This window comes from Atractosteus spatula, chromosome 3 (assembly GCF_055471065.1).
Source record: "Atractosteus spatula isolate fAtrSpa1 chromosome 3, fAtrSpa1.hap1, whole genome shotgun sequence".
In the NCBI taxonomy this organism is placed as follows: domain Eukaryota; kingdom Metazoa; phylum Chordata; class Actinopteri; order Semionotiformes; family Lepisosteidae; genus Atractosteus; species Atractosteus spatula.
In genome coordinates, this window is record NC_142708.1 from 55,362,883 (window position 1) to 55,507,061 (window position 144,179).

The following is a 144,179-nucleotide window of genomic DNA, read 5'->3' on the forward strand; positions in this document are numbered from 1 at the left end:
AGCCAATTTGCAAACAAATGCAAAAAAATAAAGCTATTAGAAAAGGATGCTGAATTATAAGTATCAACTGAGATACTTATAAACTATTTTAGAAGTGAAGCTAGCTTTGTGCAAATATGAAGACTTTATCCTTTATGCCCACACTATGTTAGAACTGTGATCCCTGACTCTCTTTCCACTAATTTGAGCCTGGCATTGTTTTCTTGAGGCCATCAACAAAAATACTGTTCTCATTAAATGAATAACCACTGGCAAGAATAAACACATTTTCTGTTCTGGAGAAGCTTTATGTACAGTATCTAAAGACATATGATCATCACACTTCGAATTAAAGACCACCATATTTATTCATACAATTTGATGAAACATCTTTCACTGGATAGCATCTCACCCATACCCAGCCATGGCTGAGAACTATTACAGCATAGACTGATGACAGAAAACTGAACATGACTTTTTTTTGCAAGTGATACAGACAATGGCAGCATCTGTATTGCCTACAGCAAGTGAAAGATGGGATTATTGCTTTTCATTGTGTTTCAGCTATGTTAGTGCAGAGATAATATTTAGTTTAATGGCTCTCCTGAAAACCAAGTCTAATGTACTGTATTCGCATAATTTAATTCTCTTCACAGTGCAAATTGTTCTAAAGGCCTTAGGCAACTACGATGCAGATGAAACGTTACCTTTTGGGATCTCTTGGTTTGGATGATTACCTTTTCAAAAAATGGATTGCAGAGAATGCAATGTCTTGAAGATTTCCTACAGGTTTTTACCAGCACTTCATTGGCCAGCAAAATGTCCGTGTTCAATATCAATCAGCTTTAATGAACTTCTCATCTGTGGAATCTGTAGACTGAGGTTTCCTCTGGATTTCCTCAAAATGATTACCTGGCTTGCCTCCCCTGGAAAATGTCAGTGAGCAGCTTGTTCACACTTGTGCCAGTAGACATTACTCTTTTTGACCTACAATAGATGACAAAAGCAGTATTGTTTTTCAGGGACTGTCAGGCATCATGAAATATTTGTAAGCTTTTCCTGGTAGTCTTTAGACCAATATACTATATTCCATATTGAATATGTTTTCTTCATTCCACATTACAAAGGGGTGAAATTAAAATGACTATTACAAAAAAACCTAGATTTGGAACTCTAAATGAATGGGGCAGAAACTTTCAATGTAACCTGTCTCTTTGCGTTGATGTCAATGTGTACACAAATTCATTTTGTTCAATTTTGCAAAAATATATTTCACACTTCTGTGTAAAATCCAAAATCATATCATAACTAAAACTTACATGTTGTTTTGTACATTATATAAATAATATGTATAGTGTATAACAGTTTTTTAAAACTACAACTAAAAGTAAAACTGTTTTATGCATTTCATATAATTATTTTTTCAAATGCCTATTATATGCACAAACATTTATCTAAATAAATTGCTTGGTTGGCTGTATCTAAAATATTCCTGGCTCCTGTTAACACTGGTATGGCTGGAAATTGGGCAAGCCTCCTAGAAGTGGCTGTTCAAAAGGTTAACTGTCTGGAACATTCCCTTGTTAGATATAAATAAGGGAGAGCTGCCTTTGTAAGTGAGTGGAGTAGACAGCCTGAATTATTCCAGGGGAAGTAGTGATGGACACAGCAGGAAATACAAATGGTAGTTCAACACAACCCAGGTGGCATCAGCAGACAGGAGGAAAAGATACGGTTTAGAGACAATGTAGTTCACAATTTCGATATATGGAAAAAATGATAAAAACATTTTCCTTTAAAATTGCCCTTTTGCTCTGCTACTCATGAATTCATATCAAACTATCTTCAAAGCATAACCTAGTATAAATTGTAAGTGTGTGAATTGCAGAAGAAAGTGATAACATTTAAAATAAGAGACAATTGGACAGCAGCCTTTCCAATGCATTTATATTATATTAAGAATCCAGCAGCTATCTTCAAAATAGTAGACAAAATTAATTGCAAATTCTAAATACATATTTTAACAACAGGACATACTTGAAGTGGGTCTCAAAATCTTGCCTTTCAAAGTATTTATCTGTACACCTTACTAATTTACAGCTCTTTAAGAGAGAACTTACCACCCAAGTGTTTTACAGCTCTGTGTAGAACTTTGTGTAGAAGCAGGATTTATTTAGATGGTTAATGATAAAAATATTTTTAATTACCCTATTTGTTGCTGTGCAACTAAGACGGAACTCCATGCTGTTGACGTATTTGGCAAAAGGCAAGTTCTGAAGTCATGCTGTGCCAAAAAGTGTCATGACAACAGCATTCCTGCTGACATTGCATTTACGACTCTGAGAGTTCATACCTGCCAATTACAATGTAACTGCACACAAAGACCTTACACACTCTGAATACTGAATGTAGCATAGTTATAAGTTGTTGTGGGAAACCCTTCAGTGTACATGTATATAAATCTAATAAATAGTACAACTATTTCTATGCAAAATGTTGTACATAAATCTATCCCTTTTTAATTAAAAAAACTCTACATACGTGTGCTTTTATAATTTCAGAACTTACAAAGAATAAATATTAAAACAGAGATGTTGTTAGAAATGTCAAATATTGAATCTTCCAAAATAAATCCTGGAATTCCTAGTGCCAGGTTAATGGAAAGGGATAAATAACATTTCCATGTCCTGATATGGTGAAACTCATAAAACAAATTGAGTGTTCTGCAGACTTGCCCATTTCCCATTTTGATGGATTGGTTTCCTTTTTTCTGTGTGGGGATCAGTCGTGTTGAGGAACCAAATTTCCCATTCACTGATTAGTTCTTCAATCATTAGCTTTGTTAAAAGTCATCTGTGTTTGCTGCTGTTGCTGGGTATAAAACTGCAGTTTCAAACCACAAGTCAACATTATTTCAACTAATTATTATATATGAAGGAAATTTCTTCAGACAGACATTATCAAACCATAATGCATTTAAATTAGTTAACAAATGAAGCCTATGTTTTTACATAAGATCATGCAATCAGAAAAAAAGTATGTAAAATAAACATAGAAAAAATATGTTTTAATAATAATTCCTTTTCAGCTTAGATATCCTGAAAAAAATGCTGTTTCCCATTGTTTTTTTTAAATAAAATCTACCCAACAATAACACTGCCTCAGTATCAGCCCTGGAATGTAATGATCAGAAAACATATTGGAAGTTACAGAGGGCTTATTTTTCCATGAACTTCAGTTCTTTGATTAATTGTTTGCTTCATTCACTGTTCATCTGCTACATCAAAGGTAAGAAGAAAACAAAACTAAAAATGAATTTGTATATTTTCTTTTTTTAAAATAAAATAGAAAATGCACAAGCTACAGATATTATGTTTTACACCCATCAAATCTTTCAGTATAGCAATATAGGAGGCTGCTTTTACAGTAAGTCTTTTGGACACAAAATGAACCATTCTGAGTTAGAGATCCATAAAACCAAAATATGTTTATATAAGACTGACAGAAGCACTTAAAAGTTTCTTGGGGTAGCCTGCAGAGTTTTGGTTCTTTAATAAACAACTGAGAATGTTTACATGAACTCAAAGCTGTTCTTTTTTTTGCAGCAAAAGAAAATTAATATAAAGAACATTTGATTAAGGTCTCTCCCTCCTGTGGAGACACTGCCCTCTTGATACATTGGATGTAAACTTATCTGAGGATAAATTACACCTTGATTTCCATAACCCATTTTCTACAGTTTAGGTGCGCCTTGTCACTGGTTTAGAAGAAGTTGTTTTCTACAGCATGTTATAACATGATCAAACACAGAAATGGAACTGTTCTTTTTATGATATACCTTACCCAATTACAGCTGGCAATCAAAAGTTTTTTGAAGACAGAACAAACAAGTGCACTTTGAATCAGGTGTATCCAATTCTGGTCCTGGAGGGTTGGTGTGCCTTGGTTTTCTAGGAATCTTTCTAGAGCAACAGCAACTGAAGAACTCCCATAAACTGCTAAAATGGCCCTGTAATTCTGTTATACACTGTTTAGCTTGTTAAGAGTTAAACTAGTGTTTAACTTGCTTTAATGAGGGTTGGATTGCCCTGATTTAAATAAATGGAAACTCTTTTCTAAAACGTTATGCAGGATAAATACAGGACAGTTATAGACAAAGTAAGATGAAATAAAAGAAAATTAATTATACCTCTTTAATAGTAAAGTTAATTTACCAAATAAAAATGAAATCAGAATGCAACAAAATGAGCTTAAATGCTAAAACTGCTACGGTGTTATTTTACTTAACTCAAAATGTTTTAGTGTAACTATGCACTCTTAAGAAATAAACCAAAAATTTTAGGGAGATCATTGGCAGAAGAAGAGAAGCAAATTTTATTTTTTCAGCCTATACTCTCCTAAAAGCTGGTTAAACAGTCTTGTCAATGCTATTTCTGCACACCTGAGAATAGCTCCAGTCACTTTTCATGGCTCTTATCACTACAATTAAACAGGAGTCTGGTATTTTTGGCTTGACATCAGGACTGATTTATGTGTAATCTAACTAGGGCAGAGGAAGAAAGAGCAGGTATAATGCAATTTAATTTATGTTTTTCTAGCAATTTTATTTTTCAAAAGACAAAAAAGGAAAATGGGTTTTGGTTACAGAGAGTGGAAACAAACTTCCCATAACACCCAGCAATACTCAGGGCATCACTGTCAGCTGGGTTTCTGGTCCTTGAGATGGTGTGGCTCTATGCTTTCAGCAAAGGAGACTGTAGGTTTTAAAGTCTCCCACAGGGGCAAGACTGTTAAAGAAAAGACTAAACGTAGGTCAGGACACCCTGGTACAGATTCACTAAACCATTTTTGTACATGTACTATATATTCAGTTTTTATTTAATTTACTTCGAGTATTCATTCATCTTCTGTCAGTTCATAATTCCAATTCTTTACAAGCCTAAACAAACTCAACGTAACGGAAGTTATAGAATGTGTGATTACAAGAGCTGAAGGATCGTATCATGGACAAAAATAGAGCATCATTGGAGGTCAGTATGGAACAGCCCGCTGTCTACATTGGAACTGGTGCCTTGCTGTAGAGAATCCACAAACAACATTCACTCCAGCAAAGGGCGGATTTGGAAGCCAGTTTTTTTGGAGGAACTGCTTGGATGGGCAACTTGCCAGTCAACAGCAATGGCAAGAAAACCAGGGGCAGAGCATATGCAATCAGCAAGAGCACAAGTTCAAACTGCAGGAGCTATGTGTGCACATCTTGAGGAATCAGTTTAGTTTGTAGAAATGAGCCACAGATTTCATAAGGCTCAGGGTTAACAGGAGAATGTTCAGGAAGAGGAAAAGCATTAGTGGAAGCAGCTTTGAGAAGAGCTAGCAATTGAAGCTGACTTCTGTATGTGGGTAGTGCAGGATTAGACACAATTGAAGTCAAGTTGTAGAAAAGTAAAAAATATCATGCATCTCTTCACCTATCCTGACTTCAGACTACCTGATTGGCCACTCTGTCTGTCCCCTGCTCCTGCCTCCTGCTCCTCCTCTCTCCCAGCTTTTGTTCTCCTATGCTACATTACCTTTGCTTACTGCCTTGTATTTCTCACACCTGAAGAAGGCTTTATTGTGTTTTCTTTTGTTCTCTTTTCAGCATGGGATAAACCTATTACTTGAAAAACAAAAGAATCAGGCAAAGAAGAGAGGTTCCATGAGGAACTGAATGCATCACTAAGCAGCTTTCAGGGGAAACTCCAGTGAAATTGAGACCTCTGCTGCTATAGTCCCTTCAGGGGTAGCTTAATCAATTTCCTCCAGAAACCCACCATTTACGAAAGCCGAATGTCTTGGGAAGTATTGCCTAGTCCCCTTTGAAATCAGCCAAATCAAAGGCTGAGATGAAGCACAGATATTTGCCCTATCTTTGCTCTTCCTTTAACCAGAGCCCCATCAGAACTTTTGCTCCCTTGTTGCTGTTTTGTCAGGATGGTCTGGCCCAGTGCTCCCCAGGAAACATGTTAGACTGCCTAGGGAAAGATACATTTATAGACCAACTATTTGATAGTACTTGTCACAAATGAACATATGAGATATGTCAAGGTGCAAAACATTGTTTGAAGGGGAATAAAATAAGTGTTAATGATTTCTGTGTGTAATCATAGTGATTTACTGTAACTATACAGAGAAAATACACCTGTCTCTGTAAATTCCCCCAGATATTGAATTTCAAGGCACAGCTTACATAGTGATACGACAAATTGACCGTGAAGACTAAGGACCTTTTGAAACAAATCAGGGATAAAGTTGTAGACAGGAATAGATCAGGAAAAAGGTTACTTATCTCTTTGAGGAGAATAAAATCCATTATGAACAAGTAGAATGTGTATCATACCACCTAGACACTACCTAGATAAGGCTGCCCTTCCAAACTGAGTACCTGGGCAAGCACAGGAAACTGGTTTGGGATTCCATAGTGCCTACACAAAGAGGGTATGGGTGAGAGGCAAGAAAGAAGCCTGTATTTTACATGAAATACATTGCAGACTCTGGACAGTAAGGTTTATGGTTGGGAAGAAGAAACTAGATGTTTTTTGGTCAAAATGTAAAACATTAGATCTGGCACAAGCATAGCATATCACCCACTCAGAACCATCCCAACTATCAAATTTGCTTGTTGCAGTATCATGTTATGGGGGTGATCTCATCAGCAAGGACTGAAAAATCTCTCAGTACTTTTAGGTTAAAAATGGATGGTGCAAAAGTATTGGTGAATCCAAGAAGAAAACCTGCTTGAGTCATCCAAGAATCTAAGGATTAAAATTTGACAGGGAACAGTAGAACAATAAGCTGAAGCACAAAGCCACAGTGAAGAAGTCTGAGAGGGGTAAATGTTCTTGAGTCACTCAGTCAAACTCCTGACTTAAATCCAGTAGAAAATGTATGGCCAGAATTCAATATCACAGTCTACTGAACTTGTGAGCATAATTTTGCCAGGAAGAATGGACACTGTCCAATGATACTGACAGCAGCATTGCTCTCAAAGGTGTTTAGACCTTTTACTGATTTAGCAGGCTTTATACTTTCTTAAATCGTAAAAATACTAATACTAAAAATGTACTTAATCAGTACCTTTTAATTTTTAATTTTCATTTCACCTTAGCTGCACATTTCAGCATACTGCATATATACAGTAACATATTCAGCTTGATCATTACAGTTTTGATTAAAAAAGATAAAATATATATATATACAGTCCATTACTAGTAATTCGTGAATTCCCCTGCTACCCAAAATTAAATAAGGCAGGTGGATAGATGAATGGATTTACAGTATACCAGTAGATAAAGAGGATCTAGACGTAGAGATACAGTAGATTGCGGAAATGTTCAGCGCTGGATTTTGGGGCCCAAATCAAGATTAGGATGAGTGATTTTTTGCTCCTATCTGAAAATTTATTTTTCGGAAACTCTTTGGGGCCTGTATGGTGCGGTGCACCGCGAGGTAATTGTATCCCAAAATTGAGTCGGTCTGATCAAAAGTTGTAACCAAACATTATAGAATGTAATACATTTGCAAGAGCTTTGATCACTGGTTTTGATTGTTTCCCACTCATACAGTACCTTTTGGTTTGGGAAACATGTCAAAATTTGATGCCCAGAGAGTTTCAGATATACAGTATGAATCCACAATCAAACATGAAATTCTATGGAAAGGAGCAAATCTAAACTTTGGAAGATACAAATATTTTGAAGTTTTTTGAAGAAGTGGTCATACTTTAAAGGAACAAGTAAAGGTTTATTCCATGCTGAAAGGAGAAGAAAAGAAACACAATGATTTAGCTGTGGAGCGTTTGTCGGGTGTCACACTGGCACCCGAAGAAGGCTCCACAGCTGAAACGTGTTTCTTCTCTTCACCTTTCTGCATGGAATAAACCTTTACTTGTTCTTTTGCAGCCTATGCATGCTGACAGAGCTACCTACTTGAACCATATAACATTTAAATTACAGACAAAGACAACTGACAAAGAGTCATGCATTAGCAATGCATATTTCACAGTGATGGTTGTTCATCATGTCCGACGATGACGGTTGTACTTGGTGCAGCTCATCTGTTTGGAAGATGAGCTGCACAAAGAAACCTGTGAGGGAGAGCTTTTGTAAGAAGGAAAGTTGCACTGGAGCAGTCCCACTCTCTCCACCTCAGAAGCCAGGGTCCAGTTATACAGGTAGTCATCATGACTGGAGACTTCCTTGGTTGCAGTGGATGGCCATGACGCCTTTCTGAGCCTTGTCATGCCCTTAGCTTTCCGTGGAGTGTTGCAAGAGTATAGTGTCCCATCACTATAGTGGGGCATTAGGACCCACACAGACCGCAGGGTGAGCACTTCCTGCTGGCCCCACTAACACCTCTTCCAGCAGCAACCTTAGTTTTCCCCAGGAGGTCTCCCATCCAGGTACTGACCAGGCTCACACCTGCTTAGCTGCAGTGGGTGATATGGTTGCTGGCATATTTCAGAGCTGAAATGTAGAAATTAACAACTCAGGGATTAAAGATGACAAAGCTTCACTAATAGAAAATACAAAAAAACCCCATCAAAGTCTAAAATCTCCAACATTTTTTATGAACAGATCCCTTACAGCAAAACCTGAACTGTTTTACCACCAGAACATTTGAAGCCCTGTATTCTAATAAAGACTCTCTTAGAGATTGGATACATTTACTTTTGACCGTTTGTTCTCTCTAAATTTCTCTTTTATAGTACAGCAAAGCCCAGGATGACCACCCTGCAACATTCTCTTTCATGGTCTTTCATGCTCCATTGCATCCCTCAACTAATCCAATTAGCCTGATCAGGCTAAGTAAGAAGAAGAAGCCATGAAAAGAGTTAATTGTCACATAACTTGACAAATCATTAATTCAATTAATCACATTTAATAATTGTATATGTAATTAAAGAATTTATTATTATTCATTGAAATCATATTATAAACAGGAAACAACATGTACACAGTGGCTGTCTTTGATATAGTCAATATTTTATATAATAACCCAGTTAAGAGTCAATTCAATTGAAGATTTCAACATGAAGAATATTCTCTTGAATTGATTCCAAAATGATTCATATTCCCAATGAATTTTAGTTAAAATTATATTTAGTAATGTTAAATTCTACACCACAATTAATCAAACCTTTTCAATTAAAATGTGATACAAGTGATTAAAATGAGTACTGAATGTTTTCATAGTAAAATGTACATATACTTCTTTTGACACCTGAAGAAGGCTCCACGGCCGAAACTTTGTTTTCTTTCTTCTTTTTTTCTGCATGGAATAAACCTATTACTTGTTCCTATGTTAAAATCATTTAAAACCTAATAAAAACACTGAATAAATGCTGATAATTTAATCTTCTAAATCTGAGGTTTTGAATGTCCCCTAGACAGCCAATGTGCCTGAAAACTGTAAAAAACTATTGTATTCAACATGGAGAGAATCAGAGAACTGGTATAATAACTAATGTGAAAGGTAATTGATTTAATGAATGCTATAAAATATCAATAAGACGTCAACTGTAGTGTCCATCATTAAGAAAATCAAGGTTATTGTAATAGTTGCCACCTCACCAGGAGAACAACGTAAAATTTAACCCAAATAAAAAAGGTTGTCTGGGACAATAACTCACACTCAAGCGTAGTAATTGGGAGTCTTAAAAAACTTTAAAAAGTATACAATGTCTCAAAGAGTACCATTTGAGATTGACCTCATGAGTTTGGTGTCCACAGCAGAGATCCAAAGCAACATGAAATGAAATGATCTGAAATTGACAAAAGCAACTAAAACACTCCAAAGATACAGTAAATGGGATCACATGATGATCACATGAACATTTTGGGCAGTCTCACATGGTTATAATTAATACTGAAAGGTGAAGTATATGTTGAAAAAGAATATTGAGAATTAAAATGGATACATATTTTTGATATGGTTTGCATCCTCTGATTATGAGCTTATTTGCTAGGTTGAAGTAAAACTGTGCTGACGTTTAGCAGATATTGCCTCAAAGGGATATACTGACTTTTACTATCTGAAATTTGCTTAAAGTGAATGTGTTCTAATATACAGTATACGGTTGCTTTACATTGCTTAGTATTTAATCACTGAGTACTGTTTGTTATTGCTCTTTTATGATCAAATGTATGGATTGAATTACCTAAATTTAAACATCATATTACTACTAATCATAATATATAATAAAATGAAATATCATTTATATTTTCATCTTTGCTGTCCCAAAGCTTTTGGTGGGCACTTATTATTGAAACACTGTGCAGTCAGGCTGCCATTAATCACTTCAAGTGGAGTTCTGTACTAACTAGACACTCTTGGCCCACCATCACATTCGGAAAACTCCCCTTTGATTGGTCTGTTTTACACAACAATCATCTTATCGCTTCTCCATGAATTTCTGACATCCAGCAGGGTGGTCTACACAAAACCTTGATTCATTGCTAAGGAGGACTTGACTTTACTGCTTTCCAGCCCACATGAGGTGACTTGGTTGAGCCTCCTATTTATCAATGACACAAATTGTTCTCTAGATAACAGGGACGTATTTTTCTAGGTTTTTCTTTCTGGATTGTCACTAAGTTCAACACTCAACAAGTTAAATCACTTCATTACCTATGACCAATCAGCTCTCTCACTAAATGAGGTGATTTGGTACCTAACAGTCATTCATGAAACATCAAGTAATCTAATTGAAGCCATCACCGTATCATAATTATTCCAATGTTGTGTACTTTACATACAAATACTAATAATTATTTTCTAAAAACTGTTTATTTTAATCCTCAGTATATATTTGAACAGTACACCCAACACATTTGAATCTGACAAAACATTTTTCTAACAGAAACTGAAATGGACATATATTTTTATAATTTCTCATTAAAAAAATTGCATTTGCTATAGGTTTTTGTACATCCTGATATGCAGGATATACTTTCCTAAAAATACTGGAATACTCAAAGTGTGCTCTCCAGATACAGTAGCTGAGTTACAAGTACAGTACATACTGCATAAGGTGTTGTTCTAATATAGAAACTATAGAAACTACAGAAAACAGCAACATATGTTACAATGATAAAAAGTCCTTCTTGTTGAGTTTATCAACCATGAGGACTACAGATGTTCAAATTGATCACAATTCCACTACTGTCCTTCACGTGCACGCCAGATGGGCAAAATAAGAGATCTGTTTATAACATCCTGGATGCACATCTTGTTTGTACATTACATGTTTTGGGGATGAATTACAGTACAGTAGAGTATGTGGTATTAGAAGTCTGGAAATTGTGATGTAAAAACATTTACTTTATTTGTTCTAAACAAATAATTTGCATATTATAATGTACGGCTTTGTGACATAAATTCCATACTTTGCTCAAAACATTCAATGTTATGAAAAACTAAGTGCTAGAGAAAAGAATAGCATACTGTACACTTCAAATCAAAAGCAACAATGCACCCTTTATAATGAATTATTATTGTTCCGTAAATGTATTATTTAAAAAAGTGAGTTAAAACGTGCAATAATTCATTCACACTTAAAAGTCATGTCCAGGACTATTAGAGACTGAGCAATCTCACGTTCAATTCAATTTCAAGGTTGTTTTATGTATTGTGATTAAAATTAATATTAAGGGATCTAATCAATATTAGTGTTTCAGACCAACTTGCTAAAGTTATAAAATAAAATGTTCAAAGCAATAAATCTGTCACTCATGTTTCATACTCTGAGAGTTATTAATAGTAAAGGGAGATATTTGTATAAGACAAAGATTAAGTGTTGACAAGACCATTATTATATTTGGTGCTAAACTCTTCTGGCACTAATAGCCAATGAAATCACCATCAGACTTCTCATAAACATTCAGCTTGTAGCAAGCAGTATGTCCTTGACACCAGGCACGTTATTTAATCTGAAAGCCAAGGAAGTCTGTGACTGCATCCAAAATTTACAATGGAATTTAAATAATGTGTCTTAAATTTCTTGACAGGCATTAGTGAGATTACACTCTATGGTGCAATAGTCTTTGTTGGTGTAATTAAGAACCAGAAAAGAGTGATCTGCCACCAAATAAAAGAAGGAAATACACAATTAAAGATGGAAATTCAAAATGGCACATTTTGCAGATTAAAGGAATACTTAACTTCTGGTTTTAATACACATGAATTCACATTTGAAACCCACTTGAATGTTATTATCTTTTCCATTGACATCATTTTCCATTAACAAACATTATGGTTGTGATGGCAACAGCAAAAAAAAAACGTTTTCTGAAAACCTGATAAAATTAAAAACAATCACTAAAACTTTATATAAAATATATATCCTTATGTATACAGTATATATTTTATATAAAGTACACATAATTCATGCGTTCATCAGTTAGAAATCGAGAATAATATGCAGATTATAGTTAAATGTTATTTGCATTCGTTAGAATTTGTATATAGAAACATTTACACGAATTGATACTTAGATTATTTGGTTAACATACCTGTAGCTGCAATTTACCGTTGACTGTCTTGGATTACTGAAAGATAAACAGACATGCATCAAGAGAATACGATTACTCTTCCGTGTAGAAGATTGACAGTGATATTCGCGGTAATTATTTTTAAGAAAGATGTACAGATATATGCTGTTTTTTTATGAAAAGCTCATCACATCATCTTGAAAAAAGGTTAATTTTATTAATCTATGCTTGACGCTTCTCAATGAGGTGAGAACAATGGAAGGTTTTCTAATTGATGATGACTTTTTATCTGTCTTAGCGCTTGCACTTCAGCTATTTATGTACTGATAACAGAAAAATATCGTACAATGTTTTCATTAGAAATCAAGTCTTGATTGAAGAAAGAAAAGCGGATTGTCTACTTTTCACGTTTTCACTTTTCAGAAAGAAAGCGGGAGCTGACTAACAGATACCAAATTGTATTTTTCAGGTAATGCGTATTCAGCATGCACGCTATAAAAGAGCCGATTTGTAAAGGGGCAGCTAATATCAGATGGGAAGACAAAAACTCGATATAATGCATCCTTTTTGTGGCTAATTCCTACCCCCAAGTGGGATTCCTTGCTTACTGCAATGCACAATTAATTTAGTCTGCTAGTCGAAAAAAAAACACGCTTAAATCTTTTGATCCATCCCCTTGTTAGTTGCACAATTTCAAAGTACCGGTCTTTAGTGCACAGAGATGGAAAATACTACCATCTGCCTGAAGAAAAAAAAAGAAACGAGTAAGTGACGTCAGATGGGGCTGGTTTATTAGAGAGAGCAAACTACCAGCATTTTAGAATTCAAGAATCTGCTCTGTAAGGCAACAGGGCAGACACTAACAGTCTCGTAGGCATAATTTACTAACAACTTTTTAAACGTAAGCAACCGACTCGAATCAAGTGCTCCGACTCAGAGAAAAAAATATCTTGTTGCATATTCACTGAAGTGTAAAATATTTTTAACAAACTTAAGACATTACTGGTGCAGACTGTAAAATATACATAATATACATATTTATTTTGGACTTTTTGAGAGGGTATTATTTTTTTCTAAGTGAAAACGACTCGTGATGGTTCTCCTGTCATCATGCTTTTTTGTAGCTGGAATTCTAGTAGCGAGTTTGACTTCAGCTGATAAGGTAAATTTAACATTTCTTCTGTTATTTATACATGCTTTAACCTGTATTTAAAATAGTTATGTATATGTAATTATTAATTTATGTATTCCACCAACAACCACTGGAACAGTTTAATGTTTTTGCGGTAAAGTCTATAATAAAGTGTAAGTCCATATTCTGTTAGAACCAATGCACCAGAAATGCAATGAAGTTGTGAAATAGCCTATACAGCTTGCTCTACTTTGATGGGTTCGTTTTAGCTACATTGGTAGAGCAGTGTCATTTTATAAACTTGGAGTGTTATAATTTATGTTGTGTTCGCTAATAAAGTTACTTACAGTAGTTCCACACTCTCTTTCTCTGGTGTTTTAGTATAGACTTCTATACTTTCTGTTTGGCAGTTACAGTAACCGGGTTTTCACTCATTGAAACTTTTCGAAAGAGCAAGGAGTTAGTATTCCTTTTCTGTAGTTAGGTCCTTTTCTGTAAATTTCATTGAGCTGAATTAATTACATTTTACTTTATAAAACAGTTTTTTGCGTTTTGATTGTTCTGTCTATAGAGTTTTACTTCTTGGAAGTAACACGTGAAAGCGAAACTTGAATCAGTGCCAGATCTGTCAGTATCCTACGGAATTCTAAAATCGTGTTGAGTTGCTGAGTTTTATTCAGATTAGTAGTATTCGTGTTCCCAATTATGCATACGTATTATTCTGTTTTGTATTGATCTGTGTTATTAACCTTTTAATATGTATTTTTCTGTCCTTTTACAGGCTGGTGAAGTAGATAAAACTGGTAAGAAAATAGTAACAATGTTTTAACATCGTAACAAGTTTGCTTCAGGACCACAATTGTTTTATTTAATAATATTGACCATTACCACCAAACAGATTTTTATCGAACAAAAAAATATTTAAAGTTAATAGAAACACATCATTAGTTTTCAGTGTTAAAATATTTTACAATTGTCTAATGATTCAAGTTTAATTTCTCCTTGAGTAAATTGCATGTTTTCACGTATTGTGAAATTCATCTGTTAGCATGCTATGACTTCATTTGACTTTAAAATTGAATTTTATTAGTTTCATAAACCTCCATTCACTCCTTACATAATAAATTACCTTTTGAATAAGAATCTTATTGTAAATGAGATGTGTTCATAGTATATTAACAGCTATCTGGTACCTGCCTATTTCCCCTTTTTGTATGTAGATTTTTATATTTATATTAAAATGTGTTATAATATTAATTTTACCCATGCCATGACATCTCTTAAAGTTTGCCAATGATTAATTTGTTTATCTAGAGTGTTCCAATGTTTTCTTTGTTGACAAAGCAGGAACATCCATTTCTGATAGTGTTTCTCCCTCTCTCTTTTTAAGATTTTGTGAGGAACAGACTAAGTGAGTTTGGACTCATTACACCCTTTAGCACAGACTCAGAAGGGCATTACCTATCACATCTCGTCTCTGCTAACCACAAGCAAAGAGTGAAAAGAGATGTGTCCCGTGATTCAGACCCGAAAAGTCAACAGCAGCTTTTCTTCAATGTCACTGCTTTTGGGAAGGAGTTTCACCTACGCCTGCACCCCAATACCAGGCTGGTTGCCCCAGGAGCCATGGTAGAGTGGCACGATGAAGTTGAAGTTGCTGGGAATGGAAGCAGTAGTGAAGAAAGTGGAAACCACACCAAGAGCAGAATAGACAGGATACTGAGGCGACAACTGCTGAAAACTGACTGCACCTTTATTGGAGATGTCGCAGATGTCCCAGGTGCTTCTGTTGCCATTAACAACTGTGATGGACTGGTAGGTGTTGTTTCTTTTAATTTAAAGACACTGTGATTGATTTGACTAGACAAGACATTTGACATTCTGCTGAAAGCGCATAGTGCAAGCATGTCATGAACAGTACCCTCATATTTTAAAAATGTCTAAATGGTCTTCTTGTTGATCACATTTTGACCTTGTTGACTTCATGAGATGCTGGAATTTTCATTGGTAGAAGGTAGAAATTAATGTTAATGCTGCATACCAAATAATGTTTCCATGACAAAAATGGAAACACATTGTTATGCACTGGAATGTAATATACCAAAACATACAAAGGCAAACTGAAAAACATACCAACATCATTTCAGAATTGGTTGATGATCTTCTTCATGTTGTGATAACATGAGGGGAATCAATGTGTTGCTAAATTATCTACAGAAAAGAAGTGTTTTAAACACACTTGAGTATAGTAAAGAATAAAGTATGTTTTCAGACAAGTTGGTCACTACACTGCATTAGATCAACTTCATTACAGGCTTAGTCAGAGTGGTATAGTATGCAGGTCACCCACATTGAAGTTATTTCTTGTTTGTTTACTGTTTTGTGTATAAGAATATGAAGTATAGATTAAGGCTTATTTTCCCCTATGAGGAGATGAGATTTTTCCAGAATAAAAATAATGATTTCACCATTTTTCTTTTAAATTTTGAAACAAATAACCATACCATATAAATTTAGATGGAACACAATCTCAGTATCATTTATGCTAAGCCAACAAAGCATGAAATAAATAATTGTTGGAAAAAAATCAGAAATACATTTGTTTTTGTGTTTCTGATTGCTGTACAGCTGTAGACATTTAAAACGAACGTTTTAATGGACATACAGTATAACAAGAAAATACGTGTGCACTTCGGACAAATGCCAATATCAACACCTTATCCTTAGAACTAGTCAAAAGCAGATTTGGCACTGCTGTAGCTTTCGGCATAGCTTGGTGAGGAAACAAACTTCATTTTTAGCAGTTTATTCATTGCTTGTGGTTGGTGTGTTAATCTTTGAAATTGGATTACTTTGAGTCAGATTAGGCCAGACCACCATACGGGCATGTAAAAGACTAGCCTGCCACAGTGGTTGTATGAAGGATTTACTGCAAGCAGCAACAGTAACCAAGCAACATTTCTAGAAACTTTCAAACAAAAATATAACCCAATTTCTATAATAATAATAATAGGTGGAAATGATATTATTGTCTTACTGTAGAGGATATGAGGACTCTATCATCATTTTTCTATATCAAGTGCTCTTTAGTGCTAATGTCAGCAAAACGTTACACTTCACTTTTTAGGTGCACAAAATTTGGGCCAAGCTGCATAGCTAATTAAGCTACAGATAAAACACTTTGTCCTTTGGCAGAGAAGTGGAAAGTGTGAACTGTTCAAGCAACATTATCTATTGGTAAAGAAAAGCATACTGTATGTTCAAATTCAGGTAAAAGCACATGGGCTAATATTTTTACAAAGGATGAAAAAAAAACAGTTGTATGCCTACATGTGTGGAGTAACAATTACTTTACTTATTTTAACAGCATCTGCCTTTACGTGCTAAGATATTCTAACCTCATTTAGTTATGCCACATGTTTTACCAGTTGTAAAGCTGTTCCAAGTTATCATAGGTTATTGCTTCTGATCAGCTTCAGTCAACTTGAAAAGTTCATGGAACAATACATTCTGTAACTATTCCTTACAAGAACCTACTTCATTAAAAACTGATGTTTTCAGAAATTGATCTTCCGTACCTGTTAGCAGCAATACAGGCTGCACTGTGCTGTACTGCAGTATTTTGTTTACACTTGTGGGAAAGCGACATTACATGTTGAAGAAGGTGCAACTAATATACAAGTTTATTCCAAAGATATTCAATTGTTTGCATGTCAGGTAGCACTAAATATAAAGAGCTGTGTAATGATGGTGAGCTACTGTATTTCCTTTACTTTGTTCATCGGTCAAAGCTTGGAAACTCATGAATGAGAAGAGCAAGCACAGTCCCTAGTGCTGTCTGCTAGTAACTGCCTCATTAAAGTCCTATTGTGCCAACAGTACAGCACTTAGCCATACAGTCTCTTATTTTTATCATGCGTCCTCAAATCTTACAGATCTCTAAGCCTGATAAGTTATTGGTGAACTTCATATGCACTTCTACTGAAATTGTATATGCAGTCACAGTTAAATACACCTACATTGTACAGCGCTCTGTAATAATGATGATCACATTTCATGGAAATTGCACAATGGTAGTCATTTTCATTGAAATAAAAAAAACAGCCTCTAAATAGTATGCATGTGCTTTTAGCCCACAAGCATTTATGATATTCATAATTAGGAATGTAACAAATATAATTAATAATACTCAATATGGAATTGGAAATGTATTGTTTTTCTATGCTTTACCACTTAAATCTCCATCATAATTACATGGAAGAGATGGGGACTGCAAGCAAACTATCCACCAAAATGTTAACTTTTCACAGTATCCGCCCTACATCTGAGACACAAGAATTTCCATTCAAAGGAAGATAGATGGCTTTAATTGATCCATCTGTGAGCTAGCAGTTAACCTGGCAATCCACTGTGGATGGGAAGCTTGGAACACCTTGGTTACCTCAAAATAGTATGAACTTGTTGGTGTTCAGGAAATTGTTTTCTGCCACTTGAGGAGACTTATACTGACTTAACTCACAATAATTGAACTAAACATTCAAGGGAATCATTTATTCTGAAGACAGCAATGCTTAGACACGTTAGCAAGAGACACACATTTACTGGTGAACAAAGCACTATTTTATGTCAGTGATAAGCTGATAGTTATAAAGATATATTCTTCTATTTGATTTTATATGCTGGGGAACCTGGTTGCATAATGGATCAGCTTTATTATTACTAACATACTGTATCATATGTTAAAATCTCAATATATACCTACAGGCATGGATTAAACAGGGAACCTTTGATCTCAAGTAGCCTTCTGGACTCCCTCTGTTTATATGTTTTACTGTTGTTAATTACAGGAATTTCCAGTCTGGAACTCTTTACAACAGCAAAAGCTTAGAAAGCAGATATTTTCCTGCTCTGAAACCCTAGTGGGATATACAGTGATTAACGCCTTCCACCAGTATAACTATAGCTGAGGAAGCATTTAAATGCAGCAGTCTAAAATATTATACCATATTTCAATGATAGGATATATAATTTGAAACTGACGCTAACTGAAGTAATTTAGACAAATTATTACTACAGACTCTTTAAGCTGACTCTACACTGAGCAAATGCTGAATACTTAAACTCATTTGTCAATCTGCTTAACTTGTTGTTCAAAATCATATTTTACCATACTAATGAATGGTGGCTTATAGTTAGTATGTCTGAACATTCAGGTGAGCGCATGGGTGAATCAATAATAATGCACTCTATCTAGTGTGTCAGAGAAATGGGTAGCTTGCATATAGTGATTTATGTATTATGTTGTCTAAAACCGGTTTGTTCTGGTTTTTGCTCCAAGTGAATTCTTAGTCATGAGTTAATTGATTTCAATTTAGTATTAAGGAGCACTTTTAAATTTACTTTCAGTTCTTACCAGACATATGGTTTTTATAATTGGTGTCATTGCCGTTCCAATATTAGCATTTCATACTTTTGATATATTGTCATTCCTACTTGTGTCTGTTCATCAAACATTGATAACCTTTTAGGAGCTGTTCAGATGTATGTACTGTAAGTGTAAGCAAGTTGAGGAGAGGCAGTTTACGATTCTGATGCTTATATTTTATTCTGACTGCTTAAAATGCTGACGTTGTTACCCATTAAGTGACATGTTTTTGAAGCTCAATACTGAGTGAGAAAACATGGTAACAATAAGTCCAGAAAAGCAACCACATCCATTAAAGTAATCAATTATCCCTGGAGATTTAGAACTCAACAGGAATGAAAACCAGCACCAAGATCAGGATTGGGAATCAGTTTCTGAACTTAAAGTTCCTCCAGAAATAGTTTTGCAGAAGCCAGCTCCTGAATTATTAAATGTATAATTACCAGGACACATGTAGTAATTAAACATCTGGTTGTATTAAAGTACTGAAATGAAGCACTTTGGAAGGGTTGCATTTTGAGTGGCCTTTCTTTAAAGACTAGATTTCAAAGTTAGAATGCATGTAGAATGCAGTTTGGCTGTAAAGTATATGTTGATTAAAATGTCCTCCTTATTGCACATTAGCAGTAGAGTACTGGCTATGTGTGGTAATATTTGGAATGCAATAGCCTGATTTCAGTGTCCATAGACACCTTGCTAACTTTAAAATGCCATTCCAATTACAGCAGCAATTTTCAGACCTTGTTCACAAGAATATTCTTTTGTCCTTTGTCACACACCGGTTTAGTCCTCTAAAATTCATTATGTTGCCTGGAGTGCAGGATGAGCTCTAAATCCTTGCAAATCATAACTGAATCCCTGCTGTACCAGACATTTTGGCCAAGAGTCCTTAGTGCTGAGAATAGCCAGCCACCTGCTGAACTGTCTGGTGTCAGTGGAAGCTGGTTGCTTCCTTTAGCTGACTCTCTGTTGCTTCTGTTTCAGTGTCACCCAGAAATAATTGGTTTGACACCATATGTATAATATGGACAAGTGGTTTACAAGTTGGGGCTATATATTTTGCATTTATCTATACATCAAAGTATGGGATTTTGTTCTTTATGTAACACTATTAAACCTAAAAACACTAAATTAAATTGATCTACAGTAACTTCTCTTTAAACAGCTAAATACTTTTTTATCCCTTAAAATGGATTGGTTTTGAATTTTAGCAATCAAACTAAGGGTAGAAATCAATCACACGTTTGTCTTGGATAAGGAGCAGTTTATTTTCTTAAGTAAAGTAATTAAGAATCCTTCTGTATACATAGTGCATAGAATATCTTGACTAATGTTCAGATAGACTGAATCCTAAAGCAAGAATATAAGAACAGTCATATATTGTAACTCATTGGGGTTAATTGTCTGCATCCTGTTAGCCGTAGAGTGGGATCCAGCTGTTTTTTGAAAGTTTCAAGGAATGTAATGTAGATCCTAGAAATGTTTGCTTAATAATGTATCAATAACAAGGGCACCAACATTCCCCAACCTGTAGCCTGATCTCAAAAGATCAGTTAATGCAGAAAGTTAATGAAGGTTGAGCCTGGTCAGTACTGGGATGGGAGAGTCTTAAGGAAAACGAAATTGTTGTTCTAAATGGTGCTGATGGATCAGTAAGTGTAATGTTTCCATCTGGACCACAGTTTTCAATCTGTTACCACAGTATTGTGATTAGAGAGACTGTGCTGTATCCTTCACATGAGACACAAACCAAGGTACTGACTACTTGATTGCTAAAGATTCCAATGTTTGTAAATCTGTACTGCCTTTCACTTTCATCCCAAATACAATAAGTGAATGAATTTGTTACATTTCGACCTGCTCTGCTGTGTAGTGGGGCTTCTGTTTCATAATGGCTGACATGTCTTGCCCAGGTTGGTGGTGAGCTGGCTCTTGGCCTGTGTGCGATGTGATTCCTTGGGATGAGAAGCTCTATACAAATGCAGGGATTTATTGTTAATTGTAAAATATATTTCATTCAGATCCAAATTATTTGGAAAGGCGGATAGGATTCTCTTGAAAGGGACATAAATATGCATAACCCACATTGCACAAAGACCTTTCAGGCGTTTTTTAAGTAAAGTACGTGTTTTATGTGATTCTCTGTGGTGTCGTTTTGTCGTCTAAGTGACCGTGACAAGAGGTTTCTTAAAGCTAACACAGAGGAAGTGCAGAGGGGAAGCAAATTAGCATCTTCCCCCCAAAAAGGTTGAATCTAATTGTTGTAGCACAATACGCTACAGCTGGTGTGCCATAGGATTTATTTTGGCTCGTCTTTGCTTCTCATTTATATTCAAGGTATCAGGGTATTTCATATCTTCTGGGGGCATTATTTTGATAGAATAATAATGAGGCAAGTAAATAATGTGAAATGAAATAAAAACTTGCAGTATACAATAAAATGGTAGTTGCACAAAGGATAAAAACAGCTGCTTAAACAGGATATGCTTTATTTTTTATTTCATTGGAAGTAGTATTTTTTGTTTAAAGGAAGTGATCATTTCACTGACCATTGCAGAGTGTGCGGTGGAGCTTTGGCATTCCTTCACAGAAACACTTAGCATTGATTCAGCACTTTATCCAGCAAACCTGTGTTTTTGGATTAATACTGTTAATGATACAAGGAGTTACTTTACTTTAACTTTGGCTTCCAAATGCTACTGTACAGTATGTCATGTTCTGTTTCCACAGTTTCAGGGTTGGTAATGACCCTAAGTGATCTTGGCAATAAACTTTTTTTCAATGGTTCGTGCCTTACATTCCAGTAAAACGGGACAAAGAGTATAGTGTTGAAATTCACAATGGTCTAGTTTATTTATTCAGAGGTTTTGACATTTAAAAGCTGAGTATGAGTAAGATTTTCAATTATTTTTAGTATTTTCAGCTTCCCCAGAATAAAACTTTTATGATTCACAAGCATTCCATATTGACATCTAAACAAACGTTCGAAAGTTAAGGTCCTGATTTACGTAATTTACTAACAAAAGATCACTTACCTCCAGCTTCTTTGCTAGTACACATAATCCAAGCTGCCCATGTAATTACTCTGAAGCAAATTTTGTATAGTTAATGCAAATTAGTTTTATGGGAGAGCTTCTAGCAAAACAGAAGGAAATACTGTCTTTGCCGTGTTTTCAATTAGAATATCAAAACTATAATTCGTCTGTGATTAAGAACTTGGCTGGGAAAAAAACCCAGAAGACACAGGAGTCCCCTAGCACATGGGAAAATATACATGTAACACACATCTAAATGGTGATTTATTTCACAAACCATTATTTTAATTATTTTAACTTTTAACCATATTTGTGATAATATCACAACTTTCTTTCTAGTGTTTGCATGTTCTCTCCATGTTCATGTGGATTTTCATTGGGTGCTCTGGTTTTATGCTTCCCACCTTCTCTAAATTGTTGCCCATGGTACATTGTTCCATGTTTAGCAAGCATGGAATCTAATGAGTGTTTGAAGTGAGAAATTGCAGGTTAAAAAACAGAAGAACAAACACAGGAAAAAACAAAAAAGGTTAAAGACTTAAGTATTTTGAAAAGGCAGCTGAAATTTAATTTCATTCACCCATAAACGTTTTGCCACTATTTACTAAATCTGAGGGTTCACATACATGTACAGTACTTATATGCAGTACATCATGGAATTTACTGTTGAATCATTTTATTAATTAAATCCAAATATCTGTTGTCTTTGTATTTTCATTTTAATTAGATTATCTTCATTTTTATTACTTCCTAGAATCTAAGTGTTGGCTCATTCAGCTTCAATGTAAGAAGATTTTAGGCTTATTTAGTTGAATAAGTATTTATAGAAACTAAAATTATTTTTCTTTATACAGATTACAACATTAAATCCTGGAAGGTTTATCCTACAGACTTTTGTATATTTCAACCCAGGGCTTGTGGAAGCAAATTAAATATTTATTATATAATAACTCTGATGGAATGTTTTTAGATGGCTCATGAATGTAGCATATACCTGTATTCTACACAAATGAAATTGTAATTAGATTTTTCTAAAATATTGTTTCAAACATTAATTATTTTTAAAAGTTTCTTACTGCAAAGTAAAGGATTTACAAACATACATTCTTTATTCTGTATTCCCTTAAGTATCTTAAATGAAATGTTTCAGAGCTGTGGAAAGGCACATTTTAAAATTGGCCTCACTTTAAAAATCCCTAGTGAGTACTGGTTACAGTGGGAAAATCTAGGGTATGCAACTTTAGGAAAAGTGACAGCAGACAAGGAGAACTTTCTAGATTTTAATCTTAGACAAATTCATACATAGGCTACATTCACAAAATGGTTGCATGTTAATTTTAGTAACTGTTTTGTTTTCACATAAACCATACTACACTTAGACATCGCTTTAGAGACACTAAGGCCTAAAGAGACTCTCCTTCTTGCAGTTTTTAAATTCTCTTTGGTAGAGTTTGCACTGAGGTCCACTCCTCAATGTCCTGCAGTACAGGCACAAAAGATGTATTCACTAATATTTGTTGATGTTTATCCAGCTCAGTACTTGCCTGTTTTTCAATAAAGACCGCCAGAGCTGTTTTCAAATGTGGTTTGAAGTGCACGAAGGGAGCTGAGTTCTTAAATACAGAGGTACTAGACTGAGAGTGCAGAAGTACAGCGACACAATAATAAACTATTCCTTTCGAATAATTTGGTTGAATTCAATTTGAGTCTAATTATCAGGACAACTGGAATAGGCTTCTGTAAAACATTTGGTTTGGTGTTGATATATATACAGTATATTACATACATCTATATAGTCTGGGTGGCACAGTGGTTAGCATTGCTGTCTCGTAGTGCTGGGGTCCTGGGATCGGGTCCTGAGTGCAAGCTGTCTGAAGTTTGTATGTTCTCCCTGTGTTCATGTGGATTTCCTCCGGGTGCTTTAGTTTCCTCCCACAGCCCAAAGACAAATTGGTTGTTAATTAGCTATTGGAAAAATTGGCTCTGGTATGAGTATGTCCTTGTGTGTGTTGTGATAGACTGGCATCCTGTTCAGGGTGTACCCTGTCGTGGACCCGTTGCTTGTTGAGATAGGCTCCAGCTCCCTTGTGAGGCCTGCAACCCTGTATTGGATAAAGTGGTTAGAAAATGGATGGATGTATATAGTCCCAGATTTAAGTAAACATTTCTAGTGATTTAGGTCCTTCATCATACATTAAACAATCATGTTAATATCTATATACAACCATTTTTGTATAAATGGTCTATATATATTTCTTATAATTACCTATTTATATATTCTTCCAGATCAAGGTTGCAAGTTACAAAAGCCAGGTTCTTTGAGGTTAGCCTTCTGGTGTGGGAAAAGTGTAAGAAAAATGGCTTAGGCACAGAGGATAAGGTTTTATCTTAGTTATACTGTAGGTTATCCCTTTACAAGGGTAATTTCCTTTCAAACATAGCAAACATAAAAAATTTGCATATATTGACAAATGTATCCAGTCCCTCACAACTAGTTAGCTAAATGACACAGAATCATCCAATACAGCCTTTGGTGACTTATTTTCTTGTTGTTTCCATCTGCTTTATACTCTCCCTCTGACCATTGCCCCTTATTGATTTATCGGCTGACTGCTTAGGAGTCTGGGTGCTGTAGTTATTCTTTCCTGAATCTAAGGTTTCTCAACCTCTCTAATTACAATACAGTATTTATCAAAATGCACACAAATGCCAAGCATGAATTTTGTCAGAATGATAAACGAAGGCAAATAAGTGGTGTTTGATCGTCTTCTCAGGTTATTGATCATTTTCCTATGCAGAGTGCTTACATTGTTCTTGTGTTGACACTTTTATTTATTAGTGGGTTGTACTGTATACAGTATGTGCATGATTGTTGTTATTGTAATATTCCTATGCGTATTGTAAGTCAGTTTGGTTTAATGAGAGAATCAATTTCCTGTGATATCTTTATTCTGAGTAAACACTAAAAAGGTTTAATGAAATTTAATGTGTTTCAGTATATTGCAATTTTCTGCTCACTCCCACTCTTCACTCAAGAATAACTGTATTCAGAATGACTGAATTTGTAACAGTGATTATTTTTCTAACAACCAAATGGTAAAATCAGCAAGGTTCTTCAGTTTCTGCATTGGTATGTGTCACCATCGTAAACCCCTCCCCCTAAGGATGCTCCTGCCCTTCCTTGTTCTGTACTCATCCCCTGCACCTGCCTCTGGTTCCAGCCCCCCATGCTATAAAAGCCAGAGGTTCCTGCCAATCTGGGCTCAGCTTTGGAAGATGGATGCCAGGAAGCCCGCCTATCCGCGAGTCCAAGAGCGACTCGACGGCACAGGCTTCATCACGGCGCCCTGACCTTCTGAGTCCGGGATCAGGGAGCGTCTGGTCCCGTTACCCCCCTTTTATTCCCCCGACCCGCCGCCAGATCCTGCTCTGGCTTTGAACTCTGTTTGTCTGTCAGGATGGATTACCCGGTCTTGGACTTTTGCTACACTCATGGATTTGCCTTGGACTCATTTGGACTGTTTGCCTCGGCCACACCTCCCCTGAACACCAGCGCACCATGAACACGCCCCCCCACATTTTCCTTCCAGCCCCTTTGCATGCCTTTTTCCCCGTGTTTTCCTCACTCCTCCCTGGATTGTGTTGTCTGCATAGGGTCCTGAAAGAACGCTTTGTCACAGTATGTTCATGGTATAATGCAAAAATTGAAGCATAGGCTTCCTGAACTGCTCATCATATGTGGTTTATTGTGTGATGATTGAAGTTTTTACTGTTTTTGCGTGATCCATATTGGTAATTGTGTGGGACAAGTCTTTTTAAATTGCAGGAGTGTTTACATATATAGGTAACATTATACACTGACAGATCAGCTAAAAGAGGAATGGCAGTTCTTCTCAACCCAATATCAGTTAGTTGTTGACAAAAAGACTGGCACATTTTTATTTTACAAATAATTCTCAATGGCCATTTTAACATTAATTCTATACTATTGCACAGGCATGTCTATCAAGGCTAATCTATTCATGATGTGTATTGAGAGGCTTTAATAATGCATTGGAATCAATAGCATGATAAGATTCATATTTTAAAATGTTGCTCAAATCTGTATCTAGGTGGTCGTTTTCATCATCTTTCTTATTCTTAATAAATAACAGTTTTTAAAGGCCACTTTTGTTCGTAAAAAAGGTGTTTTTCACATTTTGTTTGAAATAAATTAGCTGGTATAATCTTTCCTAAGGTTCCCTTTAAAAGGGATGAAAATGGCAGGTAATGATGACGAAGGTTTGCACACTTCTCTAAGCCAAACACCCCTTTAAACAACACTGAGGGTGAAAGGTGCCAGTGTTTCAGCTGAATCAGTGTTTTTTTTTAAAAGCGGCAGCACCTTTTAAATGTAGCACGTTCATACCGGCTCCTTAAGAAGTTTAGACTGGAGGGCTGTCTTAGAAAACTGGACCCCTTCAGCTGAATCCCATATGTTTGTCTTGGCAGAAATGTGGTGTCTGCTTGGCTGGCGCTGATGCTGGGATATTAAACTGATGGAACACAGAACTCTTGATCCCTTTCAGAGAGCTTCTATTTAGGTAACAGCAGGCTAAATCTCTGTCAGCCACCTGCAATTGTACATGATATGAAATGCACTTATAATCAGGCAGTATACTGGTGTGGCAAAGATGGCAAAATTAAATCACTGCTGTACATTACCTGGAACTTAATTTTTGCTTCAGGGGAATCTGAAGGTTTGTCATTAATGCTTGCTATTTTACAAAGATAATAATAATAATAATAATAATTGCTTACACTTATATAGCGCTTTTCTGGACACTCCACTCAAAGCGCTTTACAGGTAATGGGGACTGTAATGGGTTAATGGGGACTCCCCTCCACCACCACCAATGTGCAGCATCCACCTGGATGATGCAACGGCTGCCATAGTGCACCAGAACACTCACCACACATCAGCTATCAGTGAGGAGGAGAGCAGAGTAATGTAGCCAGTTCATAGAGGGGCCATGATTGGTAAGGGCCAATGGGAAATTTGGCCAGGACGCCAGGGTTACACCCCTACTCTTTTCGAGAAATGCCCTGGGATTTTTAATGACCACAGAGAGTCAGGACCTCAGTTTTACGTCTCATCCGCAGGACAGCGCCTGTTTTACAGTATAGTGTCCCTGTCACTATACTGGGGCATTAGGACCCACATGGACTGCAGGGTGAGCACCCCCTGCTGGCCCCACTAACACCTCTTCCAGCAGCAACCTTAGTTTTTCCCAGGAGGTCTCCCATCCAGGTACTGACCAGGCTCACACCTGTTTAGCTTCAGTGAGTTGCCAGTTGTGAGTTGCAGGGTGATATGGCTGCTGGCATATAGATAACTAACCTTCTTACAAGGAAGATTTTTTATATGCGCCAAACTAATGAGAAATGAGTATAACAATTTATCTGTTTTTTTCAATTATTGGTAAGTACATATACTGTAAATCTCTCTTGGTGTGCTAAGGGAAAGGATGGCATAGCGTAGTGGGTGAGCCTTTGGACATGGGACTGATAAGTTCTGGGTTGAGTCCCTGGTGCAGAAACTTCTTTTATACCTTTTGAGTGAGCTACTTTACTCCAGTTGTTCCAGTCCATCCAGCTGTATAGATGGGGACCAGCATCTCTGAGGGGTTATCCCTGCGATAGACTCACCTTTCTATAGAGGAAGAATCATGTGCTCTCTAGTCCACTTAACACAATGGAAATTATGATAAGCCTTTGTGGCTCTGGTATAGACTTTTATCTATTACAAAGGAAACAACAGGGCCATATAAGATAATATCCCTAAATACAACAACACCTGGATTCGGTATTCACAGGAGCATGGGAATCAAGGGGATCATGGTATTTTTAGGTTCAAAGAGAGTTGGTGTGTTCATATTGCCATGAGTGCCAGTCATCCTCCCTGCCATAAGTCTCCCTGACATATCCTTTCACATACACCCTCTTTAGAATTTATTAAGAAACAATTTATTTTCAGATAGTTTCCATACTTCTGTTTTCCAGCAGAAGCCAGGAAGAGGGCTTTGACGTGCTGTTCAGTGTGGGAAAGGTTGGTTGCAGGTGATTTTTGTCTCGGCATTCCTTCCCTCTCCTTTCGTTCCAGTTCTCCTCATTGTTCACCAATAGCCAGGACGCTGTGCTTGTCTAGTGATATTAATTGCTTCACTCTAGTGATTAATATCACTGGACAAATTCAGCAAAAACTGAGGCAGATATGTTAATCACTGTCAATCTAGCAAATAACATCTATGAGACAATCTCTGTGTTGGGGTTTTAAAATGGGGTAATGAAAGAGGGCTTCAGATTTCTGTCTCTGTTGTGTTCATTACCTACAGTATGCATGTTGGGAGTTTTAGGAATGGCGTGTGATCCTGGACATTTGTCGAAAATCTTGTTTCAACAAGTATTTCTAAGGGGAAAAAAAATTAATTTGTCTTTCACTTACATGTTACTGTATGTGGAGGTCAGCATTGTGGCCTCACAGCTCTCATCCCAGGATAGAGTGCCTTTTCTGTGGAGTTAGCTTGGTCTCATTATGGCTGCATAGGTAGAGTGTATCAGTCCTCCCCCAACCCCCCCAAACTCCCAAAGACACGCTGACTAGATAAATTGGTGTCTGTAATATGTTTATGTGTGTATCCTGCAATGCACTGGTGTCCTGCTAAAGGTAGTTCTTTCTTGTGCCCAGTTCTTTTGGGATTGGCTTAGAGTTATTAAGCCTAAGAATAAGTGGCTTTATGATAATAGATGAATGTCTAGAGAGACGCTCTTAACATTTTGGGGCATTATTGTACTAGTTTCCATATTTCTTCCTTTGTTGCCTAAGGTCGTTTGCTTGGCCAAATAACAATTGGCCCTAATTCTTTTCTTGTATCCACAGAATTACTTTGTAAATCACCCATTTCGCACAAGACATGGTTTTTAGACAAACACTGCATTTACAACATCTTCAGGCAGCCAACAGTTGTGACAGGGGGAGCATACGCATGGTACATGAGAGACGTTTCACTTGGGCCAAGAAAGAAATTAGGTTTACATGAGCTGTGGGTATCTATGCAAATTAAGAAGCAAGGCTGGAGTTCATATGCAAATTAGCCACGTGTACAATTCTCCTGCTGGAAAATGTTATGTGACATTCTATTTCAATTAATTTGTTCAAAGCTCACTGCTAAGCTTTTTATGAAGGCCTGTGTCTGTGTGTTGACTTCTTTGTTATACTGACTGTAAATATGTTACTTCTCACCTGTTATTAGTAGGTTAGCATGTCAGTTACTGTGTATATTTTAACTACTGTATTAACATAATGGAAAATCAGAAACTTAAAGAAACAACCTATCTGTATGTACAGATCACTTTGAAAACACTACATACTGTACATAGGTGTCGATTTCATTCTACACTTGCTCCGAGGCTGTCATAGCATATGTTTATTTTAATTTCACACGAAGGCGAGTGGGTGTAAGTCTTATGTAATTCTCGTGTGTTTGTGAGAGAATCCCTGTCCTCCAGGGAGAGTTTTTTTTTTGGCCCACAGATGTTTTTCACCCCTCGAGAAATGCACATGTACATCATCATTTCACATGCCATAGTGCCACATGAACTCTCCAATTGTGAATGAGTTGGATGATTTTAAAACGGTGATTTTAAGACATGTAATAAAGTTCGTGATGTCTTAAGTATGTATGCCTGGTTGCTTGAAACAGCTCTTGTCCTAATTGATTTTTTCAGACCTTGGCAAGCGATTGTTGTTATTTTATTATTTTTAATTAATTATTAATTAAAAAAAGATGGGAATAATTTACCCATGTAGCCTATCTGCCTGAAAACCAGAAGATCTCTTTTTTGATACAGCATTGAGGAACTGTTTATAATACTGACTATGATGGATACTTCCAATTTCTTAATTTTAGATTTAAATTTGGACTTATAATTAGAAAAAAACAGGCTATGAGGTAATGAACAAAAAGTGAGCTTCTGGGATATTGAAAAAGCCAAATAAAAAATGCAAAGCTTGTTTTCAACTGTGAAAGCAAAGTACTGTAGGTAGTTAGAGATAACAGGAAATTTATACAACATGTTACAAGAATATTAAACATGTTGGATTAATATAACTTGCATGTTTTTACAACAGAAGTAATCAATAACTTGCTTTGTGTTATAGAAAGCACTCAATCTGCTGCTGACAGCTAGGATGGCCTAAAAATGGTCAAAACCTTATGAGTCATACTATGAAAATGTAGAAACTATAGACCAATCAGTCTCTCTTTACTGGTAGAGTGCTGGAAATGATAGAGCTAAACTAAAAGAATACTGTATGTACTGTATACAGGAAAGCAAGGCATATAAAGCATTTTAGCAACATGAGTTTAGAAAGGGAAGGCCTTGTTTAAGTACTGTACTAGAATTCTCGGAACAGTTTGAGATCAGATAACTTTATTTTGTATAAGGAGCTCAAAGGTAGTCTAGGAAGATAAGGTGGGGTCTCTTGCCCACTTCTTCAATACTCCAACAAAGTGTCTGCTTGTTAGCTTTTGATCTCAAAATCTGTTCCCTTTCCTTAGACAAAGAGGTGCCATTGCAGTATGGAGTTAACTTTACGTCTACAATATTGTTCTTTATAAAGGCTATTAGTAACAAATACAACCATTTCTGTCACATTTACAGTTCTCTTCATGTGCATCCAGTGATGTTGCATTTTTTCACCAAAACTCTGTTAGCTGTGTTTCAGTGATTCCAGTTATGTCTTAATTGCATGCTAATACAGTTATACCTGTCTCTTGCATACTGATTCTTGTATTCCTAGGTATAAGCAAGTAAATACCTGGTCCTTAATGATAATGTGTTGTAATATCATAACAGCATAATATTATTTGTATAGTTAACACAGTAGAGATTTTCAAGTACTGTAGGTATCTGCATGTGTAGGTTGCAAAGAAGGCTCCACAGCCGAAACGTTGTCTCTTTTCTTTTTAGCATGGAATAGACCTTTACTTGTTCCATGGTAGGAATGTACATAATATCTTCATGTTTGCTTATAGCTCTATAAGAGTTAAGATTTTAATGGGTTAATGAAATAATAGAGAATGAAACTGTTCGATAGACAGGTTGTAGTTGTATGTAGTGTGGTGTTGAGAAGACAATTTAATTTGTCCAGAACACCTCCTGCTGTTTAACCTTTCTCTCTGAGTAAGGTTCTGTTCTTACTGGTTTTGTGACCTTTGTGACTTAAAAGTATTTAATCCATTCTTAAATCTGCCACATAAGGTGAAACGTATCTTCACTCTTAAGCATCTATTTTAAAATGTAGACTGATGTAAATCAGTCAAAAGGTGCTGCTCTGGTGTTGTTTTCCTAGACGTTTATACACTTCTTGGAAGCATTATGGGTGATATTTGTGTAGCTTAGTGGGTGAAGTTTAGAGTATTAACATGTCATCCATGGTCTTAATCATATACTGTAAGTAAATAAAGATTGCCTAAACTTCATCTTTATTGTGAAACTTGTTCCAGACTTTCACATGATAATTTGTTATTTGCTTCAGGCATACAACCTTGGGAAAGTACTACAGTGTTCTTCCCCTGGGTGATGGACTGCCAGGACTGCTCTTTAACCTTTCTCCCTGTTCCCCAAGCATGCTCTCTTTATACCCCCTTCCCCCACCCTGTATAAAGGGGGGAGGTGGAAATCTTACTTTACCACATGGGCTGTTCGCTAATGCTATGCTCTTTCTCTTTCTCACTTTCTCAGTGATCAGCATGCACCTGTTAAAGATTAAGGGCAGTAAACTGCAGTGTGCTTGCAATCCTGTTTTGGCCTTTCTTTCTCCACTTGCTATCACACACATAAATGTCGGTTAAGTAGGATACTCATCACCTCTGACCCAAAAATTATGGCATACAAGAGCACTGGCAGATTCGTGACAGGGTAAAGGCAAGAACACTCATGTGGAGTAATACTTGCCTCTAATGCACACCAGAACTGAGCCGAGATAGCAGGCTTCCCCATTGGGCAGCGCAGTTATGTACTGTAGGACTGCTGTAGCAGAGCTTGTTCAAGATATCTAATATAAAACTAACCTAAGTAAAAACTGTGAAGGGGAAATCTAAAAGCTGTTTTAAGTCCTTGGACACAGAGAACCGATGAGAATGTGTTGCCACAAGTGGAGAGTGAAGACCGAGTTGGTACGGTACAGCCTTGGTACTGTATGAGAGTAATGGTACTAACCACCGCAAAATTCCACCAGTGACTACCAAAAGGTTGGGCACGAATCCAGGGACCTCAAGTAAATTGAGAAACCAGACGATACAGCACATGGCTGGATATTGCACTGGGAGGAACGGCTTTTTGGGTCAAGTTCGAGCGGAGGAGAAGGCCGTACAGCTTGCAATGAAGGGGGGGCTCAGGGTTGTTGCTCTTCTCCAAAGAAGTAAGTGATTACTTGACAGTGTTAATGGCCTGTGATCGCCATTTTGGAGGCATGGCACCCACTCTGTTGCTGAAAGAACTGAAGTGCAGTGTTTGGCAACCAAGAAAGAAACGTCCACTTCCCTAAACTGACCTGCCACTGTTTCACTTATGGCCTAACTCCACATCGTCTGAGCTCTGTCCAGCTGCACTCCAGAAGGCATGTGAGATCGGGGATTCGCTTAAAACACTCTACCGCTACCAGATGCGACCTGTCACAGAGGCCCACTTGCCTATCAGTCCAAGCTCCTAGCCACAGACAGAAAAAGTGTAATAATTGCTGTAGTAGACAATTATACTCTGAGTTACAGTAACATTGTAGTAACTGCTCTGCTGTTACTACATTGTATTTCTCTTGAATATCTTTGCTCAATTATTTAAGCCCATTTGGGTAAAGAGGAGAATAACCAAATGTGTGTGAGTCTTCTCTGGAATTATACAAATGTACTTGGCACTCAGACCACAGGATCATGCTGATGAGGCCAAAATGAGGTAGATGAGATCTGGGAAATAAAATCTTCTCCACATTCCAGTCTGACTCTGTGCATAGATTCTACATATGAGGCCTGTGCCGGGGCTCGGCTTAGTTTTTCACTGAATGCTTTTTTTTTTTAACGTGTGTAGCTGTGTAGAAACAGCAATATGCAAACACTGTACAGTATACTGAAAAATATAAGAACTGCAACTTCTGTCTAGTGATTAATTTATGGTCTAAATATTTATAAATGTGATTATTGTACAGTAATTATACTCATTTCTTGGTGATGGATAGAAATAAAACTTTCACTAGCCTTCTCATTGTCAGGAATTCAGATAGATTTTCAAATTTAAGATAATAATTTACATAAGTAAACTATAACATTGTCATTGGAGATTTTTATGTAATTTCCCAGGAGGTACAATATGCATTGTGTTAAAATAAAAGAAAGATTTCAGAACATTCTAAAACATGAACCTGGTCATATAGTCAAGGTACAGTAGATGGAAGCTCTCTAAAAATGAGCTAGATTTAGTGGAGGGGTGTTTAAGCAAAGCATGCTGGAAAAATAAGTTCAGAAGTCGTACTGTAGAATACTGTATCTCATTGGTTGAGTTGTGGTGCTTTCTTCCAGACCTTTGTTGTGTATTCCATGTAAAAGGAAATGTAAAACTGGAAGTTTATTTTATACAGGTCAAGGACTGACAATATCAAAGATGATGTTCAATTTTATTTTGCTAATATCTGGTTGAGTAGAATCACTGTATAAATCTATGATGAATAATTACATTTACAACAACTGTTGTTCACTACAGTATCCAAGCAATACTTTTTTCATGCCCTGAAAATTGTACCATGTTTGTACCTTTGCATGAAACCTGTAGTGTCTTGATGTTGATGAAGTGGTTTAATTGCTTTTTTAAATTTTTTCATTGATAGGCTGGTATGATTCGAACGGATTCAGATGAATACTTCATTGAGCCACTCGAAAGAGGAACACAGGAGCATGAAGAGCATGGGAGAGTCCATATAGTTTACCGGAGGTCTGCAGTTCTGCGACCAACATCCAACACATCCATTGACTATCAAACCTCTGGTATGTTACTCTTGTTGTCTATAATACATGGTATTTCACTAAAATTGAAAGCTTAATTGATACTTTTCACAGATAGAACTGAACCAAGCCCTTTCTGCTAGGCAGGCACATACAGTATTTACACATTGAGAACACAAGATCAGAACTAGACAACTGCTGCAGTAGAAGATTTACTAGGGAGTGCCTGAATATGAATATCAGTGCAACATTTTTTACAGAGACTACACAGGTCCTTGCATACATTTCTTGCATACATTTCTGCATACAAGTCCTCAATCCTGTTTTTGTTTTTTGCCAGTCAGTATTAACTATTATTTGACATCTTAAAGTAAGATCACTGCGTACTGTATATTTAAACTAGAAAGGCTGTATTTGCTTTATTGATGGTTGATGACAAATAGTGGTTGATGTGTACACCTATTTATTTTAAACCAACAATTTTAGGTAACTTATTCTGTGTGTGTACAGAATGTCATCCACACATGTGTTTCAAACAAATTGCCAGTTGCTGGTAAATTCACTTTCATTCACTTTGATTTGCAAAATACAATGGAGTGTATTTTAAATACTTTTTTACCCATTTATACAGCTGGTTAGTTTACTGAAGTAATCTAAATAAAGGGCAGTTAAGGTTGCAACAGTTGTGCTTCACGTAGGCTTCAAACTAGTAACCTTTGAGTTACATGTCCCCAACCCTCACCACTGTTTCACACTGCTGAGTAAGTGTTTTTGAACATTCTTATGTTTTGCAACCAGAGAGGAAGTATTTTTAAAACATGTTAATGTATTGTATATAAAACAACATTATATAAAAAATTACAAAAGCCATGAATGTTTATTTGCAAATTATTGACTGACATGAAACTTTCTAGTGTAGTTTGTAGAGGGGTTTTTAAAGTGAAATGGTGTTATGGGACATCTGCTTATTTTTATGAAAATGCAATTAAATTATTGTATCGGAATGGTGAAAAGGTTTGATTGATGTTTAGTCTTACGATGTCACACACATACAGTATATAAACAAAATTACTTAAAACGTTAAAGACTGACAGTAAGAACTCTTAAGTACCTCCCTTCATGTCTATAACATGGACAATCCAGGCACATGACTCAGAAAACATAATGTAACAGGGCTCTTGCACTGTGCCAGTTACAGAAGTGATGTCACCCCCTCTAAAATCTACACAGTATAAAACTCTTCTGCAGTAGAAAACCTGGTGTTTTGGCATGGGAGAATTATCTGCTGTCTCTGGAGTTGAGCTGTGCATGCTTGGAGCATGTGAGTGATGGAATTGAATCCCAGGAGGGGCATGAGTTGTACTTGTCACATAATTTCCACCTGGAAAGGACTAGAGTCAAAAGATAATGCTATAATACCTTTTGTGATTAAACCTTGCAGAACTCTAAGCCTAATGAACTCATGCTCATTCAACATTTTAAAAGTTTCAGAAAGTAAGTTTAACAAATTTTCCATTGTTTATATAGCATAAATGTGCATTTCAATGTGCTCGCAAAGCAAGTCAGTATGTTGACAGTATTCTTTGTACTTACCTCATGCTTTCATTATTACCTATCTAGTTTATCCAGTTTTGAGTTTTTGTGGTTTTCACATAGAGTTTTTTTGTGTTATGGCTTGTTCCATCAAAGCAGCACCTAATCATTAATCAAGTGTTGTAATAAAAAATGAAACTATTTAGTTGTCGCAGCCGTGGGGCAGGGTAGGTGGCAGGTTAGCAATTCAGGAAGTTTTATGTACTGTTTACACATATCATAATGAGGGAATGCTTGTCAAAATGTACCAATACCTTTGAATCAATTTTCAGCACTGCAAGGAGATCATACTTTTATAATACAGTCTCAGGTAGGTTAACCAGGTTTTAACAGTCAAGTCAAGTTTTAATCCACTATTGAGTCTTCTGAAGGTGATGTTCTTCTTACACCCTGTGTATTAAAATTGGCATAGAAAACATTCTATTTCTTTTTCCCCAACAACATACAGCTTCCAGGTCCATAAAACGACCCACTAAGTAGGGAAATAAGTAAATAAGGAAAGGAAAATTGGGATTCTCAGTGTTCACATGATTTGTGAATGATTTGTAAAATCTTATTTCCTTTCAAATCACTTCAAGGATTATTACCTGAGTAAAGCACTATAAGTACCCATTATATACACAGTTGATTTTTAGATTTTTTATTTGTTTTAATTTTAATAGATATCATCAGAAATCACAGTGAATGCTAAGCACCACCTACAGTATATGGTTAAATACCTTAACACAGGTTTTTGTGATGTCTAAAATAATTTTATTTCCAGCTTTAGATGCAGCATTTAATGATACATTTTCACTTGTTCTAATGACAATAAAGCACTATCTGTGTAATGTGCAAAAATGACCTGTGGTTTCAGTCATTAAAAAAAACCTCTACATACTATAAATCTAATTATTTTTAATTAGATATTTTTTAAAATAGCTTTCCGCAATGGAGGAATTTCACATTTACAGTAGCATTCATTTTAATAAACATAAGATAATGAGGTCTGGTGTTCTCAATACATTCTCCTAACTGTCATATTTTTTTAGAAATAGCTTACTCTGTGTCTTTGACCATGCAAAAATTGCAAATCATTCATTGGAATCAATAAGACAAAAAACATGAAAAGACATTGGTCATTTTGCTCTTTTGCAGTTTAAAGAAGTGGGCAAATTTACTTCCTGCCTCTTTTCTCAGATCGGTCAATTTAAGTGTCTTGGCTAAAGAATAAAGTGGGATTTTAGTAATATGATCTAAGGTTTGTAAACTAAAAGTAAGAGATGGATGAAAAACAGTGACAAGAACATAAATGAAGGGAAACAATTAAATTTGACAATAGTAACTATTATCTTCTTGTGAACAGAAACATGCACTTGCCAAAAAGGGCATACTATGACTGGAATTTTTAGTTAGAAATAGTTTTAGGAAGTATTTGATCAATGTTGGTGGCCTGTTCCATTATACCTCTTTCATTGTGAATGACATTTTTACCAGTTTTGTTCGTTGCTTTGCATTGCATTTGCTTTGCATTAGAAAGTCTCAATGACAGGGCTACACATTGAGTGGCATGCATTCATTCAGAAGCAGCCTTTTGTTGAAGTAATTTTTTAATTACATTCTAACAGTGGGAAAGTTGGGATAGCAAGGCCTTTATCTTGCAGTTTCCTTTCAAGATTTTCTTTTTCACTTTCTCTGCAGAGCCAAGTGCTTCTGCGGCTGTTGAAGTTGCCATGACAATGTATTTGAGCGTCTTTGTCCCAGGTGGAAAACATGCAGGAGTGAGAAATGATTAGGGAGTTGCTCCTGGTTGCTAGGAAATATAGGCCATGAAACAACAGGCAGGATAATGAGAAGACTGTTGTCCACGTACAAGACCCTAAGGAATTCCCAGACATCCTACAATCGTATGTGACAATGAGTGTAACTGTACAGTAGGTAGTTTCCTAGTTCTTTTGCAGCCTGGCTAGGGATAACAATGGTTGTAAAAAGAAGGAAGTTGTATTTTAAAGCTTATTTCCTTTTACATCATTACATTTAGCAAAAATTATACATTCATTTATACTGTATATATCTCAAATCAGAAATAAAGGAAACCTTTTAGCTTTTGATACCATCTTCTAAAAAAGACCTCAAGAATTGAACAGTGTTATAGAAAAACTGTATTATGAGATTGTTGTTAGATTCAATGTTTCTTGAATGCATCTATTTTAAAGCATGATTTATGACAAAACAAACTGTTTTGGGAAAGTTTGTTTGGGAAAGTTTTGCTTTTATGGCTGTGCCTCCATTTTCTGTCTGAGTAAATTGTATAATTGCATTAGGAAGCTGGGCAGATTTGACAACTGGCATATTACGACAAGAGTGCACCCTTAATATAACATATTTATAAAAATACTGTGCCGTAATTGATGGAAATGTTGGAATTTTTATAGTTTTTGAGACACCTGTAAACCTGACAAAAGTTTATTGATTCTGCTCCTGAATATCTGAAATCTCCCAGCTTGATGGTTCCTGTCTAATCCATAAAGCTTTTGTCTGTCTGTCTTGTCTAACGGAACTAAAGAGTTTCTTTAGTTCACCTGCATTGCCTTCCAACAGAATTGGGGCTCCACTGTCTAAATGGTATTTTCACTGTGATCTCTATTAGTAATTTCAGAAGCTCAACCAAATTTTCATTGTGACGAGACGAGCCTTTGAATATCAAGAGTTTGGCCCTGACTGAGGAAATGATAGCCCTGGGTAGGTATTACTATCCTGGATAAGATAAACAAATGAATAGTATTGAACTTTTTTATATTAAAGGAGAAACAATATCTGGACAATTGGCAGACAGGTGTCTCTTGTTCTTCAGGTGTTTTGGGTAATTATGCAATCATATTAGAGTGAAAATTCTCTCAAACTATCTTGCTTAGACTTTAGTATTTGGAGTCCATAGTCAAAAGTCAAAATGAAAAACAAAGAACTTAATGTTAAAGAAATACCGGAACTTATGAAGCTGAAAGAAAAGAATCGATCAGAGTAACAGCACAGAAATTAGGCGTATCAAAATCAACAGATTGGAATATACAAAATGAGAAACAAACCACTTACTGTATATAATAACCGCTTAGTCAAAACTAGGCTGGCCAAAAACCAAAACTGTGGATGCTTGCTGACAAAAAAAAGTTTTCAGACCTTCCACGTAAAACTTTCAAATAACAGTTAAATTGCCTACAACCTCCATAGTGCTTGGGAGAAGGTAGAAGACTGAGACAGCAGTGTTTAATAAGCTGCACTGCAAAATGTAAATCTCCCATCAGCAACAAGAACAGAAAACCCTGATTTGTATCTGCTTGAAAGTACAAAAATGATCTAGGAGAGATTTGGAAGAAAGTTTTATTGACTAAGACCAAGAAAAAACATTTACCATAGTGATTGACAGGTTAAAATGAGGAGTAAGAATGAAACTGTAAATTCTTCAAAGAGCAGCACCTCATCTATGGAACATGGTACAAGTGATGTTATAGCCTTGGCCTCTGGAACTAACTCAACCATTTTCATTTGTCGCAACTGATGATGTCAGCTGTAGATTGAATTCTGCAGCTTTCTGGAACATTAGGTCTTTAGGTCTGTTTATGTAGAAGAAGATGATTCCATAATTTGTGGGTGATGCTTTCCTACAGCATGACAATGACTGAAAGCAGTTCACTAGGAGAAAGAAGTGAAAAAATCTTAGTTTTGCCGAGTCAATTTCCAGATAAAAATGCAATAGAGCATGCATTTTATATGCTGAAAAATATATTAAAGTTCGAACTCTCCCCAAAAATGGATACAGCACAGGCTTGGCAAAACATCTCAAATGATTGCAGAAAGAAATTTGTGAGCTAAATGTCTCAGACTTCATGGAGTTATTGAATCAAAGGGATAAGCAACAAAATATAGACTTTTCTACTCTCACATTTACTCAAGGTCACTTGTAATTGCTGTGATTGACACAGTATTTTTTCTAATATGATCAAATGTCTGCCTGAAAAGTCATATTGTACATATTCATAATATGTATAATATATATATATTAATTCTTATTAATGTCATGATCACAAATACACATTGCTTGACTGTAAAGCAAAAAAAAGTTTTGAATTTGCTTTCACAACACGTTTGGAGGACATTCTAACTCTTTGTCTGAAAACTGAGGCCTTGAAAGTAAACGCCTTAAAATCATAAACCCCAAATGTTCCGTAACATTTTAGAAGATTAAAGGTTATTTAGCTGGAAAACCTCCTGGAACGATTAGTTTGTTACATTATTTAAAGGAAGCTAGATAAGGTTTTACGTCGTTTTTAGTGAAAGTTGCCAATCTGCAGTCTGGCCTTGGATTAAGTTTCTTGTAGTGTAAAAGAATACCTAGACATTTCCCACAGTTGTACACTGCCGCTAATATTTATTTAAAGGAAGTAGCATTGTTTTATGTTTTTTCTAAAGATTCTGTGTTTCAAGACATTTTAAACATAGAGCATATCAGAACATACAGTATATGTACCACTTTGTACCCTGTATAGAGTTTTAACAAATTATGAAGCTTTGCAGAAATAAAAATATATACACTTAAGTTAAACATTTACAGAGACAAAGTTACAGAATAATTAGTCCTCTTGGCATTCATAACATACAAAATAGAAGATACAACAGAATAAGAGTGCCAGATGGTATTTATAAGCTGTTTCAATAACTGTAGTAAGGGAGGATTTAGCATTTAACACTTCAATCTGTAAAGGTGTAAAGAGACAAAGGTGGTTTTTAATGCTGTAAATCCTAGTGCGAAGAATTTAATTGAATTTCCTGTAACAGGAAGGCCCTTTGTAATGTGGCTGGTTATGCTGTTGCTTCGTCTTTTAGCGCAATTCACAACACAGTGTTGCTTGCATTCTTTCTGTGCAGCTAAGGGCAGTCTTAGGGACCTTTCACTTGTCAGAAATTTGCAGTTTAATCTGCTTTTTCGAGTGGGAAATTAGGTGTTGAAATAAAGCTGACCCCAGGTAAAAGAATCAGGCGGCTCTTTCTTTTTTAACTTTTTATTTATTGAAGAAGTGGTTTTAATGTAAAATTTGCACATAATGTTTAGTTTTTTTCTTTCAACTTTTCTTTTAGTTCACAATTGCTCTTGTATTCCAAACTATTTACAACACAAATAGTTCTAACAACAGCCGCAGAGATGAGGACATTTGTCCTTTCTGTCTCACTGTATTGGTTTTAAATAGAGACTGGCTTGTACATTTCAATGTTATTCTGTTTATAGAGGTAGCTAACTAGTTTGTCAATGCTCTGTAAGGAGCTGTGCAGGTGTACAGAGTCCATGCACAGGTCACTGCCCAGAAACGTCTGTTAAACAGTGGAGTGTAAAAGGATTGGAATCCTCTTAGTGCCAACTGAACAACTAAGGACAATTATTCTTTCTAGCACAATAATGATCAAATGATTAGTGGTACACTAGAAGGAAGTGAGCCATTGTGAGCACAAGACATAATTCTGAGTAATGGTATCAGCGAAAGGGCATTTGAAGTCCTTTATTGTTTTGGTAAAGGAGCTGACATAAATATTTTCCCACATTCTGAATGAAACATTGCAGTCCCTTCTGTATGACTGGATAAAGAGAATTGGCCATATTCCCATTACAGACAGTAAGAGTGAAACATTACTGGTGACCACAGAGTTTAAACTATTACCATGAAGGAGAATCTGGAAGAGAGCTTTAGTTTTCTTTAGTTGTGCAGAGCAGTTTAATAAGGAAATATAATGCAATGACTAAGCATGTCTTACCTAACAAATTGCTACTCTAATGAATCTTATTGCAGAGCTTTTGCAAAGTCAGATTAATGCAGGTGAAAAAAAATTCAGTGGAAAAGAAATTAAGAAAGCCCAGCAATTTGTTTGTTGTGTGATAATAGTTAACAAATCATAATCCCACATTTAAATAGCTGAGGGTAGTTTAAATGCAGCAAAACTAGTATAGCCAAAAAACAAATAATTATGAAAACAAATGCTACAATGATGATCAGTAATGTACTAGAACATGTCGAGGAAGAGTTACAGTAGGTCCCTGATCCTTTGTCCTCTGTAACAATTCCAAAAAAAGATGGTTTGATAAAGCTGTAGTAGCATCCCTACAGAGTGTCTCATACAGTATGTAAATGAGACTACACTGGAATCAAGGGATTTCAACTTATCTCATAGTAAGATAGAGGCTAGACGATAAGAGGTAATCAGAGCTTGTAGATTACATTACATTCTATGGATAACCAGTGATCAGTGAAGAAGGGTCAGGTCTGGAATGATATGTGATATACTGTACTGTTGATACAGCACAAGGAAGATCTAGTAAATGTAATACTAGAGTCGACCATGCAAGAAGAGATAAAAGTGTGACTGCCACAGCAGAAATAGAAGATAACTTCTGCAACCTTTCAGAAGTGGTATAAGAAACACCTGAACATATTAAATGTGTGAATTGAAAGTAGTTCAGTATTTGACATAAAAACATAGATTTATGTTTGTAGAGAATGGCAAAAGCTGCCTGACTTCAGTCTGAAATGTGAGCATTAAAAGCAACATGCTTCCATTTAATTTACAAGTCAGGGATCTACCTTTTATAACATTAATGTTAAGAATGTTCACATATTCTAATATAAATGTAGATTATATATTTTTTTTCTTCTAGGCTTTTGTATGGTCTAGCACATAGAACAATACAATGTAATGTATAGTACATAACTAAATTATAAAACCTGATAAACCAGTACACCTGACTTAAATGTATTTATTTTTTGGTAAATTAGACTACATTTATTTACTTCTGACATATCGCTATACTCACAAAGTTCCTTACAGATCATGACAAAAAAAATCATATTACCAGAGTAATTCATCCTAATCTTAATAATTAACATAATGTTGGCACACAATAAATTATGATTTAATTATTTTGCCAAGAATCAGAAATTCCAAGGACTATGGTGAATTCGTTAATAATTCGTTAATAGTAGCATCGAGTCTGCACTCACGGATTGAATATATCATCAATTCATAAAAATGTAGATAAAACTGAACCAGAATATTGATCAATCACTTACTTATGCTACTGTTAGGTAACAGTTAGGACCTACTGTATCTACATGTTTTAAGAGGCACAAAACATGAATTTAGAAAACGATAGTCCTATTTAACTTAGTCAATTACTTTGATTAGTAATTGAAGATACAGTAGCATGAGAGTTACAAAAGGACAAATTCATGGATTGGGCAGACACTTAATAAATTAAGTTGAATGTTGATTAAAGTGCAAAGTGGTCCATACAGGAAGTTTGAAAATATACTTTTATGTGGCTGATTCTGGGATATAGGGAGCAATGCATGCACTTTACACAAAGAGTTGTGGATGGGTATCTGGTACAGGTTTTCTAGTTAGGTGATTGAAGCCGTAACTTTGGGCACCTTCAAGAACTTGCTGTGCAAATTAAAGCTACTAAACTAGCAAATAACAAGATGGAGCATGAAGGGTCTTGTTTTCTTTCTTGTGCTCCAAATCATTAAATACTGTAATCAAATATAAAGGTCTTTAAAATAAATCATATAGAATAATTGAATTTAACATGTTTTATAGGTGATATAAAGGCTAATTAGTTTAATTGATGGACAATATTGACTTACATCAATTCATACTGTATGTAAAATAAAGAGGTTTTGGACCAATGTGCACAACTTAAAATTTGAAAAGAAGCCATTCTTTCTGTATAATTTACTTGGCTCCAGCCACATTGTATAACAGTTGAAGCATATTCGTTTTGCAAATGTTTCAGTTGTACCAGTCAATTTAACTGATGGTTTAATAGGTCTTTTGATTTTTGTGATAAAACTAAATGCACACAGGGTAGTGAAGTCCAGATATAATTTTTTGTTTGCTTTGTTTCTGCCATTTCCTTCCTATAGGGACACATTTTCAGTTAAGATGTAGTTTGTTCGCTTTAAGATTGTTTTTTTATTTATTAGGAATACCCAATAGTTTTTTTAATTAATTTAATTGCCTAAACCCAATAGTACCTTTTAGATATTAAATACAGTTGTCTTCTAATTGTTAATTAGAGGCATATTTCAAATTAAAATCTTTAAGAAATAAGTGTGCTTCATTTGGATGATCATGAGGTTCCCTGTTGTGGTTTCAGGTGAATAATCTAAATGTTGTCAGTTTAGCTACAGTTTGAAGGTAAAGACAGGAGTACACTAACATGTGATGGAAGAAAATGGGGGTATGTTTTAATTTTACACTACAGTAGTTCAAATGAATACCTTTACCCTTGTCTTTAATGAAAAGGTACTAAAGTTCAAAGGATGTTTAGGAAACAAACCATACATTGTTCCTGGAGGGCAGAGTGCAGAGATGTATACTTTTCTGAACACAGATCAGTACCTTTGTTTCTGCGACTGTTAATATTGTTTTTTACAACTATTTAGTATCACCGTGTGCTATAAACAGTAAGACGTTTAAAGGACGCAGTTGTTGTTTTGATTGTTGCTGTTTTACTGAAACTTCATGACTACATTCAGATTCGATTTTCCATATAGGAAAATGAAAATCTTTCCTGCCAATATTTTTATAAAAAGCTCATTAAGAAGCTTACATTCCAGCAGTGTCATTTTTAGCTTCATGGGGCGCAATGTGATATACAGTATGTTATAGCACCTATTCCCGCTTTTCTTGTAATGATTTGAACGAAACTAACCCACCACTGGAACAGAAGTCTAATATAAGAAACACTTAGGTTTCTTATGTGCATTATTACTATAATTTTATTTATTATATATCTATATCTGGCTAGTGAATACTGCAGGCATGGCTTGAAGACCCAGTGTGTGCTTATCAGACTGGTGTGTAGGTGATAGTGTTTTGGGCATCACAGGGACAAACAGAAGAGCCATCATTAATGCCAACAGGATAGCACAGGCAACCTCAACATGGTTCTAGGGCAGAAGGAGTGATCAATGGGTGGTGGCTCAATAGAAATGGGTCACAAGTCGAGATCTGATATGAGGTGAGCAAGGGTTTCTGATGTAGAAAGACCTGAAATATCCATCAACCCAAGGTTACGTCACCAGTGATATATCAAAGAGCTGTTGTAAATGTTATTATTTGGTCTGATCTATGGAATGTTAATCATTAATTTATCTGTCTTTTTGCAATATAGTTATCAGTATAAAAAGCTAGTGATTGGGAGCTATAAGACCATTGCACTATTTATCAAATGATTAAAACAGACATTTGTATTAAAAAACATGAAACTGAGATTTGGGTATGAACTGATAGTGTAAAATATTGACAAACTGCACTCCTGTGCAAAAAATTAATGATCATTAAGTGTAAACAACTGTTAAAAATAAAATGATAAAAGACTTCATAGAAATAGGAATTTTCTGCTACTCAGTATGGAATTAAATTGTTTCTTTGCAGCCTGCACACTAATGCAGCTCCTCAAACCTCTATAAAGAACAACAATTTTCTATTTGTACTTTACTGCAATGTTTACTGGATTTTCCAGAGCCATACCATTTAAATCCATCCATCTTTTTTGACCCCACAGATTACAATATTATAATGGATTAAGTTTTTTATTTCTTTTTATTGAAAAATCAGCCCTCATGGAACTTGTGGTACAGCGCCAATTGCACTGTTCTCATTGACTCATTTCCCCTGTCATCACATGTATTGTCATCACAGACAATAATTCACCATGTGTTTTGTCAGTGGTCAACAGATATAGATGCCGCTGGTACCATTTGTTTTTCTTTTCAATTCCTTTCTGGTTTTTAACACTATATACAGCTAATGTAGGTAATCACTTGAAAAGATTACTGATCTGTTTAAAGTCACAAAATGTCAGAGTATTGGAATTCTTTTTCAACTACCACCTATCTTAGCTGGAAATATATATAATAAGTAATGGTCTATTTTATATGATATTTCTTTTTATTTATATTCCTTAAAGTTTTCAGTGAGAGAGGGAAGCAGCTGTTATGTAATTGTTATTGGCAGAAGTCTGTCTTACAGTGTTGGTAAAGAGCCTCAACAGCACTGACAGATAAAAGACATACAAATATACATCATAGAGCCGATAATAACCAGCATCCACCCATCACTACCATCGTAAACCACACACTAGTAACAAAATAAGCAGTGAGATCAGATAAAATTACAATGAGCAAAAATTGCAAAATCATGTAAAAGTTCATGCATCTCACAGCCTCCGGGTATGTACTGTTACAGAACCTAGTAGTCCTTATCTTGATAGACCTAAGCTGCTTTCCAGAGGGGAGGAAAGTAAACAGAAGTTGGGCAGGGTTAGAAGGGTCGGAGAGGATCTTTATAGCTTTGCGTTTCAGTCTAGAGAAGTGGAGTAACTACACAGAGGAAAGGTGGAATTCTGCAATTTTGGAGGCAATATTCACTGCTCTCTAGCTGGTTTTTGTCCTAGGCGGAAGTGTTGCTATACCGAACAGTGATTGAAAAGCTCAAAACATGCTCAGACACAAAGACAGTCACACACCCACACCGGGGCCAGTTTTCCCATAAGCTAATTAACCTAACAGTATCTCTTTGGACTGTGGGAGGAAACCGGAGCATTTGGAGAAAACTCACGTGAACACGGGGAGAACATACAAATTCCACACTGATAACACCCCAGGAAATGAATCCAGCTCTGAAAGACAGCAACGCTAATCACTGTGCCACCATGCTGCACTCTACAGAATCTAAATTCCTCAACATATCTTAAGAAACACTGCAATACTGAGGATTTTCAAATGGTGCTTGATATTTGGACACTGCGATAATCATCTAAATTCACTGTGTGGGAATTGTCCCATGTACAGTAGCTGTATGTATCTTTTGATTGTTTTGTTCACTTTAATAATAATCCTCATTTGTATTTATTATGATTTCAATAGTAATTACAGTACAGTTCCTTTCCATTATTTACAGTAATTACGGTTTGTCTAGATAGCTGCAAAAATTCCACATTTTTTAGACAGAAACAGCTCTAATGTGTAACAATTAAGTAGCTATCTGATAACAGTTTCCATTAATGCTGAACAATACCAAAGCAATAGTATTATCCAGATACCGAAAATAATTGACAACTACAAGAAGTACTTAATATACATATGTTTACCAGGATTTGCCCATTCACATTTTGTTGAATCATAGCACAGTAATGTCTGTGATCTCATCTGGCACAGAAACAGGAAGTGCTTTATTCACAACACACAATACGTTTTTCTTTCCTTCCTTTTCATACATTCCCCTCTCATTCTTAGTCATACAGAATTTCCCTGCTTTTGCAGGCTAGGGATAATGGCATTGCAAGGTTTTATTTTATTACCAGATCTTTTATTAACTCCTATTAAAGGAAACATGTTTTATAGTTGTGAGGATCTATGAAATCAAGTATCTGGTTATTTATTTAGTTAGTTGTTATTGTATCAATTAAGAGCCCTGACTAGCTCTGTTGGTAGAGCATGAGACTCATAGTCTCAGGGTAGTGGGTTTGTGTCCCACATTGGACACAAGGCTAACAACCCTATCCTGTAACAAACTAATGCTATGGTAATAGCAACAGGATGTTGCTGCCCTTACATGCCAGAATGCATAATGGGCAAACATCCATCCATTGCATAGATTAAATTACAACAATATTTCCTACTATATTTTCAGTAATACCTGGAATAGTAGAGTATGTTACTATAATAATTAGAATTCCTAGAATTGTATTGTGGAAGACAGTGTTTACAGAAATCAAGTTTATTTTTGTTACCCAATAAATATAAATGTTTGCCTAATGTTTTTGACTGGCAATGTCATCATTTCTTGCCCATATAGATGTTTACTGTCATGGAACATGTTAAAATGGAACACTGCACAGGGCACAGTGAAACCATGTTAAAAGCAATGCAAACATAGGAACAGGAAAGCATTTTACACACCTGGGAAAACCATGATAAAGCATGTCTGTAAGTGAAGTGTGGAAAATTGAAAGGAGCACTGTGAAGATAACATCCCAACTTGCTTCATCTTCAGTATAGCAAGTATCTACAGTATATATAATTTTAATTTAAAATGAAAGGTAATGTGGAAAAGGTCACATACTGTAACTTGAACAAGCTATTGAATAAAACAGTAGAATTTCCAGGAACTGTTTATTAAATTTAAAAGAAAACATCAATAATCTCTTATTTAATTTAGTTCAGGGTAAAGTGTTCACTGACTCTTCTAGAATCCCGAATGGCTTGAGTGTGTCTGGTCTTACACAGGTGTTCTTTGCAATTATTGTCCTCAGTATTGTCCTCTTTACAACATTGACCCAGAGGAATAAAGGTTCTTAGAGTAGAAGAAAAGAGAATTTATTGTCTGGCATTTTTTAAAATGCTAAACTGTATGTTTGCTTGGATTTCTTGGAAGGACCATCTCAGGTACATCTGGATTGTTTTAAATAAAGTACAAGATTAGTGCTTTGCTGTGTTTCTTTTTTTTAAAAAAAAGTGATATGGCAACAGCTGTTTTTATTTAACAAGACAAATGTTAAAATGTTGGGAAAGAATTTCTTTATTTGATAAAGAGTGATGCATTTTATTACATGCCTGTGTTTGAGATGCTACCCTATGAAACATGATTTTGTAAGTCTATTCATTGGGCAATCATTTATGACATACAGTACAGTAGGTGTGCTGTTCACAACTGAATATAATTAAATCCAAATGTCCTTTATAGGTCCATAAACTAATATTGAAGCTGTTGCCATAACTCAGAAATCCTCTGTGGGGAATTGTCTTTTTAATTTGATTTTATTATTTTGATGTAATAGTTGCCACAGATATTTTAGTGTTAACCCCTGACAAGATAGAGCTTTGGTGTTTATTTTGTTGTCTAAAGCCTGTATTATATATACATTTTGATACATATATGTAGTTAGTCAAAATGTAAAACATCATGCCGTCAGATGCGAAAATGGTGTTAAAGCAAATCACTGTCTTGACTTAGTTTCATCCTGCATTTTAATAAGTTTGGTAAATTTCATAAATATAAAATGTTCTTTTATCAACTATAAAGCAACTGTTTTGCTTAATTTATTATTTGGAGAAATTTGCATCCCTGCTAATTTATTTTAAAAAGAAAACCCTAACTCTTCTAAAGTTTTAGAAATATACTCCCATTTATCAATTTGCTCTTGTAAATTACAGTTTTTGTTGTTATACCTACAGTAACTTTTATGCATTTTCATTAGCTTGACAGATACAGAAATACCTTTTGGCTTGTCATCCTTACAGTATATTAGATTTGTCAGGATTATTTGTGTTTGACTGCAAACAGTGTTATCAGTCCCAGTCATGTTACACAGATAACATTCCACGTGTCAGATAAAATGGAAGTACAAAATAAAAACCTCACTGTCCTTTTACCATTATAGAATCAATATGCAAAGTGCAATAGGAAATGCACCTAATAACAAACATGCAATAAACATGGTTGTGGGTTTGATTCAGTGGCTTTCAGAGACTTTGAAGTAAGGAAAAATATTTAAATGTTTAGATTAATAAAGCATTGCTTTCAGCAATTAATTTTAAGTCTAATGCATGTATTGTGAGGATTATTCCAAAAGACAATTTGACAAGGTGATACTGTATGAGTGTTGTAGGCACCGGTTCAGAATTCTAATGATCAGGAGAGAATTTAATCTTTGTAAGTATTTGGAATACTGTTATCTGACTATTTTTCCAATCCATATTGTTTTTTCAACTGGATTTCTAAAGAATATGGTGCCAGCAGCCATTTCACCCTGCAGCTCACAACTGACAACCCACTGAAGCTCAGCAGGTGTGAGCCTGGTCAGTACCTGGATGGGAGACCTCCTGGGGAAAAACTAAGGTTGCTGCTGGAAGAGGTGTTAGTGGGTCCAGCAGGGGGCACTCTCACCCTGCGGTCTATGTGTGGGTCCTAATGGCCCAGTATAGTGACAGGGACACTATACTGTAAAAAGGTGCCGTCCTTTGAATGAGATGTAAAATTGAGGTCCTGGCTCCCTGTGGTCAATAAAAATCCCAGGGTGTTTCTCAAACTGAGTAGGGGTGTAACCCTGGTGTCATGGCCAAATTTCCCATTGGCCCTTACCAATCTTGGCCTTCTAATAATCCTGATCTATGAATTGGCTTTGTTACTCTGTTCCAATCCCCCCTGATAGCTGATGTGTGGTAGTGTGCCAGAATACCCATCATTGAATGGAGGTGGGGGCTGCACATTGGTGGTGGTGGAGGCGAGTCCCCATTACCTGTAAAGCACTTTGAGTGGAGTGTCCAGAAAAGCACTATATAATGTAAGTGTAAGCAATTTTTCATAACACTTTTCCTTTGCATTTTTTCAGTTCTTTTGCAGGTTGGGTAGTCTTTGATCCATTTTTAAAATAGACAAAGATTGGCTTCAAACTTGATTTTTCATCATATTTAATTACTTTATATTCTATCAATGTATGAAGGCACATTTTTTAAATGTGTCTAATTTGTTAAAGCAGTTCTTGTAGGATATTAGATGCCCACCAGAAATTATCTTCTGGTATGATTAAAGAAATGACAGATGCTGAATGCTAAAATCTGTTTTGCTGTAATGAATAGGAAGTTAATAATTAAGTGTTACTGCTTATATTATTATAACTATGAAATGACTCTCTAAATTTTTGGATTACTTTCCACACTTAATGTCAGAACTCAATACTGAAAATAGTTAGAAATCATTTTTATTTCTTTAGACATGTTAGTGCTCATTTGGTTCACTTTCATTTCCAACAATTTTTCCTGTGCTTCAGTATTTTGCGGATATCACGCCTGCTAACCATATTGCTTAAAAATCCCAAACTGAAAAGGCTACATTACAATTGTATGTGTAATGTAGGCATTTTTATTTCCATTCGTTCACAATTGTCATTTACAACTAAAAATGTACTATATTTTTGCATATGCAATATCCATTATTATTCGTGCAAATTTATATTCATTTTTAATTAATTTGAATTTTGAAAATTAAAACTTGCATCATACCCAATGTTTATGAGATGTTTAGTAACACTGGCAACCCCTGCTGGCAAAATCGTATGGTTGTGTCATTTAAGCCTGTTGGAATTCTTCAAAGAATCTGCTCCAACAAAAGCCTCTTAGTACTATACAGTAAATGCAAGTGTTTAGTGAGAAGTGTTTTCAGCAGTGTGACCTACTTTCCAAGGTGAATAGATACAGAATGAAACTATATCCATTTTAATTACGATTTCTCATAGTTTTTCATACATTTGTTAAATGGATAAGTCGCTTCAGATTTCTTTAGAAATATTAAGTTTGTGTATGTGTTGGCTTGTACAGTTTCACAGAAGAGCAAGCAGCAGCTGCCTCAGCTTGACTGTCATTTACAAGCATAGCTGCAAATCCAAATTATTTGTAAAACTGCCTGGGTACAGTATGGGTTCTACCAGTTGTGTTTCCTATACATCCTCGAGAGCAATGTGGGATTAATTAAACAGGTCTTTAATGTGAGCTGCCACATACAACAGCTTTTCCATCATTGCATATACAGTATCCTGTTCATTAAAGGGTTGCTGAGGCCTCTGCTAATTTCTAACTCAGTTGGAAAAGGGGATTAGAAAGGCTTCCCTCAGACATCAAAGTGCAAGTCATTAACTTGCAGTTTTATGTGAAAGTAGTAGAAAAACCATCTTAAAAAAAGTTAAAATCCTTTCTATCTCTAGCTCATTAGTTCCTAGCTCAAGAAGGAAGGTTGAGGTAGATTCTTTTAGACAAATATAATTCTATATTAGAATTATAGTATACTAGTCTATATAAGAGTTGCAAACTATCGTGTTACAGTAGACAAACCATAATGTCAGCATTGTATCCTAATGCAAGCTATTTGTAGCATGCCGTGCTTGGTATGCTATAATTTGCATTGCTTAACCTTTCCTGATGACTCAAAATGAATATCTTTATCTGTAAGCAGTGTTGACAGTTTCCTAACAGTTCCATTGTCATACAATTCTACAGTAAAGCGTTGTAGCCATAACAATGTTATGGATTGAATGGCAGCATAGAAAGAAGGGTATATTAAGAAGTTTTGTGTCCTCACTTGTTTGGAAACCCTGATATGGAAACAGGAATCACTTATGAAATGTGTGTTGTAGTTGTAAACAGTGTAGCAAAGTATGAAAATTACAGGGCACTGTAGATTTATTCATACTGTAAGAGGGTGGTAGGCGGAGCCAAGATGGTACAGGTCGTTTTGTTAGAATCACATACCCCTGTAAAGTTGGGGGAAAGACCTGCCTCAATTGGTGGAAGACCATTGATGGAGTGACATTTAAAAGCAGATAGCAGAGGCTTACAGTTTGCTGTTAACCTCTGCTCTCTAGGAATAGAGCAGAACTTGTAAAGATGTCCTGTACCAGAACAGTAATAAGCAAAGAAGTGACAGACTTATGAACCTGTGGAAATTGTGAGTTTTGGAAGAGTTTTGTATTAAGCAATTTAGCTGCCCGGCTTTCTATAGGGTAGGGTTGCCAATTTTTCAGCTAAAAACTGTTTGTTGCTGTATGTGGACAACATTTGTCTTGCATTTTCATTAAAAGGCGTCAATGATTATCTAATTTCATTATCATCAAATATCACCAAATATAATTATCATACAAAATAATGCAAGTGATTCCTTTCCCAATAACCACTAGATGGTGTTTGTGTGTATGTATTAGCCTTTACTGGCAAAAGTCTGAAAGACTCTACAGCCGAAACGTGTTTCTCTTCTATCTCTCAGCATGGAATTAACCCTTACTTGTTCCTTTAGAGCTAACGCACACTGATGCAGCTCCCCACTCAAACATTTTCAATATATTGTATCTAGCTACAGTATACAGTGTATCTCCTTTTTTTGGAGATCAAGATGTTTTAAGACAGAACTTATATCATCCACCTTGTGGAGTTGTTTTTTCCCCTAGTTATTTTTGCTATGCACACCAGGTCTGAAGTAGATGTCTCATGTCTCAGTAAGCTGCTACAAGCTTTGCAGTCACACACAGAGGAGAATGAGGACCTGTGCACAGGCCCCTCCAACATGCCCACCTTCGGGCCACATGTCTTTTAACAAGTCACAGCCAACACTGTCCCTTACCAGGTATAAATACCTCAACCAAAGAGGCAGGGTTCTCTCTCTTATATGATTTATTTTTCTAATGATACAGAAATATCTTCCTTATTGCACTTACATACTTTATATATTATATATAACCAGTACTACAAACATATTTTATATTTTGTAGTAGTTTAGCCCAATGGCATTTAAGCTTTAGGGAAGTTATGATCCATGATCTTAATGACTACAGTACATAAGGGTGATGATCCATTTATAAGTATCACATTTTTAATGACTTATAAAGACTCTGACATGAAAATAGAGATCACTATACTGACTGTAGTACTCAGTTTAGTCTTCTTAGGGCTGTTGAGTTCTAGGTCAGCATATTGACACATTTTTCTTATTAAGTGTGTTGCCAAGTGCACATCAGAAGTTAGACTTTTTATATTTTATTATTTTTTGTTGTTGTTCTTGGAATCAACTGGAACAAATGCCTGGTATTTTGAAAATTAAGGAGAAATATAATAGTAGGTTATGTGCCAAGAATATGTTGATCTTTTAAATCTAAGATTTAAAAAAAGCAGCAGAATATTTGAAATTGAGAGGTTGCAAAATATTGTTTACAGTATATTAAAATGCAAAAATGCAGTTATATTAAATAGTCCTGTTTATGAGAAGGGAGAGATTATTTTCTAGCAAAGATTTTAAGTATTTTTATACATAATTAGGTCTTCTGATTTTCTGTGTTTATTGTGCACTACCATATATCCCTTTAAACTGTAATTACTGCTTTTTCAGTGATATCTGAGCCCTGCTTAGGAGCAACATATGTATCACTTCACACTTTTTAAACATTAAGCACCGCTGTTTGGCGTTTCAGACAGTACGCAAGTACATGGATATTTAATGGAGAAATATTTTTCAGCAGATCAAAAAGGTGTACAAATGCACACCTGAGGCAAGTTTAGGTTATTGGAAGAATAAAATGCAAGACAGATTTGTGTAATCCTGATCAGGGTCACCTGTTAGCCATCATCCAATTACAAATAAAGGTAAAACAGTCAGTAGACTATAAAAGACATGAATTTAAAATATCTGTGTTGCATAATTGTTGAAGATTTATATTTTTAATCATCAAACAAAATCAGCCTACAGTCATTTTAATGAAGTGTCATACAGTATAATCACCCAGAAGCATAAAATATAATCCTGCTGCTAACACAATGCTGCTAACCAAGTTTAGTATTATGAATTTGATATTCATTCAAGGAGAGCTATGTTTTACTTTAATTATTTACACTGATTGTGAAAAAAGAAAGCCAAAATAGCATTCATTGTTTCTGTGTTTTACAGATTGCAAAAAATAAGTAAAGTAGGTTACCTGCCTCTGGCAAGGAAGGGTGTGTCTCGATGCATATACCTGTAATACAAGGCCCATTTTTTAATTTTCTGAAAGTAGCAAAGACAGGTTCCTGGTAGAGATTTCCTCTGGTAGATTTCCACTTTCTTATGATGCCTAAACCAGCCCCGCTTTAAAAAAATAGCTGGAAGACATTTACCGCTTGTGTGCTATGTTAACATTGCCATTCCTGAGTGTACTACCCAGGGACTGAGATGTGGCACTGTCTTGGGTTTAGCATCTGGGTAAGACTTGGTGGAAGCATTTAACACCTATAGGAAAGCCCTACCCTTTGAAGTGAGAGCCCAGAGACATTTATGTGGAGCTGATGCTTAGACAAAATGCTGGCATGATGACTGAACTTAAGAATGTGGAGGAATTTAGTATGTAAACCATACTGTAGAGAATGACTGAAGAGGTTAGGTGTTTTTTATTTATATATCAGAGGTTCATAACTCATATTCAAAAAATAATTAGCCACTATATCATTAATATATCATTACAATACTGATGTTTGTCTGCAGGAGTTTGGCTTAATACTGTAAATGTCTGAAAAACTGCTGACATTGGTGTTTTTGATTTCACTAGTTTCTATATTGGCCTTCTACGTTTTAACACTCTTGGAGGGGATATAGGAGATTATTCGGGCAGTACCGAGTCCTTTGTCCTGTTTGAATGAGTTCTGGCATTGTGAAAGCTTTTGGCATACTTTGTCACTGTGCTACTTGCTTGCATTAAAATAAAGCACACTATTTTTACAAAGAATCCTTAACAAATACAAGATACTTACATAAGGGTTTGCATTTTAAAATTAACAAGAAGTTAGGAACCTTCTGAGTTAGACCATCACCTGCATAAGATGTGAAGCAGTGAGATTCAGCAGTAGTAAAGCATAGTCATGGAATTAATCAAACTGGGAGAATGGGTCATGGATCATTTGGTACAAAAAGGCTAAGCTTTTACTGTTTAGTAAGCAAGGTTTTTGTGATACATGTTAATCAGATTCTTGTGGCCTGTAGATCTATTTTATGCTAATTTACCATTTAGTGTAAAGCTAAATTTGACTGAAGCAATTTCATTATTTGTTAGTTCTTTGTCATACACAACTCTTCAAAGGCTGTTGCAATAAAAAAGAACATTTCTAATGTTGTGGGGGCAGTCAATGGTTAATACTCCCTGTTTTTGCAGCATTGCCAGAACTTGACATTAGTGGTGCGGTGGAAAACATTGGAAAGCAGGTGAACAAGACACTCAGGAGGCGGAGACACGCTGGGGATGACGACTATAACATTGAAGTGCTCCTGGGCGTGGATGACTCTGTTGTGCGTTTCCATGGAAAAGAACATGTTCAGAACTACCTTCTGACCCTGATGAACATTGTGAGTAAAAAGCTGCATTATGAATTCCTGCTGGAAACTTCATACCCAGTCTTCTGTGCATTAATAGTTAATAGAGCTGGAATTATTTAAATTCTATCCAAATTATGTGATTCTTGTGCGATTCCAAAAGTTGTCCTTGGCAATATTTAGTATTGTCAGACAATGAGAGCAAGTCAGACAATAGCCTTCAATTCTCATTGAATATTTCCTAAGGCTGATAGCACTTTTTCCAAACCCCTGCTCTCTTCTCTTTAATATGTAACAAATTTGGGTTGTCATTATTCTAATCAGGCAACATTCTAATTAAAAAAATATTAGAAACACAGCTGTCTCATAAACAGAGATCATAAAGGTTTAATTTACTAAATTTTAAACCTAATTGCAGTGTAATTGCAATTTAACTTCCATCATTTATGAAGAATCCAGAAAGACCTGAAGTTGTTGTTGTTGTTGTTGTTTTTTTATTTACCTTGGTGAATTGGCAGCCCTTGGGGTTGAGAAAATCACGATTAACCATGCTGCGCAATTTTGGAGTTTCAAGTAGTATATCGATACTGTGTATCATTGAGTTGGTTAGTTGTTTAACATCGAATCAATTAATTAAAATTAAAACCTATTTTAACCTACCTTACATTTCAGACTGTTTATTAATTGTACAGCCATTTTCTGTTTCAAATCACCTTTGCAAAGGCCCGCTTTTTGGTGAACCACAAAATGTACTGACGCAGACTAGCTATTGCCAAGCTATAGAGTAAATATAATAAATATAAATACAGTATATACTGTATGAGCACTATAAAATAAAGATGAAAATTGTACTCATAACATTAAACAGATACACCAGCAAATTGAAGATTAATGCACTATATGTTTGATATTTAATTGCTATCTGATTTTCTTTTGAATTAAATGTTTTCTATAACTAGCGACATACAGCACAGTATATCGAAACAATTATAATGTGTCAGCTTTTTGAAAATGCAACCACAGCTCTGGTGAATGACAGCATAAATATTTCATAGTCTCTTTTTGTTGACTATACTCAAAATAACTATGATGATATCTGAATGAATGACTGAACTTGAATTTGTATGTTTAATGAATTATTAAGTTGGACTCTGAATAAATATGTACTTTTTACATACAGATTTTGGTTTTAAAGTTTTGAAAGTTCTGTGTTCAAAATCCAGTATGCTCAGGACATTTGTACCTCTTTTCTGCTATGTTCCTGAAGTATGTCATAAAATTGTGAATTTATTTTTTTTCTTTGAGATTGGGGCTTCCCTGTAATCAGTTACAATTTTAGCTTGTAAACTTCCACTTTAAAGAATGATGTGCAATTTGATCACCCTAAAAGTAGGAAGGAGGTACTATAACTAGGTGTACATTTTATTAAAAAGAGTGACCCTTTTGGATACTTTATGTAGATGTGAGTTATATTAACCCATGTTTGTAACTACAAAACCTGCTTCTTTCTCATTTGTTTCAAAGTGTCAATAGTACAATAAGCTTCTTCAGCCTGGATTATCTTTTGTGCTTCTTGTCTTGACACTAACTGTGACACACTGTTTGAGAACCTTCGCCTTAGTTTGTCATGGCAGTCCTCAGAGCAGCCTGTCAAAAGGAGAACTCAGGAGTCATAAACTAATTTGTTTCTTCATTTTTTAATAAATATTGAAATGCAAATGGGATCTCATATTAAGAAAATGAGTCTTCTGCAAAATGTTTACCATTGCGTTATATTATGTATGTTTTACTTTTACCTGAGATATTTTGCACAAGAATTCATTCAGGTCTTACTCATGTTTACCGGTATTGATTTTTTTGTTATTGATATTTAGAGAGGTTTCGAGGTTGATACACAATTAAGGCTGTGTGTTCTGCACACTCAGGTGAATAAAGAGGCTGAGTAAAGAGTTGCAAGTTGATTGTCACTTCCTGATTTCACATATACAGTAAGGCAGCAGCTGCAGACATGAGAGTTGCAGATGGGGCTGCCTCCTAGCAACGTTTTGTAATCTCTTTGTCCAATACTGGGTTACAGGGGAGTCGAAGCCTGTCCTGGCAAGCAATGGGCACAAGGCAGGATACACCTTGGATGGGATTCCATTGCAGAATACACACAGGCACAGACAAACACAGATGTACACACATCGGAGCACCCGGAGGAAGCCAATACAAACACACAGAGAACATACAAGCTCCATGCAGATAGCACCCCAGGTCCAGAATTGAACCCAGGACCCTGGTGCTGTGAGGCAGCAATGGTAACCAGTGTAACCACTTTTTAACCTGAAAATTTGACTATTTTTGTAAGCAGTGCATACACTCATTAACCTAAAAAAATTAAATTAACTGAACAAGAATATCTATTGATACTGTATATGTTGACAGGTTGATAAACTGCACATATTTCAAGACATTCCTGTAAATTTCCAGCAGGTGTCACTGATTGCCTATTGAAAAATGTTAGAAAAGAGACAAAACCCAGCTATTTAATTTTTCAACATAATATGTACAGTATATTTTCCAGGTGGGTAGCTGTGTCAGCATGCGTAGGCTGCAAAGAAACAACTAATAGGTTTATTCCATGCTGAAAAAAAAGAAGAAAGAAGAAGGCTCCACGGCCGAAACGTTGTGTTCTCTTTCTTCTTTTTTTTCAGCATGGAATAAACCTATTACTTGTTCCTTTGCAGTATATTTTCCTATACATTAGGAATTCAAACTTTACAGGGGACTTTATTTTACATATGTGAACCATTCTTTGTGGATAATTAAAAGCCTTTAATTCTATTTCACATCTAGGGGGAATGGAAAGGTATTTTACAGCAACAAAAAGTTTGATAAAGTACTAATTGATAATCATTTTAATAGTATGTAATAAAATATGTAAAATTTATTAAGAATATCTTGTTATATGTCAAAGGGAAATTAAATATCCATAGATATATTTTAATTTACTTGTGATAGTAATACATATTCAGAAAACAAAACAGATTACTACATTGTAATTAAAAACACATAGTGTACTTCTAAGAAGCAAAACTTCTTATCAAAATCCAGTGGAGCCATTATAATTTATCATACATCCTCAAATAGCAGAAGTGTCTGTTTTGTATGAATGATTTTTCTTTATTATTAGTTCTGGACCAGCCATGCTTAGAATTTGGGTACTCTGCATTTCTGTGTAACAGTGGACTATTTTATTGTGTGTCTGAATAAGCCTTATATTACCTAGGTAACTGAAAGAGAAGTACTGACTGAGTACATTTTTTAATCCTTTACTTTCAACCTAATTCTCTTCCCTGGAGATCTAAAGAAAGAAAATTGCCCAGAAAATTCTACTGTCATCTGCTGTCTTCTGAAGGGTTTGAGCTGGTAGACATCAGTGCATCTAGTAACTACTGTATTTATTGCACACACGTTTGCACTGATCAACATTGTCATTAGTACTAGTAGGATTTCTATATAGAGTTTATTTTATGTGAGCTTGTATGAGCTCTGCAGTAACAACCTACTTTATGTCAAAGTGCCCAGTGTGCTATTTGTAATAAAAACATAAAAAATGTAGATTAAATTATACACACTATTTTCCTAGGGGACAGTCTGTGTTTCAAGATGGTAGTACTATGATAAATATTATTTGTAATGTGCTGACATATTCACTTTAGGCTTTCTGACAGCTCTGGAATGTAGTTAATGACTATGCCAAATGTGAAGTGAAATGCTTTCAGTCATTCTTTTTGTAACGGAGCAAAGAAGAAAGTTAATAATTTCTGAACTACAACAGTGTTTAAAATGAATGTTTTGATTTCATTTCATTGTATTCATCTGACACAGATTAGTACAGTCATTAGTAATAACTTACTTTTGTTGACACTGGCAATTAACATGTTGACATAGGAATTTTTCTTTTAATAGTCATCATTAAATACACATTTTAATTACCATCTTCCCTTAAATTAAAGTTGAAACTAGCCAAAATAAAAATTATTTTAATCCTTTATTGTCATGTGGCAAATGTGTTTTTCATTATATTTAAATACAAAATTAGTCGGGTAGTGTACAGTATATGCTTCTTCTCAAAGGACTTTACTTTATTATAAAATATCGAGAAAGAAGACTTTCAAATTAAATGTTACTTAATCTAGAGGCTTTTGAAGAGTATGGACCCACTAATCAAAGCACCCAATTATGATATTGACAGCATATGAAAGCAGTGCCCATTAATTAGCCTCTTTGCAAATATAACAGCATATGTCATGCTGTTTATCAATAACAGACTTCAAAGGTTTGAGGTGATGATATCCTGTTGGCCTTTCAAAAACAATAAAAAAGACTGTTAACATTGTACTTAGCCTTGTGTAAAGGTCTCTCTACAGTGAATGGCAATGAAGTGTCAGTCGGAGAAAGCCATATGGCATTGTTTTTCTTTGCCTTGAAGGAGTGGATTAATACATGTGTACACCAACCACAGCTTTTGAAATAGAAATACAGTAGATCCAGAATATAATAGTGTGCAGATGTGTACTACAAATTTTCTGTGCACATCTGCTGCCTCTTGTATTGTATTCATGCTTAGAGACTAACAGTATATGCTTGGGGTACCTTCTTTGTAGTCTACAAGGCAGCCCGGCTGTGTTATTTTGGAATTTCAGCTGTATTGTGAAATAAACAGAGGAATCACAGGAATAGTATAGCTTTATACTAGAAACATCTAATATAAAGCTAGTAGTTTCTTCAGCAAAAACAAAAGTCAGAAAGTTATATCTGAGGAAAAGCACAAAGTTGTACAAAGATCGTTCTAGGATATGAAAAAGTGTATAAATAATCTTGACAGTTTTTTTCCTGGGGTGGATAAAAGTACAACATGATTTGGGTATTGATTTTTGGACAAATCGCTGCTGTAGGCTTAAGGATAGATGTGTAAGTAAAAAAGATATGTGAACAGATATTAATTGTGATAAGGTATTGACTCTATGACAGTGAAGCAGTCCTCCATTCCAAACTTTGGTTCAACATCAAACATTTTTATTCAAAAAAGCTGGTGGAATTTTGAACTCTGCGGTGTGGCAGTATGGTGATTGAAGAAGTATTAGGTTAGTAGGTTAAGACTATACAAATGGTCTTCATGTGGTTCATTTAATCGTGTATTATTTTTAAGTCAGAAGTTTTTTTATTGCTTTAGAAACCCCTGGAAGTGTCATTCAGACTTTGAGAAAATAATTTAATTGAAAACATTTTCTTTTATGTCTTTTATGTTGGGGATATTGTGAAACACCACACAGGCTGATGGATATAATTATATTAATTTCTTAATCTGTATACAGTATTTATACGAACATGTGTTCATTTTTAATGGAAAATTCCTAATTGCTCTCCTTTATTTTCATAGCTTCAAGCTTGTCCACATTTAGAACACTGTTTAACTGTGGCTGTCAATCAATTGTTAAAACAATTCTCTGAGACATGCATTAGGCTGATAGTGTAATTTTTCTGTGTGGATGTGTTTTTCAGACATACTATAAAAATATGCACCAGCATGAGAAAAGACCTACATTTTATCTACAAATTTAATTTGTATTTAAAATCATTTCAATTATGTTTAGATTTCAAAAAGCTGTTTAATATACAGCAGAATTCCATGTCCAATCAACCAAAATTCAGTATTTTATTGTTCATACCTTGTGTAATGGAAGATAGAGGTCAGGTATGAAACAAGGATAAATATTTGTTAAATGTGATATGATGAGGGGTGGCATGATGGCAGTGTTGAGCTTTGCTGCTTCACAGCACTTGGGCCCTGGGTTCGGTTCTTGGGATGACGTCTGTGTGGAGTTTGTATGTTCTCCCTGTGTTCATGTGGGTCTCCTCTAGGTTCTCTGGTTTCATGCCACAGTCCTGTTAAATTAACTGGTTTTGGGGAAAATTGGTCCTGGTATAAGTGTGTGTCTATGTCTGTGTTCTGTGTATGCCCTGTGATGGACTGGCATCCCATATATATATACTGCCTGGTACCCTTTGCTTACCTGGGAAGGCTCCAGCTCCCCAGTGACCCTGTAGTGGCTAAAGCAGTTAATAAATGGATGATCTGATGAAATAGACCCCTTATATAAGGGAAGTGTAGTTACATGCATCTCATTTTGGAGTCATTTTAAAAAAAGTCTAAAAACGTTTACAGTACAGTAGATTATCACTATCCCTATGATACGCTTCATGCAAGTCTGCTACTGTCTATCTCAGTTGTCTGATTTGATTACCGCAGAAAAATTGCCCTGTTTTGAAGGACTGAAACCTCTTGTGGGGCCCAAGTTAAAATTTGCCCATTGGTGAGTTTATAGATGAGGATTTGAAGGATTTTCGTATTGTAAAATATGTAGTTTAGTCATCTGTGTCTTTGACATTTAATATATAAGGGTTTTGTTGCACAATTTTCGAAACCAGTGAAGTGTTTAAAAACAGAAACCACAAAACATGTATGAATTAAAGAATAAAAATATAAATCTGTATAATTATATGCACATTTAAGACATTTGTCAAGGTGCTACAGAGGCAGTTGACCTTTCATGCCTTAGTTTCTATCTTTAAAATCACATTTTGCAGTGAGCTGAAATTGCCAATACTTCATTTTAAACCCAATTTAGAATGAAAAATAGCTGAATAATTGCCTATCACAGTATGATCTTACTGAATGTGCCTATTCAATTTCACTTCAGATGTGTTGTGGATCCAGCACAAAACCAAGCAAATACTGTATTTCCCATCATATTCTATTGTGGAAAAACCCTAATGCCTTCTACAGCTGGCTTTTCTGAGCCATCAGCGGCCACACATCTAAAGACAGATCCCAAGCTGTTTAGATATACTTTAACTTGCATCTTGCTATTTGATATTGCGACATCTTTTAGCCTCATCTATCTTAGCCTCACTATGGAGGCTGATATCAGTTTTTCACTGTGGAATGTATGAATGTTGTGCCAATTATAATCTATTTTCCAAAAGTAAGCAGGTTTCAGGTGTCATGATTTTGTCTTTGTAAGATGTGCTAGTCTCTTTCTACTGTAGTTCCCCCAACACTATCACATGCATTTTCCCCATATGATGCAGCAAGACAATGCCACTGTGCCTGGATTCTAAAATCCAGTTTATCAGTGACACAAAGTGCCCAATTTTACACTTTTTCTAGTGTGATGCTGTCCCACGTGAGAAATAGAAATATTTCTTGGGAGGATGTTATCACTTCACACAAGGAGACTCAGGAGAATTCTTGAAAGAACTGCAGTGCCACACTGTCATGTTACATTCAGTCAAACACTGCAAGGACACTGACATATTCATAATCATTGCCATCATTACTCAAGTAGACACATAGATGCAACGTTTCTTGCTCTATTATTCCAATGAAAACCTTGTTAAGCTGAAGAACAGAGGGGTAATTATCAGAAAAAATCTAAGAAAGCATTATGCTGGGCAAAATGATGACTGTTGCTTTGCAATGAAATAACTTCTGAAGGTTGCAGGCCTTTCACAAAAGTGGTCACTTCTTAGGACTGTTAGCACTATTAATCTGTACATCAGTGTCCTTTGGTTATATAGTATATAGTTTACAATTTTTATATGTGCAATCTAAACATCCTAAGTTGTGATAATTAAATTTGAAGATCATCATAATTGTAAAATTACAAAAGATGTGTCTTAGAGAACATCAGATTGGAATTTGCACACAAGAGAGTGATAACATTGCTTTTTAGATGCTATTTTGTTTCTGTATTCCTGAGGTATAATAATATGAAAAAAAGCATTTTTGACAGAGATGGCATGTTGAATTCACAAGAAAGACACTTGGATATTCATCATATGTTGTTTTATCATCCATTGAAGATGCTGGTCTTTAGACATGGACATGTATCAGGTGGTATAGCCCTAAAAACAGGGGAAATTGATTTTATACATTACATAAATAACTACTGGGTGACAAATATCAGAACCTACAATTGTCAAAATTGTCTCTGATTTATAAATAAAAGAAAATAAGTACTTTAAGAATTTTAAAATATTTTCCTCAAAGGTTTATTACCACAAGGTATTAATAGCAAGCAAATAACTTTAAGCTATAGAAAACAAGTAATAGGAGTTAGAAATCAGACTGGAAGTAGGCTCAAATAGTGAAAGTACATATTGAGAAGCTAGTGTAAACAGTGAAGGTCCTTTAATACATTACTAGTTTCTTGTATACTCCTGAGGAAAGAAGATAAATTATTTTATGATCCACTTTAATCTTCTCAAATATATTATTACAGCTTAATTAGATTGAGTTTTTACTTCAATAAAGCCAGAAACTACTCATACTAGTAAACTACTGTGATATTCTTTTTTACTTGATGCACTAAAACTCCAGTTTAACAAATAACACATGCAATATACCAGATGTTCTCTTTAGTACAACAATTTTCATGCATTATTATTTGTATGTTTTTTTTTAGGTTAATGAAATTTACCATGATGATTCCTTGGGCGTCCATATAAACGTGGTTCTGGTGAGAATGATTATGCTGGGGTATGCAAAGGTAAGCTAGTATAATAATATAGCCCTACGCATTAATTAATCATCTGTTATTAATCATCTGTTGTAATTAATTGTAATTGTAATTATAATTAAAATTGTAATTAATAATCTGTTATGCAAAGTATTTCAGAGCTTTTTTTTCAGTGCTTACAAAAGATAAAACAGATTATTAGAGTACCTTATGGAAAACACTAAATAGTACTGTCATACATTTATTTCAATAAATTGCACATGCATAGATGGTGGTCTTTTTATCTGTACCTTTAACTTGTGTATTTAATATACTTCTGTTTTTTTGAGATTGCAAAACATGTTTTCTCTTTGACAATCATATTTATTGATTAAAGATTAAAACACAGTTATAAAAACACACACAAGTCTATGAGGTTTTTATGCTTTAAAGTCATATACATTCTTCTTAAAAAGGTCATTATAAGGTCATTTCAACATATGTACATAGTCCCAAAAGACAAATATGTTATTTGTCACAAAACACCACTTGCACATATAAAATTAAAACATTTGGCAAAAATTTTAATTTTTCTGTTCAGTTGCAGAGTTGGCAAATTTTTGCCATAGAGTGTAACTACTTTGTGTAGGAAAGTGTGAAAGAGTTATGTTGACATACTGTATTTTGCAAGCAGTGAAGACCCTAGCTATTTTGTATCTGCAATATACTGTACAGTATTTCTCACTCTGAGTTTCAGGAAAAGAGCAAAGTCCAACGTTTGAAATTCTTTCTATGTTAGCTGCCGTAAACAACATACCCAACTGAAGCAATTGTTTTGTCAGTCCATCAGCTTAATTGAAAGAGGGAACCCATCAAGGAGCTTGGAGAATGTCTGTCGCTGGGCATTTGTACAGCAGAAAGCAGACCCACAACACTCAGAGCACCATGACCATGCCATCTTTCTCACTAGGCAAGGGTTTGGCCCTACTGGGATGCAAGGTATGGTTCTGTTCACATCTCTGTTTCTGTGGTCTTTGACAATATCCCAGTTGAACTGGAAAGGTGTCTTTGTTTTTTATTTATCAGATAAACAAGGTTGCCTCTAAAAGGTTTTTTTTATATTCATACTTTTACATGTATCTTTTCTTTTACAAGACAAAAAAAGACTCCTGCTTCTATATTGCTTCACCATTGATAATCCTATGGATTTAGCAGAACTGAGAAAACGGATTTCACAAACAAGCACTTTCTAGTTCAAGGCTCACACAGCTCATGAAACTGGACTTATCCCAAATTACTGTTACTGGCAATAAAAAACCTGTAATCCTCCAGATTTGTTGTTTCATACAAAAAACAAAAACCCAGTGGAACAGGATAAAAAAAATTAACCAGATGACAAGGGGAAGAACAACAAATACATACTGTACTGCAGAGATATAAAACTTTCAGGATGTATTGTGATGTTGCATTTTAAGCTTCTGAAAACATACTGTATCAGTTTTGAAAACAAGAACAACAAATTCCCTTTTATTAACTTTTATTAAAAATAGTGAAACTGTTTTTCCTCTTTTATGCTCATGTCTAACTAGCAATTAAATGTTTTTATTAGTTTACTTTGAGATCCCTTGGATCCATCCATGCTTTTTGAGCAAATGTCTTGAGAGCATCGCAGTGAGCCAGAGTCTAACCCGGCAGACACAAAATAGGGCTGCACCCTGGACAGGATACCAGCCATCATTAGTCCCATGAACATGCCCTTACTCACGCATATCTAGATATACCAGTTATCCCGGATAGCATATCTCTGTGGGAGGATATTGGAACATCTGGAGAAGACCCACATGGACACAGGAAAGATAAAAACAAACTGCATTGATGTTACCCCAGTCCAGAATGGACTCTAAGACCTAAGAGCCGTGATGCAGAAGGATTCAGTGCCATGTCACTGTGCTGAGTAAATCAGAATATTTTAATAATACTGTATACTGATGGGAAAAAAAGAAATGCAACAAAATACAAATAAATGCAAATCCACACTCTGGCCTTCCTGTCTGTATGGAATAGGCTGAAGAATGACTCATCCATGAAGACGACCTAATGCCACTGCTGACGAGTCTATCGTAGCCTCTGTCTGGCCCAAGACAGTTGGGTGTGACGTCTCAGAGGTGTGAGCAGAGGGCCTCTGACAGGTCGCCTTGCTCTAAGGCCAGCAGCATGGAGCTTCACTGTCCTGTCTCTGATACGGGCATTATGTCTGCCGGCAGTTACAGCAGCAGTATGGCTGGCAGATCAGAAATGATCTCTCAGATGGACCAGTCTGTGTCTGTCCTGCTATGGTGTGGTCACTCGAGGGCGACTGGATCTTGGATGGTCAAACAAAGTAATGCTGTGTGTGAAGCGTTGAAATATTTCAACAAGGAACATGATCTAAACAGTAATGTGAAATCGTTTATATATTTATAAGCCCATTTCTTTGAGGGTGGCTTTGTGCAGTCTTTGGACTCGATACCTGACAGGTTGTGGGTTCAAGTCCCTGCTGCAGACATGGATGTTGTACCTTGAGAGAGGAACTTAACCCCAGTTGCTCCAGTTCAACCAGCTGTATAAATGGGAGTTAGAATTGGTGGGGGTAGCTGTGTGATGTGTTCCATCCTGAGGGGAGTCATATGCTCTCTGATTTAATGCTTAATGCTGCTAGAACTAGGATTTGACTCTGTGGCCTTGTTTTTTTTTCTCCAGTAATCTTCTTAAGTTACTCTGGGTGACTAAAGCAGCATATATGCCACCAAATACTTGACTGACTAATTGCAGTGGAGCAATTAGCAATCTGTTTAATGCTCTCCAGCACTGGGACATGAAAGATGGGTTTGAAGAGAAACAAATATTTTTGTTTCTGTAAATGTCCAAAACCCCCTCTGCCCAAATGAATCGTGGTTTAATAACCTCTTGACCATGAATGCTAAAATGCTGAAATGACATGACATGAACACTGAAGAGTTGTTTTTATAATGAAGAATACTATAATATATAGTTCTGACTGCATTAGTTCTAGGCAGTGTTGGGTAACATAACAGCTTTTCTTTTTCCCAGTTATCTCAACCTGGTGCTAGAATCAACAGACACTGTGTGTATCACAGTAAAAATATTGTTGTAAGGGCAGGATATTTTCTGGACAGCTCTTTATAGCAGCAAAAGTACATTAACAAAGCCATATTTAAATAAACAAAACACATTTTTCAATTTGAATAAAGAAACATTTCACCTGGAGAATTCAAGTTGAAAAAAATATAATAGCGTTTAATAATTATTTATTTAGTCTCTTCTTCAAGTTGATGACATTATTGTGATTTTGCTTTAATCACAATATAAATCAAAACATTACAACGTTAGTGCTCATGGCTGAGCTCTGAGGTGTCAACAGAAAAAAAGCACAATTCTCTTTTTGTTGCTTCCAGGTGTTGTCTTTGATACATTGACAATACCAATTAAATTTGACAGTGACAAAATGAGGACATCTGTTACCAGTGGTTCATTGTATGAAACAGAACTCAGAAACAGAAAAATTATGCCACATTAATAAATTCATGATTTTTCTTGGACTGCAGTGGCAATAAAACATTCTGCATAATCTAATCTATTTTAATTGATGCTTTATTAGTGAAATACATGGATGATAACATTGTTTTGAAAGTCTTTTATGAGAAAGGTTTAGTTAACATGCTTTGTGTAATAGTTTTCAGTTTTTCTTTAATTGCCTAGTCATCTCACTGACTTAATCATTTGTTTTAATTAAATCTGACACAGGTCCAGAGACCTTTGTAAGAAAAGCAATTTTTCTGACATACTGAACATAAAAAAAATCCTATCACTCTATTGATGCGTGTATGTTTTTAGAAAAAAAATGCTCATCCAGGCTCTGCCAGAGGAATCAGACAGATGTAAATCAGCTAAATGAATCTTCCTATGTCATTTCTGTTCAATCAAAGAGTACAGTACCTGCTACACAAAAGATAATGCCTGGTAATAATTTTATGATTTTGTTTTCAGTGATAAGTGATATGTTTCTTTTGCTTTTGAGTATGTGTAGATTGGTAGGTAAGTATAGATAGGTCTTTGCAAATGACAAATGATTTTATTTGAGTCACAGTGGTGCCTCTGATTTTATTTTTCCAAATAATTATATTTTAATATTAATGAAAGCTGCATAATACAAATTAACCTGTTTTCTATTTATGAGTAATCTCTGAAAAAATAATGCAAACATATTTCTCATTGGTATGCAGAATGAAATTGAATCTGAAATCCTTTAACTACTATATATCCCCTAAAAGCGCATAGAAATTACAGTATGTCAAAATGTCACAATTTAGATCTAAAATTGTGCCCCGGTTTCATCCCACAGTCCAAAAATATACTGATACTGTAGGTCAATTCGTTATGGGAAAATTGCAATCCTGCCTTGCATCTGTTGTTTGCAGCTCCCCTGCAAATACAATTTCTTGCATTAGGAATGTGTCTTTTCACATACCCAAACTTTCTCTCTGCGAGACACACAGGGAGAGAAGCTTGGGGGCAGAGCGCAGGGTCAGCCATTTATATGGCGCCCCTGGAGCAGTTGGGGTTAAGGGCCTTGCTCAGGGGCCCAACGGAGTAGGATTCCTTTGACGGCCGTGGGATACGAACTGGCAACCTTCCAGCCACTGGCGCAGATCCTTAGCCACAGAGCCACCAACAGCCCCATTTACATCCTTGTACTGTAAATATACACAATGCCACAGGATTGTAAATGGACATTTGGGTGTACTGTATATAGTTGTGAGTGTCTTAAATGGTGTTGCAGATTTATTAGACTTAAACCATTTGTAAAGGCATTTGTATAGATAACATTGCCCTGTTACGGTAGCTCAATTTGAGAAATGGATAATTAATCAAAAGCAGATAAGAGTCTCTGTTTTAGGGTTTTATTAATGTATTGGTGAACGGAATAGTTCAGGATGTAAAAAGAAATGTCATCGAGACATTTTCTATGTCCAGCCATCCATTTTCTAACTGCTTCATCCAATTCAGGGTTGCGGAGGTGCCGAAGCCTGTCCTGGCAAGCAACAAGCACAAGGCTAGTACACCCTGGATGGTATGCCAGTCCATTGCAGGGCAGACAGACACAAATGCAGACACATACTGTATAAAAGGCAAAATTGAGTCTCCGCAATCTCTCTCTTACCTAGTGTTAATCCCGCATCAGCAGGGTCCGCTTGTCGGCACACCAGTCTCCATTTGGTGGTTTGAACCAAATCTTTGAGCTGACGTTGCCATTAACTGCGACCGAGAAATACTTAAACCGGTGCGTCGCTCCGCCTGCCGTCGGAAATCAAGTCTCTGCAATAATCTACCAAAAAAGATTTGAGAACAGATCCAGCAGTTAAAAAAATCTGATTTAAATAGAACATTGAAATCAGTTTCTTTAAATGCTCATACAGTAGTACATCACCTGAACCTGTTTGTCTATTGTAGGATATGCTCCAGTGACAGGTATGTGTCATCCTGTGCGAAGCTGCACTCTGAATCATGAAGACGGCTTTTCCTCTGCCTTTGTTGTGGCTCACGAGACCGGCCATGTGTAAGTGTCTGTCTACAGCAGTATTGAGCAGTACTGAGCAGTACCTCAGGCCTAGGCTCCTAATCCAGTGTCACATTATACAGTATGTTTAAGAATGCTATGCATTGAAATTAGATCTCTGTAATGTAGCACCACTAAAAAAAAACATTGCATTCCTAAGTGAGGGAAACATTAGTTAAAAATTGTATTAAGTTTCTCCAAATTGTTTTTTTTAGGTTGCAAAAGAAGCATGTACTGTATAAACATTGATAAAATACTAACCCCCAATCAGATTAAGACAGACTATTTAGTATTTGAATTATTTTATTCAAATTGTGTAATAGTTAGTGGTTCCAATATTTGAGGGACTTTTGCAAATCCAGGTAAAAAATAATTTGCAACCAGTTTGCACTGTCGGTTGGTTTAATAAGGCTTAAACCTTAAGTTATTTTCAGATGACTAATCTCTATACCTTTAAAAAACAAGTACAACATTTTTTCTGTTTAGAGAACAAAAACAATTCAAAGTAGTTTGCTAACTTCTGTCTTCCAATTCACTTTTAATTTTGCAGTGGGTTTACAGATATTAATGGCATGCAGAACATGTGGTAAAACAAAACTTTGCAGAAGCATATTCATTCCATGATGAGCAAAAATGTGGTTGAATATCTGACTATAATGACATAATTATTTCTAGGAGATAAGATGGCACTTCCCCTCTTATAATGTAAATATGCCATTAAAATGGGATACTGCTTTGCTTCCATTTTAATTAGATAATTATTTTGTGGCAGAGATATACGTGTAACCCTCACAACCCTATGGGAAGTACAGAATAAACATGAAATAGACTGGGTATATTTTGCATATTTTTCCTATTAGAATGTGACCATCTGACATTATCACACAAATTAAATAAAATGTAGTGGCATAAGACCACTGGGTTATGTTATTGTATTATGAAGTGGGAAAAGAGCAACCAGGTGGTGTCCAAAAAGACAAATAGGGGTCTTTATTATTGCACATTTAGAAGCAGTAACAAATCATGTTTTTTAAAAAAATAATGGCAGATAAATATTCTTACAATCGTAATAACTGTTTTCTCACAAAGCCGTGTTAGTGCACGATGGTTGATGTGCAATATAAGGCCACGTTTTAAAAATGCATGCAATCATCGTCTATGCAGGTTAGGGTTAACAAGTGAAACAGGAAGAGAGCTTCGGTTAAACATAGTAGTACTGTCTTTGTTGACTAGCAGCAGATAAAAAGTACAATTGTTCATGACTATTTTCTACATTACAATATCGACATAATACTCAAAATTCATTTTCCACTTCACTTTGCATTTCACTGGTACAGTATGTTTTGTCCATTCAGCCACTGTACCTGGTTCCATTTTACAAAGTGAAAATATTGACTTTAACATCTAAATGCATTAAACTTAAACACAAATTCATAAACTGGGGAGAAAACTAAAAATCATTACCTTTTATGGTGCTATTGACAAACCAGAGTATTACAGTATTAAGTTACAATTGAGTAAGTCAGTGTACTGTTACCATGCTTACCTAAAATACAGTACTTGCAATCCAGACAACGACTGTATGCACTTGTTAATTCATATGCAGTCTTTGGCATATACAGTACAGTATGTTTGAGTTTTCAAGTTTATTTACAGAATTACAGAATTTGGTATATATGGAAACATTTGGGTTAAATCAGGCAAAATCCATAAACAAGAACCCCTAATGACTGTATATTTTTACTAATTAAAGCTATCAAAACTTCAGAAAAACAAGATGCTTCTGTGCACCTGGAGAAACGTGTTTAAGCTTGAGGATGTATGGCTTTATTAATCTCAGAAATACCCTATGTTGCATGAAACAACACTGATCAAAGAAAAAGAAAGAAGCGAGCTCTTTTTTATGTGTTCATCAAAATCAGAAACTAATAACACTGACCGCTGTATATTTTGGTCCTAAGACTCATGTTTAAAAATCTAGTGTTTTGTTCTTCTACTTATTTGTTGGGTCTTCATTTCTATAGACAATAAATTGTGTACGAGACCAACTCATTATGATTCCTGTATTCATAAAGTTTCAAAGAACTGGTCTTCACATGCCCACTTGAGTTACACACTGTTTACTTGAAAATATAATTTATTGCACTGCATGCAGTGATAAATTGAAAAGTAGTGCATGATTTGAAGCAGTTTTTTTATTTAGCATTGACAACAGCCACGGGTATGAATTCTTAATGTGGACAAAATAAATACATTTGTGTTAAATAAAAGGATAAATGATAAATTCAAGTATCACTGCCTTTTTGATTAAGCTCCATTCACATTTATTTTACAGTTACAAAGTGTCTATTCAGAAATGAATTAAAATGTTGCCCAAAGTAAAAGTAAACATGCTGTACATAAATGAGTGTGGGTGGGTGGTTTGCAAAGCAAGAGGGAAAATGAAACCCAATTACTGTTGTAGTTACCTATAGCTAAGGGCCTGAGAACATTCAAGGGTGAATCTGAATGAATCTGTTACCCGAGACCACAAGATGTTTAATCCATCAACGTACAGTATCTGTTTCCAGATACATTGAGCATTATGGTATTGTATCTGTATGGTAACATATCTTACAATGTCTGTTACAATACAGGACAATAGTGCCCTTATTATACTGTATGTGCTCAATGTTAAACAGTTACTACAGCAGACATTCATTTCAGTGGGTTTATTTATGCAGAGAAATTGTGTACTTTTAACTGGTCTCATTTGTAAAATACAGCATTCCAATCTATCACTTTGCTTACAGGATGTTGTTGTTTCCCTTGAGCTTGCGGTGTAAAAACATGCTGGAGGCTAATGTTAGCACACGGAAGTCTCCATCAGAACATTCTCTGCAGAGAACAAACTCTAAAGCAAGATATATCAGATGAGTCTGTGCTTGTGCTTGTAGGCTGGGAATGGAGCATGACGGGCAAGGAAACCGCTGTGGAGATGAAACAGCCATGGGAAGTGTGATGGCACCTTTGGTGCAAGCTGCATTTCATCGATACCACTGGTCAATGTGCAGTGGTCAAGAACTAAAAAGATACATTCAGTAAGTTCTTATTTTGTTTTACACCATATAAATTAGAATCTAATTTTAGATGTATGTATTGCAATGTATTGTAATATAAATAACTCTCCCACCCAGTGAGATGCACATTTTAAACATTAAGAGACTTTTGATACGCAGTGCCCTCAATGCAAATGTGCTTCTTGTACAGAAGTTGTGAGTACTGTACAAAATGTAAAGGGGAACCGTAAAATTCAGTCCCGTGCGTTCAAGGGTGAATGTGAAAAGTCAACCTTCCTTGTCCTTGAGCTCTAAAAATATCTTTCAGTATAAATACTGAGAGGCATTAAAACATAACAGTCATCTACACTGAACCCAGCAGCATTAGCTGAATTCCTCTCAGTGTTTAAAGAATTTCAAACACAATTTTCCTGCAAAGAGATATCATCAAAAAGATCATCATTTTCCTGTTTATTGTTTGTGACTGGATAAAGTGGCTTAGATGTTTTCATGTGATTTTTAACTTAATTAATGAAAAATGTCATTAATTGCACAATTTTCAATAGACACAATAACAACTAAGTAACATTAAGTAACAAAGTGGTTTCTGGAATTGTTTCTAAGTCATTCCAATTCCAGTTTTCAAAAGGATTACATAAAATGGGCCACTATCAACTTGTTGAACCATAACTAAATATATCTATGACTCTAAAAAACATTTTGTGACCTTCTTCTTATTTTACCTCATTTGAAAATTTGGCTTTAGGGTCTCTTAAAGAACTAAAGGTTCTTAAGCAGTAAGATACTGTACATGTATCCAAGCATAAGACATACACCATTAAACACTGTATTCATCAACTATGATAATGTGTCTTAAAGCATAAGATGCATATTAACACATATGCCTTAAAAATAGGATAATAGTGTCATTAGCATCTCCTGAATATGTCATGTATGCATGGTAATGTAATGTAGTCCTGTGGGGCAGGTCATGTTTCTGTGTTTAATTGGGAGGGTGAGTTTTAGAGATGGCCACTCATAACCAGGGCATGACATCATTGCCATCGTGATTCAGAATGTATGCATAAGTACAAAGAGGTTTTTATGGACAGATTAGACTAAGACAGACCTTTAGCAAAGTGCTAGGCTGAAGTGTAGAGAAAAAAAAATAAACTGAAGATGAATCAAAGAAAAACTCATTTATGAAGCCTGACCTGTGCGGACAAGGCTGCCTCTTGAACTATCTTACCCGCCTTTATTGATGATGTAAACAGTAATTACAGTAACAGATAGAATTTTCAAAAACCTTGTGTCAGCTTATATAGAAGATGTGAAAAATCTTAGACAGCTCCAGATTTTCCATTTAATCCAATAAATCGAATAAAGCAAGAAAGCATGCATGTTTAAAAGCTGAAAAAAAATCAGGGCAGTCTGTTATATTGTAATCATTATTCATATTGATCTCATGATCAACAATGCAAATTGCTTGACTGTAAAGGAAACAAAGCAGTTTCAATTTTGCTGTTCCAATAATTTTGGAGAGCACTGTAGCTCTTGAGACCTGGAAGGATCTCTGCCATTGATGTGAAGCAGAACAAGGAACAAGCAACAAAACAAAACTGAATTGTTTGAGTGCTTTTAAACAGCCAGAGCATGTGTACATATCCAAGTTTAGATTTTCTCTTAAAAGCAAAAGTGACATATTCTTGTTTAATTCATGTGTGAAGGTTATATTTAAATAAGCATTTTTACAAAATTAAACAAATCTTTTACTATGCACTGACAGCGTTTCACATACTTTTGTCTTCAAGCCTAGGATTCTGTTTTTTTCTGTTCATTTTTTTCTACATAGTAAAAATGTTTTACATTTTAAGAGAATGGGTATATAAAATAACCATTAATTTATATTGTGTGGAAGTTAAGGACTTAGATGCATACTACATAATTTGTAGTATTTTGTAAACATTTATAAAATACTACAGGTGCATAAATGACAAACTGCTGTCAAGTCCTAGCTTCTGTGCAATCTTAACTTCAAATAAATTTTAACATAAAAAAGTCTTTCACCTACAAAATGTTCTGCACACTAACTGTGGTTAAAAGTACTTTTACACAAAGACAGACATCACACATTCAGAATCATATTCATTACTTGATGCATATATCACCAAACACTTCAGGACATTTTATGTAAATAAATTGCATAATTTCCCTCCAGTGTCAGTTTGTCTGAATAAATATTCATTGATAGAAGTGTGTATTCTACAGTATTCTATGTTACTATACTGCAGTGAATGTGCCAATGACTTTGTTACTTTTTGAATCAATTTACTGTGCCAGCTACACATAATTGTTGCTGTCTTTAGGAAAGTGGTCAGGCTCTGGTGTTAGTTGTAGTGAAAGTTTGGGTTTTGAAAATAGTGAGCTTTGGTTATACTGTATTGTCCACTCTTCCCCTACTTTATCACAGTGCAAATATTTATATTTGTGTTAGATAATTACCTAGTAATAGTGCATCATACAGTAACATCACCTTATGCTTTATTAATATCAGCTTTATTAACTTAAGAATATTTACACTCATTTATGTTATAACCTTTTTTTAACTGAAATGAAAAATTAAATAAAATATTGAGAATTATCTAGATGTATTTTTTCCCAATACTGTTAGCTCACTTTTAAAATAAATGAGGATAATAGTCGGCTAAGTTTGGAATAATACCGTGAAATCATCTAACATGAAAGAATATCGCCTCCTGTGATCTTCTCTTTCAGTTATAATTAAAGTATCCATTATAGTACAAGTGTGATTAGATTAGAATAAGAAAATGTTCCTTGATTGAAGTTTCCCCGTGTTCCTATGTTTCCTGTAGCTCCTATGATTGTCTTTTGGATGACCCCTTCAACCATGATTGGCCCACACTCCCGGAACTACCTGGAATTAACTATTCAATGGATGAGCAATGCCGTTTTGACTTTGGAGTTGGATACAAAATATGTACATCTGTAAGTACAGTTCTGTGATTTGTTAAAATTGGTCAGTAACACAATATATTTTTTTTATGACATGAGTATAATGTTTCTTCTGAAAGTTAATTAACAAAAACCCTAAAGTATTTAATTACTGCCATATTAATAATAAGACATTAATAATAGAATATTGAGGAAAGTCTTGGAAGAAAAACATTTTGCTCCTCCAACCTACAAGCACGTTTTTTTTTTGCATACACTTTATTAAGTTTCATTCCCTGTAAATTGCAGAGTAGAATAAATATAACTAAGAACCTGGGGGCATTAAAACTAAGACTCTGATTGATGTAGCTATAATTTTACAGAGCTAATTATATTCATGTTCTAGAAAAGGCATACTATGTAATTTTGACATTTTCAGAGGTCCTCAAACCAGTTGGCCCAAATAATAACCTTTTCTTTCCAACTCTGCATTTTTATTATAGGAACAAGTAATAGGTTTATTCCATGCTGAACAAAAGAAGAAAGAGAACACAACGTTTCGGCCGTGGAGCCTTCTTCAGGTGTCAACCCACCTGAACTACTAATTTTTATTATAGTATTCATAAGAAGCTTTAAAGCCAGTAATATTAATCACAGAAAAAAGTGAATAGCCAAGATGTTAATGAAAATAGCAAATGATTATTTGCAAAGATTCTAGTCCGTGCAGCTTGTTATTGTAACAAAACATACATAACATATTTTACACCACTCAAACCTTCTCCAGGTAGAATGTTTGCAAGGGCAGATTTATGCAGACATAAAACACCACTGAATCGGCAGCACACTTGCAGTATTTTGGAGATGGAGAAATAAGCTGCATCTCACACAGCAGCTGATGAGGAGCAGGATGGAAGACAATTTTGCTCAATTTGGGATTGAATATGTATTCTTGATGAAGAATAAATGAGGGTGCATTTTTCTGAATAGATGCAGAACTTTTTCACCGATTGTTGCATCAACAAACAATGGGGATATTGAGTATTTATGACAGTTTTATGTTTTTACACTTTGTGCTCTTTAGTCTATTTACTGTACCAGTGACCTAAAAATGTTGGATTGCACAGTTAGTTCATATAGCAAAATACTCAAAATGCTTAGCTTAATGGATTCCTACATGTTTGCACTCTCTCTGTTAGAGCTGCTAATCGTCGTATTTCATATAAAATTCATCTACTGTATGATTTTATGTACTAGTAATCGATGTTACGTTTACTTTATTCTTACAAATTGTCTATATATAGGTATGTGGTCTGAATTGGGCTTTAAAGTATTTTTTGTTTAACATCCGACAAAGCTTCTGTAAAAAGCTGCAGTAATAGTCGTTTAATGGCAGAAGTTACTATCCCTGTTGTTTGTACAGTGGAAAAGCTACTGATGAAGGTGTTATTGTGAAAGTTCTCATGTGTCTTCTTTGTAAATATATGAGACCTATCAAAGTGTTAAATATTTAGAAATTTATAGCTAAAAAAACAGCTGTATAATGTCAACTGAAAATGTGTAGAAACTGCATTTTGCTGTATTTATCAAGTACAGTACTAATTCAATGGCATGCCTGGACAAACCAAAATGAGCATAAAAATTAACTTCTAATGCATTCTATATAGGTACAATTTCAAGAACATTAAATGTTTATACAGTATAGGTTTTTAAGGTAGCTTAGCAAAAAAAGATTCATATTCACAATATTTTATTTTTTCCCAAACATAGTAATTCAATAGAAAATATACAAAATGTGAGTTTGTTCAAACATTTGTAAATTTATGTTGTTTTATCTATACACTGCTGTGCAAAAATATTACACATTTTGTATTGTTCTATTCTTTCCACTTTGGTTTTCCATTTTCTGTGCAGAAGCAAATCTATGGTCATCTTCTAAAATATTACCTGTTTTGTTCAAGACAACACTCAACCCTTTATATAGATCTTAATGCAAAAAGTAGCCTTTAACCTTATTGAAGTGTGAAGAGGAAGACATTTTGGTGATGATGAGCATAATCTTACAAAGAGTCAATTAAAATTGATTCGTTAAGATGATTAGGTAATATAACACTTCATATTGCATGCTCATGTATACAGTAGGTTGCCCTGAGTTCTTGTGATCATGTTTTTGCAGATTCTTCAAAAAAGAAGTAATAGAATCCCCTTTGTACTTTGCATAATACTAGCTCTTAATTAATGCCTCTCTTACTGTTTTCTGTGGTTGTATTGTTGTTTAGGATTAAGGTATCTGCCAGATGAATAAATGTAAGTGTAATGTGCTGGAGACAGTTATGGTTTTGAGTAAATAGTTGACGGTAATGATACACATAAAGTGATTGTGTGCCATGATAATGATTGTGCACAAAATGTTTATGTAAAGACATTAAAACAGCATTTTATTTTCTTGGATTTAAACAACCATAAAAGGAAGAAGGGGTAATTTTTAGAAACCTTTGCTTGTACAGCAAGTAGAGTAATCAATATTTTATGTTAAGTATGTTCTGCTTTCGATATGTGTTGTTTATTTTGTTTTTAGTGTGGTTTTTAGTTAAACCTTGGTTAGAAGTGAATTTTTATGTAAGCATACATTAATAGTGTTACAATGCTACCTACTGTAGTGTAAAAGCAATCGGGTGTGTGCAGGAGAAAGATGTTTCAGTGAAAGAGCTGGAGAAAAAAGGGTGCCTCTACAGTACATGTGACACTATTGTTCATCATGTAGATTTGTCTTGACTTCTTTTTCTTGTATTTTCTCCAGTATTCTTGCATACGCTCAATCTTTTTGGCATTTGTCTTGAAACCTTTTCCTTCAGTGTCCAGGCAACAGCTAGCCTGTGACAGTTGTATTTTTTTAAGGGTCACCTTGTTTCTATTTCAGTTTAGAACATTTGATCCTTGCAAGCAGCTCTGGTGCAGTCACCCTGACAATCCTTACTTCTGCAAAACTAAGAAAGGACCCCCACTGGATGGAACAGAGTGTGCCCCAGGGAAAGTATGTTTTGCCTTTTCTTTCTTTTTTTTCTAAGCAATTGATTTGATTTATCCACACCGTTTCCCGTGCTGACTGTGTCCTGTTTGGTTGTCAGTGGTGCTACAAAGGCCACTGCATGTGGAAAAATGCCAACCAGGTGAGACAGGATGGAGCCTGGGGATCCTGGACAAGATTTGGCTCATGTTCACGGTCATGTGGTACAGGTGTTCGTTTCCGAACCCGGCAGTGCAATAACCCCACGTAAGTTGTGTATAAAATCCCTATCCTTGCTTATGTTCTATTGCATGAAAAAGAAGACATGTGACAAAAAGGCTGGGGAAAACACTTTTCTAGAATTACCTTAGGGCTCAAATCTTAATATTTATCCATATAACATTTACCAGAACCCTTAAAGATCATGTAGGATTTTTTGGTAACTAAAATATTAATTATTAGGAATTACAAGGTAGAATCATGCATTAAGATGTACAGCTTGTATTGACACCAACAATGCCCACTTGCACTACTGGTCTGTGACTTTCTCTGACTCTCTGTTGATCACCCTTGTGGATGAGAAATATTACGCAAAGTGAATTTATTTCATGTGACATCTATTCAATAGATTGCCTGCACCTGCTACAAAAACATTGGAGTGTCCTAACGGAGCTTATAGGAGCTTTTTTGGAGTAAAAGGATATGTGCTGGAAAGCCATTTGAAGGCCTCAAAGATACGAAATATTAGGTAAAATTATAACAATGTAATCAATATTATAATTTTTTACCAACATACTAGACCATCTAATGGAGGCCTGGACTGTCCGGGAATTAACTTTGAGCATCAGCTGTGTAACACCGATGACTGCCCGAAACATTTTGAAGATTTCAGAGCACAACAGTGTCAGCAGCGCAATTCCCACTTTGAATTCCAGAATGCAAAGCACCACTGGCTGCCGTATGAGCACCCTGACTGTAAGTATACGGAGTCAATTTCTCCTTATTTTCTTAATTGTATTGTTCTTTATATGCTTGACTTCATGCAGTTTTTACATTATCTGTTGCTGAAATCTGTGAGCTATCTGTGAGCACAGCGTTGAAAAATATTAGTTGTATTGTGTGCAGGTGTAAGTGTGTAGGCAGAGACATTTTCTAGAAGTTAGTTTTTGAACTAAGCATCATTTTGTGAAATCATTTCACAGCCCAAGTGTTTTCTAAAGATGGCAGTGGAGATTCTCTTGCTCTTTAGGGGGTGCAAATTCTGTCCAGTATGTGTGTTCTCAGTAAAGAGCTGTCAGAGTATGTAGGAAGCTTACACAAAACAGCTTAATATGGGCTGTTACAGAAAAAAGTCAAATAGAGACATCTGCGACGGTCAGTTGAATCATGGTATATCAACTACTTTTTGCTAGAAAAGTCTGCAGACACAAAAAAAACTTATATTTCAGAAATATTTCAGTTTCAGTAACACACATACAGTGCCCTTTTTTCCAGAAATATAGAAATAACTTGGAAGCCATGCCAGTCAAACCTTATCCATACCTTATTGTTTGCAGTGTGGTGATGTTTTGTCTTACACTTTTATCGGATTGATACAAATCATACAAGCAGATACTTGTGACCTGTTGCCAACCTAGTTGGTCTATTTCACAAATTAAATGCATTAAGTGTATTTTGGTCATACCCTTCAATCTGCACAAGGGTAGCACACCTACCGATTTCAAGTGTTGTTGCTGTTAATATAGTACACTACAGTGGAATTTACTATGAAGATTAGGAAAACCTTGTTTATAAAGTTTCTGTTTTCACCTTTGAATAGGAAATACAACTACAGGTATGAAATAAAATCAATGTAAAAAACATTTTGCATCAGTCTGTGAGTTAATTATCTGTGATGTTTATGAACTTTCAGCTTCTACACGTACATATGGAAAAATAGAAATAATATTGTGAATTTGTTTCTTTTTTACCAGCCAATAAAAGATGTCATCTTTACTGTCAGTCAAAAGAAACGGGGGACATGGCTTACATGAAACAACTAGTTCATGATGGAACACGATGTTCTTATAAAGACCCATATAGCATCTGTGTACGCGGTGAATGTGTGGTAAGTAAAAGAGAATGTTCATTTTTACACAAAATAATTTGGGGTTGTTATAGAAACAATAATATTAACATTTTTAGTGTCACACTACAAGAATTATACAGATGCAGTTCTACACCATCTTAAATATCAATGACACTTTATCATATTTGGTAGTGCCACTGAAGCTAGCAGGTCTCATAAGCATAAAGACGTAAGTTGATTACTGTCTCTTTGAAACACCTTAATAAGCTCCCAAACTGCTGGTTGCTTTTGTGTGTAAAATTTTCCAAAGCACAGCTTTATGACATACTGTATATCATCATATGGAGCCATAACCTATCAACAAATAAATGGCACATCAACACAAACAGAAAAGAATGTGAACATGCTTATATGGACAAACTGACAGAAAACAATAGCAAAAATATTGATGAAATGAATTATTTACTCATATGAATTGACAAAAGATAGCATTTTAAATAAAATACTTACAGTATGTAGGATGATATTGTGATACTACTTAGAAAGAGCCATAGCGAGATAAAACACATATTTTGGCATCTATTTCTTACCTTGTGTACCTTGTTGACTGAGATAAAATGATTAAAGTCTTCGAATCACAAGTTAATAAAGGGATTGGTACATAACTTGTACTGTATGTATAATTACAATGTTGTCCTACACAGAACTGAACTTTTACAAGATTACTTACTTTCCACCATTATTATATTAACTGGATTACAAGAAGGTCAAATTATAAAAAGAAATGGCATATTCCACACCGGATGCATGTGGAACGTGTGTACATTGCATTTTTGGACACTGCAAAATTGAGTTAATTGTAATTAAAGAGGTCATGATGGTATAGTGGTTAGCATTGCTGCCGCACAGTGCTGGGGCCCTGGGTTCTATTCTGGACTTGGGGTGCTATCTGTGTGGAGCTTGTATGTTCTTGTGAGTTTCCAGTGGGTGCTTCCCCAGTCCAAAGACATACTGGTATGTTAACTGGCTTCTTTGAGAATTGGCCCTGATGTGAATGTGTGCATGTCTATATCTGTGTGTGTCCTGTGATGGACTGGCGTCCTGTCCACGATGTAATCTTCTTTGTGCCCATTGCTTGCTGGGATAGGCTCTGGCTCCCCTGCAGCCAGTATTGATTAATTCAATCCATTCATGCATTTTCTAACTGCTGTAAAGACTTGTGTAAGATAATTCTGGTAGTCAATATGCTTCCACATTATGTGTGTTTTAATTCACTAAGGATGTCAATTTCTTAAATTGTGCATACCAAATGTGATGCAGTTCTCACATGCGCTGTATGTGCAAATGCCAGAAAAACACCAGAAGTAATTAAAAAGTCACTATATTGATTATTAACTGGATTCTATTCAGTGTATCACCTCATTTATCAGAATCTACATTTTTTCTTTTTGTGATATTTTCTGAAAACAAAAAACACTTTACTTTTCTCTTGGCAGGAAACGTTTTTTCCAATTTATACAGCTGTATACAATTGGAATTAAGTAACCCTCTGTGTGTCTTGAACAAATGCTCTATTTGTAGCTAAAATTAACAGAATATTGACGAAATAGAACACAGAGCTTGCTCAATACCTAAAGAAACAGATCTTTCAGCCTTATTTTGGCTTTTAGACACAATTTAAATATATCCCTGGACATTTAAGCTTCAGAAGCTATCACTAAATTTCAGTTCTTTTCATTTAATGCTAGGCTTTTAGACAAAGTAATTGACAAAAAAACAATTATCAAACATCAGAATTGATTTGATAAATTTGAAACATTAAACATTCATTCACTGATGTAGTGTTTTTCTACTGCTGCTTTATTGGTTTTTAGAAAGTGGGTTGTGACAGAGAAATTGGGTCCAACAAAATGGATGATAAGTGTGGTGTGTGCGGAGGAGATAATTCTCACTGCAGAACTGTCAAGGGAACAATCACCCGCACTCCAAAAAAAGCAGGTAGGATTCTTTTAAGAACAAACCTTTCTTGGACTGCACAAAAACATGGTGACAAACATGGTGTACTGTACAGTATATACCAAGCATTTAATTCACATTTGTTCTTAGTTTTATAGGAACTTTCATGTCATTTTCACCTGTGTCCTTTATTTGATGTTTCTTATTTATACCAAATAAGTCCACTAAAATGGGATTTTATGCCTTTGAGAATAATGAATACTTGTAACTGATCCCCTTATAGACCTGTCTGTGTAAGACTATAAAGGTTCAGTTCTTCCAGCTTGTCAGTGGAGGACATTCATTAATGCTCCACTTGCTCTTCTCTGGATAATTTCCTGAGTAGCAGTATATTTTCAGAATTGTACACACTATTCTAAATGGGACCTTACAAGCGAATTGTAACTTTATATCCCTTGAATTCAATTCTATACTTTTGAATTCCTAACATTGTTTGCCTTTTTTATTGCTTCCCCACATTGTCTTTAGGTAAAGAAGGTGTCAACACTAATACCTAAATCGTTTTCCTAAGTAGCCTCTTCTACTTAGGAAAAGCCTCTCAGCCTCTCCAGTTTTATATTTCTACCTTTTTAAACTACCTTTCACAATTCAAAATTCCTGCTCATATCTGCTTTAAATGTCCTCTGACCAGTTTTTGCCCAGTCTTAAACTTTATCTTAATCTTTTTTAATTTTATCTGCTGCTTTTTTTGTTTTCTAAGAATTATTTGTTGGTTTCATCTACAAGCTTGACTGCTTTACTAACTATACCAGAATCTAGACCATCAATCTAAATTAAGAAGAGCAGTGGACCTAGTACAGATCCTTGTTGCAAACTAAATCTAAAGGCTCTTGTAAAGTGCTGTGTTTGCAATCTAAAAGAGACAAAAGGCATAATGTGTGAATAGGGTTACCCTCGGTTTTGTCTTACATTACTTGGATTGTTGCTGTGAGCTGAGGGTATAATAGTAAAAATACAAATAAGTGAACAGGATAGCTTAATCTTTCAAAACATAAAAAAGCTTTAATGAATTTATTGAAAATGTGATTTCAGACGTAAGAGTAAATTTGAGTTTCTTTTTCACAATGATATATTGATATACTGTATATACATACATTGTTTTGAAAGGAGGTCACTGACAAGAACTATTTCTTTTAAGGAGGCAGATTTAGAACGGTACTGAATGACACACGCCTAAATGTGTGTGTATTGCAGACTGAAAACATTTTATTGTCAGTGGCATGTTAAGTAAAATTCAGCATCTGGTATCATTAATTTAGTGTTCCAATAATAATTTTTAAATGATTAATGGAACATTGCTTAGCTCTGCCACTATTCGTTTTCAGTGAACTGTTTCTGTAAAGATGCACATTGTGCATATCACCTCTGTATGACATCTACCACCCAGGTATAAAATGATGACATTTGCATCTGAAAAGCATTGATTACATACTGTATGGAGCTGAAGTAGCAACTGAACATACTGTATCACAATTTCATAGGCAGTACACTGTAGTGGATTCAGAGGGGGCTATAAGAATACCGGCCCTTATTATTTTCTGATAATTTCTGATATTATTATGTACCACGTATGAGAGGTTCACAATTTAAGTAGTGTTCATGTGTATGAAGAGGTAACAAATGAGTATTGAAACCAGCACTTATAGTAATGCAATATTTAATTGCAGTCGAGTAAAAATGATGAAGAAATATTTTATGATTAGGTTCACATAATACACAGAGTAAATGTAACTCTTTGTACTGTATACAGAATACTTGCTACTGTAATTGCATTGACAAGGATGCAATTGTGAAAGGATGGTAATTGTGATAAGATGTCAATTGTGAAAGGTTGTTTAAAAGTCAGTAATTTATGTTATCTTCCCATAATATCTCTTATGTTTTGTATTTGGGTTTAAAATGCAATGGGCCTCCACATTTTTTGATTAGTAATATCTGTTTTATTTGCTCAAAACTGACATTGGTTCTAAACCTGCACTTACTGGGTCAAGGTAAAGAAAACATAAAATATAGAATTAAAGGCAAGAAATTCTAAATCTTATCTAAACAGACAGTATCAAAATGGTTTAAGATCTACATTTGAGCCTCTTGTTAAAATGATTGGGTTTGCAGTTTTAGCATTAAAAAATTTCAATTCAGCAGCTGATGTGAAGTATGATCTATTCTACTTTTCAAAACCTTGGTCTAGTGATGTGAGGTCAAGTGGCAGGAGGTTAGAATGTGCTTATTAAAGTCCTGCTGCTGTCACAGCTTACTGTGGGTGACATTGCTAACTCCCTGCCTAGCCGCCCTTGACTCTTAAGACATTTAAGTCATGACTCATGAAATCTTTCTGACACCAGCTTGTCTGAGTGGGTGTCTGAAGGCAACTCAACAATGCAGGTGATCATCAGAGGAGCAGTGTCCTATTAGCCATTGAACCTCAGTTTTATCTGAGCTGATGTGCTTATTAACAGGTGCTGATTTCAGAACAAAAGTCAGTATTACATTTTTCATTTTATTCACTATACAGAGAGCCTGGCTGCAGAAGAGAGGCTGAAAACTGTTATTTCTTTTTAACAATGTTTGTAACTTAACAATAACACTGGCAGCATGCAGAACAACAAATGTTCCTTCGGAAGAATATGTTCTGGTTGTGGCTTTTCAAACTATTACATATTATGAAAGTAAGAAGATGGAGGAATGCTTCATAGTTTTTCTATCCTTTTTTTAAAATTTAAAATTCAACTTTTTTGACAGGAAAACAATTAAGCAAGAGATGCCATAAAGAAAACCATTTGTTGGAAAACAAAACCTGCAAGTATCTAATATTAACTGCTCTTACTTTTTCCCCTTTTAATGTCTTCTATTTCATTGACTGCTTCATCAGTTACTGTAGTATGTTACTTAATCCTTAACATTAAGCAACATAGCAACATTAAGCTATTGAAAGTTATTTGTTGTATATTTTGAGGGCAAATGCTTGGTTAAATTGCAAATGCCTTGTCAAATGATCCCAGATGTTCATGTCTTGCTCCAATGATTATTAGGAGGTTAATATTCAATAATCTCACCCAGTCCGGTTTGAATACAAATAGTGACATTTGAGGTATAAGATGGGAATTGTGTTCTGTATATTGTGTTCTGCAATTGTGCAGTGTATAACTGATTTTTTTCTATAAAGAAGAGACGTCTGTTATTATATCTGAATACAAATAATTTTCCCAGCTCTGGGCCTCTCTGTTAACATTACAATAAAGCACCTATTTGACTATATTGACCCATTGAAGAATATTGAACTATTCAGTCAAATCTGCCCACCAGACCCCACCAGATTACATACAGTATGTGTCTATATAGCCAAACTACTGGAGGGGAAATAGGGGAAGCGATAGTATTAACTTAATGTTAAATTATTTGTTAACATTAATATGACATTTTTAACAGTAATATACAGATGCTTATACAGTATTATTCTTCATTTTAATAAAAAGATTAAACAGTGAAACTGCCAACAGTAGTCAATGAAAAAGGAGTCATTATCCAAACTAACTCATCAATTTCATTTAAAGGGAAAACAAGAGGAGCATTCTTAATACCTAAAGGAGCTAGAAATGTGGTGCTGAATGAAACAGAGGATTCTAGAAATATTCTTGGTGAGTCACAAAAGATTGCAGAAAACTGGACATCAATGAAGTAGAAAAGAAGGCTATTTTGCAGTATTTCTGCTTCTAACTTATCACTGTTCTACAAATGGCAAAAGGTTTTTCCATTTTTAGTGCTATTTAATGCACTTATAACCAACCAGCTAGAAATTATTGTAGCAGCATAATATCAGCAGACACCTGAAAATGGTGGTCTAAGCAGAATGGCTAAACCTTTTGCCTTGCAATGCAGGGGAATTTTCTTCTTCAGACTTGCATGACATAGCATTTTTTTTTAGATATACAGTAGTGCAAATGCCTTCTACATAGAATGATGTCCAGTTCTGCATGAAAAATTGTCTTCATTGCTCAACTAACTGCTTCTATTATCTTTTTTTTAATCTGTGCTTTCATCACTGATCAAAATACTTACAAAGGTTACCTTAAGATGTTTGACATCCAAGCTGGTGCTAGACATGTGATCATCCAAGAACATGAGGGTTCTCCTCACATTCTTGGTAAGTGACATTTAATGCCAGATTGAAATCGTGGAGAGATATTTACAAATATTTGCAACTGAGTAGTTCCTCAATAAAGTAAGAAATAAAATAGGTTCAATATCAAATATTATCCTGTATAACACTGTAGTTATGTGTATAAAAAACAGTGTAGACGTCAATAATCAATGTTTGTTTTGCAAGAGGCGCTTCACCCAGGCTGTGCCAAAAGTCCTTTACATTCAAAGCTAAGCTCAAACACATCAATAAAACAGCAGTATTCATCAGAGAGAATATTGCCAAAGAAGTTGTAATTTCTGGTGGTCTTTCAATTTCTTACTGAAACACTTAAGAAAGTTTCATAATTATGAGAGATAAAACTAGTGAAAGGTGAGGAACTTGGTCTTGATGAGTGAAAATCACCACTTGATGATAAATCTTTGCTCGTTCACTCCATCTGAATGTTTTAATTACAATCATCATTACAGAATACAAATACCAGCACTCATACCTTCATTACAATACTTTTAATATGCTGGAAAAGGATAATAGTGGTTGTATTTATTTACTGTGTGTGGCATTGGTTGGAAAAAAATAAAGTAACATACTTTGAAACTGAAACAATATGCCACAGTAAGTATAAACAGTTTCCCAGTATCTGCTAAAGAAACAGACCTTAATTGCACATCCAGATCAACAGAACACCAATTAAAGTGCTCCTCACAGCTTCTGCTACTTCCTTCATTGCAAAGATTAATTGGTGAAGGATGCTTTATCTTAAAGTGATCCAGACTAAAAATACCTAGAAAGCTATTGTTTAGAATAAGGAAAAAGATTGATCAAACTAAAAACGCAACGCCTACTTGAAATAATACTTATTTTTCAGCAATTTACCTTTTTAAAATAATTGCTGTTATTTTTGGCATTACTTTACATCTAGATTGTAAGCATTGATGTTTCCCATTCCACTTTATTTTTTGTAGACATCCACATAGTCTTTTTTATTTTCAATGTGCAGATATATATTAAAATGGAAATATATTCAAATAACAGTATAAAATTGTTATTTTTCCATACCATGAAACATAATTCATTCTGTCCCACCTGCATATATTATACATGCTAAATGTAGATATTTTAAAATGTTTCTGACAGGCAATGCAATGAAATTAGATTTATTTAATAATTTATTTCTTTCAATTTCTTAGTACAAAAAATTAAGATTTTGCATTCTTAAATGAAAGACAATTAAGAAATAAATGACTACCCTTTGTATGAAAAAAGCTGTTGTCAAATTAGTTGAACTGCATTTTAACCTTCTAGATAAGATGTCTCTTTGCACTACTGCACCTTTAATTAATTAACAGCAACAGCCAAAATGAATTTGCTAGAAAGGATTAGCTAGTTTCAGGTTAAATAATTCCTTGAATTAATAAAATATTTTCATGTGAGTGAAATGGGCAAAGGAATTTTAGAACCAGCATTACATTTGATTATTTCTATTGACTGTTTCAATATCAGCTTCAGAAATCAGGTTTTTCTGTGGAGTTGGGCTGAAATAAAATTCTTATTTCCTTATGAAAATAACCAAAGGCTTTCTATGGATGTGTACTAATTCTCAATAGGAACTGTATGTCATCTATGGTTATTTTCATCAGAGCAGGAATAAGGGTGTAAATCTCAACCAATTCATTTTTTGCACGTGTGTTAGTTACATTTTATGTCGTGTGCTTTACAGGAATCAGTACAATAAATCTTTCACTGATTGACATTGTTAATGATAAGATGAAAGATGGCTTCTAACAAATTATTGATTTCAGCTATCAAGAACCAAGCAACAGGGCATTATATTCTAAATGGGAAGGGAGAGGAAACAAAATCAAGGAGCTTTATTGAGCTGGGAGTGGAGTGGGACTACGGCATGGAGGACAACATGGAGACTCTTCAAACAGATGGGCCCCTGCACGACACTGTCATTGTTTTGGTAACTGAAATTTTTAAGTCCTCTCTTATGGTGCTTTGTAACTTGGTGAAGTTCTACACATTGTTTTAGAATAGTAAACCATTTTCTAAGTGCTTCATCCAATTTGCCATTGCAGGGATGCCAGAGCCTATCTTGGCAAGCAGCGGGCATGAGGTGGAGCACGCCCTGAATGGGCGCCAGTCCATCATAGGGCACACACAGACATGCACACACTCACACCAGGGCCAGTTTTCCCACAAGCCAGCTAACATAACAGTATGTTTTTGGACTGTGGGAGGAAACTGGAACACTGAGAGGAACGCAATGCAAACATGGGGAGAACAAATTGCACCCCGGGTACAGTATTGAACCCAGGGCCCCTAATGGACAATTTTAAAAAGAATTTGGAGACTTACAAAACACCCTATAGCAGATCTCATCCGATAGAGTTTATGAGACTGAATGATGTATATGATCTACTGTATTGGCACAGGAATATATTACAAATGTTATAGTCTTGGATGTCTCTATATATTTTACTTTAAACATTTAGTTTTCCTTTTCATTTTTGATTTAAGTGTCTGATAGATTAGACATGAGTTTCTACAATGATCCTTTATTCTCAAAGTTTATTTGCTTATTTCCCCGAAGAATAGATAAGTATGAATAATTTCTACAATTCTATTCAAGGAACAAATACTGTAACTAACGAGCACTTCAGGCTGCATTGCTGTTAAGGGAACAGAATAATAGCAGCTTTCATTTTCTTTGAGCTAAATCACTCAATTATCTTTATGATTTTACATTAATGAGATGAGAATCCAATAGAAATTGAACTTGGACTGAGAACAAGTTTACTATATTACAATGACATTCTTGGTAGAGCAAAAACTATGTGTACAAAAGCAAAGACATAAATTGCCTTTGAAACTTAGCTAAAATGTAATGTATTTATCTACAGATGCAGCCATTCAAAGTGCGCGTTACAGACACGTACCGCAGGTGACGTCGCTCAGTATGACGCAAGATGACGCGCGGCACCGCAGTACGTGATTGGTTGACCGACAGGGGCACTCGTGGTCCGTTGGTCTGTCGTAGAAAGACTTACAGTAAACGTCTTTGCTGTGCCCGTTGTAGATATTGAATTTTACCACTGAAGGGAAATCTTAGTAGCTGAGCATAAAAAGAATAGGAGCATACTGTAACGCGTGTGAAAGCCATAAACGATATTAATTTTGGAACATAAACATACAGTATATAGCTGGTTTTGGTACTTTAAAGAAAAAAATACACACCAGTATTCCATTTCTCCCTAAACATTGTAAGCTTCGAAGTCTTTAACGTGATACCGGAGTCAACAAGCATACTTTTAGAATTTGATTAAAAGGGAATATATTATGGAATCGCGTATCTCAAGAATTTAATAACGGTATGATTATATCCGTGTACTGCGGCAGGGCTGTGTAGGGCTGTTTCGCCTGCCTGCTCCTGCGAGCTGTCTTGTAGCCTACTGGTCTAGGTGCGTGACTACCAACGGGCAGGTTGTGTGTTCAAATCCAGCTGGTGCTGGACCTTCCAGTTTTATTTATTTATTTTTTAATCGCGTAACATAAACATATTACCGTATGCAAACTGTACTGTATACAGTATGTATATGTATATTTAATGTCTTAACTGTGCCCGTTTAATTGAATTTAAAAAAATTATTTAACACGAACATTAAGCTGTTTACATCTTCCGCCTGAGAACAGTCACCCGTTGCTACCCAACACAGAATGGTGATTGGCTGACACCATCTGACACCCCTCTGATTGGAGAAAAAAGACGTGCTGGTTTGCTATACATACTGTACCAGGAAGAGGATTTCTTTCTATTCAAAACGTGTATTTTAAAAGTTTAAGAAGTAAAAACCTTACAGCGTACACAGATTTCTAAACTGATCAGGATCGTTATCTTTGTCTTATGCATAATAATATTCACCGCTCTGTCCAGCAAATTAATAATAAACTTTATTTTATATAGCGTTTTAAACGAATAAGTAATTAGATTGCTCATAAACCTAATCACTTGCTTTTTCTTTTTATTTAGGCTCAGATTTCAACTATAGATCGTATTATTAATAACCATAATAACAACCAACCAACAAAAACAACCATATAAACATAATACCAACCAAAAACATAGATAACAACCACAATACAAAATCAAATATATCAAACCATTTTACTCTCGCAAAGTCCTCCAATTATCATAATCCCGCCCCTTATGCAAAACCAAACCTTCCTCCCATCCCAGTTTATCCTGTTTATCCTGTTTATCATAAACAAAATCCACCTCAATTTTCAACATAAAGCATTACACAAAATCAATACCTCAACACTCCATACTCAACAACGATAATTCACAAACAGCCAGAACATGTAACTACACATTCCCAAACAGACCTAATTTCCATAGCCCCGCCCCTTATGCAAAACCAACATCCCTCCCCTGTTCTCTCTCTCCCCTGGCGGTTGTAATTGTTTTTATTTTCAAATAAATTTTAGCAAAGTCATGTATTTTAAAAATCTTAGGATTTTTATATTTATGTCTTTATTTAGTGGTTTCATTAGTGACAAAGGCTAAACTTTCTTGGAAAAATGTCTTTTATGTAAACCATGTTTGCTATTAATTCATTCAGGGCTAAAATATGTTCATTGTATTCTAATGAAAGAAGGGTTCCTTTCGCCGTAGTCGGGAGCCTAGTCTTTAACTAGTAAGTACTGTACTTACTGGGTTTTTGAGGGTGGGGGGAGTGTCTTTCGCTGGAAATCTCGCCTCCTACTTTGAAAATACCCGTGAAACCGGTTCAATTCGTCACAGCCAGCACTCCTGCAGAGAGGGGGGTTGTACTTGCAGTGTATGCAGTACACGCGTTATGCTCTTCGTTAATGTCTAAGCCGGAACATATCATTATATCTCATTTTGTATTTCTTAAAAAAAAATCGTTTTCCCAGCCTAACAGTATTGTTTTTAACCTGTAAATTTGCTGGACAGAGAGGTGAACATTATTACACAGAAGACAAAGATAGCGATTTACGTTGCATTGTGTATCGTGCTGCTTTAATACAGTTTTAAATAATTGAAAGTCTAAACAGTATCAGCTTTATTTATGGGTTTTAAATAAAGGTGATTTAAACGCGATTTAAATCAATATAAATGTTTAAATTGTAACGCATAGGTGACTATTCATTGTTATTAAAATGACTTAAATTCGATCATGTTGTGATATTTAGAAATATACATTTGTTTGGTGCGAGTGAAGTTTTATTTAATCTCTGAGCCATACTGATTCTTCTGGAAGCCAGTTTCCGCCAGGGAGTAAAAAAAAAACACACTATGGTATTCTCTCCAATGCAGTGCAGTTAAAAACATACCTCTGATGCTGCTCCTAAATGAATATCGTTTATGACCATCAGAAGCTTTATGCTCCTTTTCTTTTTTCCAGTGGATTGAACAGGGAGAGGCATTTCATGATGTACTTTTCACTGTTATAACAACAGTGGCTCTGGAACAGTTTTCAACCATGTCGTTTTATAAAAAGGGGATATATGTACACGTTACTGAAGCTAAAAGTTTAGCCTTTGTCACTAATGTAACCGCTAAATAAAGACATATAGAAATCCCTACGTTACAGACTGTATATGGCTGGTATTGGTAGTTTAAAGAAAAAATACACACCAGTATTCCACTTTCTCCCTAAACATTTTAAGCATCAGAGTCTTACATGTGGTTATTTATTGCATAATTTAATTTTGAAAGCCACTGAGACATCAGGTACTACTGTTGTATTTATGAAAAAGAAACAAAACAAAAAACATACTAACAACTGTGCCATCCTACTCCTTAGTTAATACATTTTATTATTCATAAACAGTTAACATTGTTAGCAAAATATTTTGAATTATATTTAACCCTATTTTTTCTTTAGTTTTGTATTTAACTTATTATATGATAGTCAGACTTAATGTATATTTGAACAATGAAAATATATTTTTACAAGATTTTACATTAAGCACTTAAAATTAATATGGTTAATAAAAGTAAACTGTAACATGCTGTAACAAGATCGGTTAAACTGCGAAGAAAATGCTTTCAGAGAAAATGTTTCAGGTGTGAAGAACATAGATCTCTAATGCAATTTCAACCAAACCTGTTCCCACACACCCTGCCCCCACTACCATTAGAATATACACAAACATTTTAGCGTTTCATTCTGAGCAGAAGACCCTCACACCTGAAGAGTGCTGGCTGTGACGAATTAAACCGGTTTTACAGGCTTCAATCACAGACCATGTGACATGGGACTCAGTAAACTAACAGCGCCACTGGATTTGATAATACCTAACCAAAATCCGCAATATGGAAACAGAACCTGTGTGATTGTTGATAGATGATGTACTCGTAACATTTTTTCAAGACGAACTACAACATTTAAAAAATGACTTGTATGTACTTGATATCTCTAATCAATCCACGGGTCCCAGCACAAAACGAAAGTAAAATGCATACCGTTTCGCGCTTCTTATTAGTTGCTCAAAAGTAATTTGACCGTATGAAATGCATAATATAAACCTAGAAACATATACGTGAGCAGTACTTAAGCACTGTAGTATCGGTGTTAAGACATACCTCTCAAATACTGTAAATCAAGTTAAAAATATCTCAAGACCGATTCTGGTCGTAATGAAACCATGTTTCGTGTATGTTTTCTTTTTCATCTTGAAATAACTCATTTCTAAATACCTTTTTCACTGTTAACATCTTGCAGCAACTTTGCGAACAAAATATACACTCTGACAGTTCATCCTGCTACCAACATTAAATAAAACAAATCTTAAGATTTCTATATTTATGTCTTTATTTAGTGGTTTCATAAGTGACAAAGGCTAAACTTTCTTGGAAAAATGTATTTTATGTGTTGCAGAAAAAACTGACTTGCTTTAACAAAATATGTTTACAAATCCTTTCACCTGGCATTTTCGTAGTTAGAAATTATGGAACGCTCTGTTAAAAGCAAGGGAGTTTTTATGTCCGTTGCAGTTCTTTTGCAACATGAATATAATTATATCGTTATTAATTTCTTGAGATACGCGATTCCATATTATATTCCCTTTTAATCAAATTCTAAAAGTATGCTTGTTGACTCCGGTATCACGTTAGTTAAAGACTTCGAAGCTTACAATGTTTAGGGAGAAATGGAATACTGGTGTGTATGTTTTCTTTAAAGTACCGAGACCAGCCATATACTGTATGTTTATGTTAAGATTTCCCTTCAGTGGTAAAATTAGATATGAATATTCAATACTTAAACGGGCACAGTTAAGACATTAAATATACATATACATATTGTATGCAGTACAGTTTGCATACGGTAATATGTTTATGTTACGCGATTAAAAAATAAATAAATAAAACTGGAAGGTCCAGCACCAGCTGGATTTGAACACACAACCTGCCCGTTGGTAGTCATGCACCTAGACCAGTAGGCTACAAGACAGCTCGCATGAGCTAGCAGGCGAAACAGCCCTACACAGCCCTGCCGCAGTACACGGATATAATCATACCGTTATTAAATTCTTGAGATACGCGATTCCATATTATATTCCCTTTTAATCAAATTCTAAAAGTATGCTTGTTGACTCCGGTATCACGTTAGTTAAAGACTTCGAAGCTTACAATGTTTAGGGAGAAATGGAATACCGGTGTGTATTTTTCCTTGTGATATTTTAAGCTCTAGTTGAATGATAGGTGTCGCATTTTAAATCATTTTCGTAGTTAGAAATTATGAAACGCCCTGTTAAAAGCAAGGAAGTTTTTATGCCCGTTGAAGTAAAACAAAATGCCTGACAAAGTATGGCTTGGACAGATTCCAAGTGCTTGTACAAATGTGCTAAAGAAATTATACTTTGAGTATACAGCTTGTCCAAAGTCATCCATTATTAATACTATTAGTAATATCTTCGGTAAAGGCTTTGATGCATAAATATTTCTGATAAAGGTAGGTTGTGTACTTTTGTCCAACCGAGCAATCTTGCTTTCATAAAATATACCAACATTTTAATGACTGAAGATTAACATGCTGTAATACACTGTTCAAAATTAAAGGCTCAAATGCTGTACATGAGAGGTTAAGCTCCCCCTGGCGGTTTTACAAGGTGACGCCGGATAGTTTCCGGCAGAGCGTCAAATGACGCGCGATTAACCACGTGACACTGCGTGACACCGCGTTATACCGCGACACGCCCACCGGGGTATGCCGCAAAATAACTCACCCATTTTGAATGGCTGCATCTGTACATTTAGTATTTCACAATCAAATACTGTATGAGAAGTAATATTTAGACTTTATTTTTAATAAATTTATCAAATTTAAGAAGAGTTTATTCATGAACAGAAACATTCATTAGATTAATTGATAATCTGGTATTTTTCCTTACATTAGAAAATCTCACAAAAATGATCAGTTTTGACATCTCTTTATTTAAAACAGCTTAAACATTTAAATAGATTTCTAGGACAGCGGGCTTTGGATATTCATCCCTTGTTCTTGTTTGTTTTTATCAGGTGCTTTATGTGTCTTTTGTATTTTTCCATGCTTCCAAAGTTGTGCAGCCTAGATTTGATTGGCAATTTGAAATTTTCCCTTTCCTAATGGCCTTTGAAGGACTGGCATCCAAACCAGGAGAGGAGCACTTGTGTGCTCTTAGTCCCTTCTTGAACCCTATGCTTTCAGAATAGGCTCTGGCTTTCTGCGATCTTCATCAGGATAAGTGGCATACTGATAATGGATTGTTGAATAGAACATTTCTATAGAAAATTTATTTAAATGTATTCACGTTTCACCAAAACATTTTATAATTAACTTTTAATGGTAAATTTACATATCAAACATCATAAGCAGTAACCCATTTATAATTCATGTCAGACATTGCCCTTTTCAGTGCTGGGCATGACATTCATAAATAGCCTCTTCAAGCACAGTGTTTCCCACCATATTTATAGTTCTTCTTTTAAAATGAGAAAAGCAAAAATATACCACACATTTAAGATGGGATAGGAAAGATTGATAAGATTGATTAAAAAGCCTACTTATGGGGAAAAGGTTTATTTTGATACATACGGTAAGTATATTCTTTAGACAGTGAGAGGAAGCAAAATCATACAGGAATATTTAGTTAAGTGAATGCAGGGATTGTTTTGTTGGCCTCATTTAGGTTATTATGTTCACATTTGGTTACCACATTAAGAAGACTTTGCTGCTGTGTAATAAGTCTAGAAAACAGCAATTAAATGCATTCACTTAAAGGAATACCCTAGACTGACAAGATAAAATAATGTTTTAGAAAAATGGGCCTGATGCAAAGATTCCAAATTCTTTTATAACATCACTTTATTAACCCTTTACAATTTCTTGCATTAGGAATTATCTTTTCACCCCAGCTTGCTCTCCATGAGACACACAGACAGGGAGAGAACCTGGGGTCAGAGCACAGGGTCTGCCATTGTATGGCACCCCTGGAGCAGTTGGGGTTAAGGGCCTTGCTCAGGAGCCCAACGGAGTAGGATTCCTCTGCCGGCTGCGGGATTTGAACCGGCAACCTTCCAGCCACTATAATATATCATATATAATAAGGGGTATAAGTTGTACAATAGAGACAGACACTTATCACCTCTAATTGAAACAGATTTTCTGTTTCCTTGGCTGTGCTTAAAACCCATGTTAGTGGCAGCAGCCTTTTGTGAAATGTCACACAGCATAACAAAGGATATGGCAATTTCTAAAAGATGCTTGTATATCAAAGTCTCCTCAAAATTATTCATCATGGTAATGATCGTTTGCATCATGCATGCCTCAAAGATGAAATCTCATTACTTCTCATTTTTTTCAATTCACCAATACTTAAGTTCTTTTTTACCTAGTTCTTATGACTTTCTGATATGAATTGAAGTCTTGATCTGTCACTTTGAGGTACAGTATGTGTGAAACATCTAAGAACCATGAAATTGCACTAGAATACAGAACCACACAAAGTAAATCTGTTCTCTTTGAAGGAGGCCTTTAGCAATGTGAAACCAAATGCACTTGAAAATGAACTGCCTGAAGCAGCAAAACAAAATGTATAAATGACATGCTTTGGCAAGCACAAAAAAATGACACTAATGCCCAAGTTCAGATACATAGTAGCCATTATAAGGAGAAAAACATGAACTGAATAGCTATTTTGTCTTATTTTGTTATAATTGCTCTTTCTAGTACATCACTGACACAAAGACAGTTTTGTAAAGCTGTTCTGTGAATACTTCTCCAAATGTTGTGTATTTCACCACACTCTAATGTGTAAAATTCATAAACAACAAATATTGAAATAATATGAAATATTCTTATTGTGTCCATTTGGTTTGAAACAGTAGAGGCACACAGTAAAGAAACACAATAAAAAAGTCCTAAAGACAACTTTGTTTTCTACACATTGCAAATTTTAACAAAACTATTTGAAGTTATTTTTGTATGTATTTAAAGAATAGTTATTAAAATTGACTACAAACAAAAAATAATGTTTAATATTTTAATATTTAAATAATCAAGGCTCTTGTAATAAACTACCTTGCTATAGTTATATACAGTATTTTTTAACATAATTAAAATAGGTATTTAGGTTATAGTGACATATAGGAGTTAAATGTAAATACATTAATACCTAGGTGTTCATCTGTATTGGTACTCTGTTGTAACACTTAAGAAAAATCTGCTCATTTAATGTTATGTTATTCAACTGTTGTCAATGTTGTGTTTAGATAAATGGGACTCTTTCTACGAAGTCAGTGACTTACTGTAAGCTGCCTTTAAGGCATTGGCATTTAAGTACAGTAGCACCAAAAGCCATACTTAGCATTTTAAATATCTGTTTTGTCTTTGTTTTCATTTCAATTTCTCGTACATATTTGAGGAAGCAACATTTTTGTTTTTGTTTGGAGTTCGATTACAGAGAGCTGTGAAAGATGTGAATTCAGTAGGATTGCTCTTATTTCTTACTATCTCACCTAATGAGAAACCTTAAAGGAATGTATTACAGCCTAGACTGATCTTGCTGAAAGCATGTACAGGTACTGTACTGTATATGGCTCCTCAAGTGTCCATTAGGATAGGCAGCTTACAGAATTGAGAATGCTCAGTGTGATTGCAGCTGTTCTGCCTACCTGATTTCTGATTGGTATTTACTCAAGAGTATTTTCAATTGTTTAAAAAATAATAATGGTTACAATTGAGAAAAGAACATCTGGTTATTTTTTTGGTAGTAGCTAATTGATCCAAGGAACCAGCTGGTTCTTGAGAGAAATCAGGAGATCAGCTCTAACACGGCTGAATAGCTTGTCCCATAGTCTTACAACTCTCAGTGTAAATAACAGCCTCCTGTTTGTGCTTTTAAAAGCACATACTGTACAATAGTTTCCACTTGTCTCCTTTAAATAAAATATACAGTGTTTTAAAATTCCCAGGTTATTCTGATAATCAGAATAAATGATTGTTCCCTACCTGCTTGAATGAGATCCTTGCAAAGTGTATTTATGAAGAATCATGCTCTTCTTAGTTCTTATGTTTAATGAGTGAATCATACTGTATTTGTCAGCACCATTTATAATTCCTGCGATAGATTTCATTCTTTGGATGTCAGCCAAAAGAATAATAAATCCATGCATACATGAGTATTTAGTAGCTTAATATCAAAATTATGAAGAAGCTGCTTCATACTAACTGGTCTCCTTTGATTTGTGTTAAAAACTCTGAGATGAATATTGCAGCTCTCTTATTCTCTTATGGCATACACATACAGATGCAGCCATTCAAAGTGCGCGGTACAGACACCGCGGTACAGATACCGCAGGTATGATGACACGGGATACCGCGGTGCGTGATTGGTTGACCGACAGGGGCACTCGTGGTCCGTTGGTCTGTCGTAGAAAGACTTACTGTAAACGTCTTTACTGTGCCCGTTGTAGATATTGAATTTTACCACTGAAGGGAAATCTTAGTAGCTGAGCATAAAAAGAATAGGAGCATACTGCAACGCGTGTGAAGGCCATAAACGATATTAATTTTGGAACATAAACATACAGTATATGCCTGGTCTTGGTACTTTAAAGAAAAAAATACACACCAGTATTCCATTTCTCCCTAAACATTTTAAGCATCGAAGTCTTTAACTAACACGATACCGGAGTCAACAAGCATACTTTTAGAATTTGATTAAAAGGGAATATAATATGGAATCGCGTATCTCAAGAAATTAATAACGATATAATTATATTCATGTTGCAAAAGAACTGCAACGGACATAAAAACTCCCTTGCTTTTAACAGAGCGTTCCATAATTTCTAACTACGAAAATGCCAGGTGAAAGGATTTGTAAACATATTTTGTTAAAGCAAGTCAGTTTTTTCCACAACACATAAAAGACATTTTTCCAAGAAAGTTTAGCCTTTGTCACTAATGAAACCACTAAATAAAGACATAAATATAGAAATCTTAAGATTTGTTCTATTTAATGTTGGTAGCAGGATGAACTGTCAGAGTGTATATTTTGTCGCAGAGTTGCTGCAAGATGTTAACAGTGAAAAAGGTATTTAGAAATGAGTTATTTCAAGATGAAAATTTTCAGAATAATTGCAAATCTAGCAGGATAGAGAAAGCACAGAAAACTGGCAGTTAGATTGATCAGATTAGTATGAAAAGTCATTTAGCAAAGGGAATTAGAAGAGTGACAAACTAGTATACTTTAGATCTTTTTTTCTGAACCAGGGACAATCTGATCATGTTTCCCTATAACAATAATAAAAAACTTTATTTGATATATCACCATTAAAGGTGGCATCTCAAAGCAATACAGTAGATGTAAAAACAGATAAAAGGACCACAGATTACAAAGTAAATGCATATAAGAAAGACAAGCAGTTAGAGGTGCTACCAAAATTAGAAAATGAAGCAGATACAGACACTAAGTCTTCTGAAAAGAAAGGTTCTGAGGTTAGATTTAAACTGGCCTTGGTGTGTGTGTGTTTGTGTCTGTCTGTCCTGTGATGGACTGGCGCTATGTCCAGGGTGTATTCTGCCTTGTGTCCGTCGCTTACTGGGATAGGCTCCAAATCCTCTGTACTGGATAAAGAGATTAGAAATGGATGGAAGTAAAGGCACTGTGTGGATGGAACTATACACAGTGTTAGAAACCCACTATGAAATGGCAGCATCTCACTGAGAATAAAACATTTTATACTGCTGGCTTAAGGAAACAGCCTTTCCACCTCTCTTGCACATCAGTATCCATACCTAGTTATTTAAACAAATTGCCTCTAATTATAAACATCTTAATATGCTGGCTCTGTGGATCCGCATCAGCTATGTTTGCCCATTCCTTCAATTCATGTGTATCCAACACACAGTTCAACGCTAGCAACTACACAAAATCTAAAATATGAGCTCTACTTGCCACTTACAGTACCAACAGTACCAGCTAACTTTAGTAGTGACATTTTCATGGATCTTTTTAACAATAAAATTTACAACATCAGACTTCAGACACAATTAAACAGGCCTCAAAAAAGTCTGGTACAAACATTTTCAGCATGGAATAAATCGTTACTTTAATGGTATAAACCTTAAATGGATTCATATTCTCAATAAGATTTGGTGCTCAGTAACATGACTTAGAAAATGACAGAAGACATACGTATCATGCTTATCCTTCTATTTTTCATAATCGTAAACTCCTTAAGGCAGTTACATTTTCTCTGTTCTGACCTGGAGTTACAGAGAAATTTAAATTCTAATAAGAGATTTGTAATGAGGAAAGTCATACCAATCACTCATACAGTACCAGGATTTGCAATTACAATACAAATACTTTCTTTCTGTATGTGTTTATTTTGCAGTTTGAGTCTATGGCATTCCTTTGGGGGTCTATACTCCAAGGCATGACTTTTTTATGTATAAACATCAGTATTTACTGCTATTAATTACTGTACGATTTATAGTTGAAATCTGAGCCTAGATATAAAGTTAGATATAAAGTTAAAATCTCGACAAAGCAATGTAGGAAATACAGAGAAAATAAATCCTTTCTGACATCTAAAATCAGTTTCGATCAAGGTCTCTAAAACGAACAAGAAAAAGAAGATTTTCGGAGGGCAATCACGCTGTGTTTATATAGAATAAGTGATTTATGAGCAATCTAATTTCTTGTTCGTTTAAAACAGTGAAATGTCAGCTGTAAAAGATCGCACCAGAAACAGCACTCTCTCTGCCTGTCATAGACGTTCAGGAAAGGCTGAATGAAGTCATGTCAAGTACAATAATTCGGAGATCAATAATAACAGTTGTAGGACAGTATATAAGGAGGATAAGGATTTTGAAGTTGACTCGAAATCTGATAGGTAACCAGTGCAAGGACTTGAAAACAGGTGTAATGCATCCCTGATAGGATTCTTGCTGTCATATTCTGAACATATTGAAGATTGCTCAGTGTAGATTTAATTTCCCCAGTGAACAGGATGTGCATTTATTAATTCTAGAAAAAAACTAGATTTCTCTAGTTCTTAGTTTCTCTAGTTCCCTTTAAAATAAACTATTATTCCACAATGCAGAGTATTACATGGCCAGTATTTACACATGATATTTGTGATTTAAAGAAATTAACACAAGCAGCTTTTGGAGATTTAAGTGTTGGCTGAGTTATTGCAGGATAAAAGACTAGAGATGTTGGCAAGAAGAAGATAGTTTGGGGAAAGCTGAGGAATACACTTATAACAAGAACACTTCCTAATGGGGTTAGGCATACTTTTGATGAAGATGATGAAGTTAACAGACTATATGTTTACATAGATACTGAAATAAGGATTGTATTTTAGATTATGTGTAGTTGCTGGCATTGAACTGTGTGTTGGATGCACATGAATTGAAGGAATGGGCAAACATAGCTGATGCGGATCCACAGAGCCAGCATATTAAGATGTTTATAATTAGAGGCAAGTTGTTTAAATAACTAGGTATGGATACTGATGTGCAAGAGAGGTGGAAAGGCTGTTTCCTTAAGCCAGCAGTATAAAATATTTTATTCTCAGTGAGATGCTGCCATTTCATAGTGGGTTTCTAACACTGTGTATAGTTCCATCCACACAGTGCCTTTACTTCCATTTCTAATCTCTTTATCCAGTACAGAGGATTTGGAGCCTATCCCAGTAAGCAACGGACACAAGGCAGAATACACCCTGGACATAGCGCCAGTCCATCACAGGACAGACAGACACAAACACACACACACCAGGGCCAGTTTTCCCATAAACCAATTAACTTACCAGTATGTTTTGGAGTGCGAGAGGGAGTCATATCACACATATGGAGAAAAACCATGTAACCCAGAGAGAACATGTAAACCCCACACACACAGGATGGCAGGAATTGAACCTAGGACCCCACTGCTGCAAGATAGCAATGCTAACCACTTTGCCACCATTATAAATGGATGGATATCTTAGTTATCTTTCTAGTTCACAGGTTTGCATGCATAATTTAATTTTGAAAGCCACTGAGACATCAGGTACTACTGTTGTATTTATGAAAAAGAAACAAAACAAAAAACATACTAACAACTGTGCCATCCTACTCCTTAGCTAATACATTTTATTATTCATAAACAGTTAACATTGTTAGCAAAATATTTTGAATTATATTTAACCCTATTTTTTCTTTAGTTTTGTATTTAACTTATTATATGATAGTCAGACTTAATGTATATTTGAACAATGAAAATATATTTTTACAAGATTTTACATTAAGCACTTAAAATTAATATGGTTAATAATAGTAAACTGTAACATGCTGTAACAAGATCGGTTAAACTGCGAAGAAAATGCTTTCAGAGAAAATGTTTCAGGTGTGAAGAACATAGATCTCCAATGCAATTTCAACCAAACCTGTTCCCACACACCCTGCCCCCACTACCATTAGAATATATACAAAGCACTCAAATCTTTCGAGCTAATGATCAGGTGACCCGAGAGAGAGCGAGAGAAACACCAAGGGGTGCGGAACCAGGGAACTATTTACATGGAAAACGGGCGATCTCCCCAGACTGTCCGCCCGTTTCACTGTTACCTGGATACCTCTTTATTTAGAACTCACAAACACTGATTTTTAGTTTAGAAGGATTCAAGTAGGGTTTTAGATGAAAGGCAGCGACCTTAATCAAGCCCAAATCACAATTGAACCCATTCAGAGCCTACATTACATTTTAGCGTTTCATTCTGAGCAGAAGACCCTCACACCTGAAGAAGGGGGAGGTGTTTTTCGCTGGAAATCTCGCCTGCTTCTACTTTACAACCGGAGTGCTGGCTGTGACGAATTAAACCGGTATTACAGGTTTCAATCACAGACCATGTGACATGGGAGTCAGGAAACTAACAGCACAGTCCCAGCACGAAACGAAACTAAAACGCATACCGTTTCGCGCTTCTTATTAGTTGCTCAAAAGTAATTTGACCGTATGAAATGCATAATATAAACCTAGAAACATATACGTGAGCAGTACTTAAGCACTGTAGTATCGGTGTTAAGACATACCTCTCAAATACTGTAAATCAAGTTAAAAATATCTCAAGACAGATTCTGGTCATAATGAAACCATGTTTCGTGTATGTTTTCTTTAAAGTACCGAGACCAGCCATATACTGTATGTTTATGTTCCAAAATTAATATCGTTTATGGCCTTCACACGCGTTGCAGTATGCTCCTATTCTTTTTATGCTCAGCTACTAAGATTTCCCTTCAGTGGTAAAATTAGATATGAATAGTCAATACTTAAACGGGCACAGTTAAGACATTAAATATACATATACATACTGTATACAGTACAGTTTGCATACGGTAATATGTTTATGTTCCTAAATCAATCTCTTTTATGAGCATGTGTAAGGCATGGTGAATCGATTCTCAAAAATTACTGTACTTTGCATGATTGGAAAAAAATGCGTGATTGCGAAATGCTGTGGTGTTACTTTTACAAAGACGGTCAATGAAAAAAAGAATGTGGACCAGGGCAATACTTTGAGTTTACAGCTTGTCCAAGGTCATTTATTATTAATACTATTATTAATATCTTCGTTAAAGACTTTGATGGCTACAGCTCAAACATGAGAGGTTGAGCTTTATTAGCTCCACCTTGCGGAAATTCCGGATACTATTATTTTGCTAGCGGTATTTACCGGTAACTTGCGGTAGACTGCGTACAGCATACCGGAAAATAATGCGGTATCGCCCGCGCATTTTGAATGGCTGCATCTGTATGAAAGCCATCTGACATCAGCCTCCATATTCATTCTACTGGAATTTAGGCAATCAATACTTTCTGTTAATACTGGAAGTCAGCAGACAACTGTTTCATGATATGAACTTTGAGGCTCAAGAAAGGCTTTAGCAGGTCAACAAAGAGATGACGTGTATTGGTGGAATTTAAAAAAGGCTTGTCTTGAGTACATCTTCATAGTTTTGTATGTTGATTTAACATGATTTAACATGCACTATCCAAACATTGATGTGGGTGTTTTTTTCAGTACCATGAAGCTTTGACTTCATTTTTTTTTCTTCCCTTAGATCATACCTCGGGACAATGAGACAAAATCTACCCTGACTTACAAATATATTGTACATGAGGACTCTTTACCTAATATCAGTAATAATGATGTAATCCAGGAAGATGCCTATGAATGGGCCCTGAAGAGCTGGTCACAGTGCTCTCAACCCTGCGCTGGAGGTAATATGACTTCTCTACCTAGATATTCATGGTAGGGATCATGCCTAAATAATTGCTACCCCATTCACATCCTCATATGATTAAATATGTTTTGGTTCTTGCAAACATTCTAATCATTTTGAACTATTTATGAATATGTACAGTAAATATAGTATAGTAAATATAAGTAAGTAGGTGAGCTGTAGTGTATTTCTTCTAATGTCATGAACATTGTTCTCCAGCAGTGACTCACAAATGATACATATTTTTATTATTTAAAAAAATTATCTTATTTCCATGGGAACTTCTTTATTTTCCCTGACTTTCAGGAGACCACAAGATTCAGCACAGGCAAAGAGATATTCTTATTAAAGAAAACTGCATGTGGAGAATAAGGAAGAAGAGACATTCTTTTCCAGCTCACCTACCCATGCAGCCATTCATCTTTTGACACACTGCAAGCAATCCAGGGCTTCTCTGGAAAGTTAGTCCTGACTGGAGGATCTATGCACCATACTAGGAACTCATTTTTTGTTCCACAGAACAGAAGTATTAATTATGCTGACAGTCTGCAACAGTGAAGAAAATATCCAAAATAATGAAGATTATCATTATCATTATCACTGCTGGAAGCAGTGTCTTTGTGTCAGAAATGAGAATTCCTTGAGATGAGGGTCACTGCTGGAGATTAAAGTTTGCAAAGCTGGTAGTTCTGTACTGCAAGTTTTCTTGAAGTGTTTGGCTTCTGATATGACAAATGCATATTTATAATTGTGCACAAATCATCCAAAACCTGAGCTTCCTAATGTGAATGACCTACTCAGAAACACAAAATCTAAAATTAGTTTAAAGAAGCTTATGTTAAATGTTTCATGTGATGGCTGAAGACTCTTTATTAACTGCACTGGAATATTTGAACCTTTGATACCACTCTAACCATATAGTAATATTGAAAAAAGTTTATGGAACTAAAAAGTTTTTTTTTAAGAGAGAGATATTAAATTAATATAAGCTTATTTGCACTCCTTTATGTTCTGTGGATACTCTTCCAGATATTGCAATTAAGTTTGCTTTCTGTTTAACATGTCAATGTACCAATTGTTTTTAATACAGGTTTTCAATACACTAAATACGGATGCCGGAAAAAGGGAGAGAGCAAGATGGTTCACCGCAATCACTGCGAAGCAAGTAAAAAGCCCAAACCAATTCGCAGGATGTGCAATCTCCAGGACTGCACTCAGCCACAGTGAGTATGAAGCTGCATCATCTTTTTATTAAGTGTTTTGTAGTCCCATGAAACCCTGTAAAACAGATAGGCCTTCATCTGTTAGAACACTATGGAGATTTTTTACAACCTCGCAATAATTATTGAATCATACAGTATATAGAAATGGCTTTATGATACACATTGAGAAGGATATGATATGAAAGATTTTTTATTAATTCACATTTATGTGGTCATTATTTTGTGTCAAATACTCTTTGAAATAGAGAACAACTTAAATATCTATATACCCTGTCATACACAGAAGTGACAGATTGGTCTTTAAAGCCAGACTCCGTTATGACTGCTGTGTTAGTTGGTAGAGATTTTTCTCTAGGTCCTTAATTTTCAGTGCTTACTAATGTTAATAATATGCTGAATAATTGGCTCTGTATTCTAGATTATTTAATCTTTGCAGTTTATGCTTCAGAAGACGTACAGTAAGCATTAACACTCTGAGAGTTCCTCACATGGATGGATTTGGAGAATGTTATTTATTTTGGGTGGTAGGGATTTTATCATATTTGAAAAGGCTTCTTTTCTTAGTCACATATAAAATTAAATATAAAATTAAACTTCTTGGTGTGCCATGTGCTTCAGATTAGAATCTAATGTAATGTATGCTGAGAAGTGTAGCATACAGTATTAGCTGTCTTCTGATTTGAAGACACTGGTTAGTTCCAGTGTTATTGTGGAGTACCAAACATCAAAACCTAACAATGGTAACATTTGCCACATTATGATTTTAGTTATGAAGTAAGCAATCCCTGTAAAATTTCTGAAATATAGCTCAATGTACTGTTATTCTTTTAAATATAACTGAATCTGTTGTTACCTTTAATCTTGGTTACCTTCTAATGTGTCAATCCACTCAAAGATTGTCACTATTTTAAGAGTACCCAACATACAGTACATGCAGTTTTATCATTTTGTTTTATTTGGTATCTCAGCCTTTTTAAATTTTATTTTCCAGTTTTTGAAATTGTTAATAAATTGCTTTACCAGCACTGTCAAGCTGTTTGCATCGTTTCACTCAGTGATTTCACACAGCACCAATTATAGTCAAATATATGATACAAAACTGATGAAAGCTTTTAGTTAAGCACACCAGGTCTACAGGTGCCTGAAAGCTAGTAGACTCACAGATGCTTGACAAGCAGAGGTTATTCTGAGGATGTATGAATCCAACTTATCCTGGCCACACTAGCGGTTTGTTCATAGCCCCTTGGGGAATCCTTTTCATAGCCTGTCATTTATTGTTGAAGCCCTGATTCAATCCAGTGATTTCTACATTGCTTTAGTCAGTTGAAAGCCTGGGTGATACAAGTTTTAACCAGACTCTGTTTGCTTATGTGTGAGAACTTTTCAGCTTCCCAGATTTCTCAATTTAGATTTCTTTTTAATTCCCAATAAAACCAATGGTGTGATTGTGCAGTATATGCCGTAGTGTATATTGTTTAGTTAACTGCTAATATTATGTAAATTGATGTAAAAAATATTTCTTAAATAAATCAGCTATAAAAAGTAAAATGTAAATCGAATATTCCATTAACAGATACAAATTATTTTTTGTTTTGTTTTAATGAAAACCTTCAGGTTATTTTCAATTAAATAATTCCGATTTTTAGCATTGTTGTGTTTATAAAGGCTTCAACTTTAAAAATATTTTAAATGTATCAGTTTATGGTGATTCATGTCAAACTCATGACAAACTAATTGGGTAAGGTTTGGTAATTAAACTATCATTGCAGTTGTGATGCTTCCAAGTAAATATACTTATATGGGTGTTATTTTGACTGAAAATTAGTGAATACTCTTCAATTAATCACTGATGACAAGTTAAATTAATCTGGTTGATGTATTTATTAAATTCTAATTGCAAAGCTTCATTCTTAATTCTGGTCTACTACTCTCTTGTAGAGTAAAGTAACTGGATATAAGATATACTGTGCAGTATGTCCAATGGGAATGTGAGTAGTTGAACACATACTGTATGTCCATGCAACCCAGGTTATTGATTCAGTTTTGAATTATTTGTCAACTAGAATTAGCAAAAGCTATCTTCAATGAAAACTAAATTTGACTAGTCTGCAAAGGGTTCTTTGAAGGGAAAAGCAGTGTTATATCCCTCTCTAAATGTAAGAGGTGTTGAAGAACCAGAGCCACAGTCTTTGATTTTGTAAATTACAATTGCCAATGCACATTCATTAAATCACACTGGTGTTAATTGTGGAGGCAATGCAGACATTTTCTAACTCCACCACCTACTCCTAAACATAGTTGTGCATTTTCCCAACTTTCCCAATAATACATAGCTAAATATAACCCAGGAGGAGTCATCTGCCTGGGTGAAGACAAAAACTGTATAGATGGCATGCACTATACAATTAACACACTGTGAAATGGCAATTGTGGTTTACAACAGACAAAGAAAAATAACAATCAGTATACTGTAACAAGACCAAGTCACCAAGTCTTCATGCTATATATACCTCATGCTATATACTGAGATATTATCATTATTGTTGTGTTTTACACTTATTTGACAGCTAACAATAAAAAAATCAAATTTACAAATTTCTAAAATAATTACAAGGATAAGAAATTATCCCCATAATAAAATTGGTATTTTTATTCAGTGTTTTTCTTCTTTCTTCTGAGGAAATCTAGGCTAAAGATTTCAGAAGAATCAGATTGATATTGGTATTGAGATCAGGGAAAGAAAAGGTTTGAGTAAATGCATTGCTAAAGCGTGAAATTAATCAGTTTTAAGACAAATCACATGAACTCATTATTTTCCAGTATGTGATAACAATTAATGTATTATTCATAATAATAGTATGTTTATATACAGTACATGAATTATTAAAATATAAGCAGTTTAGCCTTGACCCTCTCTTCTAAAATTATAAAGGCAAATCTAGCAAAATATGTTATCGCATTGTAATTTAATAATACCATGAACTGTACGTTTTAATTAGTTTTCAACTTTGCATGCAGCATGACATCTCTGATCCTTTGATCATATATGCCAGCTTATAGTAATATGCCTGGCCAACAGTGTTCCAGAGGGAACGGTAACAACAACTACTAAAAAGATGGGTCTGAAAGGATGGTTCTTACTTAACTGTGATTTAAGAAAGCTTAAATTACAAAGATTCTAACACATCAGTAAGTGACACTGGAACATAATGGCCTTGATTGAATTGAAATATGAATATATTGGAGCTAATTTGCTTTTATAGATATGGAAAATAGTAAATTGAATCAAACTGCAAATATGATTGTTAACTGCCAAAACCATTTCTCAAAGATTGCCATTCTGGATGCATAGTTAGTCTAATATTACATATATCAATGTAGTTTCTAGTTTCTACAAAAGGCTAAGATCTAGAGTTTTGACACAAACATGGAGTTCAGTGGAGATTTAGGTTAAACAACTGACTTTTATATACTGTATAATGTCCCACACCTTTATGTACAGTACAAGAATGTGTGTATTCTGAAATACTGTGTTTCCCAGCAGATTTGAGAAATATGATTTGCAGTGAAAGGAGCTTAGAGGTGAAGTGGGATTAAAACCAAATTTACAGCCATACCTGGAATCCATCAACAATGATGAATGAGAGGGTTAATAAAAAGAGGGGTAGAACCACAAATCAGAGAGGAGTGGGCAGTATATAGTGAGCAGAGTTTATAAGAGGATGCAGTATCCTTAGTTTAGTGTTTTCTTTCTGAAATCTGTCCAGAAAGAAATGCTGTAAATGGTAACAACTGAAAGTTGAGTCAAATTAATACATTTAAATGGTTGAGTAGTTTGATGGGAAACAAATCATCTTATTTTATGAAGATGGGGCATCTTATTATGCTTCATAAAATAATATGTAGTCAGTTTATCTGGTGTAATCAAAGTGGCTGGGAATTGAAGTCATTGAATGAATAATATCACGTATATAGTGTGAAGCTTTAACTTGGTTTAAATATGTACTTTGTGCTCATTTTAACATTTTATGTAACGTTTTATATCAATTTTATATCATGAAGGTTTTAAAGGTATTGGAAAACAAGCAGAGAAACAAAAAAAAACACACTAAGTAGATCACTAAATTTATTTACTGTTCCTGCATGTAAATTTAGTCTGTTCGAAACAAATAGTGCACTTTTAACGGATTTCCATTATAATATTAAATGACTTTGTAATACAAAGATAAAATATAATAACCTAAAGAATGTGTGCATTTACTGAAGTTAACTAAGAACATTTCTGCTCATTTGTTTTATACATAACAATTTGCTTTTTTTTCTTTGTGAGTGTTCTTAGATTTACATTTCCAGAAAAAAACTCCAATTGGCATTTTCCCCCTGAATTTCTTTAACACTACAAATTAAACCTCATGTTATCCAGGATTAATGTTATTTAACAGATTAAATTCTCACTACAAAGCATATGGAAAGTTTGAATATACTGTAGCCTTACACCACTGATGTGTTTTGAATGTATTATATTCCACTCTCCCTTGTACAAATGTAGTGTTTTGTGCTTAGTTTGGAATTCATAAATGAAATATGCTGCTCATGCACATCCAGATACTCTTTTTGCCTAAATTTTATTTTGGATTGCTTCTTTGAATCTGTTGTTATTAAATCCTCACTTTTTATTTAATGATTCAGAAAAGGGAAGAACTGATAATAAAGTTCTGTGTGTAGGATGAACTAGATGATAAAATACTTAATACATTTAAATGATGAATATTTATAATTAAAAAAATAAAACCTAGGACTTTGCATTGGGTTTCAAACAGAAGTACTAAATTTATCATGTTATATAAAGTAGGACAACAGCAACAACACAAAATAGAAAACATGCATAATAACAGTTGTAAATTCAAATGTAAATGGATAAGTTAAAAGGTTGTTTTTTATCCCTTTTGACTTATAACATATTTGGCTTATTTATTCAATGTGATTTGTGGTACATTCATAGGCAAGCATTCATGCCCTTTGTTTGAAACACCGTTATTCCCTAATTTGATTAGTTTATTTGGTTATTAAACTGTACTTATGTAATTTCAAAGCTTGATAAACAATTATCCCTCCTGTCAGCTTGCAGTAAAAATTCCAGGTGAACGAAATAGTGTAGAAATAATTATCTCTGCAACTCTTATGTGTGGTTGCACAAGGTTGGTTTGAAAGCCCAGAATAGAAGGAGTCTTCAGGGACCATTTGTTTTGCAGCTGATTATAGTCCGTGTTGAGCATAATCATGCAGATGAACTTAGTGGCTGTAGCCTTGGTGGTTTTATTTCTTATTTGTGGTGTCTTCTCATGTACACAGTGATGGATGCTGAAAATAAAATACTATTTTATCATCACATTTCTGATGCTTGAGGGAACACTTATCCAAAGGAAATTTCCAAGCCTATGATGAAGGCCTCCCCAGGAACAGAAATGTAATTAGAGCAAAAATTAGTACACTCAAAATTAACATAGCTTTGGTTTATCATAAAATAAAATTGCAATAGTGTTATTTTCTTAAGTGTTGTATTTTTACCATTGCTTGTTTCAACCATCTGCAATACAGCTGAGAGTGTATACTGTACATGTCTTTCAGAATCAAAGAGCTAAGAATGGTCAGGTGCTTTGTAATATATATATAATTTTTAAATACAGATGGAAAGCAGAAGAGTGGGAACACTGCACTAAAACCTGTGGAAACTCAGGTTACCAGATCCGAACTGTGCGCTGTATACAGCCTCTTCACGATGGGAATAATCGCTCTGTTCACAGTAAATACTGTGCTGCAGAAAAGCCTGAAAGCCGAAAACCTTGCAACAGAGTTCCGTGCCCTGGACAGTGGAAGACTGGATCTTGGTCAGAGGTTAGATTGCTTATTTGTGGAAGATGATTATGAAGCTTCATTTAATATAAATATAGCCACACAGCTTTATATGGTGTTAAAGACATAAGGGTATTATTTGTATTTTATCTGGTTTACTATCAAAATATTACATTTTTTGGCATTAGATCATGTATCTTTCTACATCTGTTGAAACTATCCTTAAGGTACTTGGCATTATTTTCTGTTCGGATGTTATGAAACGGCTTAACCACATTACTGATTTATGTCTTAATAGCCCAAAAACAACTGAATGAACTGGTGATGTAAAAGAGATTTATTAAACCCTGTTAAGTGATAAAAATTTATAAATGTTTTTATTGGCCATGTAGAAATGGAGCCTAGATTATCTTTTAATGAAGCAGTTGTAATCATTAACTATATATCTATTTTGTGCAGAAGACGTAAAAGAAGATCAATCAGGGCTAGAAAAGGCTTTGTGCTTACGATAAGAGAAGATGAATTTCGTGACTTTTGTGACTAAAATCAGTATTAAAATATAATCCGATAATATAATCCTGTTGGAAATTTGTCACCAGTTTTCTGCAACAATTGTGATGTATCTGAGGAGAACAATTCTCTGCATGAGAGAAAAGACAAATTAGGTTTGATCCATTTTTCTAATCCTCGGGTGACATTGTTCAACCATGTACTGTATGACAAAGGGGGAAGATGAATGCTGTACTTTTGTGCTTCTCAACAGTGCTCAGTAACCTGTGGAGAGGGAGTAGAACAAAGGCAGGTCACTTGCCGTGTTGGAGATCAGTGTGATGGAGAAAAACCTGAGACAACTAGACCATGCAAGCTTGCTCCCTGCAATGGTAAGGATAGTCGTCTGTGAGAAAAGACTGTTTTCTGATACGATTCAGTTATGAGTTAGTAGTCAAAAGTGTTTGAGGTTGTTGTAGATTCAATGACATTTTACTGAGTGTGTTATTATAACATTATTCTCATTTTGGTCCTCCAATATACACTAATATCACAGTATCTTAATATGACTTATGCTCACTATAGTTCATTATCTAGCACTAAATACAGTATACAGTAGGAATACCTTGATTTCTGAAGTAGAAATGTTCTTGTAGCTTCTTTCATATTCAAGATACAAAGAATATTTTCAATATAATGTGGTGTCGCCGGGGGAAAACAGGTGTAAAAGAGATCTAACTCACACCACACTGGTCTTCGTTGGCACGTCTCTCCAAATCCGATCCGCAATCCGTTGCCAGTATCCTTAAACGATCCAAATTCCTAAATCCGTATGTCCACACTACTCTGCGCCGTATCCAAGCCATAATCCGTAATCTTAGTCAAAACCGTATCCAATAGTCCGTTATTCTTAAATTCCTTTCAGTACACTCCTAAATCTCTCCTTCCTCAGAAACACTTTCACCTTATCGGCTTCGCACCGGCTCATCGCTTCTGGGGGCATTTATATCCTGTTTCCTGATGTAGTTCAGCTGTGTCTCCTTGTTTTGCTGCGTCGGCTTTTCCCAATAGCAGGTCAGCTGGTTATCCTGGGTGGCCATCTTGCCCAGGTCTATATCGAGTATTTTCAGTGTTTCGTTCAGGAAATACCAGTTATAAATGACCCTTCCCTGGGACCTCTTACAATAACTTGAAATGAAACAAATCATGCATAATTGTATGTTTTTTTTTTTCTTGCAGATGAACCTTGTACTGGAGACAAGTCTATATTTTGTCAGATGGAGGTGCTTGCCCGATACTGCTCTATCCCAGGCTACAACAAACTCTGCTGTGAATCCTGCAGCAAGCGCAGTGGCACTCTTGTCCCTTCTTTGCTGTCTGAAGCTACTGACACTGATCCAGAAAGCCGATTTGGTTCTGCCCGCACTTCTCGAATCACCACTACCTTATCTTCTGCTGAACAAAATCATTCCATTCCCCTCTCTGCTAGCAAACCCTTACAAAGCATTAGGGCACACACAAGAGCAGACCACGCCGTGAAGGGTATTCATGCTGCCATTGAGCTAAAATCAGTTGATTCCCCGTCAAAGACAATTGCTCCAGCAAGCAGAAAGACTCATAGACAGGCTGCACGACATTTCAATAAAGGTGCCAAACATTCACCTTTTCCGACAGCTAGTGCACTAGCAACTCCACATGACAGGGATGCAACAGTCCCTTTGCCCCTGGGGGCTGAGTCAAGCAAGTCAGACACAGTGGGGGAAAGAAGGTGGCCCAGAAAATCATTAGGTGTAGAGAGATGAAGTCAAGCTGATTCCAACCTGGACTCTGCGATTGCAGATAATGTAGCTATGTCTTGCATCTTTAACTTTAGATTAGTCATTTTACTGAAAAAGAAAAAAAAAGTGCTGGTTCACTTTTGTGTTGCTCCATTCCTCCAGCAGCTGTTAAGAACATGCAGTATTCCCACAGCAGTGTGTGGAAAAACACCGAAGATATCCTCTAGGAGTGAACCAACTGTTGCCTTAAACATTTGCACAGCAGCTAAAGCTATAAGAGATGACACAGCGGTACAGATTAGGAAATGTTTCTAGTTATATAGATTTACAGAATCCATTTATTTTTTATTATTTTCTGATTCTTTCAAAGTATATATTTGAACAACATTAGATATTTATAAGCATATGCAGCTGTTCTGTAAATAGTGTATATGCAAAATGTCAGTATTATTTTTTAAAAAGGCAAGCTAATCACTTTTTTTCTAAAAGTACATTTGTGGTGCCTACTATATACAGTATAATCGCTTTACCTACATTCCTTAACTAAAAATTTAGGGAAAAAATTACATTGTTTTGCAAACTGGTTTTCAATTTAAAAAAAACTTTGGTGCAGTTTCTCTTTTTAATAAATTATATAACCTACATAAAGCTGCCAAAAATATGTTCTTAAGATACATATGCAATACCACTTACAATTATTTAATAATTCAAATGGTGCTGGCTTAAAATTAAATCTGTAATTTAAAAAATCTATTTTATTCAATGGTACTGTAATATTATGTTGCTAATGGTTAAACAGAATATGGAAAAGATTGAGAAGTCTCATAAGTATTGTAACAATACATTTAAAAGCCGTATTCTGTAATATTCTTGTACCTGTACATTCCAAAAAAAAAACAACATATGAGCTTGCAAGGGGATTTTTTAATAAGTGAAGCTGGACTTACAAGGGCTGTTATGTAAAGAATATTGTATAAAATGTCTTTCATTTTGCCTGAAAAAGGTTGAGAGAGTTATTTATTTTAAAGGATATTATCACAACCACAATGCATTTGACTGCAATAGCAAAGATCTGTCTTTTTAAATTTTTTCAGTTGTTTTCACAGTGCAACGATTCATACTCTCTTCTGTGTGTTGATGTATAGCAGTTGTATATAGGATTGAGGACTTAAAGTATTTATTAAATATTGATGTTCTAGTATCTTATGTAGTATATCTGATCAGAAACAATTAGAAACAATAACTAAATACTGTATTTGCCAACATTTCTAGAAAGTCTTAAGATTGTAACAAAATCATTTAAACAGAGCACACAATTAAACTAAATATCAACCAAGGTTAGGAATAATAGGTCAATTTAACGTTTGACAATGTTTTCAACAAACAACTAAGGATTTTGAATAGTTTACTAAAACTAGCAGTTTGTATATGTCAAAGTTTCCCTGACTAAGCTGTTCATCACAGCAAATGTAGAGCTAAAATAATGTTGACACTAAACAAAGCTGTTTTCGTCACAGTGAAACGTAGCACTAAGTAATATTAGTTGTAGTATAATTTCAGATTTTTAACAGTAAAAAGAAAAGTTTTAAATTCAAATACGACTTCCCCATTTTAAAATTGGGCTAGGTAATAAAAGAAATCGCAATATGTAGTGTGTAGTTGCAGTTGTCAGCTAACAGTTTTGAAGCACATAGTGCTAAGCTACATTATTTTTGTTTTTTTGTTGTTTGTAATGTTACCTGTTGACTTGCTGCCTCTAAAGAATTGCTGCTATGTTTATGCAAGGCTTTCTATGGTCAAAGAGAAGCTAGTTTTTATAGAGTTTTATATTGACAATCCCTGAGCCTCAAACAGATATATAGGATAGATATATAGGTATTATATATCCTCAGCACTCCCCATGCATTAAAGTATGAATGCTATAATTCTTGTATTTCTTTTTATATCATGTCTTGCTTTCACTGTTTCCTTTTAGAGTTCATTTAATTGTACACTACTGATGCTGTTTGATGTATTGGGGAGCACATACAAATAAAGAATAAACTTTCTGTCTTATCAACTTTTGCGTTTTCAATTACAGTACATCTATCAATGACTTGGGTGTCAGCAGTATCCAGACATATTTTCTTTACCCTTGAGCTACACCTCAGATTTATAAAACCGAAATTATTAAAAAGGTGTTAACAATTACTTGTTGACTTCTATACTACAAAGTATCAGCCAGAAGAAAATACATACGAGAACAATTTATCAAGCTATCAAGACTAATATAATTAAATCTGAGCTTTATGTCTTCACAAGAGCCCAGGCAAGATGAGACTTTTATAGCGGGAGAGCATGGTGATCAATACTACTGCCTCTCAGTTTTCTGGTGTTACTGCTTTTCTGTCACCTTGAAGGAACATACTGTACTGTACAGGTTAAGTTTGATTGGCTACTCTATTCCCTCTCAGAATGTGGTGGTGGAGGGAGTTATAAGGTATTGCATATGTAGTGGTTTTATGGGTTTACTGAGACAATTATTAATTGTAGCAGTAATCACGAGGTGGTTCATTGTGGCTTTTAGAAAATCAATCGTCAGAACAACTAACAACGCACACACACGGATTCAATACACGAGCTACATTTATTAACATAAATTGTGCACCAAACATATACCAGTCTGCCTGGATACAAGCGGCAGACCTTACTGTGAGGGTTATCAATATACAAGGTATATAATCTCGAAGAGATGCAAACACAAAGAGATACACAACAGAGAATATATTTCAATATATCGTTCAGCTACACCAAATCGCTAATCAGTGTTATTACCCACTGTTACTCTAAACTCGGAAGTAAATACACTACTCATGAATTAAACTGATAACAACTTGTGTTGAGGTACAATTGAATTCTCGAGACGCAATGTAGAACATGGGGTTTACTTATCCACTGTGTATGGACTTGGAATTTCCCGGCACGAACACCAAACCAGCTGACAGGCTCTGTTGCAGCTTCTGTTCCAGCGGTTGTCCAATGGGTGTTGTCCCAGCGTCCTCTGGCTACTGGCCAACCAGTCGAGGTGCAGCTCGGAGTAGGACGGGCGGAGGAATCTAACTGGGGCACGCAGGGCAGTCGTTGCTCCGAGGGGATCTACCAGCAGTCCGGCTGGCTAGTAGAAAGTCTCTATGCACAGAGTGTGACCGCAGGTCCTCGCAAGTCACTCTTTTGCCCGGGAAGAAGCTGGTTCGTTCCCGGTCCAGCGCTGCTTCTGAATAAGCTATTCAGGTTGTCGACGAGGGTCCAACTATAGGCTGCCGTTGATCAAGCGGAGCATTCACGTTGGTAGAATTCTGAGTACGTACGGGATCCTCGGCCTCGCGCTTAGAACAAAGTCCAAGTCCCAGTGCAGACAACAGCAGTTGTCACGTGATTGTCTCTGAGGATGTGCGAAAATGGCCAAGGAGAGCCCCGACCTGAGCTTGCGCTACCTTTTTGACCAAGACACAGATGTGTGCTGATTGGTTGAGAGTTTGGCTGGCATTGGAGACCCACGTGGTTTTACCACGCCCTGCCAGTCCCTGATTGGTTGATCAAGGTGAGATATGAGTCACTTACTCCTGACACTTAGGAATGCAGTCCAGATGTCCATCTGGCACTCCCTTGACAGATAGGCGCCAATGGATGACCATTGATCATGATAGCCAGGCTTAGCTAAGTGCATCCCCGTTTGGGACCTGTCCCTTCTCAGAAGAAAACATCTTAAATCAGCCTGCATGAATACCTTCTCTGTGGCTGCATCACAGAGATGAAGAGTGAGATGGGGCCTCATTTAGGAAAGCACAGCAACGCTTAATTCTGTCTTATTAACAACCATTGCTGCTACACATATTTTTTGTTCTTAGTACATTAGTGCTATTTGAGTAGGGAGGGAGAGAACCAAATAAGTAATAATACATTAGGACACCAAATTTGCATAGTTTAATTTTACCCTATAACCCTTATAAAAACCTCCTACTTACCTCTTACAGTAATTCAAGATATAAGTATAAAAACAGTATATAAAAGTAAATAAGATGACTGTAAAGGCTCACTAACTTTTTCAGAGAACAAAGCATTTTTGCAATATTTTATAAATATATATTTTACAGAGCCAACCGCATAAGCTGTGAGCACATAAGTTGTGAGTTGACAGTGTATTCTAAATGCATATAAATTTCTTAATCTACCAACATTCTCTGTTTAGGTGGTAAAATATTTATTTTAGAATGCTTATAGCTTTAAAGAAGGAGTGTTGTTGAATCTTGCGGCTGATAACCACAGTGACCACTATTTAAAGCATCATAGCATAAACTCAAACATAACATGTTAACAGACACTCTACGATATGAAAAATGGGTTGTTCATTTTATTTTACATTGACCACTTTCAGCTCTGAAATCACTTGCAATCAATGATACTCTGTATCAGGAAACATACTGTAAGAAACAAAAGAGAGGAGGTCATTCAGCTGCATCTGTCTCATTTGGTAACTAGAAGCTCATTCATCCAGTGATCTCACTCAACTGTTTCTTGAAGAAAGTCGGGATACCAGCTTCAACGTGACTGAGCAGTTTGTTACATACAGTACATCTCCAGTAAATCACTTTAGGTAAAGAGGTGCCTCCTGTTCATAGATTTAAATGCACTTCTACATACAGTTACAAGAAAAAGTTTGTGAACCCTTTGGAATTACCTGGATTTCTGCATTAATTACTCATAAAAATGTGGTCTGATCTTCAACTAAGTCACAAAAATAGACAAACACAATCTGCTTAAACTAATAACACACAAACAATTGTACTTCTTCTTGTCAATATTGAACACATAATTTAAACATTCACAGTCCAGGCTAGAAAAAGTATGTGAACCCTTGTATTTAGTAATTGGTAGAACCTTCTTTAGCAGCAATAACCTCCACCGAACGTTTCCTGTAGCTGCTGATGAGACTTGCACAATGGTTAGGAGGAATTTTAGACTATTCCTCCTCACAAAACTGTTTCTGTTTATTGATATGTCTGGGATTCCCTGCTTGAACAGCTCTCTTTGGGTCATGCTACAGCATCTCAATTGGGGTGAGGTATGGACTGACTTGGCCATTCCAGAACACACATTTTCTTCTGTTTAAGCCATTCTGTTGTTGATTTACTCCTGTGTTTCTGGTCATTGTCTCCAACCACCCAGCTTCTGTTAAGCTTCAGGTGACAGACCACTACCCTGACATTATCCTGTAAAATTTCTTGATACAATTTTGAATTCATTGTTCCCTCTATGATAGTAAGCTGTCCAGGCCCTGAGGCAGAAAAGCAGCCCCAAACCATAATGCTCCCTCCACAATGCTTCATAGCTGGGATGAGGTTTTGGTGTTGGTGTGTTGTACTTTTTTTCCTCCAATCATAGCCTTGCGTGTTTCTTTTGTCTCATCTGTCCATAGAACATTGTCCCAGAAGCATTGTGGAATATCCAGGTGGTCTTTTGCAAACTTCAGACGTGCAGCACATTTTGTTTTGGAGAGCAGTGGTTTCCTCTGTGGTGTCCTTCCATTGACACCATTCTTGTTCAGTATTTTTCTTATAGTGGACACTTGAACAGAGACTTCTGCAGGTCCTTTGCTATTACTCTAGGGTTCTTTTTCACCTCCTTCAGCATTACACGCTGCACTCTTGCCATGATCTTTGCAGGATGCCCACTCCTAGAGAGAGTAGCAACAGTACTGAATTTCCTCTATTTGTAGACAATTTGTCTTACTGTGGATTGATGAACACCCAGACCTTTAGAAATGCTTTTGTAGCCTTTTCCAGCTTCATGAATCTCTACAATTCTTCTAAGGTCCTATGATATTTCTTCTGATCAGGACATGGTTCACATGAACTGCTCTTTCTGAGAAGAGCTGACTCTGTCAGTAACCAACCTTTGTTTGGCTTTTTTATACAATATGTGTCAAAAGGCACAAAGCACTTAAGTGAAATAAGTGCAGTTTATTTACAGTGCTCCCAGTCCCCCACACAAGAACCCCCTCAAAAAGGAACAAAAATAATCTACCTTTTTCTTATTGCCTCACACTACCAGACTCACCAACTCACTCTTAATCTGAGGAGCCGGCTTATATAGCATGTTCCCCCCTCTGGAACAAACCATTTCTCCTTTTCATAATTATAATTTCACAGATTCTACATTCATAATTCATTCATTTATTTTTTACCAAAGAACATCATCAAATATCTTAATAACACAGTTCTTTCTATCCCCGTTCAAATAAACAATGTGACAAATAAACAATACAAACAATAACATTTACCCCTCTTCACATGCATGTGGTTTTAATCATCTCCATAAATAAACCTTCAGAAGTAGGGTCAAGTTTGGCCTACTGAGGCCACCATAGGCTGATCCACCCTGGAAGTACCAACACCAAACAAGCAGTGAGTTTCATTCATTTTGAGACTGTTCTCTCTTCACACCACATAAAATGCCACATGAATATTCACTCATATCTGTGTTTAAGTTTTATGTATGTCTAATGAAGTAATAGCAGTTACTAATCAAGCCCTGAGTGTGCACCCTCAGGAGCTTATCTAGCAATTGCTCAATGGAGAGTGTATGAATAGTGCAATTCCTGTGCTACCTGTACCTTGTGACAGGCTTCTCTGTCATAGTAGGGCATCTCCAACCCGCACCTCCAATCTCATCTCATCTCATTGATTGGAACACCTCACTCCAATTAGCTATGAGTAATCAATGCAGAAATCCAGGTAATTTCAAAGTTCACAAAATTTTTCTTGCAACTGTAATTTCTAAACATCCACTAGGTTGACATAATCTTCTCTGTTTAAGGTTTAGTTCCTCTCGTTATAAGACTTAGGACATACAATATATCTGTCTGCTGTTCTCTGGACTGATTCCAGAAGAGCAATATCATTCCAACAACAACAATAATACACACTGCAAGTAGAGTACTTACCAAATATGGTGAACTAGTTTTGCTTCCAGTCTCAATTCACAGACACTAATGAAGTCTGTAATACTTGCATTCTTCAGTCAAGGCATTTTATGGTCTTAATTGCAGTCCAGGAGTTTAATTCTTGGGAACCCTCCTCAGCTACTTTTCATTCTAGTTGAGCTCATCGTTCCATAATTAAACCCTTATTTGAATGAATTTAATGATGAATTAGGACTATTTCATTGTTCTCTGCTCTTATGCATGCTAGAGACTTCCTTTGGATTAATACACCTAGAAAGTGATTTATAATGTCCATGGTTTTAATAAAGCAAGTTAAAAGTTTATTTAAAGGTTTAAATACTTGCATAACAGAGTGTGACTAGAATGAAATCGAGTAGGTGTAGGGGACCCGAAGGTCTGGAATTGGAAAGACTGATCCCAGTGGAATACTGTTCTACCAGCTTTTGGAATTCTCAATGGAAAAATGTTACTGTTCCCAATCCTTATGCTGTATACCTGTAGTAAGCCAGTTTTTGAAAAGTCCTCAAACACTAGTGGATTGTTGTTTGTAAACACTCTTTTTCAATACTTTGAAAATTTAAATTTTATTTAAATTTTCTTCTTACCAAAAGGGTGTCAATCCTTTTTTTTTCTCAGATTTCAACAGCCTCTTATTCTTCATGACCTTCATGACCTTAATAAACAGAAGACTAATTCCAGATAACTTTATGAGCTATGTAGGTTACAAAGCATTTAAACTGTTTAGACCATAACATCTTATAATCTAAGACTATAAAATTACTCAGCTAAAAAATTGAAGTTTAGTTATAATTCATTTTGATTTAATTTCAATGCCCTTTAACTTTTATGATAGAGAATAGATAACACTTCTTTACATAAGGAGATGTTGGGCCCTGGAAAAAGCTTACCAGACAGGTGGTTAAGGTCCAAGCTCTGAGCTCATTCAGGAAGTGTCTGTACACTTCTACAAGATTCAGGGGTTAACAACCTAGTAAATGGCTAGATGCAATGCAGTCTAAATGTTTTTTTCTGGTTTGTAACCTTTCTTAAGTTATTATTTCCTAAATGTATTACCTATCAGTTTCCAATAGTGACCATAAAGTGTGTCCTTGTTTTGTTAGTGGGCTTGACATTTTCAGGGTTAACCCTAATTATAGTTTAAAATAATATACTGTATATTTGGACCGAATATGTCTTTTATGTATATACAGTAGCTCTTTTTATTCCAAAGAATTTCAAAGTGATTTACTGTACATCCATAGAAAGACCACCTTTAGCTAACTAAAGTGTAGGACTAACCTGGGTGACACAAAGCAGCCATTACCTGCCAGAAGTTCTACTACACAGCAGTTCAGGAAGAGAAATTGCTTCAATTGAATTAAAGCAAAACATTAGGAAGACCAAATGACACAAGCCCGAAGTGCAATTTCATCAAGATAACAGGGATAACATCCTTACTCTTTTGTTAACTGTCTTTATTGACCATATACTGTATTCAAGATCTCAATTTCACATCTCATTAGAAAGACAACTGATAGATTTGCCAATGTCCTGAGTTTATGACTGTTTATTTTTTTTGTAATTATCCTGGTGCTGGTAATTATCTAAAAATTTAACTCATTTGTTATCATAGCAGTCTAAATCTTTGCTATATTTATTTTAGCTACATAAATGAGGAAAGATGACTGAAAATGTGTAAAATGATGTGAAAATACTGCACAAGTAAGAAAAGATGAGAACTGAAAGAACAAGGTAAGATGACTGTTCAAAATAATATAAAAAAGTTGTTGCTGTTTCTCAGGACAGTTCAGAGAGCAGGTGTTTTGGACAAAACACAGTGTGCTTAATGAACATCATTAATTCATCACCTCCAGACATAGCTCAGCACAATAAAGGGCACTTCAGACTTTTGTGCCAAGGGGATATACTGGGTAAAGCACATGGAATATAAACCAAACTAGTTCTTGCTTTGGGTGACATTGCTCTGTACTGCACACAGAATTGTATTTATCTTAAAGATCTTTATGGTTTTTATGACTTCAATAATTATTCAATCATATTCATATTCTTTCAGTTATGTGTATTTCATGGTGGGTTAAATGTTTGCTGAAAAACAAACAACAGCTTTATCTGGGTGATGCAGTATCTGCAAAGACTTTTGAGTAACTTTTAAAAGATACTTGAAAGAAAATGTAGAGTGAAACAAGTACATAACTCTTAGGAATTAAATTGATATCAACTGGTTGGGATAACAATTGAATTCTTGAGCTGTAATGCATTGAAGTTGAATACTCATCCAATCTCTGGGGATTCAGATCTCCTGCGGGCTCTCTGAAACAGTTGCAGGCTTGTTGCTGTCCAATCCGCGCTCTCTGGCTCCGTGCCAGGCTGTGCTGTGCGGCTTGCGACGGTGCGCTGCTGATGCTCACTGACCGGCTAGTTAGTGTTGGCTTTAACTAGCAAAGTTTGTGCACAGGAGAAAAGATGACTGTGGATCCCAGCAAGTCAGGAAGAGGACCGGTTCGTTTCTGATGAAGAGCTAGTTCTGAATAGTGATTCAGCTGTCCACAGTTCCGACCTGTTCACAAGGCCTGCTGCTGGTTACTCTCTGGCAACCTCCACTCTAGACTCTTAGAACAAAGGAAAGTTCTGGCACTCGGACACACTGGCCGTTCCGTGGTTGTCCGGGCTGAGTCTCAGGATGGACAGGAGGCGTGCTGCGAGAATGTCCTGCCCTTGGGAGCCTTCTGCTCCTGGGCCGTCCTGCCCTGGAATTCTCCTTTGAATTCCCTTTAGAACAGTCCACAGAATTCTCCCTAAATCTCACTGAATCTCTCAGGCTCTCTGTGTTGCCTGTTTTTACCTGGAGGAACTTCAGCTCGTCGATTGGCTGAAAGTTCCATGGGCATCAGAGTCCCACGTGGGTTACTCGGCCCTACCAGTCCCTGATTGGTTGATCAAGGTGAGATATGAGTCACTTACTCCTGACACCTAGGAATGCAGTCCAGATGTCCATCTGGCACTCCCTTGACAGATAGGCGCCAATGGATGACCATTGATCATGATAGCCAGACTTAGCTAAGTGCATCCCCATCTGGGAGCTTGTTCCTTATCAAAAGAAAACATCCTAAATCAGCCTGCATGAATACTTTCTCTGTGGCTGCACCACAGAGATGGAGGATGAGATGGGGCCTCCTTTAGGACAGCATACCAACGCTTAATTCTGTCTTATTAACAAGCATTGCCGCTACATATCCCCCCTTTTTGAAGGTCACGAGGTCCTGAGGCATTGTTGCCTTCAAAACAAAACAGAGTTAAGTGATGTCCCTTGTCATTAGAACATTAACCTTAAATGTCCACATTACTCCTCGAGAATTCATACCGGAACCAGCATTGGATACAAACAGGATGAATAACATCTGGAGTATGTATAAACACGGTAGGAGACATTATCTAAGTCTAGGAATTACACATCAGGAAGCTCACTGTCAATATCTGATACCTCTGTAGTAGATATTTGGGGAGAAGTCACTTCCTTTCTTTTGACATGCTACCTTTGACTCATTCATGCTACCCGGAGTACATCTTGATGTAAGAGTACAGCATTCAGAGTACATCCAGTCATGATCCAGCTTCCCAGCAGCAGTGTTACAATAACACCAGTTCCTGTTCCCAGCCCCCCTGATAAACCACAACACCTGTGTTGGGTATATGCTAGGGTGGTTTGGAGGTTTGTTCCATTAAAGCAAACTAACTACCTGTACCTCTTCAGGCTTACTGTTTCTTGGATTTCTATCCAATTCCTTAGTGTGGCATCTGAAGGCATCCACGACCTCAAGTTTGGTCTTATGTTGTCTGGTTCCAGACCGTACAGTGTTAAGTTACCATGCTGTACTATGGCCTCCTCAGGAACTTACAGGAAAACTATTTGGTTAGGTAGGTGCTTTGTGGTAGCTGTATCATACCTGTCACAAGTCATAGTGTCAGTTAAATGTGGTGTGTTGACCAGCCATTTACTTCCCACCTGCTCTTCATGGGGTTCATTAACCTCCCTCTGCCCATTAGTAGCTTTACACCCTTCATTGGTGAATCATTTAGACACAGCCAATGGATAGCTTTGGTAGCCATACCCATCTCAAGATTTGGAACCGAATTCAATCTTGGATTGCCTTCTGGGTGAGCTATGAGCGATGGGGTTAATGTCACATACTCCTCTACTGAGAAGAGTGGAATCAAGTGGGTTGGGATTTGTGCCATGGCTAGACTGGCTACAGTGGCACTAAACTCCCTTAACAGGTCTTGTGTCAACATTCTGGCCTGTTGCACACAAGCATAAACCCACTGTATAACACCAACAATCATGTCCACTGTTTGGGGAATAAGGTTTAACCCTGTTGCATAGGAAGTTGCCTGTAGGGTTTTCCCTAAGCTTTCCAACTTTTGCTGCTGTCGATACAGTCTGTCACTACCCTCTGGCATCTCTGACACCTGCCTTCTTGGGGCAGTCAGGGTGAGAGTGCCAGTAGCACACAAACCTACCAGAAAAAGCAAACGTGCAACAGTGGCGGCAGCAATCAGTCCTCCCAAAAGTCTTTTCGGGTGGCTGATCCCAGTCATCTCCTTCTGAGTGACTGTTGCCTTTCTAAGCTGGCGCAGTGTGTACATGGTGTCTTTCTCAGTATGCCATGTGGCATCTTGTGCACCAACATCCTGGAAATCTGGGGAGATCTGACGCAGCGGCTGATGCTGCTCCTCCATTTCCAGGGCATCTGCTTTTTCGATTTGTTCATGCCTGTGCTCTAGGAAACCTGCAGGGGGCGGTGCAGCGGTGGAGCATGCCTGACCCTCGGCTGAGTGGTCATCTGGAGCACCTGAGTGATCTGGGATTGTTACCCCATTCTCACTGTTCAGGTCCACCCTGCACACTTCCTGATTGAGGAATCCCTCTATCGGCATGTTTACAATCGTTCGCTGGGGGTAGGTGTAGGACACCTGCTCGCTCCCCCCTTCCCTCGCTAGGGGTTCAGGGAGCTGCCCCAGCACTGGGATAGCTAGTTCATTGTCTTTGAACTTACTATCACCCACCAGGCCCATGTCAGTGCAGGCGGGGATTCTGACACCCCTCTTTGCAATGTCCTGCACTGGCAGGCGGGTGACTTGACCATCCAGCTCCAGTCTGGCTGAACCACTGTTGGTCAGACTCAGACTGACAGACTGAGCTGGTGGCTGTAAGAAAACCGGCTCGGCTTTCATTCCCTGTCCCTTCTGGGGGACTGGGTGTGTTGGCAACCCTGCCGTTGAGGCAGGAACAATCAGGTCAGTCTCACTCACTACCTGGTAGTTGTGAGAAATAATGTTACCTGACTGCAGGTTCCCTGGGTCACAGCAGAGGGAATCGGCATCTGGGATCAGGTGTGTCCACAGTGCAGTAGTCTCAGCGTCCAGCTGGACCTCCTCTCTAACCTGTGAATGTTGCACCAGGGGCACCTGGCGGTGGCCCCGTGACAGCTGCTCAAGCAGATCCTCACTAATAGAGGACCTCTCAGGGCTAAGGGTGAGGGCTACATCACCAACCTGCTCTCCTGCCATCTGGATCCCTTCCACCACTGTGGGGTGGTGGTCCTGACCCCTCTTGAGTGCCAGGGTGCACAGGGAAAGCTCCTTTTCATCGCCAGGTGGGGAGATCTGCTCCTCTTTAGGGATGTAAAAGGTGTGTGCTTTACCTGGTGGATCAGGCGGCTGCTTGGAGCACCGCTCCTGTGGCAGGGAGGCTGTTGTGACCTCAGCCGGGACACGACTTCCCTGTATATCCGGGGAACAAGAAAATATTTTTATTTCTTGTCCAGAGGGAACAGAAGGAATCTCCACATAGGCTTCTGTGTTCGGTGGGCACTGTGTGAGCACAGTCTGCCTCTTGGCCCCCCTTTCCTTCTGTACAGAAGGCTTAGGAGCCTTGATCTGTTTCCACACTTTGCCTTTCTGGTGATCCACCAAAGGTTCCACTCTGAGTCGCATACCCTTTTCTTTTTCTACCCGTTTGAGCTTGCCGTGTGACATCAAACACCTTTCAACCTCAGTGTCAATCAGTGTCTCACTGTGTAAGGCACCTCCCATGGCAGCCTTGAGGTAAAAGCTTCCTGCTTTTCCTCTGTGTTTTACTGCCTGCTCTGTGACTTCAGGGGTGGAGTCAGCACTCACTTGGGAGTGGCTGACCTCATCCAGGCAGGAACCCTTCTGCTCAATCAGATAGACTGAGGGAGGGAGAGGGGGCGGGACTCCGCCTCCTCCAGTGGAGAGTATCAGCTCATTCACGCTTCCGGCAGCCTTGGGGAGCGGATGTCCCTGTCCTAATAAAGCTTGTTCAAGCCTGGCCAGGCGGGCGGCTACTGAATCCTTTTGTTCAGCTTTTTCTAGCCCTTTCCCTCCCCTGGTGTTCTCATGGCACTTAGGACGCTGGGTGCGGTCCTGTGTGCATGCTTTGGAACGGGGCTTAGCCAGCTCAGGAGCCTGTGCTCCTTCGAGCAGGAGGGGGTTAACCCTGCTGGCTCTGACGGCGAACACAGTCGCTTTAACAGCTTTTTGCTCAGAGCGACTTTGGACATCATACTCCCAGGCTTTCTGCACGAATCTCTTAATATCAGTCATTTTCATGGTCTGTGCATCTGTATGCATTAAGATCATCTTTCTGACTGATGGGTGGAGATTTGCAATGAATAAACCCTTGAAATGTGTGTTCTCTTCGCAACCCTCATCATTTCGCCCTGCAAAATAAGTTCGTCTAAGTCTCTCGTAATATTCGCGAGGGGACTCTGCTCTCTCGTGCTTAATGTTAAGGGCGGCGGCTATCGCGGCAGTCGGGTCAATAAACGCACTGTATTCTTCGATAAGTGCTTGACACAGCTCCTCAAAATCATTACAGACTTCTTTCATCTGCCTAGCCATCCACTCATGTACAGCTCTACTGGTAGTTTTCCTGACCAGAAACACTTTCTGCTGTTCTGTGGCGTTTGGCAGGTACTGCAGGTTATACCTGAGGTCTTGAATATAACTCTCGATATTATTCTCTGACACTGCGGGGTCAAATCTCTCTATGTCCTTCGCTAGCTCTCTCAGAGAATGGAGATTTATTCTTCTAGCTTCTCCGCTGACGGAGATATGGAAGAGATCGTGGTCAGACTTGTCGCTGCTAGAGAGAGTGCTTAATAGCGACTCGAATTCAGACCTTTTAGCAACCATCGTTAAACTTAAAGAGTATTACTTTTAAGTACGAAATCACAGTTTTACCACAGAAAACCACAAGATCAAGTATGCAATCAACCCGGTAGATTGCAAAAGATCACAAAACAATCAAGCACTGCTTAAAGAGCAAGGGGAACTTTTTTCCTTTCGGCTTTCAGCACACTGTATTGTCGTGTATGAAACCCGTGGCGTTTTATATTGAATTATTCAGCTTGGTTGACTCATTTCAGTCTTGCCACGCCCACCCAAGGACGCCAAATATGTAATGTTTCATAGCCGTTCAGGGACGCCAAATATGTAATCATAGCCACTCAGGGACGTCATAAATGTAACGTTGCCATAGCCAAAATGTAAATGTAGTGGCTCTCTGAAGGCACCAGTTCTGTAGGGTTTGGGCATTTACTGTGACAATTATTAATTGTAGCAGTAAATCACAAAGTTAATTCTTTTGATGGCTTTAGAATCCAACCATGCGACATAACTCAAACAACGCACACACACAGGTACTAATACATGAGGATACATTTATTAATACATAAAATATGCATATAAACCTAACAGATCTTATCAAGAGGGTTATCAGAATACAAAAGATATATATTCAATCAGTTACGAAGAGTTACATATATCAAGAGGACATACGTTCAGTATATCATTCATTAAGACCGTTTCATAAATGAACTTGGTTATAACTTCTACATTAGATACTTGAAACAAGTACATAACTCTTAGGAATTAAATTGATATCAACTGGTTGGGATAACAATTGAATTCTCGAGCTGTAATGCATTGAAGTTGAATACTCATCCAATCTCTGGGGATTCAGATCTCCTGCGGGCTCTCTGAAACAGTTGCAGGCTTGTTGCTGTCCAATCCGCGCTCTCTGGCTCCGTGCCAGGCTGTGCTGTGCGGCTTGCGACGGTGCGCTGCTGATGCTCACTGACCGGCTAGTTAGTGTTGGCTTTAACTAGCAAAGTTTGTGCACAGGAGAAAAGATGACTGTGGATCCCAGCAAGTCAGGAAGAGGACCGGTTCGTTTCTGATGAAGAGCTAGTTCTGAATAGTGATTCAGCTGTCCACAGTTCCGACCTGTTCACAAGGCCTGCTGCTGGTTACTCTCTGGCAACCTCCACTCTAGACTCTTAGAACAAAGGAAAGTTCTGGCACTCGGACACACTGGCCGTTCCGTGGTTGTCCGGGCTGAGTCTCAGGATGGACAGGAGGCGCGCTGCGAGAATGTCCTGCCCTTGGGAGCCTTCTGCTCCTGGGCCGTCCTGCCCTGGAATTCTCCTTTGAATTCCCTTTAGAACAGTCCACAGAATTCTCCCTGAATCTCACTGAATCTCTCAGGCTCTCTGTGTTGCCTGTTTTTACCTGGAGGAACTTCAGCTCGTCGATTGGCTGAAAGTTCCATGGGCATCAGAGTCCCATGTGGGTTACTCGGCCCTACCAGTCCCTGATTGGTTGATCAAGGTGAGATATGAGTCACTTACTCCTGACACCTAGGAATGCAGTCCAGATGTCCATCTGGCACTCCCTAGACAGATAGGCGCCAATGGATGACCATTGATCATGATAGCCAGACTTAGCTAAGTGCATCCCCGTCTGGGAGCTTGTTCCTTATCAAAAGAAAACATCCTAAATCAGCCTGCATGAATACTTTCTCTGTGGCTGCACCACAGAGATGGAGGATGAGATGGGGCCTCCTTTAGGACAGCATACCAACGCTTAATTCTGTCTTATTAACAAGCATTGCCGCTACAGCAGCAACAGTAGAAAACCTGATTTGTTCATTTTGTAGTACTGGAACTAATATCATTGTTCCCCAAGCATATGTAATTATTGATGTTCTGTCAGGTTTCCAAGAATGCGGTTTAATGATAACAGTGGACACCGTGTAAACGGTAAAAGTAGTGCACAGATTTAACAGGAATCTGACAAAGGGGTATTTAAATTCTGCTTACAGCAGTGTTTCTATCAGCTGGAGGTTATTTTGCATTGCTCAGAATTCCACATTTAACCAGATGGTTATAAAAAATCTAACCTTCACAGGTGATGTTCAACAAAGGTCTCAATGCTTGTTTATTCTGTTGCGGTATTTGTAAAGGCATTTGTAAGCCGCTGCAGGCTTGCTCCAGAAACTTGAATGCCCATCTCTCTTCTAACTTAATGAAGCCATTTTATGCTTCTCTTCTTAATCTGAGGTGTAATGAGCTGCTGCTACAGAATGACAGCTTTGCATCACTCAAGTCTCCAGGGGACTACAAATATACCCTCCTACAAGTCAGGTATATTGTGATCCTTCTGGATGGCAAGATCTATACTATAATGCAAGGAATTATTATTTTTTAATTAAAGTAATGTAAATCCTAATCACTGTGGGATTCTAGTAACCTAATGCACCTTATATATGGCTTCTGTGAGAAAAAGCAGTCACACTAGACATTCCAAGTTAATATTTTAAATGCACACTGCCAAATGGAGAAATTGTTGTATGCTTGAGTGTTTGTAATACTATACTTCCCTTCTAAATCGTATGAAGTGTACTTTGTGCAAATTATTCTCATCAATGAAAAGTGTATATACAGTTGGGAATTTGATGAGTGGAAATACACCACTGTCAAACTTGTGGTAATATAAACACTCCCAAGAACATACAGTATGCAGTCGATTCTTTAATTTTAGGCAACAAGAGGCTGGAAGAATTGATGCTTAATGAGAAATCCATCTTAAACAAGCTCAACAATAAACTGAAACAAGTTATTTGTGTTATTAAATTTCTTGCAGAATGTAGCCTGCAATTTTGTGTGGCTAATGAAAGCTCAGTACATAATGGGATGTACAGGTATCTTGGAAATTTGGACATTTTCCAGATTCGATAGTTTATACAGTATCTTGTTAGGTTTGGAAATTCAGGAGGAGGAACACCATATCTTGTATCAAGTATCCATGAAGAACTAAGTGCACTCATTAAGAATAAAGTAATATTGAAGGTTCTCATGATACAAAGTGTTTCTTCGTTAGTATTGATAGCACATTTGGTCAGTGCCACATACTGTAGATCACTTTATTATATAGTATAGAGGAGTTTCTGCTGAGCTACAGCATTTGTGTTTCCTACTCTTCCTATTCATCATTTAGGGGGAGGATTTCTATAATGTCATCTTGAAGTACCTCTAAGAAAATTGAATTAATAACTTTTGGTTCTGTTTTAAACACAGTGTGATTTCCACATCTCCAAATGTTGTCACAACTTTGGCCATTTGCTGTACAAATACAGTACATACAATTTGGGGTGCATGTGTATCTTTGGATGTATTTCGTGGGTGATGCATTCCTGTTTTGTAAAAACTAGGTCATGCTCTTGAGACATTGTAAGCACCATATTTGTATATATAAAGTATTTTGCATACTGTACATACAGTACATGTGATCTCAAATGATTATTTTTGTAGTCAGGATTTGATAGGTCCCAATAAAGAACTTTATTTCTTCTTTTAATTAAAACAATATACTGTACAGTTAATATAAAAACAAAATACAAGTCAGCAGTATAGTACAGATCTGTTCCTTCCTCACTCTCTCAGCTGTCCCAGTGTCCCACAAATGTACTCCCCAAATGCAAGGCAACAAATAAAAGAACATATTACAATCATTACAGATTACATAACAGTCCTAAAAGGCGACATTCACTCATTCTTATCAAATGTATAGTTTCTTCAAATAGTGACTGATTGCATTTTTCTACAGAACATAATATAATTGTTTCACCTTGTCCCCCCCAAAATCTATATTTAATCAAATTAACTCAGAACTGGATGCAACAGTGTTGGAGCACTGCCAAAGCTACACTGATTAAAACACTTTGAGCTAATTTTGCTCAGACGCAAAGCTCTTAAAAGCCATTTGTAAAAAATACATTAAAACTGCATTTATATTTGGAATCCATACTACATGTGAATCATTTTAAAATGTCTAAGAAAGTAAATAAAAAAGACACTAATTTTAATTATCCAGAATGCCGTACCTATATTTATAAGGATTCTATTGATAAACAGAATTGTTTTTATACCAGGGCTTGTGTATTTCAGCTTTGTGAACTAGCTAATGTCTCTGCAATGTTATAAATGATATAATTTTCCTACAGAAAAGTCTGAATATTTCCACAAATAACATTTGCAAAACCTAACTGGGAAAGAAACTGTACTGTTTCATTTAGATTGAGAAAGGACTATGGAGCTTTATTGTAGGAGGTAGTTAATGGAAGTACAGTATTTGGAAGCAAGCTGTTGTGAGTCATAAGACTGATTGATGCCTTATAAGGAAAAGACTGCAGACTGACAGCTAGAATAGACCTGAGACCGCTTTGTCATTCATCTGGTGGGAATGACAGTTTTCTATTCTATTACTGGGATTGCCATAGTGACAGACACATCGGACATTTTTTCTTCTTTCCTGTTATTCCCAAATAATAACCTGTACTGTTTCTTGATAGTATGTGCGTTAAATTTTTCTTTCCTCATTTTTGTCTGATAAAATTGTTGGGCAACCCTTTCTAATGGCTTACCTTGATAAAATGGAATTTATGGAGTTTAACACTGGGCTTTTTGCATAAATCTGTATTAACTGACACTGTCTAAATCTGGTAATTTAGTCTTGGTTAATATCAAGAATATCAATTAAGAGAAGTAATTCATAGCATAATAGTAGACCTCTTCACCCCCAGGAAACTAATTTACAGTAGGTCTGTTTCCATGGAAGCCATTAGCTGTCAAAGAAATCACTGACTTTTACCACATGTTTTGGCTGTATGAACATGTTCTTAAACAAGAGAATGTTCAGGGACAGAAAAATATTTTTTTAGAAGTTTACTCAGAAAACAGGTAATTGAAAGCCTTTGTTTACCTAGGGAATCAATCTTAAAGTCAGCTGAAGATTTGAAAGATAAACCAAGGCATGCTACGGGCAAAAACCATAGTGTCCCTGAAGTATTGTAGAATGCATATTACAGGTTACTTCATTGCAATTTCATAAATCCATTGCTTAATTTGACAGAAATACAAGAAATGTACAAAATAAGTTACTGTTTCTGTTAGTCTTACTCTATGTGTTCTGAGCAAAATAAAAAGTAACTTTTCTGTTATTCTGTGCATAAAAATTTGAGATGTTAATGGGATTCCCTGTAAAGGTACATTCTTTAGTTAATGAACTCCTCTGTGTGAACTAAAAGAATACTGAAAATCATTGTATAAATATACCAAAAATACATGTGATGCCAATCTGAAGAGGAAACTGTTTTGTCTAGTAGCATTATTTATAATCATGATGTAAACTGTGTTTAACGCTGTACTAGGACTGATAACTTGCAACATAAAATTATGATCTATGCAATAGGGTGTCAGACTGCTTGTAAATGTCAATCTGGCAAAGTTGAAAAGACCAACAGAAACATTGAAAAGACTGACATTTGATAAGACTGGGTTCTGTACTTCATCTAATTTAAATGAAAAGACTTTAAATGTCTCCTTATGTAGTGATCTGTTATCAGAAGTCAAATCTTCACATTTTAGTGTGAGCACAAAATATACTACATACCTGAGTTTATCTGGCCACATTCTATTTGCATCCTCTTTTTGTACAGTTTGTTTCTGCATTCTGTGATTCATAAATCCAGTTGTTTCCTGGTACTGTTATGACTGAACTTGAATATTTTTTGAAAGTCGTACAAATGTATTTTTAGACTGGAACAAGCTAGGTTAAATAATAAAGATACTGCATGTATTCCACTATTTTGCAGTGGTAGTCCTTTTCAGACATTTTATGAGCCAGCAGCTCAAAGCCTGCAGACAATTTTTGTACAACAAAAGAAATAAAGTAAATCTATGACATACCAAGCACCCACAGGTGCCAGAGCCACCCTCAGTTTCCACCCTCAGTTTCCTCAACGACGGGGTGCATTCCCATGAGGAGCCAAATTCCATCCGAGGCTGTACAGTCTCACTTGGCCCAATTGTCCTGGCCCCCTCTAACCAATTAACAGATTCTTTATTCTTCAGGCCAGAATATTTCAACTCTGCTCTGCCACTGATCCGGTGCTCGGTCATTAAGGGACAGTACCTTCAGATTAATGTACAGTGTGGGGGCCAGAGCCCCAGTCACGACTCCATGCGCATGATTTAAGTGTGTAGAACTTTCTCTTTAAAAGATGTTTAGCGGTTTTATTTTTAACTCCCCTCAGCATAGTAGAAACATAATTGTATCTGTAACAATAAAAATAAAAGGAAGCACTTAAGTTATGCAGCAATAAAAACATGATTGTTAAATTACATCTGACAGTTACCTTTTTTCCTAAAATTCTTCAGAAGTCCATATTCAGCACTGGTTATTTTTATGTTCTATAAAGCAACTGATATGATTATGAAGATGTAAGTGTTATTTTGAAAAATTAGCAACCTCAGCACTCTCATGTTTCTCACAAAGGACTTGCAGTGCAACAATTATGCATTATGCATTAGGCATTTTTGATGTCAGCAAAACAAATTTCTACAGCAGGATTTGAAGAATTGAAAACCTTTCATAATTATTTTTTACACTACAACTATGCATTTTTCTATGTTTTTCTTCAGTGACTGGTTGAGGGAATAAAAGTGCTAGAACATCAAGCTTCCTTTTTCTTTTAGCAAGGGAAGGAGGTTATTAGAGGTACAATGCCTGCTGAATATTTCTGACAATAACAGTATAATTAGTTTTTAACTCATCTTCCTCTTTTGACTCCTATATTGGACCAGCAATCAACCTGCCCTGGTTGCAATATAGTGCCACATACAGAAGCCCTTTCAGACACATGTAGATGTGCTCATTGTAGCTGAGTCATTGGCTCACTAGGGGGGAAGAAAGCACTGGGACAAAGATGTGGGTCCAGTGTAGTTTAAAAAAAAGAGATGGAGATGTACAACAGTGCATCTGTCAATCAATCATAATGTTGTGTGTGCTATTGCAAAGAGCTTACCAGCATCTTTTAAATTGAAGAGTATAGTAACTATCACCATAGTTACCACAAAACCAATAAAAAGACCTTATTAAAATATATCAATAGTACTTTGGAGAAATTCCTTAGCTTGTTCTGGAGATCTCAGTTTTCTTATTTGAAACATGTTGAAGTATTAGTATTGGTTTTATAGCTAATTTTATTTTCTTTCCACTGGTTGTAGGCTGCAATACCATATAAGGGCAACCGTGAGGTGTTGCCTGAGTGGAATATTCCCATAGTGCCTAATATATGCCCACATGGGGCCCATTTCTGTGATGACATCATGGACAAATACTTTCTTATATGTGGAAATGTACACTATTTATGTGGCACACAAAACATAAAGCAATTATGAAATATTACACAGAGAAAACAACTGGATTTTCTAACTGAAAAGAAAACTAAAAACCAACTTGTAATTTGTAATTGCTTGTCTATTCTGTTCAGTCATCTGTGGTAATGAATGTGTCTTGGTACATCACAATAATTCAGAATAAAGGGATGGATAAGAATAAAAATGCTAAGTTATCAACCTTGAAGCAGAAATGAGGTCTTGCAGGACCATTTTGGATGACAGTCTCTCTATGCCTGACTGAGCATGACTTATGATTTCTACCAATGAATTATCATTAGTTCTTAGAGTTTATTTGAATTTCAACTGAATCAGGTATATATGCCAGAGGACTAAAGTTAAATTGCATCTTAAACAATTTGACAGCTTTAGAGGGCATATTCAATGATAAATGTGTCTGCCCAATTACAATTATCAGGACAATGATATCCAGGAGACATTACTAAGCACCCAAGACACCATTTTGTTTTATGATAATGCCATATCCAATGCTACAGCTGTGTCAAGGGACTCTTTGAAGAACAAAAACTCAGAATTGATGTTTGACCTTCAGAATAATTGACAACCACAGGCATTTAACGTGCTCAGAAACAGGATTGGTAAGACCAACATCCCTGAGTCCGGGGGTTCAAAGACTTAACTCAGTTTATACTTGCTTAATAAATGTCACTCTTGCATCAGTGTCAAAGTAGGATATCTTCAAATGAAAAGCTCACAGACCCTCATCTAATACTTGCCTCAAATTGGTTTAACAAATCTTTGTGAATGACTGAATATCACTCTTTTCTTTTTCCTCCGTACTTTATGGATAAACCTGTGGATTTAAAGAAAACCAAGAATAGGAGGCAATAATTGAAAGTACCAATTATTGAGTGTTACAAAATTCTAGGATTTAATCTGCATAATAGTTAGTCAGCAGCATGTACTGTGATGCATAATAAGCATTTTGTTTTAAATTGATTACATACTCTACTGTACCATAACTGATTTGCAATGAACATTGTTAATACTTTTGTTTTACTTTGAAGCTGTATTAATTTATATAGAAACTTGCAGAAATCATATTATATATAGGAATGTATATGTTTCAGGGTATTTTCTTCTTTCCAGATATACTGTATTTAAGGTTGCCAATTGTGGTAAAAAACTTCCGAACCGTTATGATCTTTAACTGGAAAAAAACTAATACTGTCACATCCAAAACTGAGGTCTGACATCAGCTGGAGGAGGTAATTTTTGTAGATCACACATTCCCCTTATTACTGGTTCCTCAGTCTGAATTTCCAAAACACCCAGTGACAGCAGATGAACGGAAGTCAGTAGGGACAATGTCTTGGTAATACAAGTCAACTAACCCACTAACAAAAATCACTGTTGGTATCATTATTCAGTTTCTTCAACAGCCACAATTTGCTCAAAAGTGATGTGCCTGGTGCCTTGAGTTGAAGGCTTTGTTATATACAGTATAATGACCATTAAGGGTGTTGTCAATTTAGCAAACCTTGCTACAGTAAGTCACTCAGCTATCCAAAAAAAATGGCTGTTTTTTAATAATCCTAGATTTATATAACATTGGTTTCATAACCTTTCTAAAACACATTGTAAAATTAATGCAAGTATGTTGCTAAATATATTGAGCTAATATTTAAAAAATCTCAGATTTCTATTAAAAAATCCAGAATTCGATCATTATTTTATACTTAAGACATCAACGTTTTTTCCTGACTTTCTTTGTAAGTAATCTGTTCTCCGAATGAGTATGTGCGTGAAAAGTGAGGGATCAACATTCTGTAGGGTTGGGCAAACATTAATCATACTCTTGATACAATGTGATTGAAAGTTGATTTTAACTAAGAAATGAAAATGTTAAGTATCTGTTGCAGAAATGAAAACAAAAACTGATCAGATTCATTGTTGGACACTACAAGAAAAAATCTGTTAAATATTTACGTCTTCAAAATACACTGAAGTAAATATGTTGAGGTACAGTACACCTGATCTTATACTTCTGAACAAATCCAAACATACTGTATATACAGTAGAACAACTCATTATCAGTAGCAGAAAGATGGATAAAATATTTACTTCTCAGTTATTTCTGGTGATCTAGCTAAATTCTATAAACCAATTTGTTTGTATAATCTGGTCTCCCTCAATTTCCCCCTTAATTCAATTGGTAAAGCATATTCTTATCCATTCTATAGGCTGTGTTGTGGGGATCCTGGTACATATTGGCTGCCACATGTCTCCTCAGTGGGTGCGATGTACAGTAGATTGTGGAAATGTTCAGTTGACACCCCAGGTAGGGTTAGGGTTAGCATTCACACACTACTTAGACAATGTTTAAGCTCGGCACTGGTTTTTGGGGCCCAGGTCAGGTTTAGGACGAGTGATTTTTTTGCTCCTATCTGAAATTTTTTTTTTAGGAAACTCTATGGGGCCTGGATGGCGCGGTCCACCATGCCGTAATTACATCCCAAAACTGAGTCTGTCGGATCAAAATATATAACCAAGCATTAATGAATATCATTCACTTGCAAGAGCTTTAATAAATGGTCTTGATTGTTTCCCATTCATACTTTTTGGTTGGGGAACATGTCAAAATCCGATGCCCAGAGAAGTTCAGATATACAGTACAGTATAAAGTGCTTTGGGATCCCTTCCCTTGGGATGAAAAGTACTATACAAATGTAAGAAATTTATATTGTCCTTAAGTTTGAGCAGGGATACTGAATAATGTGGAAGATCCCAACTTCAAATAGTGTGTTCTTGAGCAATTTTTTTCTTGTCTTGTCTGGAATGTGCTATTCCACCAATACATTGAATATTGTTGAAACCTGTACCCTGGCACAATGGCTGAATGAGATCCTCAGATCAATTAGTTGTTAGGAAGCAAACAAACCAATACTGGGCAAATGAATGCTATTGTTTGTAACATTTCTTCTGCTCTTATATTAAACAAATTCTCTAACAAATCTCTTCACATTAGTTAGCTCCACTGAGCTCTAGATTGGTATTCTTTCTTACCTGATGCAGATGCTCTGCTTATATATAAAGTTATATGCTAGTTTTATGTATTTTTATGGATTTGTTTGTTTATATACAAAAAATACACAGTTAACACTTGAGTTGAGTTTTTCAAAACTACTATCTACCCAAAGTGATATTCTGCTTTTTCCAAACTCATGCGTGCTCAGTGTTTCAGTGAGTGCTGCTCTTTAGTCAGTGGCTGAATTCAGGCATTCAGGCAGTGGCTGAATATTCACAGCTGAGGCCTTTTACACCCACATAGGTCACTGAATAACTCAATACAATAAATACATTAATGAGTCTTACAATTTAACAAATTGTAATTTAACAATTACTCTAACAGTCAAGCAGTCAAGTGCTTCTAAGTAGTCTAAAACGATAACCTCCCTGTTGTCTCCCCTCATGCCCTTGAACGCCTAATTAAGTGAGAGGCATCGTATTTCTCTGCAAGTTGTACTTAGGCAGGCTTTGGCTACTAGTGCCCTCTGGAGGCTGCCACACAGGAATTGTAAATAAAACATCTTGAGCTGTTTTGCGTCCCGTACAGGACGTCCCGTATCCTGCCTTTGCTTGCCCAGATAGGCTCTGGTTTCCCTGTGACCACATTGGATAAAGCAGTTAGAAAATGGATGGAGCATGCTACATGTTGTTGGCCTGTGCTTCGTTAACATGCTTTGCTGGAGTTAACCTGTCCCAGTAAACAAAAAAAGTAAACATTTAATAGTAACAGTAACAGAGGATACCCCAGCAGTGTGATTGACAGGGCCCTTGCCCGAGCCAAAAACACCCCCCGGACCATCAACCCGATCAGGAACTCCCGCCGTAACAACCGCATTCCTCTGGTGCTTCCTTACCACCCTAACACACTTCCTATCCCCAGGACCATTAACCACAACTTTTCCATCCTACAGGATGATCCCTCCATTGGGGCCCTCTTTTCTGATCACCCTATCATCTCATATCGCTGACCACCTAATCTGCGTAACCTCCTTGTTCACAGCTCCCTTGACCGCCCTCAACAACCATCCACACCAGGCACTTTCCCTTGCAACAGAGCTCGCTGTATCACCTGCAAATACACAGCCACCACCACACTCATTCAAGGCCCCTCAGGACAATTCCGGATCACCCAGACAGCATCTTGTACCTCCAGCAACCTTATTTACTGTATCTCTTGCAGTAAATGCCCAGCCATCTACATTGGAGAAACAGGAAGGAGACTCGGAGACCGTTTCAGAGAACACGTCAGGGCTGTAAAGATTAAAGATCTCTCCAAGCCCATTGTTTCCCATTTCACCTCTGACGGCCACGACCACTCTAATCTCTCCGTCTGTGTTCTCAAAGACGGTTTTCCAAACTCATACATCAGAAAGACCACCGAAACTAAAATTATTCTGCAGCTAGGATCACACCTTCTCCCTTCCCTTAACGACAGACTAATGTTCTTTTAAATTTTCTCCATTCATTGGAAGTTTCATTTCACACCTCTCTGCACCCATTCTGACTTCACACCTCTTGATTGGCCTCTCTTTCTGTCCCCTGCTCCCACCTCTCACTCCTCCTCCCTCCCAACCTTTGTTCTCCCGCTACTTTACCTTTGCCTACTGCCCTGTCTCTCTCACACCTGAAGAAGGCTCCACGGCCGAAACGTTGTGTTCTCTTTCTTCTTTTTTTCAGCATGGAATAAACATATTACTTGTTCCTTTGCAGCCTACGCATGCTGACGCAGCTACCCACCTGAACATTTAATAGTATCACATTTAGAAATGTCTAAATTAGGGAATCAAAATGGTTTACATATCGTAGAGAGGATATTTCTCTTGTATTTATAGTTCATTCTCTTTCCTTATAAAGATTGGGGGAATGAAGATAAATACAATCCATGCAGCTGTGCAATTCTCAGCTATTACATTTTTAAATTTAACTAGTTTTTCAATAAATGAAAAAGAACAAAAATATTTCTCTCAAATGAAATTTGAAACCTGCATCAGTCAAATTCAAGGGCCATCATTCTTTTCATCCCTTCCATCTCTTGCTGCTTTTTTTGTGTTAGCCACTCCACCTGTTTGTGCATCAACTGCATATTTAAGTGGTTTTTTAAAGTGGTTTAACTATACAGGAATCTAAATTGATGATGTCGATCTTGAAGATCAACACTTGATACTAACATGACCCTTTTGACATTGGAACATTGAAAATGCTTTGGTCTTTGCTTTTTATGTAACTGATATAAAATACGGCAAAACCACATCAAAATTCTAAATATGTATCATACAATTGTGCATATAAACTTGTGAAGTGCCATAAAAGCACATCAAATGATGTTTAATTTTAATGGGTAGATTTGTGGTTCAAGTCCCATTTGTCATGAAACAATATTACTAATTTTTTTATTCCTTTGAGCTGAGGAAGATTTAATGGCTTAAATACTTCTGAGCATTCTGAGGACAGAGATGTATTCAGCTCTACTCTCTTGAGTCAGCAAAATGTGATGTGTGAAACTTAATTGAACAAAATCAAGGTATGGCCAGATAAAGGGATTAAAAGGCACTTAAATGTTTACAGCCTGCATTGTGTGTTTAATGCTGAAGTGAAATTTGAATTAGACATTCAAAACATTAGGAGAAAAAATAGACCATTTGTAAATGCCTTGTATATCTAATAGACCTTGTAGAAATAATTCATATTTAATTAGGTTAACAAAGTTGTGAATTAAACACTATTGAAATAATTTTACTTAAAATGTTTCTACTCATCTGCTTTACCATGCTTTTAATTCAACGTTCATTGGTTATTGATGACTGTGTATTGATACAGTAAGTACTGTATATAGTTTAATACTTTTTAATAATTATATTTTGAGTCAAAGTGTTTATTTATGAATAAGACTTGGAAACCAATCTCTCTAATACTGTTAAAAAAATAGATGAAGATTTAGTTGCTAGTTTTCATACTGGAACAAAGGATTTTCCATACAAAACCAATTCAGACCATACAAACGGAAGAGCAGCACCCAATGAGGAGTAGTCTTAATGGATCCCACCTGTGCCTTAGAAAGATGAACATTTGCAAATGGTATTCTATAACACAAGAGGTGACGGGAGGCATGATGTGCTAAAAAGCCTTCAGCTTTCTTAGTCATTGGAAGGCTTTTTTTTACTGCAAAGGTTATCTCTACTGATGGGATGGGTTCCAGTTGGATTGGGGCAAGGATCTAGAAAGAGCATGAAAAAATAAAATTAACTGGAAAAGGAGGAAATCTGAATGAGCAAATAAATAAAATATTGTCAGAGTATCTACTAAAGGGAATGTCTGTATTGATCTACTCTTTTCAAACAACCAAGATAGAGTAAGTTAAATAGAGATGAGAGAATTAGGGAATTGTGATCATAATATGGCATGCTTACAGGTATATTTTGGAATGACGCAGAGTACAGACAGTTTTATGACTTGAGGAAAGGAGATTGACAGAGACAGAGTTTAAAAGAAGCAGAATGGAATAATATATGGAATATAGATATGGAATCTGTAGAGAAAGAATAATAACATTTTAAAGATATTCTGTTTGAATTGAAACGCAGAATATATTCACTCCTAGACTCAATAAATCAGAACCCAGAAAAGAGTGGCACAGATGAAAAGCACTTTTTAAAATGAATAATTAAACAATGATTTGCTTTTAAAGAAAATGAGTACAATGAACCACAAGCACATGTAAAGGAATAATATTAGGAAGGCCAAGAGAAGGTTAGAAATGAATATTGCGTTGGAGGTTAACTAAAAGTTATTACAACAGCAAAAGAACACTGAATAATTAAACAAGGAGATAATAATAAGAAACTTGTAGGTGATGAAATGGTTAATGTATTAAATTTGTTTCACTCAAGTGTTTACCAAGAAAGAAATTAACAATTTGCCTCATGCTCAATAAAGATTAAGTTCCATATTAAACAGAATAGAAAAGGCAGAAGGTTTATATACGTTAGAAGCACTTAAGATTAATAACTCTCTGGGGCCTGATGGTGCTCTATCAGTTTTACCTGAGAAAACAAGAAATGCTATTCATACACCATTAACAAAACTATTCCAACAATCAATCTAGGCAGGAGTAACCCACATTGACTATAAAATTCCTAATGTATTACACTTCCACAACATGGAAAACAAAATTGAACTAAATTATACCTTCACTAACTAGTCTTTCTCCTGTGATATGTAAAGTTATGGAAACAAGATAATCTAATGGATTTGTAAAAGTTAGGTATTGCTTCACTAACATTTTTAGTCAATGAAAGTACAGTCTGGTACAAACTTAAGTCATGTCAAATTTTATACCTTGGTTTCTTTTTAAGAAACACTTCGTGGAGACCCTTGGATCAAAAAATGATCTATATGAGCCTAATCTATTTTGTAACTTTTCATGTGTTCTTATTCAGGAATTGGGATATGAGTGCTCAGACATTTGAGTTGTATATTAGTAAGTTCAGTTATATTCATTTACAAATTGTGTATACAATATACAGTGTATTTATCACAGAAGAAAGTATTTTAACCTCCTGCTATGTATAAAAAACTTATAGTTTACATTTAGCAAAAAATGTCATTTTGGAAGTCTTAAATTCAGTTAAGGAGGGAAGAGTGTGCATACATTATTGATTTTTTTTATGAAAGTGTAGTATTGTTACCTTTGACTCGGATAAACTCCTAAAAGTATTCTACACAACTGACTAGAAGCAAGACCATCACACAGTTTTTTCATTTGTCTTTCAAACTGCATCCCTAAGGAAAAAAAAGTGATTAAATCAAATTAGATCAGACAACCCTAACAACATGAAAAATAACAAGATGTCCCCCCAAATAACATTTTAAACGAAGAAGAAGAAGCCCAATTAAGAACTCCTCCCCTCCTCCCAATCCCATCACCTTGTCAAATAAATTACCATAATGACACAGACCCAATACCCTCCTCCTTACTATAGTCAAAAAATGTCAGAGTGGGGAAAAAAAATCTGAAAGTACCCAGGTGCTCAACAAAGCTTCATGTTGGTGTAGGCTATTTCTGAAATTTCTATCCCAATAAATCAGTTTCTCATATCCTGCACAAACACACAGTACAAGCAGACAAAGACAGGCGGACGGCCTCCCAGAATGAGCAGATCATGGTTATTTTAAACGAGTGTGTTATTGTTACCAATTATTGGCTGCCAGCTGAACGTGTTGAGAGGAAGAGTGGTGAAGCAGTACTTGAAGTGAAACTAGAGTGCTAATTACTATACAAAAGATGCAAACTCAAAAATGCAAATAAAAAATTAGAGATAAATGCATTTATTAGTGGGGAATTTCTGCTACAAAGTACAGTTATACAGGACATACTGTACAGCTGGTCTGATGCTTA

General features: G+C 36.0%; 1 protein-coding gene across 1 annotated transcript; it reads left to right on the forward strand.

The window, feature by feature from the left end:
* The first annotated feature begins 13,360 nt into the window (after positions 1 to 13,360).
* Positions 13,361 to 116,203, forward strand: adamts3 (ADAM metallopeptidase with thrombospondin type 1 motif, 3). The gene is made up of 24 exons (XM_088912203.1): positions 13,361 to 13,671; positions 14,423 to 14,444; positions 15,032 to 15,456; positions 34,022 to 34,178; positions 55,480 to 55,670; positions 64,154 to 64,237; positions 65,029 to 65,185; positions 69,698 to 69,803; positions 72,740 to 72,883; positions 75,715 to 75,847; positions 78,711 to 78,824; positions 78,919 to 79,064; positions 79,597 to 79,772; positions 80,771 to 80,904; positions 82,740 to 82,863; positions 85,621 to 85,677; positions 86,433 to 86,516; positions 86,942 to 87,022; positions 88,822 to 88,985; positions 104,647 to 104,806; positions 105,899 to 106,031; positions 111,719 to 111,926; positions 112,648 to 112,765; positions 113,613 to 116,203. The coding sequence occupies exons 1-24, from the start codon at positions 13,603 to 13,605 to the stop codon at positions 114,173 to 114,175; spliced, it is 3,750 nt and encodes a 1,249-aa protein (XP_088768329.1). The 5' UTR covers positions 13,361 to 13,602; the 3' UTR covers positions 114,176 to 116,203.
* The last annotated feature ends 27,976 nt before the right edge of the window (positions 116,204 to 144,179 follow it).

Excerpts from the sequence above, each read along its gene's own strand:
- adamts3 (XM_088912203.1), top strand. The coding sequence starts at position 13,603 with ATGGTTCTCCTGTCATCATGCTTTTTTGTAGCTGGAATTCTAGTAGCG. Across the intron at positions 106,032-111,718 it reads CAGGACTGCACTCAGCCACA|ATGGAAAGCAGAAGAGTGGG; the intron begins GTGAGTATGAAG and ends TTTTAAATACAG. Across the intron at positions 112,766-113,612 it reads CAAGCTTGCTCCCTGCAATG|ATGAACCTTGTACTGGAGAC; the intron begins GTAAGGATAGTC and ends TTTTTCTTGCAG.